The 144,179-nt window shown below is 37.8% G+C and overlaps 2 protein-coding genes across 2 annotated transcripts; one reads left to right on the top strand and one right to left on the bottom strand.

Moving 5' to 3' along the window:
- Positions 1 to 83,603: 83,603 nt before the first annotated feature.
- Positions 83,604 to 113,669, bottom strand: LOC128643341 (tRNA pseudouridine synthase Pus10-like). Its single transcript, XM_053696272.1, has 5 exons — positions 113,532 to 113,669; positions 110,569 to 110,705; positions 97,265 to 97,498; positions 88,275 to 88,361; positions 83,604 to 83,765 (listed from the first exon to the last, which is right to left on the bottom strand). The coding sequence occupies exons 2-5, from the start codon at positions 110,692 to 110,694 to the stop codon at positions 83,604 to 83,606; spliced, it is 609 nt and encodes a 202-aa protein (XP_053552247.1). The 5' UTR covers positions 110,695 to 110,705; positions 113,532 to 113,669.
- LOC128643339 (peroxisomal membrane protein PEX13-like) lies at positions 113,555 to 137,408 on the top strand. The gene is made up of 4 exons (XM_053696270.1): positions 113,555 to 113,678; positions 119,934 to 120,646; positions 135,484 to 135,609; positions 136,851 to 137,408. Exons 1-4 carry the CDS (start codon positions 113,602 to 113,604, stop codon positions 137,144 to 137,146), a joined length of 1,212 nt encoding a protein of 403 aa, XP_053552245.1. The 5' UTR covers positions 113,555 to 113,601; the 3' UTR covers positions 137,147 to 137,408.
- The last annotated feature ends 6,771 nt before the right edge of the window (positions 137,409 to 144,179 follow it).

The following is a 144,179-nucleotide window of genomic DNA, read 5'->3' as shown; positions in this document are numbered from 1 at the left end:
GAGGAAGAGACAGCTATAGGGAGGGAGGAAGAGACAGCTATGGAGAGGGATGGAGGGAGGAAGAGACAGCTATGGGGAGGGAGGGAGAAAGAGACAGCTATGGGGAGGGAGGAAGAGACAGCTATAGGGAGGGAGGGAGGAAGAGACAGTTATGGGGAGGGAGGAAGAGACAGTTATGGGGAGGGAGGAAGAGACAGCTATGGGGAGGGAGAATGAGACAGCTATGGGGAGGGAGGAAGAGACAGCTATGGGGAGGGAGGAAGAGACAGCTATGGGGAGGGAGGAAGAGACAGCTATGGGGAGGGAGGAAGAGACAGCTATGGGGAGGGAGGACGAGACAGCTGTGGGGAGGGAGGAAGAGACAGCTGTGGGGAGGGAAAGGAGGGAGGAAGAGACAACTGTGGGGAGGGAGGGAGGAAGAGACGGCTATGGGGAGGGAGGGAGTGACAGCTATGGGGAGGAAGGAAGAGACAGCTATAGGGAGGGAGGAAGAGACAGCTATAGGGAGGGAGGAAGAGACAGCTATAGGGAGGGAGAGACAGCTATGGGGAGGGAGGAAGAGACAGCTATGGGGAGGAAGGGAGAAAGAGACAGCTATGGGGAGGGAGGGAGAAAGAAAGAGACAGCTATGGGGAGGGAGGAAGAGACAGCTATAGGGAGGGAGGGAGGGAGGAAGAGACAGCTATAGGGAGGGAGGGAGGGAGGAAGAGAAAGCTATAGGGAGGGAGGGAGGAAGAGAAAGCTATAGGGAGGGAGGGAGGGAGGAAGAGAAAGCTATAGGGAGGGAGGGAGGGAGGAAGAGACAGCTATGGGGAGGGAGGAAGAAACAGACAGCTATGGGAAAGGAGGGAGGGAGAGACAGCTATGGGGAGGGAGAGACAGCTATGGGGAGGGAGGAGGGAGGAAGAGACAGCTGTGGGGAGGGAAGGAGGGAGGAAGAGACAGCTGTGGGGAGGGAAGGAGGGAGGAAGAGACAGCTGTGGGGAGGGAAGGAGGGAGGGAGAGACAGTTGTGGGGAGGGAGGGAAGAAGAGACAGCTATGGGGAGGGAAGGAGTGACAGCTATGGGGAGGGAGGAAGAGACAGCTATAGGGAGGGAGGAAGAGACAGCTATAGGGAGGGAGGAAGAGACAGCTATAGGGAGGGAGGAAGAGACAGCTATGGAGAGGGAGGGAGGGAGGAAGAGACAGCTATGGGGAGGAAGGGAGAAAGAGACAGCTATAGGGAGGGAGGGAGGAAGAGACAGTTATGGGGAGGGAGGGAGGAAGAGACAGCTATGGGGAGGGAGAATGATACAGCTATGGGGAGGGAGAATGAGACAGCTATGGGGAGGGAGAATGAGACAGCTATGGGGAGGGAGGAAGAGACAGCTATGTGGAGGGAGGCAGAGACAGCTATGGGGAGGGAGGAAGAGACAGCTGTGGGGAGGGAAGGAGGGAGGAAGAGACAGCTGTGGGGAGGGAAGGAGGGAGGAAGAGACAGCTGTGGGGAGGGAGGGAGGAAGAGACAGCTATGGGGAGGGAGGGAGTGAGAGCTATGGGGAGGAAGGAAGAGACAGCTATAGGGAGGAAGAGACAGCTATAGGGAGAGAGGAAGAGACAGCTATGGGGAGGGAGGGAGGAAGAGACAGCTATGGGGAGGAAGGGAGAAAGAGACAGCTATGGGGAGGAAGGGAGAAAGAGACAGCTACGGGGAGGGAGGGAGAAAGAGACAGCTATGGGGAGGGAGGAAGAGACAGCTATAGGGAGGGAGGGAGGGAGAGAAAGCTATAGGGAGGGAGGGGGGAAGAGACAGCTATGGGGAGGGAGGGAGAAAAAGACAGCTATGGGGAGGGAGGGAGAAACAGACAGCTATGGGGAGGGAGGGAGGGAGAAAAAGACAGCTATGGGAGGGAGGGAGGGAGAGACAGCTATGGGGAGGGAGGGAGAAACAGACAGCTATGGGGAGGGAGGGAGAAAAAGACAGCTATGGGAGGGAGGGAGAGACAGCTATGGGGAGGGAGGGAGAGACAGCTATGGGGAGGGAGGGAGAGACAGTTATGGGGAGGGAGGGAGAGACAGTTATGGGGAGGGAGGGAGAGACAGCTATGGGGATGGAGGGAGAGCTATGGCGAGGGAGAGAGGAAGAGACAGCTATGGAGAGGGAGGATGAAAGAGGCATCTATGGGGAGGGAGGGGGAGAGACAGCTATGGGGAGGGAGGAAGAAAGAGACAGCTATGGGGAGGAAGGAAGAGACAGCTATGGGGGGGGGAGAGACAGCTATGGGGGGGAAGAGACAGCTATGGGGAGGAAGGAAGAGACAGCTATGGGGGGGGAGAGACAGCTATGGGGGGGGAAGAGACAGCTATGGGGGGAAGAGACAGCTATGGGGGGGAAGACACAGCTATGGGGGAAGGAGGAAGACACAGCTATGGGGAGAGAGGAAAAGACAGCTATGGAGACAGAGGAAGAGACAGCTATAGGGAGGGAGGAAGAGACAACTATGGGGAGGGAGGAAAAGACAGCTGTGGGGAGGGAAGGAGGGAGGAAGAGACAGCTGTGGGGAGGGAGGGAGGAAGAGACAGCTATGGGGAGGGAGGGAGTGAGAGCTATGGGGAGGAAGGAAGAGACAGCTATAGGGAGGAAGAGACAGCTATAGGGAGGGAGGAAGAGACAGCTATGGGGAGGGAGGGAGGAAGAGACAGCTATGGGGAGGAAGGGAGAAAGAGACAGCTACGGGGAGGGAGGGAGAAAGAGACAGCTATGGGGAGGGAGGAAGAGACAGCTATAGGGAGGGAGGGAGGGAGAGAAAGCTATAGGGAGGGAGGGAGGAAGAGACAGCTATGGGGAGGGAGGGAGAAAAAGACAGCTATGGGGAGGGAGGGAGAAACAGACAGCTATGGGGAGGGAGGGAGGGAGGGAGGGAGGGAGGGAGAAAAAGACAGCTATGGGAGGGAGGGAGAGACAGCTATGGGGAGGGAGGGAGAAACAGACAGCTATGGGGAGGGAGGGAGAAAAAGACAGCTATGGGAGGGAGGGAGAGACAGCTATGGGGAGGGAGGGAGAGACAGCTATGGGGAGGGAGGGAGAGACAGTTATGGGGAGGGAGGGAGAGACAGCTATGGGGATGGAGGGAGAGACAGCTATGGGGAGGGAGGGAGAGAGGAAGAGACAGCTATGGAGAGGGATGATGAAAGAGGCATCTATGGGGAGGGAGGGGGAGAGACATCTATGGGGAGGGAGGAAGAAAGAGACAGCTATGGGGAGGAAGGAAGAGACAGCTATGGGGGGGGAGAGACAGCTATGGGGGGGAAGAGACAGCTATGGGGGGAAGAGACAGCTATGGGGGGAAGAGACAGCTATGGGGGGAAGAGACAGCTATGGGGGGGGAAGAGACAGCTATGGGGGGGGAGAGACAGCTATGGGGGGGAAGAGACAGCTATGGGGGGGGAAGAGACAGCTATGGGGGGGGAAGAGACAGCTATGGGGGGGAAGAGACAGCTATGGGGGGGAAGAGACAGCTATGGGGGGGGAAGACACAGCTATGGGGGGGAAGACACAGCTATGGGGGAAGGAGGAAGACACAGCTATGGGGAGAGAGGAAAAGACAGCTATGGAGACAGAAGAAGAGACAGCTATAGGAAGGGAGGAAGAGACAACTATGGGGAGGGAGGAAAAGACAGCTATGAAGAGGGAGGAAGAGACAGCTATGAAGAGGGAGGAAGAGACAGCTATGGGGAGGGAGGAAGAAAGAGACAGTTTTGGGGAGGGAGGAAGAAAGAGACAGCTATGGGGAGGAAGGGAGGAAGAAAGACAGCTATGGGGAGGGAGGAAGAAAGAGACAGCTATGTGGAGGGAGGGGGAGAGACAGCTATGGAGAGGGAGTAAAGTATCGGTAATTGGTATCGGCAAATACTTGAAAAAAAGTATCGTATTCGTACTCTTAAACCAATGCGGCAGCTGCAAAAATGTAAAGCTCCTACTTACCTGAGGCTTAACATAGTTGCCAAAAATGATGATCTGTAATTGAGTACTGTCACAAGGTGTATGAATAACTGTGCTCCAAGATGGTATTGCCCATCGCGCCATTACACTCAATGTAGCTTGCTCCCGCTGTCAGACAGAGCAGGAGCGAGCTACAATGAGTGTAATGGCACAATCAGGCCGGGCTGTGACTAGACAGCTGCCCAGATGCGCTCAGAGGGAAAACCAGACCCACTCAGTAGAGCACAGCTGGCGGGTCTGAAAAACCCTCTTTTTTAATAAAAATTCCAGCGGCAATATTATGTTACATAAAGCTAGCATTAATATAATGTTATATAATTCTGCACTATGTGCAGAATTATATAACATTGTTTTCTAGGTTTACTGCCCCTTTAAAGGGACATGAAACCCAAAATATTTATCCCATGATTCAGATAGAGAATATCATTTTAAACAACATTTCAATTTATGTCTATTATCTAATTTGCTTCATTCTTTAGATATTCTTCATTGAAGAAATAGCAATGCACATGGGTGAGCCAATCACGAGGCATCTATGTGCAACCAACAATCAGCAGCTACTGAGCCTATTTAAATATGCTTTTCAGCATAATATATCAAGAGAATGAAGCAACTAAGATAATAAATCATTTGGGTTTCATGTCCCTTTAAGGTGAAAAACAATAGCATGTTGAAAAGTAACCTTTCTTTCATAATTGTACCAAGAAGTTTAATTGTGTATGTAAACATATTTATTTAGTTTCACTTTAAGGTCTACATCATGTGCAACATACACAAAAACATAAAATAAATTTTTTTTTTTTTTTAAAATGAATTTGACAAATGACATATGCTCAAGTAAAGTGATTAAAGTTCCGCCTGAAAATTACTCACCCCATTTCCTGTTTTGCCTCAAGCCAAGCTGAATGCTTCACATGTGAAGTTACACCCAGAAAAAATAGAAAACAAAGTTACAAGTGGTTCTTATATGTTGCTTTCATTATTCTAGATATGTGTAATGATCTGGCCAAATTACTAGAAGTCCCAGAAAACCACAAAACCGTACAGTGATCTTTAGCATTTTGAAAACAAGATGCATACTTAGTATATATGAATTTCTACACATTAAAAGTAATAACATAATCAGTATTGTTGGGTATACCTACTTAAAGGGAACGTCTATCTGAAAATGTTTATTTAAACTTTAAATTTAGAGATAGATAATCCCTTTATTACCCACTCCCCAGTTTTGCATAACCAACACTGATATTAATACACTTATTACATCTGTGATTCCCTTGTATGTAAGCCTCTGCAGAGTGCCCCCTTATCTCAGTGCTTTGGACAGACATGCATTTTAGCCAATCAGTGCTGATTCCTAAATAACTCCATGGGAGCAAGCACAATGTTATCTAATATGACAAACAAGAAATAGCACTGTCTAACTGTGAAAAAGGTGGTTTTCAACAGTTTTGATATCAGTTTGAGCCTACCTAGCTTTAGCTTTCAAAAAAGAATACCAAGGGGAAAAAAGCAAAATTTGATGATAAAAGTAAATTGGAAAGTTTTTTAAATTTGCATGCCCTATCAGAATCATGAAAACAAAATTTATGCTTACCTGATAAATTTCTTTCTTTTGCGATGTACCGAGTCCACGGTTTCATCCTTACTTGTGGGATATTATCCTTCCCAACAGGAAGTGGCAAAGAGAGCACCCACAGCAGAGCTGTCTATATAGCTCCCCCCTTAACTCCACCCCCCAGTCATTCGACCGAAGGCTTAGGAAGAAAAAGCAGAAACTATAAGGTGCAGAGGTAACTGAAGTTTTCAATAAAAAAATATCTGTCTTGAATAGACAGGGCGGGCCGTGGACTCGGTACATCGCAAAAGAAAGAAATTTATCAGGTAAGCATAAATTTTGTTTTCTTTTGCAAGATGTACCGAGTCTACGGTTTCATCCTTACTTGTGGGAAACCAATACCAAAGCTTTAGGACACGGATGAAGGGAGGGACAAGACAGGAACCTAAACGGAAGGCACCACTGCTTGCAGAACCTCTCTCTCAAAAATAGCCTCAGAAGAAGCAAAAGTATAAAATTTGGAAAATTTGGAAAAGGTATGAAGCGAAGACCAAGTCGCAGCCTTACAAATCTGTTCAACAGAAGCATCATTTTTAAAAGCCCATGTGGAAGCCACCGCTCTAGTAGAGTGAGCTGTAATTCTTTCAGGAGGCTGCTGTCCAGCAGTCTCATAAGCCAAACGGATGATGCTTTGCAGCCAAAATGAAAGAGAGGTAGCCGTAGCCTTTTGACCTCAACGCTTTCCAGAATAGACAACAAACAAAGAAGATGTTTGACGAAAATCTTTGGTTGCCTGCAAATAAAACTTCAAAGCACGAACCACGTCCAAGTTGTGCAACAGACGTTCCTTCTTAGAAGAAGGATTAGGACACAGAGAAGGAGCAACAATTTCCTGATTGATATTCCTGTTAGTAACAACCTTAGGGAGGAACCCAGGTTTGGTACGCAAAACCACCTTATCACCATGGAAAACAAGATAAGGTGAGTCACATTGTAATGCAGATAGTTCAGAGACTCTTCGAGCTGAAGAGATAGCAACTAGAAACAGAACTTGGAATGCATGGGTTCAAACGGAACCCCCTGAAAAACTTTAAGAACTAAGTTTAGACTCCATGGCGGAGCAACAGGTTTAAACACAGGCTTGATTCTAACTAAAGCCTGACAGAAAGCCCGAAGTCTGGGACATCTGCCAGACGCTTGTGCAACAGAATAGACAAAGCAGATATCTGTCCTTTTAAGGAACTAGCTGACAATCCTTTCTCCAATCCCTCTTGGAGAAAGGACAAAATCCTAGGAATCCTGATCTTACTCCATGAGTAACCTTTGGATTCGCACCAAAAAAGATATTTACGCCATATCTTATGATAGATTTTCCTGGTGACAGGCTTTCGAGCCTGAATCAAGGTATCTATGACCGACTCAGAGAAACCCCGCTTTGATAAAATCAAGCGTTCAATCTCCAAGCAGTCAGTTGCAGAGAAATTAGATTTGGATGCTTGAACGGACCTTGAATCAAAAGGTCCTGTCTCAGTGGCAGAGTCCATGGTGGCAGAGATGACATGTCCACCAGGTCTGCATACCAAGTCCTGCGTGGCCACGCAGGTGCTATCAAAATCACTGAAGCTCTCTCCTGTTTGATTCTGGCAATCAGACGCGGAAGGAGAGGGAATGGTGGAAACACATAAACCAGGATGAACGACCAGGGTTCTGCTAGAGCATCTATCAGTACTGCCTGAGGATCCCTTGACCTGGACCCGTAACGAGGAAGTTTGGCGTTCTGACGAGACGCCATCAGATCCAATTCTGGTGTGCCCCATAGCTGTTCTTTAGGAGACCCTCTAATTTTTTATCCATAGGATCTTTGAAAGCACAACTGTCCTCAATAGGTATAGTTGTACACTTAGCTAGAGTAGAAATAGCTCCCTCCACCTTAGGGACCGTCTGCCACGAGTCCCGCATGGTGTCGGATATGAGGAACATCTTCTTAAAAATAGGAGGGGGAGCGAACGGAATACCTGGTCTATCCCACTCCTTAGTAACAATGTCCGAAATCCTCTTAGGGACCGGAAAAACATCAGTGTAGACAGGAACCTCTAAATATTTGTCCATTTTACACAATTTCTCTGGAACTACAATAGGGTCACAATCATCCAGAGTCGCTAAAACCTCCCTGAGCAATAAGCGGAGGTGTTCTAGCTTAAATTTAAAGGCCGTCATATCTGAATCTGTCTGAGGGAACATCTTTCCTGAATCAGAAATCTCTCCCTCAGACAGCAAATCCCTCACCCCTACCTCTGAACATTGTGAGGGTACATCGGATACGGCTACTAAAGAGTCAGAAGGCTCAGCATTTGTTCTTAATCCAGAGCTACTGCGCTTCCCTTGCAACCCAGGCAGTTTAGATAAAACCTCTGTGAGGGTAGAATTCATAACTGTGGCCATATCTTGCAAGGTGAAAGAATTAGACGCACTAGAGGTACTTGGCGTCACTTGTGCGGGCGTTACTGGTTGTGACACTTGGGGAGAACTAGATGGCATAACCTGATTTCCTTCTGTCTGAGAATCATCCAGTGCCAAACTCTTATAAGTCAAAATATGCTGTTTGCAATTTTTGTTTTAAAAGCTTTATTAAAGTGTAATCAAATGATACAAACTTTTCAATTTTACATACAATGTGTGAAATAGAGTACATTTCCTATTGGTATTCATACATGTGCTCCGAGCCCCATAGGGTCGTCAGTGGTATTACAATGTGCACACGTCCCACACCACAAACAGAGTCTCAAGAGTCCAGAACAAGTTCTTGGTGTGCTTTTAGTGACTCAAGTTTTGTTAAGCTAGGATTGTATTGTAACCAATATTCCACAACCTACATTAAACCATACATTGAGCATCAGTGCTTTGAGAATGAGAAAAACAGATTAAAACATAGTAACTACATTCCAAGAATCACAGAGCGTCTGTATCCCTACTTCCCCATGCAGTATAGTTCCCTTGATTATTCCACAGTGGGGCAGGTCGGGGTATCTATATTGTCGGTCTAAGTGACCCGTGCTATTTGTTGTCTGCGTGTTGCCCATTGTTCTAGTATTATCTCATGTGTATCCACCGTTCCCTGTCTTATGTGGTGGAATCTTTCTAAGTGTATCAGGGTGTCAACCTGGTGTAGCCATTCTTCAAAGGTGGGGACTACTCTAGTTTTCCAGTGTTTTGGGATTAAGATCTTAGCCCCGTTCAGCATGATCATCAGCAATGCCCTTTTTGCCTTACAGGCGAGTTTGGGTAATGATAAATATAACAAGGTTTTGGGACTGTTTTGGACTGGTGTCCCCAAGACAAGTTCCATGTGATTGAGTACCCCAACCCAGTAATTATCTAGTCTAGTGCAGTCCCACCATATGTGTATTGGAGTGCCATCTTCCCCGCAGTCCCTCCAACACTTGCTTGATGTCTGTTTGTATATACGCTGCTGCCTACTGGGTGTGAGATACCATCTCACCAGGAATTTATAGCTAGATTCTTGCACTCTCATAGAGATTGAGGTTGTTTTGGTTATCTGGAAAGCTGTCTGCCAGTCATCATTTGTTATGTCAGTGTGCTATTCCCTTTCCCATGCCTTAACATATGTGGGGAGTATTTGTGTGTCTTCTGTGAGGAGGAGTTTATATGTTAAGGAAATTGCATGAGCTGTTGGTGTGCCTTTCAAGCACAAGGTCTCAAATGTGGTGGGCTCCCTGATGAGGCAGTGCCTATGTCGGTGCGTCGCGAGGTAGTGATTTAGTTGTGTGTGCGAGTACCAGTTCATTGCCAGATTGGGCAATTCCCCCATCAGGTCTTTATATGTTTTGAGTTTATTTCTACTGATCAGTGCCCCTATGGTGCAATCTTTGAAGGGTGTGTCAAAGTTTGTCCCTTTTTCCGATCGAGTCCACGGCATCATGGCATTCTGGTATACAGGAGTCAGTGGCGAATATCTAGTGGATATGTGTGTTGTAGTTTGTATTATCTTGTCCCACACCATATAAAAGTATATGAACAAAGGGTATGTTGTCGTAGCTACATGTCTATCTTTTTCTAAGGTCCAGGCCCCTAGGCATGCGTTCTTAGTACCTAGTATGTCGCAGTCCAGTCGGACCCATCTTTTGTTGGCATCATTAGAACACCAATCAAGCAGCCTATGTAGTGTGATCGCTTGCTTATAGGTTTGTATGTTTGGGACCCCAAGGCCGCCCCTATCCCTTGGTAAATATAAAGTTTTCCTGGCTACTCTGGGTCTAATACCTGCCCAAATGTATTGCTCAATTATATTTTGCAGTTTTAGTAAATAATTCCCTGGGAGTGGAATTGGTGTGGTCTGGAGCAGGTATAGCAGTCTGGGGATCACGTTCATTTTCACGACGTTAATCTGACCAATCCAAGAAATTGACTTGTTTTTCCAACTGGACAAGTCAGCTACTAGTGTGTTTTCTAATGTTTTGTAATTTTCTTGGAAGATAATCTGAGGGTCCGGGGATATATGTATTCCCAGGTATCTCATCTTATCCTTTTGTATTCTCAGGGGGCAATTGCTTAGCATCCTGCCCAGATCTTCTGCGCCATATGAGATATTTAGTATCTCCGATTTCGCTATATTTAGATGAAAATTAGAAAATTGCCCATATTCTTTAAAGGTGTCTAGGACTCTAGGGAGGGATCTTTCTACGTTAGTCAGTGACAGCAGGACATCGTCCGCGTATAGTGCCAATTTGTGTGTGCAAGATTTGGTTAGTATTTGTGAAATCCGCTCATCTTCTCTGATCTTCTGCGCCAGTGCCTCTATCAACATTGCGAAGAGGAGTGGCGAGAGGGGGCACTCCTGCCTGGTACCGTTGCTGTTTGCAATTTATAGACATATCAGTACATGTGGGACACAATGGTCCACAATGGCTTCTAAACATATTGAGCAAGGGGTTTCCTCAATGTCAGACATGTTGAACTGGCTAGTAATGAGACAAGCAAGCTTGGAAAACACTTTATTCAGTGAAAAAACAATTTTAAAAAACGGTACTGTGCCTTTAAGAGAAAAAAAGGCATACACAATCTGCAAAACTGCTTAAAAATACCTCAAACTTTTCGAAATTTTTCCAGCAGATTCAATAAGCTTTAGTAAGATTGCACCACAAGCAAATGAAACATTTAACCCCTAAATATGGAAACTGGATTGACAAAGTGCCAAAAAACGGAAAAAACCCTGTCAGCACCTTGCCACAGCTCTGCTGTGGCGCCTACCTGCCCTTGGGGATTGTTAATGTGGGGATAAAGCTTCGTTTTGGCCCAAAAAGTTCACCAGGACCCTCTAGTGTTGTAGCTTGCTGCTTGTCAAGAGAAAACAACTGCGCAACTGAGGCGCAAAATTAGGCCCCGCCCATCTCACTCGATGTTACTAAGGCCTCCAAAAAAACACACCAAGCGTTTTTACCAGCCATGTGGGTTCTAAAACCCTAAAAAGCCAAGTGTACCCTCAATACAGTTGTCCCTCAAAAGTTTATTAACAGCACTCCCAGCACACACAACCGTTTGTTAATATCATTCAAACTGAGTGTCAAACAAAAGTTTAGCCTTTTATGCAAGCTTAGTAATGCCACTATAAGTCTAGGACTACTGCTTACCTTTACCCTCATGGGGATACTGTCAGCCTTTCTGAAATATCACAGTCTCTCCAGAAAAAATGACTGAACATACCTCATTGCTGTATAGCATGAAACCGTTCCTCACACTGAAGTTTCCTGTACTCCTCAGCCTCTGTGTGAACAGCATTGGATCTTAGTTACAAATGCTAAGATCATCATCCTCTAGGCAGAAATCTTCATCCATCTCCTGCCTGAGAGTAAATAGTACACACCGGTACCATTTAAAAATAAACTCTTGCTTGAAGAAAATAAAAACTAACAGTTTATCACCTCTTTCACTTTACCCTTCCTGCTTAGAGCCGGCAAAGAGAATGACTGGGGGGTCTTAGACTAATCTTTTCTTTGACTGCATCATTCTATCTAGCATTTAATATCCCTTTAAACAAGAATTTAGTTGGGTTCGTTGTGAGACCAAAACAGTGCCAATGATGGCCACTCCCCACAAATATAGTGCATCTCTTTCGGTGTGTGTGTATTTTCGATCAAAATTGAATCTTGACATATTGTGCCATAGAAGCACCTTCTTGCCTAGTGTTATATGTTACAAAAAACCTACAAAACAAACACAGTTGGTGTGACACAGTCCACTGGAAAGATCAGGTGTGAACAGAAAAAGATTATACCAGGCATAACTATACCACAATATTTAGAGGCGACCCGTGCCTTTTGCAGGCTTGGGTATCCATTGCTAACATTTAAACAAACTTTTTGATACATAAATTAAATGAACTAAATGATGAATATGAAGCAACCAGTAACTCGGTACAAGTCATCTTCTATTTCCAAAGCTAAATTTGGAAACTATACATAATATTTAACATTTAGTTCCGCTATCAATCTTATTCAAAGACAAATACAGTATCCATATGACTATCAACCAGCATAGCAAGTGCAATCAATATGTTGAAGATAAACTGACAGTCTTAATGAGTACATAAGATTAGGGTTTAAAAACATTAGCAGATCTCTCCTGCATATATCTCAGGTTGGCGGGAAATGAATATTGATCTTTACAGTATTGTGTATTGTACTGTTTTGTTTGGCTACCAATTGCCATTTTGACTTTGAAAAATATGGGCCTCCATTACATATGCAGCGTCGCCCGCAAAATCCTCCGCCGCCAGATTTTACGCGATTTTGGTATTACATATACGGCGTACCATACAAGTTACGCGCGTATATTTCACCCTTCGGGTGTATTTTTTATACCCATAGACTAACATAGAACAGACGCACAATTTGGTATCCAATATACAGCGTAAGGACTTACGCGCGCAGAATTCAGAAAATCTACTCCATTCTCATCTCGCCACATATTGCAGGCGCAGCAACCCTTGCACTGACTAGAAAAGCAACGTAACTCCCTGAAGGCCTAACAAACGCATGCGTAATCACAAACGGCACAACCTCTCAACCGGAAGCCTTAAAACACCTGCCAATGCACACCCTCATTAGCCACCATGTTTCCCCTGCTTTACATAGAGAGACAGCATTGTGGGGCACAAGGGGTGCTGAAAGCTCTACAAGCCCCTGTTGTTCACGATATACCCGCTGATGCTCTAGTTGCTGCTGAGGTCCCTGGTCATGGTGCTGTAGCCGTCCCTGCTCCTGCTGTCCCTGCTCCTCACGCTGCTGTCCCTGTTCTTGGTGCTGTCCCTGCTGCTGTTGTTGCTGCAGCTGGTCATAGAATTACATACTGCGTATTTCCACTGCATGTAAGTGAAACTACTACATCCCACCCCCCTTCCCTTAACCACCCTAATTACTGAAAATATTTCATTTGTTTAATTCATGTTTAGGTCACTATTATTTATTGACTATCATTAAGAAGAATGAAAATGGATGTTTATACCTTATGTTCACACCTTCTGTAAATACATTATTATTTATATATATACCCATGTGTCAATTTATATTGGATGTGAGAAACCTTTATTTACATCTTAGAAGTGAATATTACTATATGTACCCTTCATACACAAGTATGTGATGTGGTTTATAGAATATGAATATGTCATAAACATGATAATTTTACCTTTTTTGGGCCATTTCCACACAGGTCTTATTATATGTTTTAACAATATTACTGTACTAAAACACACCTAACATGGATGTGGATGACAATTATATGGTAAATAACAGAGGACAAGATTTATGGTGAACTATAAGAATATTTATTTCTTTTTAGGCTTCTTGGATGAGGGAGCTGAGGTGACTGTAGTGGATTTCCTTGTTCTCCTGGTTTGAGAAGATTCTGATGTTTCTGCTGGTGTGCTGGCCACAGATGATAGGCTGGAGGCAGTGTCCTGCTGGTGTGTAAAGTGCTCAACCAACACACCCAAGAGTTGATTTTGTTCTCGCCATCTATTGTCCATCTGCATCTGCATATCAGACAGAATTCGCATCATCTGTGACTGGTTTTGAACACTTCCACTTAATGATGCTGCCATGTCCCTCTGCAGCTCTATACTACGTTTGTGTAATCTCTCTTGGCTCCTGAAGAACCTCTCTTGGCCTCTTTGTCTGCTCTCGGAGCTTGTTATGAGCCTCCTCTGGAGTGCAATGTATTCCTCACCCAGGGGAGAATACAATGCATCCACAGGCTCTTGAGCAGCAGGGCTTCTAGTTGCTTGAGGTGCAGGTTCAGCTGCATCTGCTGGTTCTGGTTGGACAGGTTCAGCTGCATCTGCTGGTTCTGGTGGGACAGGTTCAGCTGCATCTGCTGGTTCTGGTGGGACAGGTTCAGCTGCATCTGCTGGTTCTGGTGGGACAGGTTCAGCTGCATCTGCTGGTTCTGGTGGGACAGGTTCAGCTGCATCTGCTGGTTCTGGTGGGACAGGTTCAGCTGCATCTGCTGGTTCTGGTGGGACAGGTTCAGCTGCATCTGCATCTGCTGGTGCTCGAGTACTTTCAGCTATATTTTCATCTGCAGATGGTGGAGCTCTCCCAAGTGATGAGGATGGTGGAGCTCTCCCAAGTGATGAGGATGGTGGAGCTCTCAGGGTGGATTGATAGTCCCACTGATGACCAGTGTGTGACCACTCAGCCTGTCCAGTTGGCACTTCTTATGACATAGTCTGTGGGTAAAAGCCATGACTGCCCTAAGATTGTGTTGGGGGGGGGGTAAATACATGGACCCTTTGTGGCTGTCTTGGCTCCCCCTCAAAGCCAAAAGAAGAATATTCCTCTGGCCAGGAATCTTGCCAGGGGTCATATGGCAATGGTGGTGGCATCACTCCCGGGTCCTCAACTGAAGCCATCCAACCCTGCTCATGCCTGGGAGCATACTGTTCATGTGGTTGCCTGAAGACTGGTGGTGGTGGCTGCATGCCTGTGACTGGTGGTGGTGGCTGCATGCCTGTGACTGGTGGTGGTGGTGGCGGCATGCCTGTTTGTATCCTCGTTACAGGAGGTTCTGTGGAGGAGTCAAATGATGAGAGGGATTAGTACAGTCATATATATGTCCATGTGGGCATACAATGTACATTGATACATGCTAGGGCCTATACTGATTCTCATGTCAATTTCTATAATATGCATGTGCACATTGTGATTTGTGATATGAGGGATTTTAATATGTGCAGTATACAGGTATGTGTTTCATACAATAGTTATGTGTACATGTCAATAATTGAAATAATGTGTTCTTTAAGTGACACTATGGTCACACAATTTACTTTAGCCTGATGTAGGCACAGAACCTGTTTTCTTGAGCTAAAAGTATTGTGATGGCTATAGTGTCCATTTACTGAAAACTCTACATGTGGCTTGTGGCCTGTGTTACTCTGAGACATGTTAGTATTGCACTATTCCACCTCATATCATGAATTGCATTGTGTTAAGTAGCATTAATGTCAAATAATATTGTAGATGTTTTTGTTAGTAGGCCAAATACCATGCTCCTCATTGTGTACATGAATGTGTGATATTAAAGGATGTTATATCTCAAATACATATAATACTGGTGTGTGGGATGTTACTCACCAGCATGATGTGCTGTGATTGCAGCCCCTGAGTCACGAGCCCCTGGAAGTCCATGGACTGCTGTGATACTCAGGGACCTGCGTATCATCTCCTGCCAGGTGTTATATTCTATGTCCAGGGATGAACCACCGCCTGTTCCCCTCTGGTGCATAGCTTCCTGCCCCATCTTTTCTTTCACCCGCCTCTTGCAGTCATTCCACCACTTTTTAAGGCCCTCAACAGTTCTTCTCTGCGGGGCCACACTGTTGACGGCATCCTCTACCGCCAAACATGCTGTTTTTCGACTATTGGCACTGCCTTTGCCCTTCTCCTGCCCAAAGAGGGCACTGTAATTGTCCATGATGGCCTGGACTAGGGCAACATTTTCATCAAAGGAGAAGTTGGGACATCTCAGCCTCTCATCCTCCATGGACACCTGGCTTGCTCCCTGTGATGTCCCTGGTGTGGGTTCCTCCCTATCCTCTCCCTCCTCCCCCCTTCTGTCCCCATGTGCACCCTCTGTCCCTCTTCTAAGTGTGCCTGGTCTCTGGGCATCTCCCCTCCCATCATCCCCTCTAACTCTCCCTCTCCAAACTCCACTTACTCCCTGACAGGGACCCCACTGCTCCTCCTGTCCTCTACAATACTCCTCGCCCCTCCTCCCCTCCGTCCTACCTCTTCCCTGCCATCCTCACACTACACACACGCACACTCACTCCCAGTTCAATCACACACAATCACAACCAAACACTCAGCCTATCACACTGTTAAATTTAAATAAACTGTGTGAGGTAGAAAAAAAAAGTGTGGTATATTTGTATATGTATGTATGCAAAATGTGTGCAATATGTAAAAATATGTGTAAGTGTACAAGCTTAATCAAACAAAAATGCGACCTAACTCCTCTGTTTGCGCCTCTCTCTCTACTCTGACTAATCCTCCACTCCACTGTAGTGTGCTGTAGCTCAACGAACCATCCAAACACACTGAAGAAAATGGCGGCTGCGCATGGGTTTATATATGAATTTTGAATAGCGTAATTACGTGTCGCATTTTTATATGAAGTCGCGGTTCATTTTTACGAGTGATAGCCTAATTTGCATAAAACTACTCTTTATTGAGACTTTCCGTGGACAAAATACTGGAGTAAGTTACTTGCGACTACTAAAATGTGTATTTGCGCACATTTCGGAAGATCGCCAGTTTGTCCTACTTACGCCAGATAAGCATCTAACGGCGCAGTATATGTAATACCCCGATGTGCAAGGTGAAATTACGGGCGGCGCTGGTTCCCACGCTTGCACCGAATCCTGCGCCGCATATTTGATTGCGCCCATGGTTTCTCTGTACAACTGATTGTGTGAATGGACATGTGCTCTTAGTCATTACCTATCTCGTAAGTCATGGTCATAACACATTCATAAAAACTTTGTAGAAGTATAGATTTTATTGAAACATCATTGAATTATATTGTGTGTGTCACTTACTTTAGTTTCCAATTTACTTTTTTTTTTGGGGGGGGGGTGTAAGCATTTGTACTTATATTACAGAGAAACAGATTCCCATGTTCTTGCACCCTTTTAGCTATCAACAAAGCCTCAAAAATGTACTTGTAATTTAGCAACTTCAAAGGAAACTTAGGTACATATAATAAAGTATGATGCTGCCAGACCTGAAGGAACCTAATTCAAGCCCACAAGTGGAAAACTGAATACTTGAAACAAGGAAAATTTATTTCAAGAAACTGAAAGAAACATGAGGGTGAAAGCTATCTTCTTTGGAAGTAAAACTGGAAAAGGAGAATCCTGAATTTTCTTAGATCTGAAAATAAATCCCATATCTATAACAAACTGAAGAAATTCCCCAATCTACAGAAAAGATCCAATTAATATTCTTCCCTTCACATTATTCAGCAAAATTGCTCAAACCAAATGGTAAACATTATCTCTATCAGGCTATCAGACAGCAGGGTGGAAAACACTTTGTCACAAATACTTTAAAATCAGAGGCCAACTGAACAGGGCAAATTGTTTAAACTGCTAAATTAGCGAAGCAGTCTCTATAACTTCATGGTCCTTACCATCTACTCCAAATTCACCAGTCCTTTTGTTGTTATATGCACTTCGTTTGTGAACTGATAAAGCTGGGGAGGTTGATGATACCAGCAAACCTAGAGATCATGGAGAGACTGATAATTGAATTTAGTAGCTAGAAAAGTTAGCACTCTTGGCTTGATGAGAGATGTGGAAAGTATACCAGGACAGGTTCTTTCAAACCCCTGTATTTTGAAAATTGTCAACTGCATGTCAAACAGAAAAACCTATTAGCAAGATCTATCCCAATGACTGTTTAGTCCAGAACAGCAGCGTTTATTGGAGGTTGTTTTTGCACTTTGATATTTTGTCAAGTCATAACTTTAAATAAACATAAACCTTGTAGATTTGTTTTGACCATGTTAAGATCATGGCTTCAGTAGTAACTAATAATTGTATAATCATCTAAAGTATGTTTGACTTTTAATTGGATAGAAGAAAGACAAAAATCTAAAGTGAAATATGTTTCACAATTTGTAATTAAATCTATGCCAGTTCAAGCAGGAGAGAAGACACTACCTGGTACAACTGCTGCTGAAGGAAAAGAGGGATGAGTAGAAGGGTCTGATCATGGAACGGTAGGACATATTAACACAGACTGATACCAGAAAAAAAAGACTTTTTTAAATGTCACTGTCATTGGTCACAAATTTATAAACATTAATAAATATTCAGCATGACTATTTTGTCCATGTATAATATAAAAACATTGTTGATAAAGTTGAGTAACACTGAAATCAGTCATTGCACAAAAGTCTAGAGCACATAGCCTATGACTGCCCCCTCCCAAAAAAAAAAAAGTAGGACATCATTAAAAAAAAAATGCATTACATTTTTCAACATTTTTAATGACATGTAGGTAGGTTTTTAAAACAGCTCTCAAACTACTGTTCTAGAGCATCCCCTACATTCTAAAGTTAAGTTAAAAGGACTTGAAATCCACAAATTTTCTTTCATGATTCAAATAAAGTGTACATTGAAAAAAAACAAAAACATCCATTTTTTGTTGAAGAGGATACCTAGGTAGTAGCATGCACATGTCTAAAGCACTATATGGCAGCAGTTTTGCAGCAATGCTACAATGTTATATATTTTGCTAACACTGCAGTATTCTAGTGCTCAAAAGCATTCTTTGAAAACTGCTCCCATACAGTTCTCCAGAAACATTCACACTACCTACATTGGTATTCGCTTCAACAAAGAATACAATAAGAACAAAGTAAATTTGATAATAGAAGTAAATAGAATAAACTATGTATGTTCTATCTGAATCATGAATGAAACATTTGGGATTTTATGTCCCTTTAAATTTGCAGTATAGTCAATCAGAATAAGTTATTAGCACATAAACCATGGGCCTGATGTTGAAAACCTCTCCGCTCAGGTGAGATGATCTAAAATGATCCTCCAGCACTGTGAGAGCCCTAGTGAAATTTTCAAAAGGCAGATTTTGCTATACTTCTCCAAGGGGCCTTCCCTGCATTTTTGTATGTGAAGGAGAGACTAGCTCAATGAAATATAGCACTGCATGACATGAGAGTTCAGCTGCATTTACACTTTGTGCTTTCTATTTTATTTAATTTTACACTTCAGATTACATTTTTATTAAATTTAAACTTTCTATTTTATATTTTATTTTTTATACAGCAGTGTATTTAGGATTGTGATTTTACAAATTCTGATTATGCCTTTACAGTATCTGTGTAAATTAAACAAAGTCTCATGCTTTGTAAATGTATGAATATTGTTTACAAATTATATTGCACTTTGTATTTCTTCTATTTAAATTATAACTGAAAAACTGTCAGCTTCCCTTTCCCAGAGAGCTTAATTACTTTCTATAGACCAGATAATCAAACATTCTCTAGTTTGAAAAGAAATTATAGTGTAGACTTCACTGAATTTTCTAAGAGGTCCCAGAGAAATGAGAGAAGCCTTCCATAGATAGTTATGAAGTTCTCTGGGACACTAAAATTCACAAGGGAGAGAGAAGATAAGTGGAGAACCTCTGGGGCTGATATAAAGGCTCAGTTTGCATCAATTACAAATTAAATTGAAATGTTTTCAATACAATTTAACTTGCTTTTGTTTATATTTTAGAATATATTACTTATCTGTTCGTTAAAATAAGTGTATTGTGAATTTTGAATAAACTTCACGTGCATACAGCTGGCGAGAAAAATCAGTGAGGCCAGCTTGTTTAAAATGGTTACAAAATTTCACAAAACTTGTGAGAGAGCTTCAGACATTCCCTGGTAAATCTCCTGTTCAGCCCAGGGAACTGCCCTGTCCCTCTTACTTTCTGAAAATGTCAGTTTTAGTTTAAAATGGAGCAAATACAAAGTGCAATGTAATCTGTAAAAGATACACAGAGATATAAAAAGAATGATCCAAACATTATCAGAATTTGTAAAATCACTGCTAGATCTAAATGTATTAAAAAATAAAGGAGAAAGTGCACTGCTTAAGTGTAATAATACCGAAAAACAAAACATCTAAAATGTAAAGTAATAAAAAATACAAAGCACAAAGTGTAAGTGCAACAAAACAACCATATAATGCAGTGCTATATTGCACTGGGATTGTCTCTCCTTCACATGCATAAATGAGAGAGGTCTTGCCATGCTGGAGAGTTCCGCCCTTTTTCTTTTAAACGTTCAGTGAGTTCAGCCCCTGTGAACTTAAATGTCTCTCCAAGCTGAAGAATCCTTTGAATATAAGGGCCAATATCTACCATTCAGGTTTGAATTCTTGATGTTTGAATTCTTGAGTAATTCAGTTATAATGATATATAAAGATCACAGACCTTCAACTAATATTTTTCTCTTTATGAACTACAGTTATATTAGATAGCCAGGGTAACTGTATTGCTCAGCAGTTAAAATAAAAACATACCAAGGACAAAATAACAAGCAGGTGTTTATCTATACTATAATCGCGTTTGTAACGCGTCCCTCAAAGTTGTAGGTTGCATGCGCAGCCAAATCCATGCAGTGTGAGACAGCTTCAGGAAGCCCCAGCACTCTCATCTGTTATGTTACAGCCGAGAGCTGGAGCTCCTGAAGCTTCAGGCATCTGCCGCATATGGACCCGGAGCACGATCGGTGCACACTGTGTGTGTCACCGTCTGTAACAATCTTCTGCTGGTGCTGGTGGGAGGCATTGGCTCATCAGCGGAGGGAAGGGGAGGGAGTGGGAGGGCCCTACGCTACAGAAATCAAAAGGAACAGGGAGGGATGGGCCAGCTACACTACAGAAAAGGGGTTTGGGGTGCGGGGGGGGGGAATAAATGGTGATCGCGGGAGGGGGGGACCACTACACTACAGAATAAAAAATTTTAAAAAAGGGGGTTATAGGTACTGACAGATGGCAGCAATAGTTAGAGGGGGGTTAGAGAGCTGTTTGAGGGGGGGATCAGGGACAGAGGGATAGGGACAGGGATAGATGGATAGGGACAGGGATAGATGGATAGGGACAGGGATAGATGGATAGGGACAGAGAGATAGGTACAGAAGGATAGGGACAGAGGGAGAGGGACAGAAGGAGAGGGACAGAAGGAGAGGGACAGATAACAAGGACAGAGGGACAGTGGAATAGGGACAGAGGGATAGGGAAGGGATAGGGACAGAGGAATAGGGACAGGGATAGAGGGATAGGGACAGAGGGATAGGGACAGAGGGATAGGGACAGAGGGATAGGGACAGAGAAATAGGTACAGAGGAATAGGGATAGGGACAGAGATAGAGGGACAGAGGGATAGGGACAGATAAATAGGTACAGAGGAATAGTGATAGGGACAGATGGATAGAAGGATAGGTATATTTCTTTAATTAAACATTTTGGACGTGTACACGTGCTTTACCACTAGTATTTCATAAATGTAACAATGGCATTCCCTGGTTTCACCTGTTTCCTTTTTTTTATTAGTTAATTAAAGAGACAGCACATGAATAGTTATGAAATGTTTTAATTAAATATAAAAAACATAAAACAATATTCAAATACAATAGAGCGGAAATGTGCTTCTATTTAGCAGTCCTCATTAGCAGTCCTGTTAGAAATGGAAGTGCAGAACACGGTTATATTCCACACAGCCATTGGCTGCACACTCTAGTGACCAATTTAGAACTGTCCCTAAATGGCCAAAGCAGAAGAAGAAAATCAATTTTTAGAGCTAAATTATATAAAAAGGAGCAAAATAAATAATGAAAGTATATAACTTGTTTTACCACACATAACTAAACTTTTTTTTATATTTCTTTATTGAAAGATAAACTTAAAGAGACAATCAAGTCAAAATTATTTAAACTTTCATTATTTAGATAGGGCATGCAATTTTAAACAACTTTCCAATTTACCTTTATCATCAAATGTTCTTTGTTCTCTTGGTATTCTTTGTTGAAAGCTAAACCTAGGTTGGCTCATATACTAATTTCCTAAGTCCATGAAGGCCACCTCTTAACTCAGTGCAGTTTGACATTAAAGAGCTAGGATATCAATGAACAACCCCAAAAGAACCTTATTAACATACAAGATAAACATCATGTAAGATATTTAACTCAAGTACCAACTTACAAGAATAAGTAATACTCAACACTCGGCATGAAATAATGATCCTTCTGCTGCATTGATGAGGCTACTTTTGAACCTCCCTGTCATTACAAGGATAAAGAGGAAATCAATGGGTAAAAATACAAATAAAATCTTTGATCAGCTCCTGATCTTGATAAAGGCATGAAAAGGCTGAAACGCGTAGACTTGTGATTTTCGGTTCCAGTGTTTATCTATACAGAGCACTCCGTTATTCACTTAACTTGGATATTCTGGGCTTTTAATTATACCATTAACTGAGAAAAGAGACCCCCATTGGCCAGAGTGGCATCACATGACCGGAAACGCAGAAGTGCAGTGAGTAAGCAGCATACAAGCGAACACTGCAGCGGCTTGGTCCATAGGAAGAATCAACTAATGACATCCAGAAACCCAGTGTGTAGCTGTGAGTAAAGGCGTGAAGCAAATGGATGTACAGGATGATCTCTCAGCCCCCGAAGAGGAGTAACATTTTATATACAGTAGAACATTTGCCAACATACTTTCCTTTTTCTCTCATCTTGAAAATGTACGCAAATGTAACTTTTGCTGTGTTTTTGCGGTGTACCACTCTCATATATGATCTGGTGTTGTTTGTAGATTTTTTTGTGTGTATATTATTAACATTCTATCTGTGTTTTTTTCCCTTAGTAAAGTAAACTGATTCACTTGTATCCACAATTGAGTCCTATTTACTGTTTGATGTGTAGCTTTTCTAGTGCACTTATACACTTCTTTCTTTTCACATGGATAAAGAGGAATGATACTAGATCACTTTTTTGTATCTAAACCTTACACTTTCTTATGAGAGGGGAATAAACACTATGGGGTAGATTTACCAAAGGTCTAGCGGACATGATTCGCTGTAGCCGCTTGACCTCGCATATGCTGTCGGCATTTAACATTGCACAAGCATTTCTAGTGAAATTCTTGTGCAATGCCGCCCCCTGCTTGCTACCAGGGGCCGTCAATCATCCCAATCCCATCTTACAAGCGCTGCTTCTTAACTTCCATTTCAGGTCCGCTGTTTAATAAATCGACCCCTATATAAAAAGTCTGAGGTTAACCATAAGTTTATTCATAAAAAAATATGGATACAGTTAGAAAACCCTTTATCCAAACTGCTTGGGACCAGAAAATGTTTGGATTTTGGAATATTTGCCTCTGAAAAATGGGACAGTTTGGAGATGAGATGGAACCAAGTGTCAACAACAATATCTTATGTCATTTAGGCAATACTTGCATTTCATAATACAGCTTATACATGTAACCTATAGGTAGTTGTATATTTCGATTGTTAATACTTTTGTATACATGGTACCATCAAAAAGATAGCACCTTACTGTAATCAGAGAGGTAATATTTGTTATTTTAAATACTATTTTTGCATTTTAGAAATCAAAAACCAAACCAAAGACATTTGGTCTTTGGCGCAATCAGATAGCCAAAATTAAAAATGAAGACAAACCCGAAAATATATTTTTAGGTAAAAAATCTAAGAAAGAAAATATAGATACATTAAAATGTGAGAAGCCTTATCTTTTAAAAACTTGAATCGAGTATCCCATATTTTTTTTAATCTTCACAGTTTATTAATAAATTATTTGCACTCTGATAATTGGTCACATTTCTGTTATACCTCTACTTGTAACTTGCATAATGGAAACTTTTGTACATGAAGGATCAATACATATCGCCACTCTTTGGTTTCTTGTCCGCTGAAAAACGGTCCATTGCTCTATATAACTTTTATAAAAAGCAACTGGATATAGTTATGATCCAGGAAACCCATTTTAAGAAAACCTATGAACCAAAGCTTCCCTCTAAGCACTATGACCAGTACTACTTAAGCTCGGGACCAACTAGACATAATGGCGTCTGCATGTTATTCAAACACAATACACCATTTCAGCTGTTACAAAAATTATGTGACACAGAGGGTAGGATCCTGATACTAGTAGGCCTTTACTATGGGAAACCCATCACATTAGCAAACATCTATGCCCCAGTAAAGCTCACTGCCCTTTTCTTCCATAAAGTCACTAACAAGCTCCTTGATGTAGCTAAGGGCCTGATCATAATAGGTGGAGATTTAAATTTTTCACTAGACCCGGCCTTTGATACATTAACGGGCAAATCTTACCTCAAAAATACACAGATTAGGAATAATAATACATTACTAAAGTCACTCACTCTATTTGATACATGGAGGATTGTCCACACATCCACTAAAGACTATACTTTTTTTTTCCACTCACAGCATTCTTATTCGAGGCTTCACTATGTTCTCTGTGACCAGACATTCCTTACAAATTTAATAGACTCAAAGATCTAGCACACATCCTGGTTGGACCATAGTTTGGTAAAGTCCACCTTTAAATGGTCATTGAAACACAGACTGGACTGGAGACTCAACAAACACATCCTCATGGACAATAACATCCTAGACCAGCTACTTAAATATACTGAGGAATATTTCATATTCAACACACCCTCTGATATTACTATTTTAAATAATTGGGATGCTTATAAGTGTTATATTAGGGGAATTATTATTCAATTTACAGCGAAACTCAACAAGCAAAGATTTATCTTGTTCAATTCCCTGACAAATACTCGTTTTGCCATAGAACACTTGCATAAACAAGATCCGCAATCCCCACAAAAATTAGCTGAGTTAACGGAAGCCAGAGACAACCTTAATAAGTTCCTGGTTGAAAATGCTCACATGCGTGCCCTAACATCTAAAGCAACATTCTTTGCTGAAACTAATAAAGCAGTACGCATGCTAGCTAGATCCCTAAAGAAACAAAGGCTCAACTCTTATACTCAATCCATTAAACGTCCCACCGGGGTAGTAAACACTAAAAATGAAGATATAGCTAATAGTTTTGTCTCATATTATTCTTCTTATATAACCTTAAAAGTACAAATGAAAGTGAGAGGCGTGCAAAAATGAAGTCGTATCTCGATTCCATTGATGTCTCTATGGTTCAGGGCGACGACTTAAGTGCTTTAGACTCCCCAATAACGTTACAAGAGATTGTAAGCACAATCAAATCCCTGCCTGCGGGCAAGTCCCCTGGTCCGGATGGCCTTACCGCCAAATTCTATCAACTAGTTATAGGTAAAATTAGCCCCCATTTGTATGAGCTATTTCAGTCCATAGATCAAGGCCTCTCCTTTTCCCAGTCACTCTTAGAAGCTATGATCAAAGTAATGCCCAAACCCGATAGACCAAAGGATATAGTTAGTAACTATAGGCCAATATCACTGATAAACGTTGGCATCAAGATCTATGCCAAGATATTAGCAAACCACCTCAATCTCATCCTACCCAAAATTATCCATCCAGATCAGTTTAGATTCATTAGAGGCCACAAGGCCAAAGATAACACTACCAGAGTGCTCCACGCACTACAAGCTTCACACGACAACAAAAGCCCCCTCGTCCTCCTTTCCACTGACGCAGAGAAGGCCTTTGATAGAGTTGATTGGCAGTTCATGTGGTCGGCCCTGTCAAAATTTGGTCTCTCAGACAAATTCATAACTAGAATACAGGCCTTATATAATAATCCCTGTGTTAAGGTCAAAGTTAACAACACGGTTTCCCAATCCTTCCCAATATCGAATGGTACTCGCCAGGGATGCCCGTTGTCTCTCTTACTGTTCGCCATTACAGTGGAGATACTGGCGATTCAGATTAGAAGTAACTCGGATATTACTGGCATCCCATTTAATAATATCTCACAAAAGTGTCTTCTCTTTGCAGACAATATTATCTTTACATTACAGTCACCATCAACCTCCATGCCGGCTCTAGTACAAGTATTAGAGGCATATAGACAAGTCTCCAACTACTCTATAAATATGGAGAAATCAGGACTCATCCCTATTCATGTAAATTCCAAAGATAGGGACTATCTTCTACATAATACTCCCTTCACTATTTCCAATTCCCTTAGATATTTGTGGCTGATCATTCCAAAGAACCCCCGAGACCTACATCATGAGAACTATTTGAAGCTCCAAACTGGTGTTTCTTCTCTGTTGGAATCTTGGCATAAACAGGGTCACCTATCTTGCATATGTCGCATTAACACAATAAAAATGATGATCATCCCTAAATATTTATACTTATTCCAGGCACTCCCTATTTCACTGCCGAATCATTATTTATTAACTCAACAACGAATGCTAGAATCCTTTATCTGGGCATAAAAAAAGCCAAGAGTGACTCGCAATACCCTTTATTTAAGTAAGGAGGACGGAGGACTAAATGTACCCAATTTAACACTGTACTATATAAAAGCAGCACATCTTGCACGAATAATAGCGTGGAATCACAATTCCTCATCCAAACTATGGATCCAAATTGAAGCTACCCTAAATAAGCAGCGTTCGATGAGAGATCTCTGCTGGATCCCTAAGCCCCATAGACCCCCCCTTAGCTATGCAAAAATTAGAGCGACACTTTCTATCTGGGATGCGCTCACTCAGCAACCTAACACACTTTCTTCCCCAAACTCGCCTCTGACTCCACTGTTAAACAACACTCTGTTTTTTAATCATTGTCAATTTAAATACAAAATTGAAGACAAACTACATAAAAAATCTACCTATATTCCTCCTAATAGAATCATCCCAGGTGAAAGAGAGAATAACACTGAGGGGCACATTAGGTTCCCCGTTTCACAGTTGGTTTTCCTACTTCCAAATACGCCAAGCAATATATAACTGTCCACATAAAAACGACTGCCTTTGCCCACTTAACCCCTTTGAAAAACTATGCCTTTACCTTGACATCAACAAAGCACACCTTTCCATCTCATATAAAATTTTCAGGGGGTCTCTCCCTCATAAAACACCTACATAAACCTCTAAATGGGAATCGGAACTCCAGACCCAGTTCTCAGAGGATACCTGGAAAAGACGTTTCCGCCTAACTCACTCCTCATCCGTCTCCCTGGCCCTAGCTGAATTAAACTATAAAATCCTTTCACGCTGGTATCTCACTCCTCAGAGAATACATGAAATATTTCCAGGGGGCTAACTCTAGCTGTTGGAGACGTTGTGGTGACATTGGTACACACCCCCACATATGGTGGTCATGTCCCAAGCTGTCGGCACTTTGGTCTCAGTTAGAACGCTGCATCAATCTCACACTGAGCACACAAATCTCCCTCTCAGCCCCTATGATTTTACTTAACCATGTCCCCGATGTGAGGTGCACATACCCCAAAAAACTACTACAATTAATGCTCACATGTGCTAAACACCTCATACCCAAACTCTGGAAATTACAGCAACCTCCTACATTCCAGCAATGGGAGACTGAATTAAGCCACGTTTTGTCCTTAGAAAAAAGACACTTCTGTTTTGCTGGTAAGAAAGACTTTATACTCAATGTCATTTTTATTTGGGAACAAAGAGCAGGTTAATGATGAGAAACTATCTTTTTGCAATTGCTATTGATGATCTTTTTGTAATTGGTGTTGACCGTTGTACTGACATATAGCCTTAGTAAATGACCAATAACGAAGCCTAAGCCTCAAGATAGAGAAAGTGCGCTAACAAGCTAAAAGTATACACACCACATTAAAAGATATTTAAATTTATTAAATGAAATAGACAAATTACATAAAAACATATATAGAAATTAGCGGTAGGGACGTCTCCCTTGTATAAAAAATAGTAGTCCGTGCAAATATTTGCAAATAGCAGCTAACAATTAGTAGGATGTAAATAAATGTTAAGAAACAATCATAATCTTAAATGTATGGCATAACACTGATAATATTCATAAAAGCAAGGTTTATAAATAAAAACAAGCACCAAGTTCAGAAATATAATCACAGTGCAGATGGCCGTGTGCAAATGAGCATCAATATTGTAGCATTACGGCTTGAATTCGTAACAAATTGGTGCCACAAACAGATACAATGTACTGTACCGTGAGTCAAGAGGGTACTCGGAGGGTGTTACCGAGGAAAGGAAATCTTACGGTCAAAGCTTGGACCTCGGCTGTAGTGACTGCCGTTCCTGGCAAGTAGAAGTGTACAGACCTCTGCACATGTGAGTCGGCGTCTGACGTCACAAACTTCCGCTCTTCTCAGGTAATGGATTGTCGTTCCAGCAGCGTGAGAAAGAAAACAGCTGATTGCTGTGTGCTGATGAAAACTTGCTGCAAGAGCAGATTTAACTGCTGTAGATGTATCCGTTGTTCCAATAAACTGGTAGGGCACAAGTTATCCCTTACCTTGGGATATACAAAGATACTGGTAACCCGGGTTAAAGTTGCAGTACAGGCTGTACTGAGATATCCCTTAGTGTTTCAAAGATACAATGTCACAGTGTCACATATGCAAGCGACGCGTTTCGCCCTCCCTTGGGCTTTATCAAGATGCATGTGACAGGTAACTGAGAGCCTTTTATAGTGATCCATTCATTTGTAATTGGTTAATGCATTCAGTTGTAAAGGTAACACCCTCCAGGTGGTTAAGGTGGTATCTTCATTACTTCTCCCTTTGAGATCTATTTCCTTTAGTTGCTAGGTAACACCCTCTATGCAATTAAGGTGGTATATCCTTGGTAAATCATTATAGATTTTATGTGCTTGTTGATAACAAATTATATATTAAAGACATTAAATATAAAAAAGCTGTCTGTACATTACATAAACAATAACGGCAGTATTGTAACAAAAACCCATACTGGTTTTGTGAGTTGCTCGTTCTGAATATAATTATAAGCTAAGAGAAAATTTCCTTATATATTATTAGGCACTCCCTTGAGTGAACATATATGCTATAAAAATATATTTACATTATGTCAAGAAGATAAATATAAAATATCTTATAAATAAGTGAATGAATATATAGATGAGAGTAAATTAACAATATAAAAAATGTGAACCTATCAAAATAATTGAAAGTATGTAAAGTGCATGTGCATGTGAATACAAAGTGCTACTGAACAGATTTATTCAAATAAAAATGGGGAAAGGTCCAATTCTGAGTTGAGGCCCTTTGGAAATAAAGTGTGTTTTTTTATCCCCCAGAAATTGAGTGCTTTAGTGTCCCTGTGATGTTTTTCTTTAAAATGTTTATAAAGTGAAGTGTCATCCCTACCTTTTTCTATACACAACAAGTGTTCCCTAATTCTATCCTTTAGGGATCTAGTGGTTTCACCAAAATAAAAAAGATTACATGTACATTTTAATGCATAAATAAATGTACATGTAATCTTTTTTATTTTGGTGAAACCACTAGATCCCTAAAGGATAGAATTAGGGAACACTTGTTGTGTATAGAAAAAGGTAGGGATGACACTTCACTTTATAAACATTTTAAAGAAAAACATCACAGGGACACTAAAGCACTCAATTTCTGGGGGATAAAAAAAGTCAAAGGACATTGGAGAGGAGGTAACACAGAAAAATCACTCTTAATACAAGAAGCTGAATTGATTTACAAATACGACACTTTATTTCCAAAGGGCCTCAACTCAGAATTGGACCTTTCCCCATTTTTATTTGAATAAATCTGTTCAGTAGCACTTTGTATTCACATGCACATGCACTTTACATACTTTCAATTATTTTGATAGGTTCACATTTTTTATATTGTTAATTTACTCTCATCTATATATTCATTCACTTATTTATAAGATATTTTATATTTATCTTCTTGACATAATGTAAATATATTTTTATAGCATATATGTTCACTCAAGGGAGTGCCTAATAATATATAAGGAAATTTTCTCTTAGCTTATAATTATATTCAGAACGAGCAACTCACAAAACCAGTATGGGTTTTTGTTACAATACAGCCGTTATTGTTTATGTAATGTACAGACAGCTTTTTTATATTTAATGTCTTTAATATATAATTTGTTATCAACAAGCACATAAAATCTATAATGATTTACCAAGGATATACCACCTTAATTGCATAGAGGGTGTTACCTAGCAACTAAAGGAAATAGATCTCAAAGGGAGAAGTAATGAAGATACCACCTTAACCACCTGGAGGGTGTTACCTTTACAACTGAATGCATTAACCAATTACAAATGAATGGATCACTATAAAAGGCTCTCAGTTACCTGTCACATGCATCTTGATAAAGCCCAAGGGAGGGCGAAACGCGTCGCTTGCATATGTGACACTGTGACATTGTATCTTTGAAACACTAAGGGATATCTCAGTACAGCCTGTACTGCAACTTTAACCCGGGTTACCAGTATCTTTGTATATCCCAAGGTAAGGGATAACTTGTGCCCTACCAGTTTATTGGAACAACGGATACATCTACAGCAGTTAAATCTGCTCTTGCAGCAAGTTTTCATCAGCACACAGCAATCAGCTGTTTTCTTTCTCACGCTGCTGGAACGACAATCCATTACCTGAGAAGAGCGGAAGTTTGTGACGTCAGACGCCGACTCACATGTGCAGAGGTCTGTACACTTCTACTTGCCAGGAACGGCAGTCACTACAGCCGAGGTCCAAGCTTTGACCGTAAGATTTCCTTTCCTCGGTAACACCCTCCGAGTACCCTCTTGACTCACGGTACAGTACATTGTATCTGTTTGTGGCACCAATTTGTTACGAATTCAAGCCGTAATGCTACAATATTGATGCTCATTTGCACACGGCCATCTGCACTGTGATTATATTTCTGAACTTGGTGCTTGTTTTTATTTATAAACCTTGCTTTTATGAATATTATCAGTGTTATGCCATACATTTAAGATTATGATTGTTTCTTAACATTTATTTACATCCTACTAATTGTTAGCTGCTATTTGCAAATATTTGCACGGACTACTATTTTTTATACAAGGGAGACGTCCCTACCGCTAATTTCTATATATGTTTTTATGTAATTTGTCTATTTCATTTAATAAATTTAAATATCTTTTAATGTGGTGTGTATACTTTTAGCTTGTTAGCGCACTTTCTCTATCTTGAGGCTTAGGCTTCGTTATTGGTCATTTATTTGTGTCTGATACAAGCAGAGATTGTATCTTTAGAGTAAGTGTTTAGCAATACCATCCTTAGCGCGCACCAATCCACCTTTTTAAATATAGCCTTAGTATAATGATTGCCCACGGAAGTAATTGAGTCATGTGCAAAGAGGTTTTTCACCTTACCTACACCCCACTCTATCTCCCTTTATTTTCCTTTTTTTACCCATACATTGTGGTATTATAGGTCAATTTTCACCTTACTTATTTGATTTTAATTTTCCCCCTTTATACTTCTATTTTGGTATTCAATGTAAACATACAGTGTACTGAAATCTCTGAGAACTTTTGTTTTCTTTTGTACTGTGAGTCAATTGTGTGTTTACTCACGCTGTTATTGTAAATGAAAAATTGTTAATAAAAATTTTTACATCTAAAATTTGAGAAGGGTAGCATGATTAACAGTGACCGGGTAAAGCTGAGGGGCTAAAACATTTCTTTAAAACATTGAAACAAACTAGAACATACAAGCCCATATCAATAATTGGGTAAGGGATAATAATGTCAAGGTAAATAAATCTTCAGGTCCAAATGGAATATACCCAAGGGTTCTAAGGCAACTTAGTACTGTAATAGCCAAACCTCTGCTCAAATTGAAAAAATGAAAATCTCTCACGTAGCTTGAGATGCAACCACTCTACTGCGCTTACCTGCTGCAGAAAAAATTGCTTCCAGTAGAGAGCCCATCCAAACCAGTGCAAGCAACAGCACAGTATCTGAAGTTGAGTATATTGACGATTCAACAGGAGGCGGCTAAGGGACAGGTCTCCACGACATATAGGGCAGGTTTGTTACTAATTCCTATAGGGTGTAATTGTGTCACTACCCAATACTTAAATCTCTCCTCTGTTCAGGTAGCAGCTCTCTGAGGGGGAATTGGGCCACAAAACGGCCTAAGGATCCCACTCAACGAAGAACCAGGAGCACCTCAGTTCTTCACATTCCACTTTTGGAGGCAAATATAAGATTGGCATAACAGAGTGGTGGGAGGGATTAAGTGCTCTTGGAGTTTTGGAAACCTTTACCTCTTCCTAGTGTCAAAGAGTTGAATCCCAGTAGTAATGGCATGTGGACTCTCACCACCTTATGAAAGAAAAAAGGTGCTTAAGAGCAGAGGTGATATGATTGCTTATTCAAGGCCCATATACAGAGTTTGCCGAAGTGCTTTTTATTCCAAAGCAGTTGTTTGTCATAAGAGGTCACATAAGAGGAAAGAAAATTTAATGTCAGGCAACGTAAAAATGTTTTCACAGTAAGAGCAATCAAATTGTGCAACACATTGCCTAAGGAGGTAGTGACTGCCAATGCCTTGGATCAATTAAAACATGGCATAGATACGTTTCTGGCTAAAAACAGAATTCAGGGATATGATTGCTTTTATTAAATTAGGTTATTGGTTAATGTAAGTTCATTTGTCAGCTTCTTTATAGTAAATCAAGTAGGATCGGTCTAGGTCGAACTCAATCGACTTCTGTCTTCTTTCAAACTCATCTCCTATGTTACTATAAAATTACCATGTATTATCTGACATAATTAACTGCATATTGACTGGAAATACCCAAACAGTTTATTATACATTATAAAAACTGAAAACTCTCCCTGGAATTGAGCCCTCAATTCCTTTTATTTTGTTACTTAGATCTGTATACTCCTGTTTTGTTTTTATTTCTTGTACACCCTTATAGTACAATATATTTTCACTATGACACTAAAGTGGTAACGTCATCTGCATAACCATATTGGATTAGTGTTTAAACATTTTATGTAAAGCAGAAATGTTGACAATTTGCATTGAGCACAAGTTTAGCAGCAACAAAACTATGTCACTTGCATGACTGAATACTTTCACTTTTTTTTTTTTTTCGCTCATAAGGGGGAGTCCACTGTAAGGGACCAAAAAGGGGAATCCCTTGAAAGTCTCATGACACACACAGTACGTAGAATGACTCATATAAGATCTGGCATTTGAGCCCAGGAAGTAAGAGAGATAACAAAAACAGATCTGAACGGGAAGCAAAAGGAGAAGAAACAATAAAGATCTTCTTAAATTACTCATATAAACAAATAATTTCAAGCTAGATAATTATATATATATATATATATATATATATATATAAAAAAATTAACAACCTTAAAGAGAAGTTTTTTTATATATCTCAAAATAACAAGGAGTATTGAATTAAGCAAGGTAACTATTTTTGAACTAACTATACATTTATAAGTTGACAAGCTTTCGGAAGAATGGACATTCTTCTGAAAGCTTGTCAACTTATGAATGTATAGTTAGTCCAATAAAAAAGTATCATTGTTTAATGCAATACTCTTGTTATTTTCATATCTAAATCTCTGGACTAACATGGCTACTTCAATCAACGTATGTATGTATATATATATATATATATATATATATATATATATATATATATATATATATGTGTGTGTGTGTGTGTGTTTAGCCATTGTGAAACACCTCTATTGTGTTGTGTTTAAAGGCATACAGAACCCAATTTTTTTTTCTTTAATGATTCAGATACAGCATGTGATTTTAAGCAACTTTCTAAATTACTCCTGTTATAAATGTTTCTTCGTTCACTAGTTATCTTTATTTGAAAAAGCAGGAATGTAAGCTTACGAGTCAGCCCATCTTTGGTTCAGCACCTGGGTACAGCTTGCTGACTAGTGGCTTAATGTACCCACCAATCAGCAAGCGCTATCCAGAGTGCTGAACCACAAATGGGCCGGCTCATAAGCTTACATTCCTGAGTTTTCAAATAAAGATACTAAGAGAATGAAGAAAAAATGATAAGAGTAAATTAAAAAGTTGCTTAAAATTGCATGCTCTATCGGAATCAATATGGAAAAGTAGGTTTAGTAACCATAACAAATTCAATTCTTTTTAATAAATTATTAAAAATATATACATTTGCCGTCCATTTGGCAGTGTATAGACAACATTTATCTCCCTCTCACATTATACAATGTTGTGTAAACCAGAGCAGGTTTTTTATTATTCTTTAATTGTACATGGGTAGTAATCTATACAACTAACCATTGGTTGCCTTTAGTTTGATAAATGGAACAAGCAATTGAAACTGCTGATTTTGCCTATGGAAACCTATACTTATCTAGTCAATACTGCAGTATTTGCTATAGAAAAGCTATGTAATCAAGATGTAGTTACAGTGGGGGGGGGGGGGGTAGAAGAAAAAAAGTGTCCCTGAAGTTACTAAATATAAAAAATCTTACAAGCTGCTTTTCTGAATACAAAATCTCCTAAAAAAATTACTGTTCTTTGGGTACAGAGCATTTTTTCCCCTTACAATATTCCTTATAAATCATGGGTATCAAGCTCATTGTATCCGGGGGCCACTGGCCAAGTGTTTTTCTCCCATGGAGGCCACTTGAACAGAGTGAATCCTCTGGAACCGGATATACTAGAAACTGGTAGTGACATTTACCCAAGTAGTAGTGCATGGTGGGGGCTGTAGTCAACAATAGACATACACAGTGTATATTTATCTTGTGAGTGAAGTGATCATTCTGGAACTGAATAAAAAGTGACATTTATCCAAGCAGTGAATAATGGGAGCCTACATGGACAATACATGCTTGTCTTTATATTTATCTTGTGAGTTTTAGAACAAAATTGTGGTAGGTAAAAGGAACCCCACAAGAAAAAAGAATACACATGTAGCACTCTAGAACTATTAGTAAATATAAAGTATATGATTGTTATAAGATAAGTATCATGTCTTGCTGACACTAAAGGGCCACTAAACCCAAAATCTTTCTTTCATGATTCAGATAGAGAATAGAAATGTAAACAACATTACAATTTACTTCCATTATTTATTTTGCTTCATTTTCTAGATATCCTTAGTTGAAGAAAAAGCAATGCACATGGTGAGCCAATCACACGAGGCTTCTATGTGCAGCAACCAATCAGCAGCTAGTGAGCATATCTAGATATGCTTTTCATCAAAGAATATCAAGATAATAAAACTAATTAGATAATATAAGTAAATTAGAAAGATGTTTAAAATTGCATTCTCTTTCTAAATCATAAAAGAAAAAATGTGGGTGGCACGTCCCTTTAAATCACAGGATTGGGGGAAGAGGAAAATGGGGAGCTAGTTAAAATATAACTTTTATTGTGAAATTAATACTAAAAGTATGGGAAGCAACCACATTAAAAACACACAGATATATATGTTGACTGATATACTAAAGATACAAGCATCTGTATCTATATAAATACTCTGGTTTATTTAGTATGTTATGGGTAGAATTGAAACCACATTTGGATTCTACACAGGGATTCAGAATAATAGCTTTCTTGTTAATAATAATTACATTTTATGTTGCCATCAGTATTGGAGCATACATATAGGTTTGTTATTGTCTCCAGAATAGCACCATACATTTTTGTTATTCCAATGGGTGTTTAGTGATGTCCACCCTATTTTATTATTATTATTATTATTATCGGTTATTTGTAGTGCGCCAACAGATTCCGCAGCGCTATTTTTATTATATTTCTGGGTTCTATCCACTGGATTATAACACTAAAATTGTGTCATGTATCTTGAAACCAAATTTCACAGAGTGTGTACATATAAATGCATATTATGTCTAAGTTTCACAAAGTATATACAGTCTTCAAAAGATATATGTGTTTCCCTTTTAGTAGTGCTTAATAAGGAACATACTGGAGTATATACTGAAATATCTTTGACATATAGATTGATTTTGTAATTTGTACTATTAACTCTGTGTATTTGGTGATACTGTGCCGAGTCTTTATAATTTTGATGAAGATTATAAATATTGTTTCAATAATTATTTGTGCACAGTTTGTTACGTGTTAAACTTATCCAAAAGCTTATATTGAAGCTGCAATTCAGGCAGGTAATTTAATCACTATAATGTGCCTTTGTTGTGTTTTATATAACACTTATGCTCATTATACCGTTAGGATTAACTGACAGCATTATATCATTGGATTTTTAAACTATATGCTTGTTTATTAATTATTAGCAATAATTTTGCCTTTATTATCTTGCATATATGTTTGTTTGAAGTTATCAAAATTTGTTGTTTTTAAATAAACCATGTTTAAACTTAAGCATAGTTCTAGCACCTTTGTTTTTCCCTTTTGAATACTACACTGAGTTAAGCTCCATATCCTTGGATTGATCTTGTGGTTCAACTGGCAGAGTAACACCTGGAGAGAGGGTGAGCTGATACACCCTGAGATATCAGAATGTCACTACCAGCACAGTGGTGTGCTATTGCCAAATGTGAGTACCCATTTTTGGATTTTGGTCACAACATTTCATGCTCACTTTTGGTTGATCTGCACATGAGGCGCCCCTCTGTTTTGTATTTCACTTAATAGTTTGGTTCGGATTCTTTCATGAAGAGGAAGAGCAGCCACCTATACCTGGATATTCATAGAGGCCCTTTCATCAAAGGGGTGGTAACAGACACAGAAGAAACCGAGGGAGACGTGTGAACTTCAATGAGAGTGAAGGGGAGTCTTATGACGAAGGGTCAGGATCTGGTGGTGATGATCAGGGTTTAATTAATCAGGCACCACAGAGTTATGATCAGAGAGGACACTTTGAACAAGCAGTAAGACCCAAGGAAAACTTCAATAGATTACCTCCCATTTTGAAGAACGCTTCACAGGATAACTATAGACCCTCTAACTATAGAGAGGAACCAGACCAGAGGGGCTCTCACCATGATAATGGAAGATCACAGATGGAGCAGGTTTCTCGGTTACCCCCAAAAGCACCCGAAGGGGGGGGGGGGGAGGAAACCAAGGCTACCAATATCCCAGGAAAGAGAAACAAGGACCTCCATACCAGCAACATCAGTACCCCCTCAGGAGAGGCAGGGGGAGAGGAAGCTACCGGGAAGAAATGTAATCAATCTATCGGATTACGAATTAACTGAGGTGGAACTAGAAGTCCTGAGTCTGGGCCTCACCTTTGTGCCCTCAAGTGACTTTAATTTATTCAAGACTAATATTAAATCTATCGGATTACGAATTAACTGAGGTGGAACTAGAAGTCCTGAGTCTGGGCCTCACCTTTGTGCCCTCAAGTGACTTTAATTTATTCAAGACTAATATTAAATCTCATGACGCTAATATTAAAATCTCATGATGCAATACTAATCCAAGAATATTACATGTACTTCACAATAAATGGATAGTATGTTTATAAAGTAAGATGATATGGAATTTATGAGCCACTGACAAGTGACCTCCTCATATTTGCAAAACAATATATCTTTCCAATAACTGAAACATCTAAATGATACCATTGTTAATAGTGTATAACCCATAGTATTGTGGGATATGTTCAAAACACAAACTATTATCATGTCAAGTATATACTTCAGATATAATTTTCACAATTATCTGGAAAACTATTGATCTACCTGATAATATTTTGTGCAAGATCATTCAGTAAATTCGCAAATTCTGCGATTATACAATAAATATCAAGGTGTACTCTAATATTCCTATATTAAAATCTTATTGTACAATGCCAATTTAAGAACACTATCTATACTTTACAATAAATGAAGTGCTTGTTTTATAAATTAAGATGATATAGGATTCATGAGCCACTGACAAGTGACCTTTCCATACCTATGTGACAACACATTTTTCCAATAAAGAGCCACTGACAAGTGACCTCTTCTCAATCTCAAGACATTTGAAATCACTGAAATTTCTAAATGATACCTAAGATATTAAAATTCCCCTTAATGAGCCACTGACAAGTGACCATTCTAAAATTTCAAGATATTTAAAATTGATTAAATATTTCAAAGATACATTAGTGAGATCTGGGTTTATTATAGACAATCTACACTATTTGGTGATCATATAATTCATTTGTTATTTCAATAACCCAGTATCACACAATCACCTAAATATCCTGTGATTTAGTGATTCTTTTACAATCCTCAACACATTAACAAAATTGTGTTTTATCACACATACAATATATAGTCTTATACATGTAGTGTCTGAACTTTTTGGGGTTTAGATTATAGTACCTGACAATCGTTCACATATCAAACTTTTGTAAAAAGAGCATTACAATAATTTGCACTTATTTGGGTGCCAGCCTAACTCCAGGGAAAGTGACTCTTCTCCACAATCCACTTCAATTACCCAGTGGATATTATATTATATATTGTTCTTTAGGTTTAAACTCTTTTGTAATTTTAATTGTGTGTTGTTTTTTGTGTGTGTTCTACATTTTAATCAAACCAATAAAGGTTATATTTTAAATACACCACCCTAAGTACACCTCCAGACCTTGATGTTATACCCACCAATGTACAGGGAGAGTTAAGTGCTATATAAATGCATTCTTTTTTCTCAACCTCTGTGTTGATTAATCCTCTCAGTTATTCTCATGCATAAGCACTCCAGATTCTTGAAAGACAACTCTTTCGAGTATACAAGCACTCCCTAATCTTTAGTGTAGTGCTGTTGCCATTTTGTCTTTTTCAATTATTCAAGACTTTACTTGATGTTAATGGCTTAATACGAAAGTTAACAGTAAAAAAGTTTTTTGAAGTAAAAAACCAGAATACAATCGATGAGAGACATGATACCATTACAACTGAACCAGAGCAAGAGTCCAACGTAGCCTCTTTTGAGAATACTGCATTAGATTTTCATGAATATTGTGACATAAGAGTATTGGAGTCCCTGCAAGATTCAACTGGCATGGAAGGGACAAGAGTACAAAAAAAACCCAGTCTAAAACCAATGTCACGCTTCTACCCGGTACAGAGCAGGGGTCCCATACTAGAGAAATTCCAGAGAAGGGTGGAGGAAGATCTAGTAAAGTTACAATATGTTACTACAAGGGGTACTAATCAAAATATCAGCAGAGCCCAAAGATCAGCACTAAAGAACCTACAAGAGAATGAGGGAATAGTAATAAGAGCAGCGGACAAAGGCGGTGCAGTAGTGGTGATAAATAAAAGAGATTTTATAAAAGAGGCACATAGACAACTCAAGAATGAGGATGATTACATCCAGTTAAAGGGGGACCCGACATCATCTTTCCAAAGGCAGTTGGCCTCCCTTGTGGACGATGGAATGGACCTGGGAACTATAGATCAGGATACTAGAAAGTACCTGTTGGTGGAAAACCCTTCAATACCAACTTTCAATCACCTCCCAAAGGTCCATAAATCCACAAGTGAGGTACAGGGGAGGCCAATTGTCAGTGGAATAGGGTCACTCCTCGAGCACCTCTCAGAGCGGCTAGACTGCATATTACAACCCCTTGTGAGTAAACTGTGGAGTTATATCCTAGATACCAAGCATGTCTTAAACCTGCTAAATGACATGGTGTGGCAGCAAGAATACACGTGGCTTACAGTTGACGTCAGATCATTGTACTCCACAATACCACACGACAAGGGCCTGGAGGCCATTCATTACTTTCTTAATATCGAATTTGGTGAAGACAGAAGGTATGTGGAGTACGTGATCGACGTCACTAAGTTCCTCTTAACACACAATTATTTTGTGTTTGGGGGGAATTCTACCTCCAGAGGCGTGGGACGGCGATGGGCGCGAAGTTTGCCCCCTCTTACGCCAACCTGTTCATGGGTTGGTGGGAGCTCTCCCACGTCTTTGGAGGTAGAAACCCCTTCAGGAATGAGATTGTGTGGTACAGACGCTTTATAGATGACCTCCTCTTGATTTGGAGGGGGTCAGCATCAGAGATGGAACAATTTATCACCTACCTAAATACAAATGAGGTAGGAATAAGTTTTACATCGGAGTCCCATAAACATGAAATCAACTTTCTTGACCTCAAATTACTAGGAAAAGCAAACAAGCCAGTGGAGACTAGGGTTTATCACAAACCGATCTCTGGAAACTCTCTCCTCCACGCCCACAGCAACCACCCACAGAGGGTCTTTAATGGTGTAGCGAAAGGCCAATTCATACGCCTCAAGAGGAATTGTAGTTCAGAAGAGGAGTATGAAAGTCAGGCTGATGATTTAACAAAGAGACTGGAGGAGAGAGGTTACAAGAGATCAACTATCTTGGGGGCAAGGAGAAAGGTGAAATCCCTGGATAGGAGAAAATTGTTGCAGGGAAAAAAATCTCAAAAAGATGTAAGGAGTGGAGACAACAAGGTTGTCTTCATAACGGAGTATTCGCATCAGTACCCACAAATTTGTGGAATAATAAGGAAACATCTCCCACTTTTAACAGCAGATGATGGGTTAATTGACATAGTGAGTAAAGGGGTAAGATTTGCCTACAAAAGAGGCAGAACAGTTGGGAATATAGTAGCCCCTACTAGACTAGAGAGGAATACAACCAATACGTCATCATGGCTACAGTTTAATGGAATGTATTGATGCAACTATTAAGCATGCTTAGCCTGTGAAAAGGTACAACTAGGGGACAGCTTTGAATGTTTAGCAACAGGTGAGAGACATCAAATTAAAACATGTCTAAACTGCAGGTCAACCTATATAATATATGTTATTTCCTGCAATCAATGTGCTCTGCAATATGTGGGCCTAAGTACAAGGGAGGCCAGGGTGAGGATTAGAGAGCACCTGGCGGACATAAGGACAGGAATCCTTACGACACCTCTAATCAATCATTTTTCACACTTTCACAACAAAGATGTGAGTAGCTTTAAATGGAATATCATTGAGAGAGTCCTACCCACAAAAAAGGGAGAGGACAGAGATAGAAAACTAGCAGAGAGGGAGGCCTACTGGATATTCAAATTAAAGACTAGAATTCCAGTAGGCCTCAATTCAGAATATGGTTTAATCAACTTCTGGTAGGAACATTCTTAGCTCCAAGTCTGTATCTTTCTCACAATGAATATAGCCCTTTTTCTATTGGGCCTAAATAGGGTCGTAAAACAGCATATTCCACAAAGCCCTAAGAAAGTATAAAATAACAAGGATGGCAGGGAGAGTAACAGTTATAGTAATTGATTTTGATTTTGTCAAGGTTGGTGCTTTGTAGTGCTTTTATGATCAACATATGTGTGGGGTCACTACTCTGCATACAAGGGTCTATTGAAATCAGTGTAATTCCAGTAACCAACACAAAAGAGACTCAAGTAGTGTCAATATTAATTAGCATAGAGTAAACCATTATTATATGGAACAAGTATACATATATAGATTAATTCCTGGAACCCATACTTGAATTTCTTTATGCATGTTTTTATAATCTGAGACACTCGAAATGATGAATGACAGGTTTTGGTTTTACCTTAAACATGTGATACATAATTACAGTAAATGGAGTATTAGAGATAGGGACCTCCTGAAACTGTTTGTTAAATTCAAATAGTGTGATGGGATAGTTAACGACCACATTAGCATAATATGTGATGACATGATTAATGAAGGAACAAAGTTAGCTGTAACGCCTCTAACTCACATTCTAGTGAATCATACCCGAGTAACAACACTAAGGGAGTCACGCTGTCATTGGTTTTGGCACAATCCCAAATGTTGGGGGGGGGCTCTCTAGATTGTGAGAATAGAGGAAACAGAGACTAACAGTGAAAGTAGGGGCAAACGAGTGAGTGAGAGCAACAGTAGTCAAGAAGCATTTGCCAACATAAGATTACAATATCGTAAAATATGCCACACATCAACAACAGGAAAAAGTATCTAGTGAGGCTGAGTCTTTTAATTTTGATTGCCAATACGCTGCAATGTTTACATTCCAATATTACAAGGAACGCAATTTAAACGAGGTTTCGATACTGGTGGTCACTGATTGGCCCATTAACAGGGGGGTGTGTTACATCCAATGAATGGTGAACCGGAGACTACCAGTAATCCAATTGGCTGATAATACTATAGGTGTGTACCTGTGAGCCAATGGGAAGTTAGGATAGGTATTTTAAGGTCTATCGATGTGAAATGTTTTACATGCGGCTAAGATTACAGCGTGGGTGCCGAAACATGTTAGCCTAATTCTCTTTTTTATACCTACACAGTCAGTTTTACCCCGGGGACATTGGTCCCTGAACAAGTGTGTTTTCCAATAAAGTTGTTGTTTTTAATACCCTTTTTTTAGACTCGGTGCTCCACTTTTTCATTGAGCCCTTTGAATAGTGCAGATTCTTTTGGACTATCATTTCATAACTGTTTGGTAACAGATTTATTGTTTGTATTAAGATCATTTCTGTTATATCTTTTCCATTTCATAATGTGGACGTCCCCTTCTATGGTTTGTTTTAGCACTGCTTTAAATGAATGTTTTAAGCATAATCTGACAAGATTATCTGTAACCAAAAATGTCTAAAACGTCCTCAACATCTCTTAAGCTACATTTGTTGCTCACGTTTTTATATATACATAAACAGTGTGGATTCCATAGTTTACTAGTTAGGGAAGAAACGTTATTAGTCCAGAGAAAATGTTAGTAGTTCACTCAATGTTGAAGGAGGTAAAAAAAAAAGCAAACATTTTTTCTTGCCCACTGCTATTTCTTACTCATCCAGGACTGGTGGGTGGGTGTGTGTGTGTATTATATTTATATTAAATTAAAAAAGGGAATGTCAAACTTGCAGCATTATATTTCTTTGAAAAGGCCTGGCATACACACAACCTGCTTTGAGCTTTCTTAAACCAGCCACCCTTCCACTGTATTTTTCCCTTTGCCATTGATCAACCAGCTCTCTTGGAACTGTATGTTTTTTTGTTTATTTTATTTTTTTTCATATTGTCTGTATCTACTTTTTTATGTTATCTTTTTTTTGTCTGACATAATATATCACCACATTTCCTACAATGTTATGTTGAAACAAAAGCTAAAGCACTCACAAAGTGGAAGCATTGTTGGTAAACTAGCAACGTAGCCTCTCTTTAAAAATAAAACTGAAGGAAAATATCTACTGGAATTTTTTTTTCATAGCTAAGAATGTAATTGCGGTCAGAAGAAAAAAAAAAAGGCCGCCGGTTAGGCCAACTTTACAATTCTACTCGCATGCCAGGAATGTAAATGTCATTTGGTGACTGGAATGATCTATACATATGCACTGTGTGTATATGTGTGTGTGTATATATACATTGGCTGATAGGAATTTCTTCCTAATGCTCATTGCCTAATAAGTAAAATAAGCATTTGTACAGATCAGCGAATGAGCCTTAGGAGGAAGTCCTTAGCCAATGAGAATTAGGAGAATGTACCCAACTGATACTTGTGTTTATTTCAATAACATTTTAAAACAATTTTACGTTAACTTTTTCAGGGGGAAAAATCAACATGCTAAATGCTACTCTTTCATATGGAAAATATAAAGTTTTTGAATGCAATGCACCTTTTAATGAGCTAATTAAATAAAGAAACATCAGGCTTCCTCCGATTGGAGGAAGCCAGATTCATCATCAATCTGCTAAAGAAGGTAGGAGATGTGGGCGGTGGAACAGCGGTATATTTACCATAAGTCAGTGGTAAAAATAAAGAGACTTTGTAAAGTTTAATGAATTAAAGTTCCCCTGTTTTTAAGATCATTTTTAGATACTGGGCAATAATTCATTAAACTTTATAATCACTTTAAGGGCTATGAAACCCAAAAGCATGCCAAAACCCTAAATGAGAATCATTGCCATAAACAAGATGAATGTTTTTGCCAGCATAATATAATCACAAAACGTATTTTTAAAAGGGATATACAGTTTTTTTCCACCAACAGGTAATATTTTATAGTCAACTAAAAAAATATAGGACAAGATTTATAATAAGGCGAATGCCCAGATCATTCTCGGGCTCGCTCATTTGAACCTGCAACTGATATTTATGAAGCAGCAATTTAAACCGATGCTTCATAAACTTTCTCGCCAATTTGCAGTTGGTGGATGAAAATCTCCCCGGATTCTTCGACCAGGGTAATTGACAAGCCATACTCTCATGCAATTGGTTGCATGAGACTTGCACAAGCGTTCGCCAGTGTAATGTTAAAAACGGGGAACAAATGTGTCCCACAATCTACGAATAAATCTGAACAGGTTCTCAACAAGTTAATCCTGACCGTTCGCAGATTGATAAATCTTGCCCATATTACAGCCATCAACCATAGTACACGTATGCCTATATGACTGAAAATCGTACAGAATCATGCATGCGTGAGCTCACTTTTTTATTATTACAACTATATCAATGATTTATGTACTAAATATTAACTGCTAATGAAATAAAACATACCTCATAACTTGCATCATTTCTTTAATGTGTTTTATAACCATGCTTTTGTACTGTGTGATGAGGTGAATGGAAAATATTACCTTACAAAGACTCTCCTGGGTACCTTCATCTACTACTAATTTTATTACAAGATCATTACATTCTAAAAATGTATATCATACACTTTAATTTTTTTTTTTTAAATATGTTAAAATATCTTTGCTAAAGTTAAAATAAAGTTATTGTGAATTGAACGCTAACAGGAAGGGCATGTCTTCGATCAATTGGGCATTAAAGGGACACTGAACCCAAAGTTTTTCTTTCATGATTCACATAGAGCACAATTTTAAGCAACTTTCTAATTTACTCCTATTAGAAATTTTTCTTTATTCTCTTGGTATCTTTAATAGAAAAAGCAGGAATGTAAGCTTATGAGACGGCCCATTTTTGGTTCAGGACCCTGGATAGTGCTTGCTGATTGGTGGTTACATTTAGCCACCAATCAGCAAGTTGTACCCAGGTGCTGAACCAAAGATGGGCTGGCTCGTAATCTTACATTCCTGCTATTTCAAGTAAAGATACCAAGAGAATGAAGAAAAATTGATAACAGGAGTAAGCAACTTGACATTAACAGGGATTCGTTTGGAGCCCAACAGTCTTTTTTTTCCACATTGTGCTTACCTCATATGATTGAGGTCCTCTATCATAAGTAGATCCCCCATAGGGGCTTTATATCTTTCACCTCTTCACTTTTGTGCCTAGATCTCCTCCACGATCTCTACCACTAATGTTTGGTGAAATGAATCTTACTGCCACATATCAGGACTCAATGATGCTCATATGTGTTCATCTATATTGGACTCTAAACTATTGAATACTATTATTATTGTATTTGTTTACATGCGCCACATTATTTATATACGCCCCCCCCCTTTTTTTTTATTTTACTTATCACGCGTTCTGGGTGGTCTCAACTCTAAGCACTTAGTTTATAGCCAGTCTTTATTTTTCTTTATTTATATATATATATATATATATATATATATATATATATATATATATATATATATATATATATATATATATATATATATATATATACACACACACACACATATACACACACACTGTATATATATATATATATATATATATATATATCATATATTTATATATATATACCAAAATGGCCTCAGAAGAAGTTATCAGATAAATGTGAAGAAAGGTATGTTTTGCTAACATAATGGCCATGGCTAGCTGTGTCTAATCTGGTAACAAGACCAGATTGGGTCCTACAGGTTAGGCACATGGTGGTTGGAGTTTGGTTATCAAAAAACAATTGCAAAAAATACAGTTTAATGTAGTTTTAAAATATTTAGACTTGGCTGATACGTTATTCAGCAAAAGATGCAATTTCCCATCTACTTCTATTATCTAATTGTATTGGTATTCCTTGTTGAAAAAAATACCTTGGTAGGGTCAGGAGCAGTAACACACTACTGGGAGCTAGCTAATTGGTGGCTGCAAATATATACCTCTTGTCATTGGCTCACCAGATGTGTTCCGCTAGTTCCCAGTAGTGCATTGCTGATCCTTCAACAATCATTTTATTGTTTTATCTCAATAATGAAAGAAAAGATTTTGAATTCCATGTCCCTTTAAGGCTCTCTGGCTGATAAGCAGATCTCATACTGCTTTATTGGTTGATAGCGCCATGTCTCACAAACATAAACAGAACATTTTTATCAGTACAGGAACAATAAAATGCATTATTTTAGATGCAACAACAAAATGAAATCATTTATGGTTCCTGTATTCTAGGAAGATTATACCATTATCTTGATGCCACTGAATGAACTTCTTATTAATAAATGACTGAAGGATTTAGAGACAATAAACACATAATTAAATCCCTGTAAATTGTTTAACTAAGCACAGTAAAACATATATGCAACTCCCATTAAGTATGTAGTTTGCCAGCTTTTCCTACTGCCCTACAGAGGCTGGAGAGTACATTCTGCATATGGTGCTGCATATCTGCTACATACCAAACAAACAGTGCCACAGCACAAGACACCAGGCTTTCATTTTACATTTGAATTTATTAAGCATCTCTTTCTTTATGGAGATAGTTTGCAGCACTTAACCACCTCTTGCATTTGTGTAAAAATTATGCTTGTCCCATGCTCCATAAAGAGGGCAAACAGCAAAACCCAGCTTTCCTAAATGCTGCAAAACCCCCAAACCAGCTATTTGTTTTGCAGTATTTGCAGGTTACAGAATGTAAATAGTTATTTATTTTATGAATATATCAAAATATAACTATTGTCCAGTGTTCTTCCCACTGTTTAATGGGTGTACAGTCGGCTGATTTTACTGACCATCAGGTTTAAATTTAAGCCAATATTAAGCTAAAATGAGCTGATATTAAAATGTTTCAATGATTATAGCACAAATTATCATTAAATATATTTATGTTCAATTATGCAATTAATTTGTGCTTTGGATAGCAGAAAATGGTATACTAGTAATAAAGTATTACACTGCGCCCACCCGACTACTTCATAATGCCACCAGGCTGGCAACATTTTCTTTGGGGAACACTGATGTCCATTTTAATTAGTACTTCTAAGTACTTATAATGTATTGCTTAAAAGGACACTGAACCCAAAAATTTTCTTTCGTGATTCAGATAGAGCATGCAATTTTAAGCAACTTTCTAATTTACTCCTATTATCAATTTTTATCCGTTCTCTTGCTATCTTTATTTGAAAAAGAAGGCATCTAAGCTAAGGAGCCAGCCAATTTTTGGTTCAGACACTGAACAGCATTTGTTTAATGGTGCTGTCCAATCAGCAAGGACAACCCAGGTTGTTCACTAAAAAATGGGCCGGCATCTAAACTTACATTCTTGCTTTTCAAATAAATATACCAAGAGATAGAAGAAAATTTGATAATAGGAATAAATTAGAAAGTCGCTTAAAATTGCATGCTCTATCTGAATCACGAAAGAAAAAAAAATTGGGTTCAGTGTCCCTTTAAGCAGGTATGTTTGTAAAAACACTCTCAAGACTCATTAATAGGACATAGTATAGTGTGTAATATATTTTTCATTATTGTTTTTGTCCCTTTTTCCTGCAACTTAAAGGGTTTTATTGCAGTAATAAAAAAGCACTAAGCAGTGGCTTATATTTAATAGAAATCATTGCAATAAATATTATTCATCTTTTTTTTTATATAAAACCCTTTAAATCCATTTTTTATTTAATTTCTGCAGTGTCCTTTACTTCCTGTCCTAGACCCTCAAGGAGGAGGAGGAGGCCTCAACAGGAAACTGCTGCCATCTGGTGCTCTTGCAAATAGGGTCCAGAATTTAACCTCAGAGTGCAGTATTTTAGAAGGCTGTCTAGTAAAATCTTCACAAAAATACTTGACCACTTAAAAATGTCCATTTTTTTTAAGTCTCTGAGTATTAGCAAAATGTTAACACATTCCAAATATGGAACAGAACAAAGTGAGGGGCAGTCAAGGGGGTCATATCACTTCTGTTTATGTGTGTTACTGGCAGCTAAAGAGGTAAAGTAATGTATTTGTATGGGGGTTGTGAAAATGATGTATAGTGGGATCAAGAGTGTGGCTAAGATAGAGCTTTTGGGGAGTATTGTGTGACCCTACTTATTAACATGCCCAGTCACAGACAGATTGACCAGTATTTCTATGGAGGACATCTGGCAACCCTTCTTGCAAATGTATAACACTATTAAAAGTAAATTTAAACTGCTGCCATATAGTGCGCCAGACATGTATACGCTTGTAAAACTACCAACCTTCTCTTTAACAAAAGATACCAAGAGAAATAAGTAAATGGGATAACAGAAGTAGATCTGAATCTTTTTTTTACTATTATTTCATCTGTATGAATCATTAAAAAAACAAAACTAGGGTTCCATTTACTTTTAACTGTGGGGTTAACAGTTCCACTAAATTTCTATAAAGCAATGGGTGCCACCATTTTGAAACCTTGGTTTCCTCTTATCTAATCTATTTTGCCGAGGACTAAATTGTCTATATACTGAACTGTGCAAACAATGGCTAAGACAAAACTGCCAGATAGTTACTTTAATATGGTCACGTTCCACAGTTATTGTTTGCACAGTTTATTAACTGTTTTATATTTGTCCCTTATTGTCCTCATTAATATATATTAGATACGGGGAAACCAAGGTTTCAACACAGTGACACCCATTACTACAACTTTACACATATATCTTTGATATTGAAACTAACAATTTTTAAAAATATGTAATCCACAAGCTAATCATTAAATATGTTGTCATATTTGGAATTTATTTACTGCTTAAAGGGACACTGAACCCAAAAATTTTGTTTTGTAATTCATAAAGAGCATGCAATTTTAAGCAACTTTCTAATTTACTCCTATTACCAATTTTTCTTTGTTCTCTTGCTATCTATATTTGAAAAAGAATGCATCTCTGCTTTTTTTGGGTTCAGTACTCTGGACAGCAATTTTTTTATTGGTGGATGAATTTATCCACCAATCAGCAAGGACAACCCAGGTTGTTCACCAAAAATGGGCCGGCATCTAAACTTACATTCTTCCATTTTAAATAAAGATACCAAAAGAATGAAGAAAATTTGATAATAGGAGCAAATTAGAAAGTTGCTTAAAATGTCATGCTCAATCTGAATCATGAAAGAAAAATTTTGGGTACAGTGTCCCTTTAATGTCACTTTAGCACAGCATGTAAAATATTTCCTATTGTGAGTAAAAAGTCTGGTAACTGATGATACAATATAAAAAACATAATTTATGCTTACCTGATATATTTATTTCTCTTGTAGTGTATCCAGTCCACGGATCATCCATTACTTATGGGATATTCTCCTTCCCAACAGGAAGTTGCAAGAGGATCACCCACAGCAGAGCTGCTATATAGCTCCTCCCCTCACTGCCATATCCAGTTATTCGACCGAAACAAGACGAGAAAGGAGAAACCATAGGATGCAGTGGTGACTGTAGTTTAATTAAAATTTAGACCTGCCTTAAAAGGACAGGGCGGGCCGTGGACTGGATACACTACAAGAGAAATAAATTTATCAGGTAAGCATAAATTATGTTTTCTCTTGTTAAGTGTATCCAGTCCACGGATCATCCATTACTTATGGGATACCAATACCAAAGCTAAAGTACACGGATGATGGGAGGGACAAGGCAGGATTAAACGAAAGGAACCACTGCCTGAAGAACCTTTCTCCCAAAAACAGCCTCCGAAGAAGCAAAAGTATCAAATTTGTAAAATTTTGAAAAGGTGTGAAGCGAAGACCAAGTCGCAGCCTTGCAAATCTGTTCAACAGAGGCCTCATTTTTAAAGGCCCAGGTGGAAGCCACAGCTCTAGTAGAATGAGCTGTAATCCTTTCAGGGGGCTGCTGTCCAGCAGTCTCATAGGCTAATCGAATTATGCTCCGAAGCCAAAAGGAAAGAGAGGTTGACGAAGCTTTTTGACCTCTCCTCTGTCCAGAGTAAACGACAAACAGGGAAGATGTTTGGCGAAAATCTTTAGTAGCTTGTAAGTAAAACTTCAAGGCACGGATTACGTCCAGATTATAAACACCAAGGAAGAATGGTATAAAGGATACCAGACTTCCCAAAGTATGCACTTACAGCACTCTAGGCCTAAACTAAGGGATGGGATTCCCCAACAGGATATTTAAAATATAACTTTTATTAGTATTAATATTAAAAAACCAAAAAGTTTGGTTGATACACACACAATTAAAAAGTTTACCAGTATCCTAATCAGTGTATTAAATATACCTTAGATCACAGAAAGTAATGATTCGGCCTCAATGAATTTACTAATATTGGTGATCTAGATAGTCAAATCAATAAACTGGGTAGTGGTTACAGCAGTGGTTATAACTAGAATTAAAGAGCTTGTGTAAAAGTTCCAATCTAGGTAGTGTGATTTCTACTCAATGTGATTCAGATAACACTATTGAGTATGTAGTATTGTAAATAATATCAAGCTTATGCATATTTCACATCGATGATAATGATCAAAGAATAGGGGTAATAATAAATTACAAACTCACAAAATAAAGAACTTTATCAATTTTAGCCTGAACTACAGTTGTAGCCAGTGTATTTATGTGAATGACTCACAATGTGTGCGTGATTGGTGCTACTTTAATTTTCAGTATCTTGTTAGGCGCACATGCATGAAAATTGAGATACAATCAATATTTTATTAGACGCACAAAAAAAGGGTTGGAAATAAAGTTTATAGTAGGATGGATATAATTTTGTATTTCCTAGACTTCAAATATAGCCTATTCCATAGATAAATGGTTTAACCCTTATTAATAGTGTATTTCCATCTGATACAGTCCAGGTTCAATACTCAAAATTGCTGGGTTAAGCACATATAGCAAATGCTGCCAGAGTGATATGGCTAATATTTGTCAGTCTACCTGATCTTAGGCACACAACCTTTGGACAATTTGGTAGCTAGTTACTCAGGACCCACCCTGGTTGTATGGATAGCACCTAAAATAAATTCAATTTTCTTTAAGTTCTGGGTGTATGCATTCATTCATATCCTGAGTGAGTAATAAAGGTTGAGTCTGCTACACTCGGCACAACCCTGCTTTTATACAGAATTTGTAAGTATCATTCAATGTATAGTTTAGTTTCCAATATTATATTAAGTAGTTAAATAAATAAAGTCTGGCGCAACCCAGACTAAGTAAATGGTAATTGTTCTGCGGTTTATAGAAAATAAGCAACAGGGTTGTAAGTAAATATGGAAGTTCTAAATATAGTGCCTTATAGTACAGCGAATACTATGATTGTAAATTGTTACAGCTCCTGTTCATTTGTTTGTAAGATCTTGTGATGCACGTTCTTGCATATGCTAGGTTTATAAATTAAATTAAATCTGGCACAACCCAGAATTGATGAATGCTTGCTATCCTTTAGTTTGTATCAGTGTGAACGGCATAGCGTTTAATCATTCAGAGAGCCCCTTGAAACACGTTTCTAAATTTCCATTGGTTTGTTAATAATATCACCAGCGTAACAAACATTCATTCTTCACATTCAATTATTGGTTAGATAAATAAAGTCTGGCACAACCCAGATTATTAAGTAATAATTATCATATGGTATAAAGTAAATGCGCAACTATGTTGCCAATTATTCAGCAAATTTCAAAAATATGCCGTGTGGTACAACGAATGTTATGGTTATAGAGTAGTCTCACTCGCACACATTGGTCTGTGAAGTCATGTGATACACTCTCATTCATACAATAGGTTTGTGGTTCAAGTTAAGGCTGACGTAACTCTGATTCTATAACCGCTCACTATTTTACGGTTTACTATAACTGTCACCGGCGTAACAACATACTATTTGAGTAGCTATCAGTAAATAAAGTCTGGCACAACCCAGGCTGTATACGTCTAAATTAGTTTTTTACTTTATATAGATAGTCCCTATTCAGACCACACTACATGGATAGGGCAAATGCCGATAATTAGCTCTGCTTCAGCTGTAACTATCTGCCCCACATGATTAAGAGATACTAGGTTTGTTTAAAAAACATAAGAAAATAGAGCGTGAACACGTTCAACACTCTCCCCTGACGCGTTTCGCCCGATTGGGCTTTATCAAAGGCAGCGAGCCGCCGTGTTTGTGGGGATTTATACCCTATGGGACCGGAAGTCCCACCCCCGCTACACTCTGATTGGTGTTGTGATTCATTCAAGATTATTTGATAGACGGCTAGTTGCATGAATATCGGAATCATAATCATCGATCTGTATGTTCTGTATACATTATCGTAAAGCAACTAAGTGGCCATCAGATTGTATCCTCATATCTAAAATGATTCATATATATCTGTATTATTGTATAACACAGATTGTTATAGATTGTGATAGCGTATTACTAGTATAGATGAATAGAAATTTCCTAAAGACCATATTGTCCTGTCTATATTCTGACAGTTGTCAGTATCAAGACAAATTGACATATTATTCATATACTCTAACCATGTCTATAAATGCGCTGTATGTCATTATTTCTGCTTTTATACCGGACACTCTTCCCTAAAGAGTTATTTAAAATGGCATTGTGTATCAATATTTCTGGGTTCATTATGAAACTGTTAAATTCCAGTTTCAAGATTCAAGTATTTCAAAGGAAAATTAATTAATATAAGTGTAATGCGTGCCACACCAGTTGAATTATTTTATCAGTGCTGACTATACATAAAATGCTAAGTGTTCATAAGAAGTGTAAGTTATATAACTGTGATATGCACTGTGAAAGAGAGGGGGGGGGAGTGTTTAATAGTCATGATGAAGACCTATTGTAACCTTTGTGATTCAAAATGTGCAAATTTATATTGTGATGGCATCAAAGTGTATTTGTGCATAAGAAGGGGAAGGGGGGGGGGAAAGAAAGGGGGAGAAAAAATGTAAAGGTGGTGATTATAATAATAATAAAAATAAAAAATAATAAAATAGTGTTTTATGAATAAAAATAGTGTGATGAGAGAAGGAAGATCTCCCAAAAGAATTCAAAACATTAAATGTGTGACTATGTGAGTGTGCTGTGAAGGTGAATATCATTATATTCCTTATAATAATTAGTAAATATTGCTAGTTAATTGACTTTTTCATCATATTTCTTGTGATATATATTGTCATTATTATCAACATGACTCTATTGTTTTACTTGAAGTGAAATGACATTATAAGTCATATTAGCCCTATTAGGCATTAGATATGTGATTATTTAATTTTCTCTTGTTAAGTGTATCCAGTCCACGGATCATCCATTACTTATGGGACACTAACTCCTCCCCAACAGGAAGTGCAAGAGGATTCACCCAGCAGAGCTGCCATACAGCTCCCCCCCTAACTGCCATTACCAGTCATTCTCTTGCACCCAACGAATAGATAGGATGTGTGAGAGGACTGTGGTGATTATACTTAGTTTCATACCTTCAATCAAAAGTTTGTTATTTTATAATAGCACCGGAGTGTGTTATTCCTTCTCTGGTAGAATTTGAAGAAGAATCTACCTGAGTTTTTCTATGATTTTAGCCGGAGTAGTTAAGATCATATTGCTGTTTCTCGGCCATCTGAGGAGAGGTAAACTTCAGATCAGGGGACAGCGGGCAGATTAATCTGCAAAGAGGTATGTAGCAGCTTATTATTTTCTGACAATGGAATTGATGAGAAAATTCTGCCATACCGATATAATGTAAACTCAGCCTTAAATGCAGTAGCAGCAACTGGTATCAGGCTGTCATGTATGTATATTTTACACTTCAGTATTCTGGGGAATGGCACTTCACTGGAATTATACTGTATGCATAAAACTTTAGCCTAATTTGCAGGGACTAGCAACAGGCTTTTTAATAACACTCAATTTATTAATGTTAAACGTTTTTTGCTGGCATGTAAAATTGTTTAATTTTCTGAGGTACTCGGTGAAAAAATGTTTTGGGCACTATTTTTTTCCACTTGGCAGTCGTTTTATTTAATTTATGACAGTTTACTGATCTCTCTCACTGTTATGTGTGAGGGGGAGACATCAAAAAATTCAGTCAGAAGTTTATTGTCTTCCCTGCATGATCCGGTTCATCTCTACAGAACTCAGGGGTCTTCAAAACTTGTTTTGAGGGAGGTAATCACTCACAGCAGAGCTGTGAGATTGTAGTTGACTGTGATAAAAAAACGTTTATTTCTGTATTTTTTTTTTTTTTTTCTGCTATCAGGGTTAGTTATCCTTTGCTAATGGAGAGCAATCCTTTGCTAAAATTGTGTTTTTTTACAAAGATTTGATGCTATAACTTTTCAGTTTATTAATTTTCAACTGTCATAACTTTTTCTGTGCTTCTTATAGGCACAGTACGTTTTCATATTATAGTAAATTACTTGAAAAGTATTTCCAAGTTGCTAGTTTATTTGCTAGTGTGTTAAACATGTCTGATTCAGAGGAAGATATTTGTGCTATATGTGCTAAAGCCAAAGTGGAGCCCAATAGAAATTTATGTACTAACTGTATTGATGCTACTTTAAATAAAAGTCAATCTGTACAAATTGAACATATTTCACCAAACAACGAGGGGAGAGTTATGCCGACTAACTCGCCTCACGTGTCAGTACCTGCATCTCCCGCTCGGGAGGTGCGTGATATTGTAGCGCCGAGTACATCTGGGCGGCCATTACAAATCACATTAAAGGATATGGCTACTGTTATGACTGAAGTTTTGGCTAAATTACCAGAACTAAGAGGTAAGCGTGATCACTCTGGGGTGAGAACAGAGTGCGCTGATAATATTAGGGCCATGTCAGACACTGCGTCACAATTTGCAGAACATGAGGACGGAGAGCTTCATTCTGCGGGTGACGGTTCTGATCCAAACAAACTGGATTCAGATATTTCAAATTTTAAATTTAAGCTGGAAAACCTCCGTGTATTACTAGGGGAGGTGTTAGCGGCTCTGAATGATTGTAACACAGTTGCAATACCAGAGAAAATGTGTAGGTTGGATAAATATTTTGCGGTACCGGCGAGTACTGACGTTTTTCCTATACCTAAGAGACTTACTGAAATTGTTACTAAGGAGTGGGATAGACCCGGTGTGCCGTTCTCACCCCCTCCGATATTTAGAAAGATGTTTCCAATAGACGCCACCACACGGGACTTATGGCAAACGGTCCCTAAGGTGGAGGGAGCAGTTTCTACTTTAGCTAAGCGTACCACTATCCCGGTGGAGGATAGCTGTGCCTTTTCAGATCCAATGGATAAAAAGTTAGAGGGTTACCTTAAGAAAATGTTTGTTCAACAAGGTTTTATATTGCAACCTCTTGCATGCATTGCGCCTGTCACGGCTGCAGCAGCATTTTGGTTTGAGTCTCTGGAAGAGACACTTGAATCAGCTCCATTAGATGAGATTACACACAAGCTTAAAGCCCTTAAGTTAGCTAACTCATTTATTTCAGATGCCGTAGTACATTTAACTAAACTTACGGCTAAGAATTCCGGATTCGCCATTCAGGCACGCAGAGCACTGTGGCTAAAATCCTGGTCAGCTGACGTTACTTCTAAATCTAAATTGCTTAATATACCTTTCAAAGGGCAGACCTTATTCGGGCCCGGGTTGAAAGAAATTATCACTGACATTACAGGAGGTAAAGGCCATGCCCTGCCTCAAGACAGAGCCAAACCTAAGGCTAGACAGTCTAATTTTCGTTCCTTTCGTAATTTCAAAGCAGGAGCAGCATCAACTTCCTCTGCACCAAAACAGGAAGGAGCTGTTGCTCGCTACAGACAAGGCTGGAGACCTAACCAGTCCTGGAACAAGGGCAAGCAGGCCAGGAAACCTGCTGCTGCCCCTAAGACAGCATGAATCGAGGGCCCCCGATCCGGGAACGGATCTAGTGGGGGGCAGACTTTCTCTCTTCGCCCAGGCTTGGGCAAGAGATGTCCAGGATCCCTGGGCGTTAGAGATCATATCTCAGGGATACCTTCTAGACTTCAAATTCTCTCCCCCAAGAGGGAGATTTCATCTGTCAAGGTTGTCAACAAACCAAATAAAGAAAGAGGCGTTTCTACGCTGCGTACAAGATCTTTTATTAATGGGAGTGATCCATCCGGTTCCGCGGTCGGAACAAGGACAAGGGTTTTACTCAAATCTGTTTGTGGTTCCCAAAAAAGAGGGAACTTTCAGGCCAATCTTGGATTTAAAGATCCTAAACAAATTCCTAAGAGTTCCATCGTTCAAAATGGAAACTATTCGGACAATTTTACCCATGATCCAAAAGGGTCAGTACATGACCACAGTGGATTTAAAGGATGCTTACCTTCACATACCGATTCACAAAGATCATTACCGGTATCTAAGGTTTGCCTTTCTAGACAGGCATTACCAGTTTGTAGCTCTTCCATTCGGATTGGCTACGGCTCCGAGAATCTTCACAAAGGTTCTGGGTGCTCTTCTGGCGGTACTAAGACCGCGAGGAATTGCGGTAGCTCCGTACCTAGACGACATTCTGATACAAGCTTCAAGCTTTCAAACTGCCAAGTCTCATACAGAGTTAGTACTGGCATTTCTAAGGTCGCATGGATGGAAGGTGAACGAAAAGAAGAGTTCTCTCTTTCCACTCACAAGAGTTCCCTTCTTGGGGACTCTTATAGATTCTGTAGAAATGAAGATTTACCTGACAGAAGACAGGTTAACAAAGCTTCAAAATGCATGCCGTGTCCTTCATTCCATTCAACACCCGTCAGTAGCTCAATGCATGGAGGTGATCGGCTTAATGGTAGCAGCAATGGACATAGTACCCTTTGCACGCCTACATCTCAGACCGCTGCAATTGTGCATGCTAAGTCAGTGGAATGGGGATTACTCAGACTTGTCCCCTACTCTGAATCTGGATCAAGAGACCAGAAATTCTCTTCTATGGTGGCTTTCTCGGCCACATCTGTCCAGGGGGATGCCATTCAGCAGGCCGGACTGGACAATTGTAACAACAGACGCCAGCCTACTAGGTTGGGGCGCTGTCTGGAATTCTCTGAAGGCTCAGGGACAATGGAATCAGGAGGAGAGTCTCCTACCAATAAACATTCTGGAATTGAGAGCAGTTCTCAATGCCCTTCTGGCTTGGCCCCAGTTAACAACTCGGGGGTTCATCAGGTTTCAGTCGGACAACATCACGACTGTAGCTTACATCAACCATCAGGGAGGGACAAGAAGCTCCCTAGCATGATGGAAGTATCAAAGATAATTCGCTGGGCAGAGTCTCACTCTTGCCACCTGTCAGCAATCCACATCCCGGGAGTGGAGAACTGGGAGGCGGATTTCTTAAGTCGTCAGACTTTTCATCCGGGGGAGTGGGAACTTCATCCGGAGGTCTTTGCCCAAATACTTCGACGTTGGGGCAAACCAGAGATAGATCTCATGGCGTCTCGACAGAACGCCAAGCTTCCTCGTTACGGGTCCAGATCCAGGGATCCGGGAGCGGTTCTGATAGATGCTTTGACAGCACCTTGGACCTTCGGGATGGCTTATGTGTTTCCACCCTTCCCGATGCTTCCTCGATTGATTGCCAGAATCAAACAGGAGAGAGCATCAGTGATTCTAATAGCGCCTGCATGGCCACGCAGAACTTGGTATGCAGATCTAGTGGACATGTCATCCTGTCCCCCTTGGTCGCTACCTCTGAAACAGGACCTTCTGATCCAGGGTCCCTTCAAACATCAAAATCTAATTTCTCTGAAGCTGACTGCTTGGAAATTGAACGCTTGATTTTATCAAAACGTGGTTTTTCTGAGTCAGTTATTGATACCTTAATACAGGCTAGGAAGCCTGTTACCAGAAAGATTTACCATAAGATATGGCGCAAATACTTATATTGGTGCGAATCCAAGAGTTACTCATGGAGTAAGGTTAGGATTCCGAGGATATTGTCTTTTCTACAAGAAGGTTTAGAAAAGGGTTTATCCGCTAGTTCCTTAAAGGGACAGATTTCAGCTCTGTCCATTCTTTTACACAAACGTCTGTCAGAAGTTCCGGACGTTCAAGCTTTTTGTCAGGCTTTAGCTAGGATCAAGCCTGTGTTTAAAACTGTTGCTCCACCATGGAGTTTGAACTTAGTTCTTAATGTTTTACAGGGGGTTCCGTTTGAACCCCTTCATTCCATTGATATCAAGTTGTTATCTTGGAAAGTTCTGTTTTTAATGGCGATTTCCTCGGCTCGAAGAGTCTCTGAGTTATCTGCCTTACATTGTGATTCTCCTTATCTGATTTTTCATTCAGACAAGGTAGTTCTGCGTACTAAACCTGGGTTCCTACCTAAGGTGGTCACTAACAGGAATATCAATCAAGAGATTGTGGTTCCATCTTTGTGTCCTAATCCTTCTTCGAAAAAGGAACGTCTGCTACACAATCTAGATGTAGTCCGTGCCCTGAAATTTTATCTACAGGCAACTAAGGATTTTCGACAAACGTCTTCCCTGTTTGTCGTTTATTCTGGTCAGAGGAGAGGTCAAAAAGCTTCGGCTACCTCTCTCTCCTTTTGGCTTCGTAGCATAATACGGTTAGCCTATGAGACTGCTGGACAGCAGCCTCCTGAAAGAATTACAGCACATTCTACTAGAGCTGTGGCTTCCACTTGGGCCTTTAAGAATGAGGCTTCTGTTGAACAGATTTGCAAGGCTGCAACTTGGTCTTCTCTTCATACTTTTTCCAAATTTTACAAATTTGACACTTTTGCTTCTTCGGAGGCTGTTTTTGGGAGAAAGGTTCTTCAGGCAGTGGTTCCTTCCGTATAAAGAGCCTGCCTGTCCCTCCCATCATCCGTGTACTTTAGCTTTGGTATTGGTATCCCATAAGTAATGGATGATCCGTGGACTGGATACACTTAACAAGAGAAAACATAATTTATGCTTACCTGATAAATTTATTTCTCTTGTAGTGTATCCAGTCCACGGCCCGCCCTGTCACTTTAAGGCAGGTAATTTTTCCATTAAACTACAGTCACCACTGCACCCTATGGTTTTCCTTTCTCTGCATGTTTTCGGTCGAATGACTGGTAATGGCAGTTAGGGGGGGAGCTGTATGGCAGCTCTGCTGGGTGAATCCTCTTGCACTTCCTGTTGGGGAGGAGTTAGTGTCCCATAAGTAATGGATGATCCGTGGACTGGATACACTACAAGAGAAATAAATTTATCAGGTAAACATAAATTATGTTTTTGTTGTGTTAGTTCATGTTGAAATATTCTGAACTTGAATATTTGATCATTAATAATTTTTATTCTATAGGTTTCTTAATATTACCCAGTATGGTATATTATATATGGATTTATTTAGTTATTTATAGTGATGAGTATCACCACCATTATGTAGTTTCTTATTTTTCAAAATAAAGATTTTTGAAAGAATTTTTTGTATGTATGTTTGGTTTGAATCAATAGATGCATTGTATGTTTTAATCTTGTTCTGTCAACTCCTATATTAGATGGAATTGATAATTACAAGTGAACATAAAGGTTATTTTGTCTTGTTCACATCTTTTGTCAGATAAAGTTATTATTATCTTAATGATTACAAATAGACATAAAGATTATTTTGTTCGTTGAGACCCCATGGTTGCACCGAGTTTAACAGATAAATCCATCGGCTTTCAGACTTTAATAATGCCGTTTCCAGGTCTCCTCCTCTAAACCCTAGACTCACTTTCTCAATGCCCCAACATTGTAAATCTCTTTGGTTAGAGTTATGATGTCTTAGGAAATGTGCAGCTACACTAGTTAAAGTCTTTAAATCTTCCTTATCTTTAGCTACATTCTTGATATTCCTTAAGTGCTCCAGAAGCCTCACTCTCAGTTTCCTAGTCGTCATTCCGACGTAATACAAATTACACGTACATTGGAGTACATATATCACACTTTCAGTGTTACAACTAATGTATCGTTTAATTTTGTGACTTTTTCCAAATCTGTCTTCAATTTCAGTAGCTGCACATTTCCTAAGACATCATAACTCTAACCAAAGAGATTTACAATGTTGGGGCATTGAGAAAGTGAGTCTAGGGTTTAGAGGAGGAGACCTGGAAACGGCATTATTAAAGTCTGAAAGCCGATGGATTTATCTGTTAAACTCGGTGCAACCATGGGGTCTCAACGAACAAAATAATCTTTATGTCTATTTGTAATCATTAAGATAATAATAACTTTATCTGACAAAAGATGTGAACAAGACAAAATAGCCTTTATGTTCACTTGTAATTATCAATTCCATCTAATATAGGAGTTGACAGAACAAGATTAAAACATACAATGCATCTATTGATTCAAACCAAACATACATACAAAAAATTCTTTCAAAAATCTTTATTTTGAAAAATAAGAAACTACATAATGGTGGTGATACTCATCACTATAAATAACTAAATAAATCCATATATAATATACCATACTGGGTAATATTAAGAAACCTATAGAATAAAAATTATTAATGATCAAATATTCAAGTTCAGAATATTTCAACATGAACTAACACAACAAAAATTAAATAATCACATATCTAATGCCTAATAGGGCTAATATGACTTATAATGTCATTTCACTTCAAGTAAAACAATAGAGTCATGTTGATAATAATGACAATATATATCACAAGAAATATGATGAAAAAGTCAATTAACTAGCAATATTTACTAATTATTATAAGGAATATAATGATATTCACCTTCACAGCACACTCACATAGTCACACATTTAATGTTTTGAATTCTTTTGGGAGATCTTCCTTCTCTCATCACACTATTTTTATTCATAAAACACTATTTTATTATTTTTTATTTTTATTATTATTATAATCACCACCTTTACATTTTTTCTCCCCCTTTTGTTTTCCCTCCCCCCCTCCCCCTTCTTATGCACAAATACACTTTGATGCCATCACAATATAAAAATTTGCACATTTTGAATCACAAAGGTTACAATAGGTCTTCATCATGACTATTAAACACTTCCCCCCCCCCCCCCTCTCTTTCACAGTGCATATCACAGTTATATAACTTACACTTCTTATGAACACTTAGCATTTTATGTATAGTCAGCACTGATAAAATAATTCAACTGGTGTGGCACGCATTACACTTATATTAATTAATTTTCCTTTGAAATACTTGAATCTTGAAACTGGAATTTAACAGTTTCATAATGAACCCAGAAATATTGATACACAATGCCATTTTAAATAACTCTTTAGGGAAGAGTGTCCGGTATAAAAGCAGAAATAATGACATACAGCGCATTTATAGACATGGTTAGAGTATATGAATAATATGTCAATTTGTCTTGATACTGACAACTGTCAGAATATAGACAGGACAATATGGTCTTTAGGAAATTTCTATTCATCTATACTAGTAATACGCTATCACAATCTATAACAATCTGTGTTATACAATAATACAGATATATATGAATCATTTTAGATATGAGGATACAATCTGATGGCCACTTAGTTGCTTTACGATAATGTATACAGAACATACAGATCGATGATTATGATTCCGATATTCATGCAACTAGCCGTCTATCAAATAATCTTGAATGAATCACAACACCAATCAGAGTGTAGCGGGGGTGGGACTTCCGGTCCCATAGGATATAAATCCCCACAAACACGGCGGCTCGCTGCCTTTGATAAAGCCCAATCGGGCGAAACGCGTCAGGGGAGAGTGTTGAACGTGTTCACGCTCTATTTTCTTATGTTTTTTAAACAAACCTAGTATCTCTTAATCATGTGGGGCAGATAGTTACAGCTGAAGCAGAGCTAATTATCGGCATTTGCCCTATCCATGTAGTGTGGTCTGAATAGGGACTATCTATATAAAGTAAAAAACTAATTTAGACGTATACAGCCTGGGTTGTGCCAGACTTTATTTACTGATAGCTACTCAAATAGTATGTTGTTACGCCGGTGACAGTTATAGTAAACCGTAAAATAGTGAGCGGTTATAGAATCAGAGTTACGTCAGCCTTAACTTGAACCACAAACCTATTGTATGAATGAGAGTGTATCACATGACTTCACAGACCAATGTGTGCGAGTGAGACTACTCTATAACCATAACATTCGTTGTACCACACGGCATATTATTGAAATTTGCTGAATAATTGGCAACATAGTTGCGCATTTACTTTATACCATATGATAATTATTACTTAATAATCTGGGTTGTGCCAGACTTTATTTATCTAACCAATAATTGAATGTGAAGAATGAATGTTTGTTACGCTGGTGATATTATTAACAAACCAATGGAAATTTAGAAACGTGTTTCAAGGGGCTCTCTGAATGATTAAACGCTATGCCGTTCACACTGATACAAACTAAAGGATAGCAAGCATTCATCAATTCTGGGTTGTGCCAGATTTAATTTAATTTATAAACCTAGCATATGCAAGAACGTGCATCACAAGATCTTACAAACAAATGAACAAGAGCTGTAACAATTTACAATCATAGTATTCGCTGTACTATAAGGCACTATATTTAGAACTTCCATATTTACTTACAACCCTGTTGCTTATTTTCTATAAACCGCAGAACAATTACCATTTACTTAGTCTGGGTTGCGCCAGACTTTATTTATTTAACTACTTAATATAATATTGGAAACTAAACTATACATTGAATGATACTTACAAATTCTGTATAAAAGCAGGGTTGTGCCGAGTGTAGCAGACTCAACCTTTATTACTCACTCAGGATATGAATGAATGCATACACCCAGAACTTAAAGAAAATTGAATTTATTTTAGGTGCTATCCATACAACCAGGGTGGGTCCTGAGTAACTAGCTACCAAATTGTCCAAAGGTTGTGTGCCTAAGATCAGGTAGACTGACAAATATTAGCCATATCACTCTGGCAGCATTTGCTCTATGTGCTTAACCCAGCAATTTTGAGTATTGAACCTGGACTGTATCAGATGGAAATACACTATTAATAAGGGTTAAACCATTTATCTATGGAATAGGCTATATTTGAAGTCTAGGAAATACAAAATTATATCCATCCTACTATAAACTTTATTTCCAACCCTTTTTTTGTGCGTCTAATAAAATATTGATTGTATCTCAATTTTCATGCATGTGCGCTTAACAAGATACTGAAAATTAAAGTAGCACCAATCACGCACACATTGTGAGTCATTCACATAAATACACTGGCTACAACTGTAGTTCAGGCTAAAATTGATAAAGTTCTTTATTTTGTGAGTTTGTAATTTATTATTACCCCTATTCTTTGATCATTATCATCGATGTGAAATATGCATAAGCTTGATATTACTTACAATACTACATACTCAATAGTGTTATCTGAATCACATTGAGTAGAAATCACACTACCTAGATTGGAACTTTTACACAAGCTCTTTAATTCTAGTTATAACCACTGCTGTAACCACTACCCAGTTTATTGATTTGACTATCTAGATCACCAATATTAGTAAATTCATTGAGGCCGAATCATTACTTTCTGTGATCTAAGGTATATTTAATACACTGATTAGGATACTGGTAATTGTGTGTGTATCAACCAAACTTTTTGGTTTTTTAATATTAATACTAATAAAAGTTATATTTTAAATATCCTGTTGGGGAATCCCATCCCTTAGTTTAGGCCCAGAGTGCTGTAAGTGCATACTTTGGGAAGTCTGGTATCCTTTATACCATTCTTCCTTGGTGTTTATATGTATAATTGTCCACAAGCACCATTTCCTCTAGTATATAGTTGATAAGAATATACTCATACCTCTTGACTTAAATTACCATTAGAGGAAAAGTCCTTAGTAGTGCCACTGTTCATCCTTGTTGGTTTCCGTCCAGATTATGTAAGAGACGTTCCTTCTTTGAAGAAGGATTAGGACACAATGATGGAACAACAATCTCTTGATTGATATTCTTGTTAGAAACCACCTTAGGTAAAAACCCAGGTTTGGTACGCAGAACTACCTTATCTGCATGAAAAATCAGATAAGGAGAATCACATTGTAAGGCAGATAGCTCAGAGACTCTCCGAGCCGAGGAAATAGCAATCAAAAACATAACTTTCCAAGATAAAAGTTTAATATCAATGGAATGAAGGGGTTCAAACAGAACTCCTTGAAGAACTTTAAGAACCAAGTTTAAGCTCCACGGGGGAGCAACAGTTTTAAACACAGGCTTAATTCTAACCAAAGCCTGACAAAATGCCTGGACGTCTGGAACCTCTGCCAGACGCTTGTGCAAAAGAATAGACAGAGCAGAAATCTATCCTTTTAAAGAACTAGCTGATAATCCTTTGTCCAAACCCCCTAGGAATCCTAACCGTTCTTCATTAGTAATTCTTGGATTCACACCAAGAAAGATATTTACGCCATATCTTATGGTAGATTTTCCTGGTGACAGGCTTTCGTGCCTGTATTAAGGTATCAATGACTGACTCGGAGAAGCCACGCCTTGATAGAATCAAGCGTTCAATCTCCATGCAGTCAGTCTCAGAGAAATTAGATTTGGATGATTGAAAGGATCTTGTATTAGAAGGTCCTGCCTCAGAGGCAGAGTCCACGGTGGAAAGGATGACATGTCCACTAGGTCTGCATACCAGGTCCTGCGTGGCCACGCAGGCGCTATCAGAATCTCCGATGCTCCCTCCTGCTTGATTTTGGCAATCAGTCGAGGGAGCAGAGGAAATGGTGGAAACACATAAGCCAGGTTGAAGAACCAAGGAGCTGCTAGAGCATCTATCAGCGTCGCTCCCGGGTCCCTGGACCTGGATCCGTAACAAGGAAGCTTGGCGTTCTGGCGAGATGCCATGAGATCCAGTTCTGGTTTGCCCCAACAATGGATCAGTTGAGCAAACACCTCCGGATGGAGTTCCCACTCCCCCGGATGAAAAGTCTGACGACTTAGAAAATCCGCCTCCCAGTTCTCTACGCCTGGGATGTGGATCGCTGACAGATGGCAAGAGTGAGACTCTGCCCAGCGAATTATCTTTGAGACTTCTAACATCGCTAGGGAAACTCCTGGTTCCCCCTTGATGGTTGATGTAAGCTACAGTCGTGATGTTGTCCGACTGAAATCTGATGAACCTCAGGGTTGCTAACTGAGGCCAAGCTAGAAGAGCATTGAATATTGCTCTTAACTCCAGAATATTTATTGGGAGGAGTTTCTCCTCCTGAGTCCACGATCCCTGAGCCTTCAGGGAGTTCCAGACTGCGCCCCAACCTAGAAGGCTGGCATCTGTTGTTACAATCGTCCAATCTGGCCTGCGAAAGGTCATACCCTTGGACAGATGGACCCGAGATAGCCACCAGAGAAGAGAATCTCTGGTCTCTTGATCCAGATTTAGTAGAGGGGACAAATCTGAGTAATCCCCATTCCACTGACTTAGCATGCATAATTGCAGCGGTCTGAGATGCAGGCGCGCAAATGGCACTATGTCCATTGCCACTACCATTAAGCAGATTACTTCCATGCACTGAGCCACTGACGGACGTGGAATGGAATGAAGGACACGGCAAGCATTTAGAAGTTTTGATAACCTGGACTCCGTCAGGTAAATTTTCATCTCTACAGAATCTATAAGAGTCCCTAGGACTCTTGTGAGTGGGGATAGAGAACTCTTTTCCACGTTCACTTTCCACCCATGCGACCTCAGAAATGCCAGAACTATCTCTGTATGAGACTTGGCAATTTGAAAGCTTGACGCCTGTATCAGGATGTCGTCTAGATATGGAGCCACCGCTATGCTTCGCGGTCTTAGAACCGCTAGAAGTGAGCCCAGAACCTTTGTAAAGATTCTCGGGGCTGTGGCCAACCCGAAGGGAAGAGCTACAAATTGGTAATGCCTGTCTAGAAAGGCAAACCTTAGGAACCAATGATGATCTTTGTGAATCGGTATGTGAAGGTAGGCATCCTTTAGGTCCACTGTGGTCATGTACTGACCCTCTTGGATCATGGGTAGGATGGTCCGAATAGTTTCCATTTTGAATTATGGAACTCTGAGGAATTTGTTTAAGATCTTTAGATCCAAGATTGGTCTGAAGGTTCCCTCTTTCTTGGGAACCACAAACAGATTTGAATAAAACCCCTGTCCCTGTTCCGTCCGCGGAACTGGATAGATCACTCCCATTACTAGGAGGTCTTGCACACAGCTTAGGAATGCCTCTTTCTTTATCTGGTTTGCTGATAACCTTGAAAGATGAAATCTCCCTTGTGGAGGAGAAGCTTTGAAGTCCAGAAGATATCCCTGAGATATGATCTCCAAAGCCCAGGGGATCCTGAACATCTCTTGCCCACGCCTGGGCGAAGAGAGAAAGTCTGCCCCCCACTAGATCCGTTTCCGGATAGGGGGCCGTTCCTTCATGCTGTCTTGGGGGCAGCAGCAGGTTTTCTGGCCTGCTTGCCCTTGTTCCAGGACTGGTTAGGTTTCCAGGCCTGTCTGGAATGAGCAACAGTTCCTTCTTGTTTTGAAGCGGAGGAAGTTGATGCTGCTCCTGCCTTGAAATTTCGAAAGGCACGAAAATTAGACTGTTTGGCCTTTGATTTGGCTCTGTCCTGAGGAAGGGTATGACCCTTGCCTCCAGTAATGTCAGCAATAATTTCCTTCAAGCCAGGCCCGAATAAAGTCTGCCCCTTGAAAGGAATGTTGAGTAACTTAGACTTTGAAGTCACGTCAGCTGACCAGGATTTAAGCCATAGCGCCCTACGCGCCTAGATGGCGAATCCAGAATTCTTAGCCGTTAGTTTAGTCAAATGAACAATGGCAACAGAAACAAATGAGTTAGCTAGCTTAAGCGTTCTAAGCTTGTCAATAATTTCCTCCAATGGAGCTGTATGGATGGCCTCTTCCAGGGCCTCAAACCAGAATGCCGCCGCAGCAGTGACAGGCGCAATGCATGCAAGGGGCTGCAAAATAAAACCTTGTTGAGTAAACATTTTCTTAAGGTAACCCTCTAATTTTTTATCCATTGGATCTGAAAAAGCACAACTGTCCTCAACCGGGATAGTGGTACGCTTTGCTAAAGTAGAAACTGCTCCCTCCACCTTAGGGACCGTCTGCCATAAGTCCAGTGTAGTGGCGTCTATTGGAAACATTTTTCTAAATATAGGAGGTGGGGAAAAGGGCACACCGGGTCTATCCCACTCCTTGCTAATAATTTCTGTAAGCCTTTTAGGTATAGGAAAAACGTCAGTACACACCGGCACCGCACAGTATCTATCCAGCCTACACAATTTCTCTGGAATTGCAACTGTGTTACAGTCATTCAGAGCAGCTAATACCTCCCCAAGCAATACACGGAGGTTCTCAAGCTTAAATTTAAAATTAGAAATCTCTGAATCAGGTTTCCCCGAGTCAGAGATGTCACCCACAGAATGAAGCTCTCCGTCCTCATGTTCTGCATACTGTGACGCAGTATCAGACATGGCTCTTACAGCATTTGCGCGCTCTGTATCTCTCCTAACCCCAGAGCTATCGCGCTTGCCTCTTAATTCAGGCAATCTAGATAATACCTCTGACAGGGTATTATTCATGATTGCAGCCATGTCCTGCAAGGTAATCGCTATGGGCGTCCCTGATGTAATTGGCGCCATATTAGTGTGCGTCCCCTGAGCGGGAGGTGAAGGGTCTGACACGTGGGGAGAGTTAGTCGGCATAACTTCCCCCTCGACAGAACCCTCTGGTGATAATTCTTTTATAGATAAAGACTGATCTTTACTGTTTAAGGTGAAATCAATACATTTAGTACACATTCTCCTATGGGGCTCCACCATGGCTTTCAAACATAATGAACAAGTAGGTTCCTCTGTATCAGACATGTTTAAACAGACTAGCAATGAGACTAGCAAGCTTGGAAAACACTTAAAACAAGTTTACAAGCAATATAAAAAACGTTACTGTGCCTTTAAGAAACACAAATTTTGTCCAAATTTGAAATAACAGTGAAAAAAGGCAGTTACACTAACGAAATTTTTACAGTGTATGTAACAAGTTAGCAGAGCATTGCACCCACTTGCAAATGGATGATTAACAAGAATGAGGTATAACCCCAGGCGCCTACCCTAAGGAGGCTAGGTGAATAAAAATATAAAATAGAATCTAAACTTCAGTGTTGTCTAAAAATTGTGTTTTAATACATATGTTTAAAATCTTTGGAATGAATGTTTTACAAATTAAAACAAGTTTACATACAAAACTTCATGGATCCATGATGAATAACAGATAGAATAAAAAATGAAATAAAAACAATGAGATAATACTTGAGCAATAATATACAATAGCAGCGATGAAGAAATAAAAGCAGTTGCAGACAATTCTTAGTAAAACTTCTCAAAATTGTTCAAAATTGAATTCGAGGTGAGTAAATTATTGGGGAAAAAGTGAAAAATTTGTAAAAAATCTGTGGAAAAAACTCCTCAAAATATAATCCAAAAAAATATATATAATCCAAAAAAATATGTATAATAAAGGTGAAAGTCTGAAAAGGTGATAGTCTAAAAAGTAGTCCTATTTAGTCCGGTGGCTGAAAATCCCAAATCACAGTGAAAATGGTGTATCCAAACTGTTACAAAATCAATGCAAATGATACAAACTTAGGTGTAGAAAATGTCACAATAGAAAATGATGTTTAAAAATAAAATGTGAGTGCTCCAATATTCCTCAAAATGCTTGTCTTCAGACACAAATCTTCAAATTAAAATAGGATGAGTGCATAAAAAGCGAAAAAATGAAAAACAAAAATAATAACCTGTGGAGAGAGAAGAAAAAGAATATAGTGTAGATTGTCCTAAAAGTTTAGCAAACAATAAAATAAGGCTTACCAGTGCTGGTCAACGCGTTTCGGCCCGTGCTAGGCCTTTCTCAAGACTGGTTTTAGTTTACAAGTGGTAGCCTTATATAGGGTGTTTAACCGGATGTAGTTTGATGTTTACTTCCGGTTTGCCGAAATTGATTACTTTTTGGCTAGATGTTCTTAGACTTTATCCAATTGTGTGTAATTCTATTGTCTTAATTCAACACAATAAAATAATAAAATGCTTCCTCAACTTAATCTATGTTGTTAAAAGGGATTTTTATTTCTCCCTTCCTAATACCTCCGTGAGTTACGTGACGTCACTTCCGGTCTAGGTAATTTTACGATCGGTTTGTATAGATCGTGTGATCGAATTGGGTAATATATGTTATAATGGAAGTGGGGTGTTTATATTTTTCTTCGTTCCTTACCATTTTGGGTTTCTTTAGGCTGCTAAAATTAGGTCCGTGATCGGACCGACCTGATTGGTCATGACGTCACGGCCTCGGGTTGGCGCCTTTGATTGGCTCTAAGAAGTGGGTTTGCCTAATCCTGCCTTGCTATTGGTGTATTTGTGGGCTATGTTAATGGCCCTGATTAGAGGCGTGTGAATGCTTTATCGTTCTGGTTGGATATAAGGATTATATTAATCCTAATGAGATGGTATTATCTAATATTAATCTTCTAGGAATTTCTCTTGGGGAATTCTTTATTTGGACGATCTTCAAATAGAGGTCTCAATGTTAGGATGTCAGATGTAAATATCGTATCTGTTTGTTCACAATAAATTTGTTTGTTCACAACAAATTTTGTGAAATTATGAGGATGTCGATAATAATAAATTTTTAACATATTTTTAATATATTTTTAAAAAATGTGGAGGGAACATTTCTTGTTCTAATAGGTGGTATGTCACTTTATTGAAAATCTTCGTCAAGTGCTTTTGAAAATATCCCCCACTATTAGGTACAAAGAAAGAGAATATAGGGTCTAACTCCCCTCCCCCTGTCACTCAATTGGTTACGTTTAAAACCAAATACTACCTCCCATGTTATATATACAGAAATAGTTCCTTTTTTTCCCAAAAAAGTTCCCTTTTCCATTGACGAAGATTTTCAATAAAGTGACATACCACCTATTAGAAAAAGAAATGTTCCCGCCACATTTTTTAAAAATATATTAAAAATATGTTAAAAATTTATTATTATCGACATCCTCATAATTTCACAAAATTTGTTGTGAACAAACAAATTTATTGTGAACAAACAGATACGATATTTACATCTGACATCCTAACATTGAGACCTCTATTTGAAGATCGTCCAAATAAAGAATTCCCCAAGAGAAATTCCTAGAAGATTAATATTAGATAATACCATCTCATTAGGATTAATATAATCCTTATATCCAACCAGAACGATAAAGCATTCACACGCCTCTAATCAGGGCCATTAACATAGCCCACAAATACACCAATAGCAAGGCAAGATTAGGCAAACCCACTTCTTAGAGCCAATCAAAGGCGCCAACCCGAGGCCGTGACGTCATGACCAATCAGGTCGGTCTGATCACGGACCTAATTTTAGCAGCCTAAAGAAACCCAAAATGGTAAGGAATGAAGAAAAATATAAACACCCCACTTCCATTATAACATATATTACCCAATTCGATCACACGATCTATACAAACCGATCGTAAAATTACCTAGACCGGAAGTGACGTCACGTAACTCACGGAGGTATTAGGAAGGGAGAAATAAAAATCCCTTTTAACAACATAGATTAAGTTGAGGAAGCATTTTATTATTTTATTGTGTTGAATTAAGACAATAGAATTACACACAATTGGATAAAGTCTAAGAACATCTAGCCAAAAAGTAATCAATTTCGGCAAACCAGAAGTAAACATCAAACTACATCCGGTTAAACACCCTATATAAGGCTACCACTTGTAAACTAAAACCAGTCTTGAGAAAGGCCTAGCACGGGCCGAAACGCGTTGACCAGCACTGGTAAGCCTTATTTTATTGTTTGCTAAACTTTTAGGACAATCTACACTATATTCTTTTTCTTCTCTCTCCACAGGTTATTATTTTTGTTTTTCATTTTTTTCGCTTTTTATGCACTCATCCTATTTTAATTTGAAGATTTGTGTTTGAAGACAAGCATTTTGAGGAATATTGGTGCACTCACATTTTATTTTTAAACATCATTTTCTATTGTGACATTTTCTACACCTAAGTTTGTATCATTTGCATTGATTTTGTAACAGTTTGGATACACCATTTTCACTGTGATTTGGGATTTTCAGCCACCGGACTAAATAGGACTACTTTTTAGACTATCACCTTTTCAGACTTTCACCTTTATTATACATATTTTTTTTGATTATATATATTTTTTTGGATTATTTTTTGAGTTTTTTCCACAGATTTTTTACAAATTTTTCACTTTTTCCCCAATAATTTACTCACCTCGAATTCAATTTTGAACAATTTTGAGAAGTTTTACTAAGAATTGTCTGCAACTGCTTTTATTTCTTCATCGCTGCTATTGTATATTATTGCTCAAGTATTATCTCATTGTTTTTATTTCATTTTTTATTCTATCTGTTATTCATCATGGATCCATGAAGTTTTGTATGTAAACTTGTTTTAATTTGTAAAACATTCATTCCAAAGATTTTAAACATATGTATTAAAACACAATTTTTAGACAACACTGAAGTTTAGATTCTATTTTATATTTTTATTCACCTAGCCTCCTTAGGGTAGGCACCTGGGGTTATACCTCATTCTTTTTCTCTGTCATTGGGTAAAAGCTAGGAATACCCCTCCCCGGGCTTATAGGTTAATATTAGGCGCTGAGGTCAATTTTTTCTAATTTGAAATGGATGATTAACCCCTTAATACCAAAAACGGAATAACAAATGACAAAAACGTTTTTTAAACAGTCACAACAACTGCCACAGCTCTACTGTGGCTTTTTACCTCCCTCAATACGACTTTTGAAGCCTTTTGAGCCCTTCAGAGAAGTCCTGGAACATGCAGGAAGAAGCTGGATGTCTGTGTCTGTAATTTTTGCTGCGCAAAAAAACCCGCTAAAATAGGCCCCTCCCACTCATATTACAACAGTAGAAAGCCCCCAGAAACTGTTTCTAGGCAAAATTCAAGCCAGCCATGTGGAAAAAACTAGGCCCCAATAAGTTTTATCACCAAACATATATAAAAAACGATTAAACATGCCAGCAAACGTTTTAAAATACACTTTTATAAGAGTATGTATCTCTATTAATAAGCCTGATACCAGTCGCTATCACTGCATTTAAGGCTTTACTTACATTACTTCGGTATCAGCAGTATTTTCGAGCAAATTCCATCCCTAGAAAAATATTTTAACTGCACATACCTTATTGCAGGAAAACCTGCACGCTATTCCCCCTCTGAAGTTACCTCACTCCTCAGAATATGTGAGAATAGCAAAGGATCTTAGTTACTTCTGCTAAGATCATAGAAAACGCAGGCAGATTCTTCTTCCAAATACTGCCTGAGATAAACAGTACGCTCCGGTACCATTTAAAAATAAACTTTTGATTGAAGAAATAAACTAAGTATAAAACACCACAGTCCTCTTACGACCTCCATCTTAGTTGAGAGTTGCAAGAAAATGACTGGATATGGCAGTGAGGGGAGGAGCTATATAGCAGCTCTGCTGTGGGTGATCCTCTTGCAACTTCCTGTTGGGAAGGAGAATATCCCATAAGTAATGGATGATCCGTGGACTGGATACACTTAACAAGAGAAATGATCATTGTGGCACTACTAAGCAAATGCTGAGTATGACGCAGGCAGTAGAATTCAGCACAGGATTTATTAGTGTATAAGTATGTTGCACTTTTACACTAATACATACAGCACCAAAAATACCCAAATGCTGCTGCCTGCGGCCATATTTACAATTTGTTTACTAAATCTATAAATGCTAACTATGATATATTTAAATATTAGCTTGAGGATAATATGCAGATGTATTTTTACAATCAAATTATGTCCATGCCTAGTGATTAACCCCTATAAAAGGTGTTAAATATATAGTTGTGCCCTTGTATCACTACAGATGAGGATACAGCTAAAGAGCCAATCAGGAGCAGGCATACATGTGTATCCCCAATTATTAGTCATGTCATCATCTGTATTAAAAAATGGGTGTTCAAGAAGTTCAACTTTGATGGTTTTAACCCTTTGAAAGAAGTCAAACACATTTTAAAAATAAACAAAAAAGAGCTTAAAGGGACATGCAACCCAAAGTTTTCTTTCGTGATTCAGATAGAGAATACAATTTTAAACAACTTTCCAATTTACTTCTATTATCTAATTTGTTTAGTTCTCTTGGTATCCTTTGTTGAAACGCAAACCTAGGTAGACCAGGGAGCTGGAAGCTAGCTGCTAATTGGTGGCTGCACATATATCCCTTTTTCATTGGCTTACCAATATTTTCAGCTGGCACCCAGTAATGCAGGATACCAAGATAATTAAGCAAAAAAAATAATTAGAGGTAAAATGGAGAGTTGTTTAAACATGTATGCTCTTTCTGAATCATGAAAGAAAAATATTTCACACATTACTAAAATATCAAAACATTACCATGTTTTTAAAAACAGAAATTACTTTAAACGTTATCAGACAGCGCCACTTAGTGGCAATTACAAATAATTCTCACTAATTTCAAACTCTACAGAACAGCTAAATAATTCTGATTTTCAAAAAATGCCTCTAAATATTTTTTATTTTGCATAAAAAAATTAAACAATGTCATTAACTAATATCTCACAAGCCGCAGTAGTGGTTAAACTTTGGAGAGAATATGCCATCTAAACACATATTGGTAGGAGCCGCAATAGTGGTTAGATTCTAAGTGGAGAAATCATGCTATATAAGTATATATATTTAAAGTGAAGGTAAACTCACCCTAATTTCGATCTACTATAACATTCTTTTTTTAAAATAAGTAGGAGTTTCATTCATCAATTGTTATATATGTGTGTATATATTAAGTTCTCGCCGTTATAAACTATGCCTAAACTATCCACTAATTCAGCCCGTCTATTTTTTTTTATTTTCTGTGTATGTCACGTTTTTTTCCCCAACCAATTGAAACTCTGGCCGTTAGGCGGCCGTCACTCGATATCATCCGCCCCTTGTTTTATATGCGCATGCGTAATTTATTTAGATTCAGAATTAATGCCAAGAGCGCACCCGTTTGATTTCGCGCATGCGCAGTAGAAAATATTGCCCGGCGATTATGCGCATTGAAAAGCAGTATCGCGATTTGCGCATGCGCATTGCAATCTGAGATTGTGAACGCGCCTTTGTGACATATAGAGAGCGGGTGGGACCGCTGAAGACGTCACACAACGAAGAAGGAGGAAGTAGGGATGGGGAGGAGTCGGGTTCCAAACGGTAGGGAATTAGTAATGTATTTTTTATTAAAACTATGGCAGCAATATTTAAACAAAGTTAGCGACTACATGCATGAGAAAATGATAAATGGGAGGTTGTTTTCAAGAAAGAAAAACTTTACCTTCACTTTAAGATATTACAAGCCAAGATTAAGTCTTTTGGGATTTGTTATAATATGTTTAACGGTGATGCGCAGTGCAGATTATATTAAATGTATGATATTTTATTCCAATTTCTAAATGGACGTTTTATAAACAAAACACAGCCTATCAGTTTAATTTATTATTATTATTATCAGGTATTTGTAGAGCGCCAACAGATTCCGCAGCGCTAAATTATAGCAATGATTGGCTGACAAAATGCAATGAATAGGAGCAACCAGCACCTAAGTAATAATGACACCTGATTAAGGAAAGTGTCCCTGAAACGCGTTGTGAAAAACATTACCAGTCTGGCCAGGGAAGTGTTTGTTGCTCCCTTTTAGTGTGTTTTATTGTGTTTTCATGTTTATATTATACAGCTCAAAGTCTTCTATCATATGTATAGGGGCCATGAGACAGATTAGCTCTTTGGGTACATTGTTTGACTCTGCTTACTATCTACAGAATTAAGAGATACTATGTGTGTGTATATGTATGCTGTGTATATTTATATATATATATATATATATATACATATACACACACACACACACACTGTATAAATATATATATGCGCATTTTTTTCTATTTATTGAACGCTTGATTTAGCATATTTGATTTTATTTATAAAACAAAGTGAGATATTAGTTCATCACATTGCTTATTTTTTTATGCAAAATAAAAAATATTAATATACATTTGTTGCAAATCAGAATTCTTTAGCTGTTCTGTAGCGTTATTTGTCTCTTGCTTTTGTTTTTAAAAACAACTAATCAATTGACATTTATACTTGTCCCACCCATAAGTACAAATGCATTTAAAAATAATATCCTCTAAAAAGATTTTATTTTTACACTAGAATCTCGATAAACAAACTTCGATCATTGATAAGAAACAGAATTTTTTAAGTCTGTTAAAGGGGTAGTAAAGTCAAAATTAATCTTCCACAATTCAGATAGAGCATGTTATATTACAACAACTTTCTTATTTACATCTATTATCTAATTTGCTTCGTTTCTCTTGATATCCTTTGTTGAAAATCATACCTTGGTAGCCTCAGAAGCAGCAAAGCACTTCTGGGAGCTAGTTGCTGATTGGTGGCTGCAGATGCCATTTGTCATTAAATTACCCAATGTGTTCAGCTTGCACCAATTAGTGCACTGCTGCTACTTCAACATAGGATACCAATAGAATGAAGCAAATTTAATAATAGAAATAAAATTGTATGTTATGAATCACAGAAAAAAATGGGTTTCATGGCCCTTTAAAAATAGTTTACTTGTTTAAAGGGACATTATTAATTTAAAATCGTCTCCACTTTAATGTGTTCCCAATTATCTATTTTGTCTGCTGGAATGTAAATAAATTGTCTACAAAAAGCTTCTATAATTAGATTTTCCTGTGCTAAAAATTATTTTGTGCTCTTATGGTTGCAGGACATGGCTCACCAATTAGGCTATAGCAGTGTTCTTTATTAGCTAGTGAGGTTGTGCACAGATATACACTGATTTCAGTATAAAGATAAACAGTTTCAACTTAAAGGTACAATGGACAAACAGCCGTTAAACATTTAACTCAAAGCTGCTGCAAGAACACCCTTTCAAAAAGACTGGTCTCTCTCCTACCCCAGTGGGAAGTTGTTTTCTGATGCTGGCTCTTGTTTAAAAAGCTTTTCTATAACCAATACCTCAGTATTCAAATTATAGGTGGCAGTTTCACCAGCTATTTCACCTGACAAAAAACAATTTTCAACAAACAAAAAACTGCAATACACAAATAATTTATTTAAGAAAACAAAAATGGAATATCCCTTTAACAAAGCACGTTTCTATAATATGTGCTTATGCAGTACGTACAATTTTATAAACAACTTAAAGTGAATGTCAATTTTGATGCTAAAGTGCCCGGTTTTTAAAAATTTGATTAAATACAGGGGCACTTTAATTCATCAAAATGTACATTTCACTCCTGTTGAGAAAAAAAAATTACCTTTTAATCTTCACAGCAGCTCCAGCTTCCTCCACCCATCGCAAAGCCTCTTCCTGGGTCTAAAATGAGGAATCCGGCTTCCTCCAATCACGGTGTTGAATCAGACACTGATTCCCCCGGGGGGGAAGCCATGATTGGAGGATGACCTATCCATCATTTCTGACATCAGAAATGGCTTGCAACGACCGGAGGAAGCTGGAGCTGCTGTGAAGATTAAACAGTAAGGGTTTTTTTCACAACAGGAGTGAAATGTAAATTTTGATGAATTAAAGTGCCCCTGTTTTTAATCGAATTTTTAAAAACCGGGCACTTTAGCATCAAAATTTACATTCACTTTAAAGACAAAGCTACAACTTTGAAACCATAAAACAGACTCCTTTTCCTAGGATAGCAAATGTTTATGTTGTAAAGAAACTGTAACTAAAACTGTAAAGAAACTGTTCAAGCAAATTGAAAATGGCAACTATTTTTAATTAAAAAAAATGGTTCACATGAGGAATCTGGAGTATTTGGCACCATAAACCCTGTGATCAAAGTGAAGATCCATTTTGATGCTAAAGTGCCCAGTTTTTAAAAATTCGATTAAAAACAGGGGCACTTTAATTCATCAAAATTTACATTTCACTCCTGTTGAGAGAAAAAAAACCTTTTAATCTTCACAGCACCTCCAGCTTCCTCCGGTCGTTGCAAGCCATTTCTGATGTCAGAAATGATGGATAGGTCATCCTCCAATTACAGCTTCCCCCCCGGGGGAATCAGTGTCTGATTCAACGCTGTGATTGGAGGAAGCCGGATTCCTCATTTTAGACCCAGGAAAAGGCTTTGCGAAAGGTGGAGGAAGCTGGAGCTGCTGTGAAAATTAAAAGGTAAGTTTTTTTTCTCAACAGGAGTGAAATGTAAATTTTGATGAATTAAAGTGCCCCTGTTTTTAATCAAATTGACATTCACTTTGAAGGAAACAAACCACACTGTATACACCAATTTTCATATAACTGCATGTAACAGACAATACTATAAAGAAGAATAAGCACAGATACCAATATAACAATCCAGTATAAAACCTTTTAAAAACATACTTAGCGCCCAGTTTTAGCACTGTTGATGAGGTTAGGCTGGGACACAAAATGAAAGGGGCTTGGAAATCAGGAACAGCAGACACCACCTCCTCCCCTGCATATGAAAAGACCCTTTACACAAACAGCAGCAAGCTTGAATCTGTAGACATCAGTATACACTTTGGGGCTTGGTTAGGAGTCAGAAAATCAGCACAATGTTATTCAAAAATAAGCAAAACTATACATTGTTACAAAAACACTCCCAGATGGGCTATATAAATGGATCATCTACAAAACATCTATGGAAAGAAAAATCTAGTGTACAATTCTGGGCATCTGTAAACTAAAATTAAAAAGCAAACATATTGCTCAGGGACAAACTAGTTTTCTATGAGTTTTAATGTTTGATATAGCAAGTCTGTTTGGGGTTGTGATCAGGTAAAATTATGAACAGACCTAGGTAAGAGCGCCATCTACTGCTGAAAGTGGCTAAAAATTATCATAACATTTCCAATAAAAGATTTTCGCTTGATTACAAGTGTTGCAATACGGCTCTTTACGCTGAAAAAAGCGTAATGGCCAGTAACGCATATTACGAGTCGTGTCGGTATAGCTGTAACGCAAGCATTTTAGCCTGTAACGCAACGTACATTCCGCACTAAAAAAATTACGTTTTTGTGTGGGATTTTCATAGCGCCGGTATTACAGGTTGTGCGTTCAGGCTAAAATGCTTGCGTTACAGCCTATACTGATACGATCCATACCGCCATCTGAGACCAGTAGTTATGGATTTTGTGTAACAAAATTTCACAAAACTCACAACTAAAGTGTTACAAAGTACACTAACAACCATAAACTGCCTATTAACCCCTAAACCGCCACCCTCCCGCATCGCAAACACTATATAAAACCTATTAACCCCTAATCTGCCGCCCACCCACATCGTAACTATTAAATAAAGTTATTAACCACTAATCTGCCGCCTACCCACATCGCCAACACTATTTAAATATATTAACCCTTAAACCGCCGCTCCCCGACACTAATAAAAGTTATTAACCCCTAATCTGCCGCTCCCTGACATCGCCCACACCTAAATAAACCTATTAACCCCTAAACCACCGGCCCCCCACATCGCCAACACTATAATAAAGTATTAACCCCTAAACCTACAGCCTCCCATATCGTAACTAATAAAAAAAAACTATTAACCCCTAGACAGACGTCCCCCCACATCACAAAACACTAAATTAAACTATTAACCCCTAAACCAAACACCCCCCTAACTTTAAATTTAAATAACAATATAATTATCTTTAAATAAATAAAAATTTACCTGTGAAATAAAAATAAACCTAACATTAAACTATAAGTTAACCTAATATTACTATTCTAATAAAATAAAAAAATACTACCAATTAAAAACCTAAATTACAAACCCTCAAACCTCCGCTCCCCGACACTAATAAAAGTTGTTAACCCCTAATCTGCTGCTCCCTGACATCGCCCACACCTAAATAAACCTATTAACCCCTAAACCTCCAGCCCCCCACATCGCCAACACTATAATAAAGTATTAACCCCTGAACCTACAGCCTCACACATTGCAACTAATAAAAAAAAACTATTAACCCCTAGACAGTGGCCCCCCCCACATCACAAAACACTAAATTACACTATTAACCCCTAAACCTAACACCCCCTAACTTTAAATAACAATATAATTATCTTTAAATAAATAAAAACTTACCTGTGAAATAAAAATAAACTACAAATTAACCTAACATTAATATTCTAATAAAATAAAAAAATACTACCAATTAAAAACCTAAATTACAAATTTAAAAAAACCTAACATTACAAAAAAAATTACAAAAAATAATAAACACTAAATTACGAAAAATAAAAAACACTAAGCTTACAAAAAATAATAAACAAAATTATCAAAAATAAAAACAATTGCACCTAATCTAATAACCCTATAAAAATAAAAAAGCCCCCCAAATAAAAACACTGCCTAACCTACAATAAACTATCAATAGCAGTTAAAAAGGCCTTTTGTAGGGCATTGATCTAAGTTAAACAGCTCTTTTACCTGTAAAAAAAATACAAAGTCCCCCCAACAGTAAAACCCACCCTCCAACCAACCTCCCTAAAATAAAAAAACCTAACTCTAAAGTAACCGTTTCAAAATGGTGTACCTTGCATTTCTATTGGCTTGATTGATTTGAACAGCCAATAGGATTTCAGTAGCTATCATCCTATTGGCTGATTTGAATTTGAAGCATCAAATCAGCCAATAGGAATGCAAGGTACGCCATTTTGAAACGGCTACCTTTCATTCAACTTCAGTGTACGGCGGTGACCGTATGAAGAGGACGCCCCGCGCAGGATAGGATCCACTTCCAGGATTTCCGGACTTCAGGAACCGTGAGTAGATACTCTGAGGCTAGTGTTAGGGGGGTTTTTAAATTAGGGATGGACACTTGTAAAATAGCTGTATGCCCTTTTAAGGGCAATGCCCATACAAATGCCCCTTTAGGGGCAATGGGTAGTTTAGGATTTTTTAGAGTTAGGTTTTTTTATTTTGGGGGGTTGGTTGGGTGGTGGGGTTTACTGTTGGGTGGACTTTGTATTTTTGTACAGGGAAAAGAACCATTTAACTTAGGGCAATGCCCTACAAAAAGGCCTTTTAAGGGCTATTGTTAGTGCATTGTAGGTTAGGGGGTGTTTTTATTTTGCGGGGGTTATTTTTATAGGGCTATTAGATTAGGTGTAATTGTTTTTATTTTTGATAATTTTGTTTATTAGTTTTTGTAAGCTTAGTGTTTTTTTATTTTTCATAATTTAGTGTTTAACATTTTTTGTAATTTTAGATTTTTTTATTTTTTTCGTAGTGTTAGGTTTTTTTAAAATTTGTAATTTAGGTTTTTAATTGGTAGTATTTTTTTATTTTATTAGAATAGTAGTTAGTTTAATTTATAGTTTAATGTTAGGTTTATTTTTATTTCACAGGTAAGTTTTTATTTATTTTAAGATAGTTATATTGTAATTTTAATTTAAAGTGGGGTTTAGAGGTTAATAGTTTAATTTAGTGTTTTGCAATGTGGTGGGTTGGCGGTTTAGGGGTTAATCGGTTTATTTAGTGGCGACGATGTGGGGGGCCGGAGGTTTAGGGGTTAATAGGTTTATTTGACTTGCAATAGTTTAATTTTGGGAAACATGGTAGTACTGGTACGAATTACGATATCAAATTCCCATTTCATTGTGAGGCTAAGTTTATTGTATATCTAATTTAATGTCCATGTGGGTTATCATATATAGCTAAAATTGAAAGCATCTTTAAAGAAAGAACGGCAGTACACAGATCCAATGTTAGACAGGCCCTTGAAACAGGTAAAACTGATCGACCAGAAGCCCAACATTTTCTTTAGATTGACCATGCCTTATCCTCTTTGTGATGTTTACAAAATGCAATAGTGCTAGAAAGTACTAGAAAGCTAAAGGTTAAACTCTGAGTAAGGTGCTACTAGGTTAGAAAAAGTTATAAAAAAAATTATAGTCTGACTCGTATTACCAATATAGCATATATAACATTTAATAAAACCTAAAATAGGTTATCCAATATGGCGGATAATAATAAAACAAAACAAAAATGCTTATATTGAGGACGTCTCCTCTAATAGTAATTATCCGAATACAAGACAATATTTAAAAAATGTCCTATAGTTTATAGAGCATAAACATCTACTATACTCAATACCACCTTCTATAAAAACATTAAAATAAACAGTCCATTGAAAAAAAATAAAAACAGCCTGTGAATGCATGTCTTGAATTTGTATTCAATGCAATGCCGTGGATTTTTTTTTTTCTTTCTTTATCTGTCTGATGACGGGGTCACTCCTCGAAAATGTTTACAACACTTTAAATATATTCTTTAATTTATGGCGAGTGCTCTCTTTGGATCCTATATATATATATATATATATATATATATATATATATATATATATATATATATATATATGGGAGCAAACAAGTAGAATGTTACAGTTCAGGAGCCCTGACCAGAGAACGAGCGGTACTCACAAAATGCGCTAGTCAGGGGAAAGGAAATAGATGGCAGCTGTTAGGGACTAAGACCTCAAAGGGGTTAAACCCGATGATGTAAAAGTTAGAATGAATGTACAAGGGAATAACAGCGCTCACAAGTCCTTATATAAACAGAGTGATGTGACATTGATATGTATGTTAATACAATATCAACAGTGTCTGAATGTTAAAGACCAAAGTTTCTTAAATATATATAAGAAGTCAAAGAAGATCCATATAGTGATCTTTAAATGCAGTGAATTCCCTTACCAGAATTTACCTCAATCATATGAGGTAAGTTGCCGCACTGGAAGGGATGCTCAGTTCCTTGTAATTGGTTGGTCCGGAATGCCCATGTATGCTTCTAGACTTTCATCCACCTCTTGGAGTATGTAGAGATTTTTTTCTTCCAATGATTATCTCCCAGGATACGTGTGTGGATGTGCCCGTCACCTCTTGGAGTATGAAGTCTTGGTATGCACTTTCTCATCGGCAGATATACCTTGGAAACCTTTCCTGAGACCCTCCTTAAAAGCAAACCATTAACTTCCCATCCAGAAGCGCTGATCTCCGGACGCAGACTGTCTGTTGCTGCCGATCACCCCCAGCACTGCTCCTTCTCTGCGCTGTGAGCGCTGTTATTCCCTTGTACATTCATATATATATATATATATATATATATATATAAAATATTTTGTCATTGCACACCCTGAGAAAGGCTCCTTGGAGGGCCTTAACGTTATGTATTTCGAAATCCATAATACATTTACTTTTTGGGCATATTATGGACTACAGAGTATTTATTTGAGATATATATATATATACATACACACACATATATATATATATATAAAAAATATTTTGTCATTGCACATGTCTATTTAAACATTTTTGGGGGCTATTTTTGTGCAGCTGTATTACAATATTGCCATGTTGATACTGACCCCTGGAGGTCCTGTTATATATTATATAAGGCGTGACAATCCCACAATGGCTCTGAATTTTTAGTTCTTGCTTCTATTTAGTTCTGCTTTTATAAAAACCCTTTTTGGTCTCCTAAAATTAGGGTGGTTGGGGGGAACTTCCGGGCAGCGGCCATGATCAGTCGCATAGCTGCATGCTCCCACAGCTTTTCTTTACTTATCTTGAAAAATCTCCTTTTAGCTGCTTAATTTATATGACTTTTTATAGAAGTTGTTCTATATTCTGAAAGCCGCACCTTTTGTACACATAATTATTGGAATAGCTGCTAGCATCGGCGCCCGGAGCCATTTCAAGACCTTGGCCTCTACTATACCCCCCGGCAGGGCGTCTTGGCCCTGTCGTTAGGCAGCACTGAGTGTGCTTTAAACATATATCTCGCTACTTATTGCCGCTATATTTCTTGAAGGATTGGGGGATTTCCCTACCATCTTCTACATTATGGAGCCCTCCACAAGAGATTTAGTTGTTGCCATGGCGCACTTACTAGATCAACATTTTCAACGTCTTGCGGACAGCGTATCTACAGCTCTGAGTACCATAACTGTATGCAAGCCACAAAGAGAGGAGCTACCAGGTCAGATAAACAAACAGATCCAGGTGACCGCAAAAGATTACAGTAAGCTAGACCACTCAAAAGAGCTATGCATGAACGATCACCCATCTCGAGGAGGAGAGGAGCGAACGCACTCGAAGCTGCAGGCAAGTCATACTGGAGATCACGCTCCTGTTTCAGAGACTTACCCTGTTTTAGATCTCTTTGAGATTGCAACAGTGCTAACGAAGGCTCTTGAAGTAAGACGCAGTACTCTCCCCACTTCATGGAGTGATACCCTTTTTGTTTTAAAGAATCCAGCCTCCGTGACTGGTCTAAGGGCAGTTAATTTTGTTGACTTGGGGACATCAGAATTCGCCGGAGACACTGGCAAGTTGCTACCTTCTAGTCCCTATTACCAGACTTTACCACCTCACCTGGAGCCTATCATTTGAAAACAGGAGTTGGGTAAATAGGACTTTTGACCAAGTGTTCTTACCATCCTCCGCTTTAACTTTTATGGAGATGGTGAGCTTCGTTGGAGAGAGAGGAGGGAGGGAAATAAAAAATACAAAGGAACTGTGACTGTTCATCTCCCTTGCAGCCAACAGGGGATTTCCCTCCCGATATCTGCGTTCACCAGCCCTGTGTTGCCATTATTGTTTATTTGCTTATGTTTTCTTTTTTCATCTTGGCAGGCCGATCGCAAGACTTATATATATGTGTGTGTATTTTTAATAGCATTGCCAATGTTATTTAAGTTCAGACTTGTTAAATATTATGTTTGTCAGTGTTATACAGATATAGTTAATATTTACGTCGCTATTCCACAATTACAGTAATCACACTTCTCCTTTTTCCCTGCTGCGCTGCCGTATGACTGTACAGTTTATAGTTAAGAATGCTCTTAGTGGCTCCCTATTATATGATTCTTGCCCTATAGGGTTGCTGTTTGGTGTGCTGTCTTGTCGGCGGCCGAGACGGGACAGAGCACTATGTATATCCTAAAATAATATCAAGGTGGGAGCTCACTTTACTTTTGTTATTTCCTCCTCTGCGGAGCTACTCTCATATTAATACATATAGTAATGTATGTGCGCTATGCTGAGTCAGCATGTTTATAGTCAGCGAGCTGCAACCTAACCTTTGCAGATTATACCCTAATTTATCTATTCTCCCATCAGTTTTCTTAGTTGCACTGTCCCATAATCTTTTTAGAGGATGTGGGGAAATCCTTACACTTCCAGATGACTTAACCAGATAGATTTTACAGTTATAAGTTTATATGTTAAAGAGGTGTCATAGGACTGGTTTACACACATCAAATAGCGTTCTAAAATTCATAAAGCTGCCTTTTGTTTATGTATGCTATTACCCAGTTTGCTCCCTTTAAACTGTGATTTTTCACTGCTCTATTTCCAAATTGGAGGGGATTACTGTGACTGCCGAGCAGATAGATTGTATAGCCTAAGGGTTATCCCCTGTAATCCATCTAACTGTTATGGGTTTATGTGTTAAAGGGATGCTATAAGACTCACTTGCCCATATCAAATGTTGTTCTAGAATCCATGCAGCTGCCTTTTATCTTTATATGATAATACCCGGTTTGCTCCCTCTATACTCTGAATAAGCAATACTCCACTGCTCTATATCTAAAACAGATGGGATTACTTCAATATCTGCACTGATAGACTAGACAACTCATAAGATTATTCCCTGCAATCCTTCCCTTGTCTTAAGCCCTTAATCTCTAACAGCGGCTTCATATACCATTAATCCTTTCCCTTTAACTTATTTTTACATTAAAGCGATGTAATTAGTAATATTAGAATATCAACATACCTACTAAAGCATTAATCTAGTCTTATAAAATTAAAACCGAGGTTCCTGTTTGGAGACCCAAAAGTGGTTTCCTCCATTAACAATAGTCTCCTACGTTTTTTTCTTATACACACATCTGGGGTCCAAGAGTGGCCTCTGGTATCAACTGGGAGACACCTCTAAATTCTAGGCATTCTACCTGCATATTATATTTTTCAAATGTATTTTTGAAACATACTATGTATCTATGGTTTATACTGTGTGAAGTTTACATGACACTATTATTCTGTTTGGGTTTCTTATTGTCCCATGTATGCCTTGCTTTAAACCTCAATAAAAAAAAAACAAAAAAATAAAAAAAATTAGGGTGGTTGGCTCCTCGATATTCTTCCTGTTAAAGTCACTAATGGTTCTCTACTTTACACAAATGTACTGTATTTGTTATTGGTTTGTGTTAAACATTTTAAAATCAATAAATAATCTTTTGCATGGTGTTTTTGAGTGTTAAATTTATTTAAATTAACTCATGGAAGTATATAATGAGTTTAAGAAGGAAATTACATCTTACTCACACAATATTATTCTCTTGGTATATATTTAAGAACATTCACAAGCTGACATAGCTGTGCTCTCATTGTGTAGCTGTATCTTGCTATCTAGTAATACGGGTAGAAAACCCTTTATCCAAACTGCTTGGGGACGCAAAAGGCTTGGATTTCGATATAGTTCGGATTTTGTAATATTTGTATATTTGCATCTGTAAATGGGGACCAAGTGTAAACAGGAATATCTTATGTCATTTAGTCAATATTTACATATAATAATACAGCTTATTCAGAAACAAAGGTAGTTTTATATAATGTGTATTACTTTTGCATGCATACATAGTCCCATCATAAAGATACTGCAGTACTGTAATCAGAAAGGCAACAGTTGTTTTAAATAAATATATAGACCATTAGCATTTTAGAACACAAAAAACACAAACCAAAGATTCAGGCAGAGAAGTTTGTAACTTAATTATGGGGGAAAATGTTAGTTTTTAGAAAAAAATAAAAATAAAAAAAAAGAATTTAATACAAATAAAAATGTTTGGGTTTTGGAATAATTCTGGCTTTTGGAATTCCAGATTTTGGGATTTGTTCCTCTAATATGAATGCACATATAAGAGTTCCTGTTTCATGTACAAATAAAGACAATAACTACAATAAAAATATAAAAAATCACTGATCACAATGCTGCTTGGTTATTAGAAAGTTATTAGAAGAAGAAACACTGTCTAACTTCAGAAAGTTTTCTAGATGTTCTTAAGAAGGAGCCACCAGAGAGAACTCACTAACGGAGGTAGGTCCCAGTTAGGATGAACATTTCTTTTTCATTTCTGAAGTTAATCCTCAGTACTGATCAAATATTTCATTGCTATCTTCAGTGCTGTCTTCAAAATATCCAGTACAAAATGCACAGATAATCGTTGTTATGATTGTTTTTTTGTCTTCCAGTAATTGTTTTAGATTGATTGGATAAATCTCAGTGCCAAGCTAACAGCTTTCAGCTCAAGAATATTTACTGTAAGATCCCTAAAGGCCTAAAATTATTGGTCTGATTATCAAAACCTCTCCAGCTGGCAACCTGATGAAGAGGAGTGTCTCCTTGAAACGCGTAGTGGATTGTCTAGGATTTAACAGCCGGTTTATCCTGCTCACCTGGTTGCAGTTTATATGCTATTGTGACTTCCAGAATCTAACTGAGATATATCCAGTGCAAGTATCACCTTTTTATTTAGCACTTTCTATTTATTTGTAATGTATTTTTTATGCTATTGAACTTTTTTTTTATTTAGTGGCGCTGTCTCAAATATCCCTTTTTATAAGAGAGATGGCTAAATAATATTCTTTTGTATCTATACAAAATATTGACAATTGACTTCAATTTCCTTTGAATGCTGCGGATTATTTGACATTATCCATGTTGGCTATATGTTTATAAATTATACCGCCATCTGTTGGTTAAAACTAGAGCGAAGAATATAAGCAATAAAGTATGCTGTATTGGTATTGTGCCCAATGATCTAAAGCCCTCTGGTGTAGCAAGATTATCTAAGGAGTCTCGTCAGCAGTGTGAGGTCCCTCAAATAATTTCATAAAGGCATTTACATAGCTAGGAAAGATTCTAGATGTGGAGGAGAGACACATAAATTGCAATATAATGCTAAAAAACCCCACCAAAGATTGTGTGATTTCTCTCCATGCCGGAAAGTTTATTTATCATCTTCAGGTCCTTATTTTATGGGTTAAAGGTTCTACGCACCTTTAAATATGTTGTATATAAATTATATAAATATTATGTATCTTAAAAATGCATTTAGATAACGTTGCAGAACGCTGCAAGCCCTCTTCACATAGAAGACTTCCCATATATAAAAAACATTTTTTTGTTTTTTTATGAATAACGTTTATAAAACAAAACTGTAATACATTTTAAAAAGTTGAGATAACGTGGTTTAATATTCTGGAAAATAAAATGTTTTTACAATCATAAAACCTGACATGATAAAGGTGTTGTTTTTCTAATGCAAATTTACTGCTGGTCATTAATATTAATATTACAATTTCAAATGTTGACAAAAAGAACTAAAAGTAAATTTATATAAAAAGTAGTCTGCATTGTCAAACTTCAAAAAAACATTAAAAATGGGGGGTTATTTCTTGATCAAATCAGCAGTTTCCTATTACTGAGCCTCAGGGGTAAGCTTGGGCATATGAACATTAGAAAGCCCTCTGTGCTACTGTATGTCAAGACTTTCACTGAAGAAACAGAAAGGGGTTTCCTGTTGTCATGGATACGGCTGAGCCATCAACATTGAGAGGACAGCTCAGCTGATGATTGGCAGTTGACCCGCTTACTTATACACACCTTAGTCTACATAGACTGGGTACATCAAACTACACATGTGCTGCAGCCCATTTAAATGGTGTGTTTGATACACAACATATCATAAATTGACTACTTCTGTGGACAGTGGAAAGCTTTAATATTTTAAAAGTATATAACATCACAATGGTGTGAAATAAGTCATTGTAGTCTGTTGATAATATTTTAGCTTTATTTTATTTTTTATTTCTTAAGTTACTAGAATGTCCCTTTAAAAAAAGAATCATCTAACTGGCAAATTACTAAAGCCTTCTAAAAACTGTCCATGTCTTTTGCAAAACTTAAAGTTTAGTCAAAATTAAACTTTCCAATTTACTTTTACCATCAAATTTGCTTTGTTCTCTTGATATTCTTTGTTGAAAGCAAACATAGGCAGGCTCATTTGCTATTTCTAAACCCTATAAGGCCGCCTCTAATCTCAGTGCATTTTGACCGTTTTTACCAGATAGACAGAGCTAGTTCATGTGTTCCATATAGGTAACATTGTGCTCGCTCCTGTGGAGTCAGCACTGATTGGGTAAAATGCAAGTCTGTCAAAAGAACTGAAATAAGAGGGCAGTCTGCAGGGGCTTATATACATAGTAATTACAGAAGTAAAATTTATAAAAGTATATTAATATAACCGTGTTTATTATGCAAAACTGGGGAAGGGGTAATAAAGGGATTATTAATCTTTTTAAACAATACAAATTCTGGAGTAGACTGTCCCTTTAAAGTACTGTTATACAAATTAGGAGCAAGATCATAATAAAAACACTTACCTCTCTGACAGATAGCTGTGCTGGCAGAGACATTGAGAAAACAAAGTCTTTGAACTCAAACCCCGCAGAGTTTATCTTCTGGAATATCTGCAATAATAGAACACATTTCATACCTATAAGATGTTTTTTAGAGTGTGTCTGAGCGATGGCAGGATCTCCTTTTGAACCAGCACAACAAACAGAATAAATAAACACATATTTCAAAGAACAGTTTGTAAGACTGAATTATGCTGCTTTCTGTTTTTATTTGCCTTAGATTTACTTTACAGAAATGTTGTATATCCTGCAGCACTCAACAAAATTAATGTGTCAAGACTTGTTTTGATTGTTGCATGTGAATCTTCTCACTAGAAGCAACTTTAGTCACATGAGTTTTCTGTTACAACACATAAATATAGGGAAAGAGTTTAAAAAACTAATAACCATAAAGTAATTTGTATGCTGATCATAAGCTAAACCATAAAAAAAACAATTAAATACAAACAACAAAGAGCGTTTATTTGGAGGGGGGGGTTCTGTTAAACAGATTGTAAAGCAAAGACAATATATTAAAATTGTCAAATTCACAACACTATTGGTCACATTTTCTTACATAGTACATACAATTAGTACTGCGCACTAATCAGAGGATATTCTTTAAAGATAGATAATACCCTTCTCTCGAGTTCTACCGCAACACTGAATATCTGCTCAAGGGACGTGACTGCAGCCAGGGGAGCGCAACTAACCTGAAGGACTACAATTCAGTACATCTGAAATGATTATATGTTCAGGCTGTACACTTGACCTGTTTTCTTTGCTAACCTAATAATAATTATACAATGATTAAAGAGTATGTTTGGTGACATAATATGACCTATAACATATTATTAGCCTCACTCTGCTCTCCCCTATTTTGCTCGCAAGAGTTACGTTGTTTTAGTAGCTCACTAAAGCAATATGAAACTCAAATGGTTTTTTTTACGATTCAGATAGACAAATAATTTACTTCTAATATTACATTTTTTTTGTTCTCTTGAATATGTTTATTTCTTTGCTTTGGCCATTTAAGTACAAATATAAAGTAGATGCTCCACATTTAGCCACCAATCAGCAAGCGCTACAAAAGGTGCTGAACCAGAAATGGGCTGGCTCATAAGCCAAACGATTTGCATAGGAATGAGTGCTAGTTTTAAACCCCCACTTAGGTCCTTCCCTAAATTCTAGCTTTGATTATATTATACTGGGGGTAGCACCGGACAGTGTAGTAAGCACTGCTCTATCAATTCCTATTACTACTTTGACTAGTGCCAGTAACATAATCTCTATATTAATTCTAGTCTTGGAGCAGCATTCAAGCTTCTCCATTTTCCTTATTACTTGAGCACAGTTGTATCCACAATGACTTCTTTTGATCTAAGTGCAGAAATGCAAAAATGGTGAGATGATATTAAAAATCTAACTTCTGATCTAAGAAATAAAAATACTACTGAAGGTGATACTTTAGGGGAATGGATACAACCGTTAGAAGACCTTAAGAAAATCCGGAAAAAACTCATTAAGGGACAGTGGAACATAGGCATGTATGATTTCTATCACAAAAATATTGTGATACCAAGAGGCTTACGCCTGAAAATGTTCCCGTCATTCTATGACTTAAAACCGGAGCTTAAGACTAAATGGGAGGGAGCACTTACTGAATGCTCCTTAAAACTAATTGGATATCTTGTAGAACATAAAACTGATAAACTTAAAGAAGCGACTCAGGAAATCACCAAAATCAGTGAGGATTTAAAACATTTTGAATTCAGGGAGGATTTCCAAAAATCGTACAATAAAACTAAACGTAGGTAGAAACATTTGCAAAATTTATCTCAGATAAAAAAGAGAGAAAAATTGACAGGGATCTAACAGATTATGCTCAGGGGAAGGTATATTCTTGGAGCAATAGTACTAATAAATACCCAGATTCTGACTGTACAGACAAAGAATATGATTCCACCGATGGTGAACTCTCTGAAGGCGAACAAATTCCCAAGCCCATACTAAACAAAAAGACCAAACCACACATTAATTTAGGCTGTACCACTTTAGGCGTAGGACTAGGAGGGGAAGAGGGAATACAACCTTGCATAAGGCGAAAGGTACGATTCAGCCAGAAAACACAATCCCACAAAAAGAAATAAATGATGTTAACAAAGAAACCATGAACCTTAACATTATTAATCTATCAGAAAAAACACTAACATCAGCACATATTTCTCCATTAAAAAAAGGTCTGTCCTTTGTACCGACCAACCAAATAGATAAATTTGAGGCAATCAAAGATATACACCTATTTGTCAGAAAAATATTATTGAGAAAGTATTTCTCTAATACAAAGGACCCCAATACTCTCCAACTCATTTAACAGCTTTGAACGACCTAATCACCCTTTTAGGTGACAATGATGATAGAGTAAATGAACCAACTAATAACAGCTGGCGCAAAATACTGAAACCAAAATCCCAATTTATCCCCCCAAGCAGTTACATTCCAGAACCTAGTCTGTAATGATATACTGACTATGAATGCATCTAGACAAGGTACAGAGTCTAGTTTGTCTAAGTCAGAAACAGAGGCTATTAGGGAATTATCTAGCGGGATGGACGTACAAATAAAAAATAGTGACAAAGGGGGAAATGTAGTGATATGGCCCACAACTATGTATATAGATGAGGCCGCAAGACAGTTGAATAACTCTATATGTTATAAAAGACTATTGGGGAATCCTACAGAAAACTTTCTTGAGAACTACAACAGTCGGATTAATACTGCTCTTTCTAAGAATGTTATTGACAAAAAAGAACTTACATTTCTTTCTGTAAACAATCCAAAAGTAGCCACTTTATATCTTTTACCAAAGATCCACAAAAATATTTCTTGCCCCACGGGGAGACCTATCGTCTCAGGGATTGGGTCTTTAATGGAAAGGGCTAGCAAATATGTTGATGCCAGACTAAGAAATATAGTGGAAGATCTCCCCTCCTATACGAGAGACACAATGCATATACTAAACAATATCTAGAATATCCAGATGAACCAGAATTCTATACTTGTTACTTGTGACGTTGAGTCATTGTGTATACAAGTATACAGACTGAATGGGGGATTAAAGCAATTGCACATTTCTTTGAAAAAGAAGCAGAATTATGTACGGAAATAAAATAATTCATTATAAAACTCTTGAAGTTTATTCTTACCCATAATTACTTTGTCTTCAATGACAAATTGTTCTTGCAAATCTGTGGCACTGCCATGGGCACTTCATGTGCACCGACTTATGCGAATATATACCTAGGCTGGTGGGAAGAAATGGTAGTGTTCCATGATTCTCTTAGGAACTACACTCAATATGTCACCCACTGGTCTAGGTATATAGACGATAATCTATTCGTATGGGAGGGTACAGTGGAACTATTGGGAGATTTTGTCAAACCATTATATACAAATCCTTTCAGGCTTTTCCTGACTTACAACATAAGTACAGAAAAGGTAGAATTCCTAGATTTAACTATTTATAAACAAGATGACCAACTGACTACTGAGGCATATAGGAAACCAACAGCCACAAATAACATACTACATGCTAGTAGTCATCATCACCCCTCGACTGTTAGAGGTCTTCCATATGTGGAATACCTAAGAATCAGAAGAAACTGTACTAATTTAGAATCATTCAGGAAATCAGCCCTAGAGTTAAGGGACAGACTATTAAAACGTGGCTATTCAAAGAAACTCCTGGCCAGAGCCTACCAAAAGGCGATGGTGAAGAACAGGTCTGAACTCCTTAAACCAAAAGAGCAAGCTATATCAGAATCCAATTCTCTGATATTTATATCCACATATAATTGCCAAAGTAAGAAATTTACGTCTATTGTCAATAAACATTGGCACATTCTCAAAAGTGATGAAAAATTACAAACACTGACAGACCATCATTAACATTCAGAAGAGCTAACTGATAACCTGACTACAAGCCACTTTGATAGGAATAGGAAGAAAACAAAAAAAATATTTACAAAGGCTCTATCCCGTGTGGACATTGTAAAACATGCCAATTTATGATTAAAAAGGAAGCTATCACTGACAGGTTCGAGAAAAACTGGAAAATCAAAACCCACATTAATTGTCAGAGCAACAATGGTATATACTGTTTATCCTGTTCCTGTAATATTCTTTATGTAGGTATGACTACACGTAAACTGGGTATCAGGATAACAGAACATTTGAGTAATATTCGTAATGTTCAAAATGACTTAGACAAAGGGAAACAGATAGTAGCTAGGCATTTCCACAAATTCCATACAGGTACAACAACATCTTTTAAATGTTGGGGTGTAGAACGAGTAAAGCCAGGGATCAGAGGTTGTAATTGTGAAAAAACTTTACTACAAAAAGAGACTAATTGGATCTTTAAACTTAAAGGGACAGTCAAGTCCAAAAAAAAACTCTCATGTTTCAAATAGGGCATGTAATTTTAAACAACTTTCCAATTTACTTTTATCACCAATTTTGCCTTGTTCTCTTGGTATTCTTAGTTGAAAGCTAAATCTAGGAGGTTCATATGCTAATTTCTTAAACCTTGAAGGCCGCCTCTAATCTAAATGCATTTTGATAGTTTTTCACCACTAGAGGGCATTAATTCACGTGTTTCATATAGATAACATTGAGCTCATGCACATAAATTTACCATGGAGACAGCTCTGATTGGCTAAAATGCAAGTCTGTCAAAATAACTGAAATAAGGGGGCAGTCTGCTGAGGCTTAGATACAAGGTAATTACAGAGGTAAAACGTGTATAATTATAACTGTGTTGGTTATGCAAAACTGGGGAATTGGTAATTAAGGGATTATCTGGTGTTGACTGTCCCTTTAACACCGTTATGCCCAACGGAATGAATGAAGCAAACAACTATTGATTCTATCTGTAAAGGAGTGTATATATCACTTGCAAAGGAACACTTTAACGTTGATATAACTTTGATGTATCTTTGAGTGGTGTAATAATATAATTTCTGTATATATGCATTAATGAGTAGTACAAATATCCAAGAACAATTGCGATTCAAACTCACATATTGGACTAGAACCTCTCTTTCTCTATATACATTGAGAATATAACACTGAGGGTACATTTATTCTAATAGCACAAGTCAGTTTAACTTGCATTGGTTAATAATAATAATAATAATAATAATTTTTTGAGAATAAATGAAATAACTTGGTTTCACCATACCAACATTTTACAACAGTGACTTAAAAAATCACCTAAAACCAAGATATAATTTATTAGTGCTAATAATGGGTAAGGTTGCAGAATATGTAGATACAGCTCTAACTCTCATTTTGAGTTTAATATTTCCTCTCTAATTGTATAAGAACTATGATGGGTTTATGGATGAGCAACCTAATTCTGCATATATGCCCTCAAACCAGGATTTTCAAAACATGGCTATTTATGGCTACTCTAAGGGACTAAATATACAAATTATAAGTCTCACCACTAACAAATGCTGCCCGTACACAAGATATGGCCACATTAATATCATATTACTATACCATACTTTCTGTGGAAATAGTACCACATCTATGCACTAAAGTGTGTCTGTTAGTGTAGGGTCAGACAGAATGGGGTTTATTCATTACGGACTACATTATGGTTTAAAGATGTTAATCCGTTAAGATAATACTGTACGAATCATTGGTGTGATATATAGGATTATTTAACCTATTACCATGCACACTGGTTGCTAGTCACAAGAAGGTGAACATATTTGCCACTTTGAATCTGTAAAAAATGTTTTTTACTTTTTTATTTGATCAACGTGAGTATTAACAAATGGAATCATCTTGTATTAGCCCATATACCTATTACTATGTCGTACTGAATCACGACTATTTCTATATGACAGGATATTACACCTGCATTATCCACCAGACATAACTGTTGCATATGTAACCACATGTAAGCACATCATAGTATCTAAAGACGTCGGATATAACACAAGACGTACTCAGTACTATAAGGTTTAGGCATATTAAGAGCTAAGGCTGGATCGCTATGAATACAGTGTAAATCACGGTCAAAAGTAACAGGATACGTAACCAGCCAATACCCAATCAGTGGATGGCCTAACCACACGCCCACTTAGTGACATTTACATAACGACGATTGGCCATCTTAAGGGCGTATAGCAACTGCTAAGAAGTAATAGGATAGTTACTTTGTGGGGCATGTGTACATAAAGGGGCAGCACCCAGGCCTCGGTTTGTCGCTTTCACATTGAGAAAGGCTGCGAAGACAGCCGAAACGCGTTTGTTTAAACAGTGAATTTTGCACTTTTAATTATTCACATTGTTAGTGACCCCTGGCACCTGACGCCGAGGATTGCTGATATCGGCCAGGAAACAGGGGGGTGTTCTAACATAATAGTTTAAGATTATTTCACATGGTTCGTTTAATTGGTACTTTAAGGAGTTAGTATTCTCCTTTTTAACTAAATGACTTAATAAAGTATTTACTTTTAATGATTAAACAATTTGCATAGGAATGAGTGCTAGTTTTAAACCCCCACTTAGGCCCTTCCCTAAATTCTAGCTCTGTGTCATACAAGCCACTCCTGACTCCATGAGGTTTAGTGTTTGGATAATGGTGCATGGGCACTCACAGCATGTGTGTGAATGCTGCTGAAAGACAGTAATACATTTTACTAGAAGCATTTCTGCTAATGGAAGTATATTGTAAAAATGTGTCTACCTAAAACTAAAATTCTATCTATGTTTTGACATTTCTATTATCTAAAGATAGAAACAACACCTGAAGTCTGCAAATGTCAACATTTCATTTTGTCTAACAGGATATTGACATTCCTACAGAACTACTTGTGACTCCACTTTGCACATAGACAGTGATCTGGTGGGAGAGACTGAACCTTTACTTTACAAGGTTTTTTGTGCATAAAATGCAGTAACATATAGCAAACACTGTTTAAAAAGCTTGAAGGAACATGAAAAGGACACTGAGATAAAACTTCTGTGTATGTGCTTCAGACACATTGCAATTTACTTTTATTATTAAATAGGTATATTTTTGAGGTAGTGTCTTGAGCATTATATGCAGGCCTTGAAAATGTCACTTTTCCACTAGTTAATGAGTAATAAATGTGGCTTTTTCCTATCTGTGCTAAATCCTGCAGCTTCCACCGTAAAAACATCTCTAAAATTAGACATTTCCTTACACAAGACATAACTAATCTACTCTCTCATCCTTTCCCGTCTCGACTACCGCAACTCCGTCCTTTCTTGTCTCCCCAGCTGCCGCCTAGCTCCTTTACAATCCATTATGAATGCCTCTGCCAGGTTCATCTTCCTTCACATCGCTCTTCATCTGCTGCACCTCTCTGCCAATCCCTTCACTGGCTTCCTCTCGCCTCTAGGATTAAACACAAAATTCTGACTCTGACATACAAAGCCCTCAACTGCACTGCTCCCCTCTATATCCCAGACCTTGTCTCCAGATACTCTCCCTCCCGTCCCCTTCGCTCTGCTCATGACCACCTACTCTCCTCCTCTAACTCCCGCTTACAGGACTTCTTAAGACTGGCTCCCATCTTGTGGAACTCTCTGACTTGCTCCACAAGACTCTACCCTAGCTTTAAAAGCTTAAAACGCTCCCTAAAGACTCTATTGTGCAGTGATGCATATAACGTACACTAATCTTCCCTAATATCAGTTCCTATCCTCTATTACTATCCGCCATGAACCCCCTTAGCATGTAAGTCGAAGAGCCCAACTGTTTGTAGATCACCTTCATAATAGCTGACTGCAACAGTGCGACTCTCGACAGGGCCCTTTACCCATTTGATCCCTTTAAATGTTACCTTGTATACCGCCTATGTTTATAGCGCTGCGGAATCTGTTGGCGCTCTACAAATAAATTATAATAATAATAATATCTGTAACATTGAGTAGACTAGTAATTTTTCTCTCTGGGCTAGTAACTTTTAACACCTGACTAGTAAACTATAGCTATATTTTCTAGACATGTACATTTGTCTATTCTTTTATAAAAGAATACCAAATACGGCCCATGGGTAGTGGAAGTCAGGAATTTTTAGTGCCAGATTTATTAATATAAAAGTGCAATACGCAAAGATCTGTGTAAATACAGCACTTTCACACAAATAAATCAGGCACCAAATAGACCAGAATGCCACTACCCCCGGTACATATTCAGGATTAAAAACTATGTTCATGAAAGTATTATTTTGACTTTCATGTCCTTTTGAACACATTCTATCATGTACACTATATGAAAAGGCACTATGTACACATTGTCTACATGGGGGGAAAAAAAAGTATAAAGTTGATTTTGAAACCAATAGGAACAGTTTGTGTTTTGCACATCTTATTCTGTGGGACAGATTGTCCACTGGCTCATAATATTAAACTTCCACAGTGACACACCTCACAAGCAAAAAAAAAAAAAAAAAGTTCCTTTTAGACATAACAAAGAAAAAAGACTTTAATGTTCCTTTAAAGGACCAGTCAACACAGTGGATTTGCATAATCAACAAATGCAAGATAACAAGACAATGCAATAGCACTTAGTCTGAACTTCGAATAAGTAGTAGATTTTTTTTTCTGACAATTTTAAAAGTTGTCTTTTTCCACTCCCCCTGTACCATGTGACAGACATCAGCCAATCACAAATGCATACACATACCATGTGACAGCCATCAGCCATTCAAAAATGCATACACACTTATTCTTGCACATGCTCAGTAGGAGCTGGTGACTCAAAACTTTTAAATATAAAAAGACTGTGCACATTTTGTTAAAGGAAGTAAATTGGAAAGTTATTTAAAATGGCATGCTCTATCTGAATAATGAAAGTTTAATTTTGATTGAGTGTCCCTTTAAGTTGCTTGAAATAAAGCAGCGCAATACAAATGCAGTTCATATATTACCTTTTTTACAAACTGAGAGTCACAGAGGTGTTGGAGAATCCCTAAGCACAGGTTACAGGTTCTTGTAAACTGAGAGTCATTCCTCATCTCTGCCTGTGGGTTTTTCACTGCTTCGCTTTCACCTTCGTGTTCACAATCATTTGTTACCTCAAGCCTGAGTTTCTTGCTTGGTGGGAAACCACTGTTATTGTCATTGGAAGCATTCAGACACTTCTGCAGCTCACAAACCAGGTCCTAAAGAAGGGGAATATTACTTAGTTACTACAGTTTGAACTCTTAATGTAAAAAACACACGTCAAAACTGATTTGCTTCTTTTATATGTACACATTTTATTATCCTTAACTTTAAGACATTGGCGTCTGGAGAGGAGGGCAAGGGGTGGGGATTTTGCTCCAGGTAAAAAGTCAGGCACACTGGCCTAGGGTTAAAGGGGCATGAAAAAAAAAATATTTCATGATTCAGATAGAGCATACAATTTTTTACAGCTTTCCAATTTATTTTTATTATTAAAGTTGCCTCATTTTCTTGGTATTCTTTGTCAAATGAGAAGCAATTCACCACTGTAAGATAGATGAATGCATCAGGTGATCCAATGACGTAAGGCATATATATGCAGCCACCAATTGGCAGCTTGCTCCCAGTAGTGCATTGCTGCTACTGAGACTAGTATAGTTATTCTCTTCAACAAATTATATCAAGAGAAGTAAGCAAATTAGCTAATGGGAGTAAATTGGAAATTGACATGGGATGTGCACCATTTCCGTGTTTTGTATGCATCTAGGGAAATTACAAAAGGCTTGTGTCACCTTTGTTTGTACCTCAGTTTGTTTGGTTAAAGGCATGCATTGTATGCTTTCTTCTTTTTTGTGCTGGCTCCTAGATTTTCAAATCATATTTGTCAAGCCCTGCCTTATATTTAAGCATAAGCACTCACTTGAGTCACTCTTTTGACACCAATAAGCAACCATGTTTAAAATTATGTGCAGCTCATGCGTACAATATGCAACTCTGTCTGCGTCCCATGTTGCCACTGATATTATTATGTTTAAGGGACAGTCTAGTCAAAATTAAAGGGACACTGAACCCAAATTTTGTCTTTTGTGATTCAGATAGAGCATGGGATTTCGAAGCAACTTTCTAATTTACTCCTATTATCAACTTTTCTTCGTTCTCTTGCTATCTTTATTCTTTGTTGAAAGCTAATCCTAGGTAGGCTCATATATTAATTTATCAGCCTTTGAAGCCCGCCTCTTTTCTCAGTGCAATTTTACAGTTTTTCACATCTAGACAGTACTTTTTTTTTTTTTTTTTTTTTTTTTAATTTTCTTTTTATTAAAGCTTTTTCTTTTCTCTTGATAACATAACAACAGGAAAAAAGAAACCATACAATTTACAAAGACAAAAAAAGAAAAAAACAGTTGTACATCAATCAAGAGTACGTTTCAAAATTAAAATTCAAGAGTATTTACATTAATTCTCCTTCTTTCGCTTCCAACCTAACTTAGAACCGATATACATTTCTTTGGTACACTTAAACAAAAACTTCCTTTGTTTCATATAAGAAAACTCTCAGGGTTTGTATATGGAGGGCTGGCGCAGGGGGTGGCGTGGGAAGGGAGAAAAAAAAAAAAAAAGAAAAAAAAAGAAAAGAAAATTGTTGTTATTAGTATTATAATTATTATTATAGATATAGTTATAGCGGGGGAGATCTAATCCATCTAGTTAGTTCGCCCAGCTAGTGGGGAAGTTACCATTAAGGATGTTTAATTGAAAGAAAATAGATTGCTTAAATGGGAAAACCATTTGTTTTTGGACTCCCATTGACATTATTTGGATAACCCTAGTCCACTTGGCAAAAAAAGATTCTATCTGTTTTTCGTTCCAGATCTGGATGTTATATTGGTCTATTATTATTTGTGTTTCTATACGCTTGGAAAACTCAGTCATGCTGGGAGCTACCGTAGCTTTCCATTTTTCCAATATTAATATCCGCCCGATCATAATAACAGTATTGATTAAGTAAGTATTCCTATACTTTTCTCCTGGACTTACTAAGACAACAATCTGTTGGGGTTTTAATAATATCGGTGTATCCATAAATTTATTAAGCCAAAAATTGATTTTGGACCAAAACTGCCTTATCTTTGGACACCACCAGAAGCAGTGGAGTAAATCTGCCCTATCTGAGCTACATCTGGGACATAAATTACTGGTTGTATACCATCCTGCAAGTTTTTTTGGGGTGATGTAGATCATATTAATCAATTTAAAATGTGATTCTTTGCAGGCATTAGAAGTTTTCGGTTTTTTTGCCAGTAAAAAGCTTGCTTGGATATTTTCCATAGACACCCCAGGGAGCAGACTATTCCATTTATTGGATATTGCGTTCATAGCTTGGTAACCCATGTGACAAATAAGGGTATCGTAGAAATTAGTAATTGCGAAATTACCTTTTGCGTAAGCTTTAATATTATCTGCTAGATTACCTAGTTCCCAATCTGGGTTATATTTAATTTTAATCGCCTGAAGGAAATGTCTAAGTTGGAGGTATGCGAAGAATTCAGATTGGGTGATTCCAAACTCTCTAGTAATCTGGCAGAAAGGTTTAATATGGCCAGTTGAGATATCGATTAATTGGACAAGATATATTAATCCTTGATTCTTCCATTTTGAAAAAGTGGATTGACCCAGTCCTGCAATGAATTCTGGATTCCCTGTGATCATTAAATAGTTGGATACGTATGGTATTACATTAATCTGTAAACATGTTCTATGCCAGGCGCGAATAATATTGCCAAAAGTTATCATATTACAAATATTAGCTGGTAATTTAGTTGGGCAACAGTGTAAGATCGCATTTAAGGTGAATGGCGAAACCAGATCCGATTCTATTTCTAGTGAAGTCAAATATTCTTTTTTGGTGATCCAATCTACTGCGTACTTAAACAAAGATACCCAATTGTAGTATTGAATATTTGGAAATGCCATTCCAGCCATACTTTTGCGCATGGCCAGTTTCTGCATGGATAGTCGTGGTCGTTTGCCTTGCCATATAAAGACAGAGCAAACCCGGTTAAACGCATTTAGATCTTTCCGAGATAATAAGAGGGGGAGATTTTGTAACAGGTATAGTAGTTTAGGGAATAAAACAGTTTTAATTAGAGCCACTCGTGCAGAGAGAGATAAGGGTAATTTCATACACTGTTCTAGTTTTTTTTTCCCATATTCAAAGAAATCAGGGAAATTTAGTGCATACCAGTATGCAGGGTCTGCACTAAGAACAATACCTAAATATTTTATATTTTTAACTTCTTTGAAGGGATGGCTTCTTATACTATATGGGGTCTTCGCGATCCATAATAACTCTGATTTAGAGGTGTTTATCTTGTACCCTGAAATGGAGCTGTAAATATCTATAATGCTTATTAGTTGAGGTATACTCTGTGTTGTATTATTGAGAAAGATAAGCAAATCATCTGCATACAGAAGGAGAGTCATACTATTCTTCCCCAGACATATCCCTTTAAGTTCCTGTCTTAGCAGGATCGCTAGGGGTTCCAGAGAGAGGTTAAAAAGAAGAGGCGATAGCGGACACCCTTGTCTCGTGCCTCTGTTTAGCTTGAATCTATCCGACACTTCATCATTAATAATTAGAGACGAAAAAGGATTCCTATAGATATTAAGAATGAATTGTTGGAATTGTCCTGTAAGACCAAATTTTGTCAGAGAAGTAAATAAGTGGTCCCAGGTGATCGAGTCGAATGCCTTCTCGGCATCGACTGTAAGGATTGCTGCATCGTTTCTTGAATGGGTTCTTTTTGAGTGGGTTTTATTTCGGTACCAGTCCAGCAAGATTGTAACTTTCCGCAAGCTTTTCATTGAGCTACGGCCTGTCATAAATCCCACTTGGTCAGTATGAATTAGGGAATCAAGATATTTCTGTAATCTCTTCGCTAGGATAGATGTTATTAATTTATAATCTACATTAAGTAGAGAGATGGGGCGATAAGAAGAGGGATTTTCAGCATCTTTATCTTTTTTCAGAATCAGAGCTATATTTGAAGCTGCAAAGTTACTGGAGCAATCTTTTCCATTCTGGTAATACTCATTAAACAACTTAAACAAGATTGGACTTACTTGCTCTTGGAGCATTTTGTAAAATTCAGAGGGGAGGAAATCAGGCCCTGGCGCCTTGCTTAGCTTAGAGCTTTTAATACTTGCATTAATTTCATCCATAGAAATGGGTTGATTAATATTGTTTATTTGCTCCAGAGTTAGTTTTGGAGTTTTGATGTTCTGCCAGAATATTTCTTTATTTTCGAAGTGGACCTCCCTTTCTGCATATAGGTCTTGATAAAACTGGTGGAAAACTTTTTTAATGTCTGAGTTGTTAGTGAATCTTTGCTTGTTAAATTGGACTGCCATTATCCTATTATTTGAATTTTTCTTAGTGAGACGTGCAAGATATTTCGCTGAGTGTCCTGAAAAACCCCCATATAATGCTTTCTGCCTCAGTTCTATATTTGCTGTTTGTTGCTTTAAGAATAAATCTCTCTCTGCTTTGGCCTTAATGTACTTATCCCAATTTTGATCACTGACTGTTGAAATATATGTCCTGAAGCTATTCTTAAGAGCATTAGCTAATTGATACTCCCTCTGCTTATTCTTACGTTTCCATTTGCACATGTACGCCTTTATTTCCCCTCTAAAAAAACATTTGGCGGTCTCCCAAAAGATTTCTGTTTTATTTATATGTGTTTTATTAAAACTGTAAAACTCCGTCCATTTGGACTGTAACCAGTTCTTAAATTTAATATTATGGACCCAATATTTCGGAAAAAAAAATTTGGAAAAATTATTTGGTTCCTTCTTAAGATTAGATTTAATAATCAATGTTAGGATGGCATGGTCCGAAATGACTATGTCTGCAATGTCTGCTACTATATTTAGTCCACATATTTTGTCTGAAACCAAGAACAGATCGATTCTCGAAAATGTTTTGTGACTTTTCGACTCACAGGTATACATTCTCAAATCCGGGTTTTGTAGACGCCAGATATCTTTGAGATCCAGAGAGTTACAAAAATTTCGCAGCAATCTATTTTCACAAGTTTTTTTACCTTGCTGTCCTTTATCAAATCTATCAAGCTTAGAGTCCGGAACCATATTGAAATCCCCCGCCATAATTATATTTTCGTTGGAAAATTTAAAAAGTTTTCCACGTAGGTTATCCCAGAATTCCCAATCAGTAGAATTGGGACCATATACATTACATAAAATAAGAGCTGAATTATTAATTTCTATTTTAATTATTTGAAATCTGCCGTCACTATCTTTCTCATCATGGACAACCTTATAACTCAAATTTTTATTGATTAATATTGCAACCCCTCTCTTTCTTTGGGCGCATGGAGTAGCAATAACTTCGCCTACCCATTGAATTTTTAATTTAACTAGTTCTGGGGCTTTAAGATGGGTCTCTTGTAAGCAAAGAATATCGGGTTTTAGTTTCCCAGCCTGTCTAATAATGGATTTTCTTTTGCTGGGGGAGGTTATCCCTCCCACATTCCATGACAGGATTTTTATATCAGAGCCAGGCATATGTTATACAAAAATGCCACATAGCATCCCCCCAAGACCATAAAAGGGGAGAAAAAAAAAAAAAAAAAAGACAAACCCCGAACAGCTAATATGCCCCCCCCCCGCGCCAGACAACTCCCAGAAAGAAAATAGGGAAAAAAAAGGAAAAAAAATTAAAAGAGGACCAAACACAGTCAAAGCAAAACATTTTAAATACAATGTCTCTTAAGCATAATTATACTAAGACCATACATTAGGTAATCTTATTTTCTGTTAAAAAACATTGAGCTTCCTTAGGGTCTTTTAGTGTCTTGACTTCGCCATTTAACATCACTGCAAAACAGGCCCTAACCGGTGCGGCTCATCTGAATAGAGATAGCCTTCTGGTACCTAAAGACAAGACTGGTGAATCAAAAATTAGATTGGTGACTGAGTATAATTGCCACTGGACATCATTAAAACAGATCTTGGCACACAATTGGCACACTCTGATTAGTGATGAAGCTGTTTCACGTGATGTTGGGGATTTTCCAAACATCACAGCCAAAAGGGCACCGAATCTAAAAGACAAATTGGTGAGGAGCCAATATTTGTCGACTCCTAAACAACAGAACTGGCTGTCCAAACATAGATCCTATGGCAACCACCCCTGTGGTAAATGTGTTGCATGCAAGTATATGGTTAAAACCAAACAATTTGCAACACACACAGGAAAAACATATACTCTTAAACACTTTGTGAACTGCAACACGGAAGGGGTTATCTACCTTCTTTCATGTAGCTGTCCGCGTTATTACGTGGGAAAAACGAGAAGGGCCATAAAAGACCGGATAACAGAGCACCGGGACGATGTGAAATATAAGAACCAGAAAAGTAATGTTGCTAAACATTACGAACACATGCATGACAGTAATCCTGACTCTCTCTCCTTTATCGGTATAGATAGGGGTATAACCAATAATAGAGGGGGGGATAATGACAAAATTCTCCTCCAAAAGGAATGCAGGTGGATCTCAGTTTTGGGTACACAGCTTCCTGCAGGCCTTAATGATAAATTGGATATGGCCTGCTTTTTATAATTGGATACATTCTCTTGCGTCTGGTATCATAGCTAGCTAAATTCGGTTAATTATAAATCAATAGATGTTTGCAACATTAATATATTTATATTTTTCTTTTTTACATTTCTTAAAATATGCAATGTAAAGTAGGATATGTTCCTTTAATACTTTTTTGAATATCGACACTTTGTGTCTTTTTTCCAACTGTTGTTACTTTGTATATACCTGCAATATTTTCACCCGTCAGTAGAGGCGCATAACGATACTGCGTATAAATAGGGTGACAGGTGCACCCTGGATATCACGCCCTGACGAAGCCCGTTAAGCAATTTGGACGCACGGGTGAAACGCGCGTCGGCATAGGTCCAGCCGACCGGATCACGTGATGTGCGTATGAGGATCTCAAAGCAAAGAACCTGCAAACAAGTCCTGCGGTTTTCTACCAGGCACATTTAAAGCAAAGTCCGGACCTATACTCGGCATCTTTTGGCTTCCATGGTCATTGACTCACAGCTATTCGGCACGGCCGATTTGTCACTGAAGCTATCAGGTCGTATGGTTCCATATTGTTACTAGATTCCTTGCCGCTAACCGCACTAATCAGCCCTGGCTTATGTGCATGAATTTCGCACTTGGCAAACGCCACTCTGTCGAGAGGGGGCGCAGCTTTTTCTAGGAACTTACTAGGATCACAGTTTATCGAATAACAAATGGACAGATACATGCTTAATACTAACACACTCATCTGCTTCCCTGTATAGCATGCTATAACGCTGTCTGCTTAAATGTGCTTATTAATACCTTGTCTGCAAAACATGTTATCCATACATGAAGATTGAAATGTCTTGTTTACCTACTTTTGTACATATCCTGAGGGCGTGTCTCCACTTGATCACTTAGATCCCATTACTCTACCTGCCCGACTGCTATACCTCCTAAGTGAGGTGTCGGATGCAGCAGGGTGTAGTTGATCTCTGGTATACACTTCCCCTCTGAATATAATTTCTTCAATGTACAGATTGCAAGGTTCGTTTGACTAGTATATCCCGCATGTAATAAAGCTGTCATCACTTTCTTAGATCCCTTTTTACGCTTTCACCTGCCCAGCAACTACCTCTTCACAGAGGTGCTGTGAGCAGCCGGGTGTAGGAAGTGTGACAGGCTTTACTTAAAGTCAGCTTTTGTATTGTGCTGTATTTTTATATTTGGCAACTTGCTCCGCACATCCCCTGACCGGTCAGGTTCTGTCTATTGGACTCGAAAGGTCCTATAGTATTTGTTTCCTTTTGATGAATATTACTGTTGCAAACCGATTTTTTACTTCACACACAGTGTATTTTTCCTATCCTTGCGGTGCAAGGGTGGAGGCAGGACTCCCGAATGCCATCTCCTCTACTACTTATGTATACAAATTGTGCTAGTAAATATTGACTATTTTCAAAAGAGTGCTGTTTCCCTGTCTTTTTTTCAACCTGGTTACTTTCCAGGTTGAGTTCTCTTGTTATATTACACATTATAATACTATATAAGGGCCTGCACCATAAGTATCTATGAATTAAACAAGGACCGATTTGAGGTAACCTTGTACACTAGCCTATATATATAGCATTTGCTTCTCTCCCGTATCTATTTCTTGATAATAATTATATTTTCGTTGGAAAATGTAAAAAGTTTTCCACGTAGGTTATCCCAGAATTCCCAATCAGTAGAATTGGGACCATATACATTACATAAAATAAGAGCTGAATTATTAATTTCTATTTTAATTATTTGAAATCTGCCGTCACTATCTTTCTCATCATGGACAACCTTATAACTCAAATTTTTATTGATTAATATTGCAACCCCTCTCTTTCTTTGGGCGCATGGAGTAGCAATAACTTCGCCTACCCATTGAATTTTTAATTTAACTAGTTCTGGGGCTTTAAGATGGGTCTCTTGTAAGCAAAGAATATCGGGTTTTAGTTTCCCAGCCTGTCTAATAATGGATTTTCTTTTGCTGGGGGAGGTTATCCCTCCCACATTCCATGACAGGATTTTTATATCAGAGCCAGGCATATGTTATACAAAAATACCACATAGCATCCCCCCAAGACCATAAAAGGGGAGAAAAAAAAAAGACAAACCCCGAACAGCTAATATGCCCCCCCCCGCGCCAGACAACTCCCAGAAAGAAAATAGGGAAAAAAAAGGAAAAAAAATTAAAAGAGGACCAAACACAGTCAAAGCAAAACATTTTAAATACAATGTCTCTTAAGCATAATTATACTAAGACCATACATTAGGTAATCTTATTTTCTGTTAAAAAACATTGAGCTTCCTTAGGGTCTTTTAGTGTCTTGACTTCGCCATTTAACATTACTGCAATTTTTGCTGGGTACAGCAACCTGGCATTATAATTAGCCTGTATGAGTTTTGAGCAAAATGGGGACATTTCCCTACGTTTACCTAAGGTTTCTATAGAAAAATCTGAAAATAAAAGAATCTTGTGTTGGTCTATTGTCAGTGGGTATTTCTTTCTATAACATCTGAAAAGGTTAACCTTATCTTGAAAATACGCTACTTTAACTATCACAGCTCTTGGTCTCGAGTTTCCATCTTTACTTAAGCGTGTAGGCCCTACTCTGTGCGCACGCTCAATTCTAATTGGGCTATTGTTTGGGCAATTTAATATCTCAGGAAGCATGGTAGAGGCAAAAGCAATTAGATCTTGATACTTATCAGATTCTGGTAACCCAATTATCCTAAAATTATTACGGCGAGCGCGATCCTCTATCTCCTCGACTTTAGTCTGTAACTCGTCTAACTTGTTTTGGTGTGATATAGTAAGATGGTCTTGATTATTAGCCCTGTCTTCCAAATCTGAGATCCTGTTTTCTGCTTCTTCAAGCCTAGTGTGAAACTGCCTTACCTCATTTGTTAGTGTGGTTATCTCTATCTTTAATGAATCAAACTGTGGATTAATAATTCCAGCTATTTGGCTGAGTAGATTGGGTGAGTCAGGGTTTAAAACTGTGTTATGTGAAGCATCCTGTGAGATGCTAGTGTCATTTTGTCTAGTGTTTTTTTTTTTTTTTTTTCTTTGTGTTTAGGTGGCATTATCGGGGAGTTTGCCTTGGAGTGTGATACAAATCTTTCCATGTGATATAGTGGTGTGGGGGAAGACTTAGAAGGAAAAAAAGGAAGAAAAGAAAAACAAAAAAAAAAAAAAAAAAAGAAAAAAAGTGAAAAAAGTAAAAAGAGAAAACAAACGTGCTCAGGTGATTCAGCCCTTGTTCCTTTCCAATTTGTTGCTATCTAAATTCTGCTTAAGTTCTATTACCACAGTGTAACAACAAGAAAATATAAAAGGAAAAAGAAGAGATTTTTTTTTTTTTTTTTTTTTGCAGTTCCTCACGTGTTGTTACTGAGAATACTAGCTTGACACTGCAGTATGGGGTAGACAGATACACACTTTGAGGGGAACCGACATCAGTAACTTATATGTTAACAAAGTAACAAAGTAATTCTCCTATTATTGCAAACATAGGCATATCTTAGGATCCCTTACAATCTTTAGGGGATACTTTCTTTAGCGCTTAACCAGCTACAATAATTACAATTACAGTTTTCTATAGCCTTCCTGCACCAGATAATTGCTAGCACTCTGATATTTATAATCTATGCAATGCTTATAACTGACAACAGCAAGCCATATACTGAAAGGCAGCACATTTAATTAAACAGGTAGAATTAGTTTCTCCTAGTCAGGAGTCTTTTCCTTTTGTTGCAAGGTTTCTAGCAAGTAAAACGTTCCTAGTATTTAAGATGTTAGTCTTGTTCCTTGGCACGCCAAGCGAGATACATAGTAGTAATACTTCTCCTTTGAGCTTGGATATTCTCAAATGGCAACACAGCTTGAAGGGAACAGCTTAAACCTCTACTTGCAAATTTTAAGTATGTCCAAGCGCCTGTACTTTTAACACAGCTGGAAACGTGTTTGGCGGGGTAAAGAAAAGAGCTAAGGCCCCAGTTACAGGCACCACATAAATGTCAGGCTATTAAGTATAAGCAGGTTCAGAGTCATACAAGCATTTCAGGTGTCTTTTTAGGCAATGTTTAGCCAAAACAGTAAATACTTGCGGTTAGGACCTCCGCTATCGTATACTCCTGGGCCTGATTGCTGCTCTCCTAAGACGTACACCTTTTGCTACACCGGACACCTCCAGGGAGTAATCGGGACTTCAAGGCAGCAGTTTCAGCATTGACACCTTCCTTTTACTTCCATCACCAGCGAATTATGCACTCCTTGCGCGCGCTGGTGACTAGCAGGGTGGTTCCTGTAAACTCTGCTCCTGGATCCGCCGGCAACCAGGACCGGGACCAGGCAAGAAGGAGGCTCTAGCCGACAGAGCAAATTCGGCCTTACGGTGACTTCCACGGCGCTAGCTCCACGTCCGGGCTCAGGGATTCCACTCCGCTAGGATAGTAGTCTCCACGAGCAACGGCAAGGCAAGCACCGGTCGGTAGCGTTGTATCACTGCGCCACACACACCTGCGCACAGAGCGGCGCCTTCACACGCCAGCTCCTCCCAACAGGAAGTCCCTCTCCTCACATCTAGACAGTACTAGTTCATGTGTGTCATAGATAACACTGTGTTCACTCCAGTGGAGTTATTTATGAGTCAGCACTGATTGGTTAAAATGCAAGTCTGTCAAAATAAGATAAGGGTGGCAAGTCTGCAGAGGCTTAGATACAAGGTAATCAACAGAGGTAAAAGGTGTATTAATATAACCGTGTTTGTTATGCAAAACTGGGGAATTGTTAAAGGGACATTATACACTCATTTTTTCTTTGCATAAATGTTTTGTAGATGATCTATTTATATAGCCCATAAAGTTTTTTTTTTGTTTTTTTTAAATGTATAATTTTGCTTATTTTTAAATAACATTGCTCTGATTTCCAGACTCCTAACCAAGCCCCAAAGTTTTATGTGAATACTGTCAGCTACCTTCTCCAGCTTGCTCCTGTTTGTGTAAAGGGTCTTTTCATATGCAAAAGAAGGGGGAGGGGGGAGTGTCTTATTTCCCACTTGCAGTGGGCTTTCCAGCTACCTTTTCAACAGAGCTAAACTGAGAGCTTCTAAGTAAGTTTTTAAACAGTTTTATACTGGATTTTTATATCAGTATCTGTGCATCTTATTATTTATAGTAGTGTCTATTACATGCAGTTATATGAAAATGAGTGTATACTGTCCCTTTAATAAAGGAATTATCTATCTTTTTTAAAAAATAAAAAATTTCAAGTAGACTGTTCCTTTAGAGTACTTTATTCTTTTGCCCCTCCCCCTGTAAAAATACCTGCAGACGCCAATGCTTGGAGATGATGTTTTCTTCTCATAGATTCCTTAAAGGGACAGTAAACTTACAAAATAGTGTTATATAATTCTGCACATAGTGCAGAATTATATAACATTATCTTAGCGGCAGCCTTATAAATCAAAAGCATTGCAAGATTTTTTATTCTTTGTGCAGAATTATTTAACACTATTTTGTAAGTTTACTGTCCCTTTAAAATTGGAATCCATAGCTTCTAAATTAGAGCCACATGACAGCACTCTGGTTAAAGTGAATGTAAAGTTTGACCAATGTGTGCCGGTTTTTAAAAATCCTGTCGCAAGCCTCTTCATACGTCGGCAATGACGAATCCAGCTTCCTCCAATCACAGCTCCCCCCCCCCCAGAGCAAACATTGCCTGAGGCCAAGCTGTGATTGGAGGGAGCCGGATTCTTCATTTTTGACATATGAAGAGACTTGCGACTGGCGGGGGAAGCGCTGGAGCGGCTTTCAAGAATAGAAGGTATTTTAACAAAACGAGTGAAATGTAAAGTTTGATAAATGAAAGTGCCCCTGTTTTTAATAGAATTTTGAAAAACTGGGCACACATTCGTCAAACTTTACATTCACTTTGAAGGCTATGGGAGAAGTAGGACAGCATTTACTACAGAGGGGTGGACTGCACAACACGTAAACAGGCCCCAGATCCAGTTTTGCAATAAAAGATTGTTTAAAAAAATAATGGCTAGGTGGGTCGGCAAATCTGTTTAAAATTTAGGAGCCAATAAGAATATTTAGGCACTAGACACACTTTAAGGAGCCAGATAGTGGCATTTGTTTCTAGATATATGGAGAGTAATGTTAGGAGCCAGGGGTAAAAATCTAGTAGCCAGTGGCTGCCTGGTTCCTTGGTTTGTCTAGACTTGGGTATATTATTTAAAGGTTATTTTTGTTTGTTTTGGGGTGGGTTTCTATATTTTACTGCCCCGTTAATAATAAAAAATAAGGTTTATCTCTGAAAAACATAGTCAAAATAAAATATAGCTAACTATCAAAAATAGATCAGAGACAAATTATTTTTAATTTGAGATAAGAAGGAGAAGGGACCACTGGTGCAAATTAAATAATACATTTAACAGAGAACTGGAAGAGACAACATGTAGAGAAGAATGACATGAAGAACAGAAAATAAGATTAGAATTAATTAAATAGGTTTGTATGTATGTCTATTTAAAGTATAGTCAATTTTAAAGTATAGTAACTATAACATTACTATAGAACAACTATAGATAAGGAACTCCTGTGCATGACAGGTATCATACTATAAAAAGCGAATCAAAGCACACCTGGTACGGAAGCCGATATGGACCTGGAAATGCAACACAGCAGAAGCGAAGGACACAACGTGGGCATGTGCCTGAAGACAGGAAGCTCTGTGCAACTGATCTATACTTTTCTTCTATGAGAAGCATGGTAGTCGATCCTTAAGGAAGAGAAACATATAAAAGATATCCATATGCGTTCATAAGAAGGTAATAAAACTTTAGAAGTGTCATTAGCCATTTCTAAGAGTCTACAAAATAATGACTGGTCAAGGCAAACTAAGTGGGGGGAAAAAACATTAAAATAATTCATATGATTGAGCATTAATTAAACTTGTTAAAACATGTTTATATGTAAAGTTGTTAAATTAAAGTGAAGGTAAAGTTTGCCCGATTGCATTATCTAATTATACTAGTCACCCTAAATAAATAGTACTTTCATTCATCAGTTTTTTTAATTTGAAGTATAAAATGAGTTTTAGAGCTTTAAACTTACTTGCTGTTGAGCCGTAAATTCAACCCGACATAATTTTTATTTATTTTTTATTTGCAGGTCACGTTTTTTTCTGCCTATTGAAATCCTGGCAGTTAGGCGGCAGTCAAATTACTTCATTCACCTAAGGGATGATCTGAGCAGGAGTTTATAATTTTTTGGGATAGCAGATTACCGCATGCGCATTGCTTAGTATTCAATGCTGTGCGCATGCGCAGTTCATTTGGATCCTCCTGAACTCGCTTTTTAAACACGTAGGCCGTGTTCGGGCAGTGCTCAGGAGCTAGTGGAGGCACTTCACTTCCAGCGATGACGTGGCGCTAGGTGACGTCACAAGCAAAAGAGCTTAGAAAAAACGTTTGCATGCACAAAGGGATCTGCTGCACAATAATGGACTTTGCGCATGCAAACGTTTTTTCTAAGCTCCCTTGTAGCATTGTTACACAACACAGTTGTTACCCCGAGAATGGTTCCCCTGTGTTTCTGGTTTCCCTGCCTTTCGGCAAAAATTGGAACTCTGCCCCCCCCACCCCCCTCTATTCAGCTGCTCTCAGCTCAGCCCCTGTAGCTTATCCTGCCCCATTCAGCTAATAATAAATAAAGATATAAGGGCTGCAGCTCCCATCATTTACATACCTGTAAAATGTTTGTGCTGCATAAGTTATTTATGAATGGGGCAGGTTAAGCTACAGGGGCTGAGCTGAGCTGAGAGCAACTGAATGGAGGTGGGTCAGAGTTCTGATGTTTGACGAAAGGCAAGGGAAACCAGAATCACCGGGGAAACCATTCTCGGCATAACAATGTTTCAGTAACCTAAAGGCACATAGATCACTATTGCTTTCATACGTACAGAAACCAACATGTGGAAACAATCGTTATTTATTTGATGCCATTTAAAACGTAGGGCGACGGCTGTTCAGGATTACTTGGAATTCATAAAAGCTTGAGACAGGACAAGCAGCTGATTCTGGAAATGTGTCCAAGTTACCTAGAGTTAAGTAACCTCTCTCCACTTTGCCCTGTACTAAATGCTGCTGTAAGGCTTATCCACCTCACCTGTCCCTCCTCTGCTGCTTATAAAAACATGGCAGCCTCCACAAGCAACACGTGTGTGGAGGCTTCCATGTTGCCAAGCGTCTGAGCTTGCTCTGAAATGTCCCAGCTTTTCCAGCACGCTGGAAGTGCTGGGACTTACGTCAGCAGAGCGCTCAAAAGACGCCTAGCGTCTAACTTGCAAGTGTGAAGAAAACACTCCAAGCGAGTCCCAGTTTGCTTGGAGCGCTGCCCGAACGCAGTCGTATAGAGCGGGTGGGACCGCTCTATACGTCACTCTCTCACTAAGATCAGGAAATGGATGTGGGGAGAAGTTATTAACAGAACGTTATGTAAATATAGAACAAGATTATTTTACAATTATATAGTGAATTTTAAAAATAAAGTTAGCAATTGTATTATTTAAACTAGGAAGAATTTGTTACTGTTTACAGATAGGTAAAACTTTACCTTCACTTTAAAGCTCTTTAAACTGATACTGAAACTAAAATGTTTCTGTTAAATCTATCCCTAGGGATTAATAGTTCACTGGCTGCTCTAATTGAGAACTTGTATATGTTTTCACAAACAAACAAAATATATATATTTGTATTCAATGCAGGATCAGTTGAATACCATATTATACATGTTAAATAATCAATTGCAATGCCTATTTAAACATTTTTAGTTATTAGTAATACAAATAAACTATTAACTATGTAAACGACCCATCTTTCACATACAAGACTGCAAAGAATTTCAAACAAAAATCAGTATGTGGCTGTGCCCTGCGCTGTTCAGAAGGTTCCTAAAATAAATATATGCAGAGAAGCGTTACACCCACTCCCAAACCAGGCACAAGTAGCCTAGTTCTGACCCATATTGTATGATTGATTGTCTTAGAATTAAATGTTGAAGAATTTTACAATTATTATGGTCTGTAATAATTCTCAAGGAACACGTTTCAATGTCGTATTCAGTACATGAGGGGTTAATGCGCCCATGTTCTAATTTCAGCTGTAAATATTTTAAATGAATCCATCTGTCCGTTACCATTAATGTAAATGAATGACAGTAATAAAGTTAAATGGGTTAGGCATACAAAGTAATGTTTTTAAAGAACGGAAACATGTGATGGTGTAAATATGTATGGCAATCTGATATAAGAAGAATAATGTGCCGAGGCGGTGTAGAATACACCTACGTCCTACGATTTCATACTAAGGACAATTCGTGCATGAGATATATATATATAAGATTATGTCTCGTTTTAACTGCATTTATCTTACTGAAATTTGTACGTGGGTCGCACAAACAGCGTCAATGACAGCCGGGGGAAAAAATAAAGAGACGGACCCAGAGACACAAAACCATATGAGGGACTTAATTACTTAGTGCACCAAGCAACTTTCAGGCCAAAGTAATAGCGCGCCGAGTTATCGGAATAGTAATTTGTCCCTACCTCCTCCGAGTTACTCGATGCGCCATAGCTCGGCTAGTACTGCCTGTACATGGTGTTGCTGTAGAGCAGGATGGCGGCGCAGCCTCCTCCTCCTAAACCTTGGGAAACTCGGCGGGTACTCGGTGGCCTGCCGACCACGTCTTTTCAGTGAGTGTATGAGTGGGAGTTGGAGGCTGAAGGCTTTTAGGAATTGCCAGCTGCAGCGTTATAAGATTTAAGGCTAAGTCCAGCTGACAGCAACGCTAAGTATTTGTGTTTCTGCTGGAGCAAAGGGTCTATTTAAAGGGACAGTCAACACCAGAATTTTTGTTCTTTTAAAAGATAAGTAATCCCTTTATTACCCATTCCCCAGTTTTGCACAACCAACACAGTTATATTAATATACTTTTTACCTATGTGATTAAATTGTATCTAAGAACCTTCTGACAGTCCCCTGATCACATTACATTTTATTTATTATCTATTGACTTGCATTTTAGCCAATTAGTGCAGTGTCTGCCACAATCCACGGGCGTGATCACAATGATATCTATGTGGTTTACATGAACTAGCCCTACCCTGTTGTGAAAAGCAAATAAAAAAGCATGTGATTAGAGGCGGCCTTCAAGGGCTTAGAAATTATCATATTAGCTTTCCTAGATTTAGCTTTCAACTAAAAATACCAAGAGAACAAAGCAAAATTGGTGATAAAAGTAAATTGGAAAGTTGTTTAAAATTACATGCCCTATTTGAAACATTAAAGTTTTTTTTGGACTTGACTGTCCCTTTAATTATGTGTATTACTGACATATAGTGGCCGCGAGAGGGTTAAATATTTGTGTTGTCTCCTCAATAATCAGGCTGGCTATCAAGTTACATGTAAATTAGTCAATGTCCTTGTAAACAACAGATGTTTTGCTCAATCTGCTGTCATTACCATTGTCACCAGTGGCATAGAGTCTAATGTTTTTATAATGTTCTTCAAAATGTATTTCTTTGCTTGAAATTTGGGGAGATAGGTGATGGCATTATGCAAATAGGCCCATGTGCATATTGTCCCTGCTTTTCAACAAAGGATACAAAGATAATTAATAAAAATTGCTAATGGAAGTAAATTAGAACGTTTTTTAAAATGTCTTGCTCTATCTGAATAACAAAATAAATAATCTGGGTTTCATATTCCTTTAATAAAAATAGATACATGCTCTTGAAACAATTTATTGCAATATTTCCTGGTGTTGTTGCTGTAGTGTCAAGTAAATATTAATTTATATGCTCCCCTTTTTTATTGGAGCAAGATTCCTTTTATGATATTGCTATACAGGGTGGAGATAGATAGATAGATAGATAGATAGATATGTCCATCGAAAAGCACACAGGATTCTCATAAAAAAAATCTCCAACACTCTTTATTCTTCCATCTTTAAAAAAAAAAAATGTCAATGTTTCGGCTGTAGTTTCAGTCTTTTTCAAGACAAACTGGTTATAAAGTGCATACTATCAATAAAGTGCACTTTATAACTTGTTTGTCTTGAAAAAGGCTGAAACTATAGCCAAAACATCGACATATTATTTTCAAAGATGCAAGAATAAAGATTGTTGGAGATTTTGTATGAAAATCCTGTGAGTGCTTTTCTATGGACAGATCTATATTCATTAAAACTTAGTGAAATAGCACCCGGGTATGTATCAGGATTGCAAGTGAGAGTGCAAGGACTGGAACTGTAAATATATCTATATCTTAAAGGGATATGAAAGTTAAAATTAAACTTGCATAACTCAGAGCATGTAATTTTAAAGGGACACTGAACTCAAATCTTTTCGTTCATGATTCAGATAGAGCATGCAATTTTAAAGGGACAGTAAACGCCAGAATTTTTGTTGTTTAAAAAGGTAGATAATCCCTTTATTACCCATTCCCCAATTTTGCATAACCAACACAGTTATAATAATATACTTTTTACCTCTGTGATTACCTTGTATCTATGCCTCTGCAAACTGCCCCCTTATTTCAGTTCTTTTGACAGACTTGTATTTTAGCCAATCAGTGCTTGCTCTTAGGAGCTTCACGTGCCAGAGCTCAATGATATCTATATGAAACACATGAACTAATGCCCTCTAGTGGTGAAAAACTGTCAAAATGCTTTCCGATTAGAGGCAGTCTTCAAGGTCTAAGAAATTAGCACATGAACCTCCTAGATTTAGCTTTCAACTAAGAATACCAAGAGAACAAAGCAAAATTGGTAATAAAAGTAAATTGGAAAGTTGTTTAAAATTACATGCCCTATTTAAATCATGAAAGATTTTTTTTTACTTTACTGTCCCTTTAAGCAACTTTCTAATTTACTCCTATTATCAATTATTCATCATTCTCTTGCTATCTTTATTTGAAAATCATGAATGTTAATCTTAGCAGCCAGCCCATTTTCGGCTCAGCACCATGGATAGTGCTTGCTTATTGGAGGCTGACATTTACCCACCAATAAGCAAGCATAACCCAGGGGCTGGCTCCTATGCATCACATTCCTGCTTTTTTTTGGTGATTGGTGCTTGTACACACCTGTCTCTTGTGATTGGCTAACTAGATGTGTTTAGATAACTGCCAGTAGTGCAATTCTATTCCTTCAGCAAAGTATAACAATAGAATGAAACACATTTGATAATAGAAGTAAATTGGAAAGTTGTTTCAAATTGTATATTCTATCCTAATCATTAAAGGGACACTAAACCCCAATTTTTTATTTAATGATTCAAATAGAGCATGCAATTTTAAGCAACTTTCTAATTTACTCCTACTATAAATTTTTCTTTGTTCTCTTTCTATCTTTATTTAAAAAGCAGGAATTTAAAGCTTAGGAGCCAGCCCATTTTAGGTTCAGCACCTTGGATATCGCTTGCTTATTGGTGGCTACATTTAGAAAACCAATAAGCAAGCATTACCCAGGTTCTGTACCAAAAATGGGCCAACTCTAAAAGGGACACTAAACCCCAAAAAAATATTTCATGATTCGGGTAGAGAATACAATTTTAACTAACTTTCCAAATTACTTCTATTATCTAATTTGCTTCATTCTTTAGATATCCTTTGTTGAAGGAATAGCAATGCACATGGGTGAGCCAATCACACGAGGCATCTATATGCATCTACCAATCAGCAGCTACTGAGCATATCTAGATATGCTCTTCAGCAAAGCATATCAAGAGAATGAAGCAATTAGATAATAGAAGTAAATTAAAAAGTTGTTTAACCCCTTGAGTGCTAACGACGGCTCTGAGCCGTCACAGAGTTTCCCACTCTGGTGCTAACGACGGCTCAGAGCCGTCGCTAGCACTCTCCCACATTGAGGGAGATCTGGGGGCTCCCACCCGCTCCTACCCCGGCGATCAGACCTGCTTAGTGACAGGCATCGCCGGGGCTTCCCGTTTTGCGCGGTGACGTCACTGTATCTCAGGCATCTAAGCAGCTACAGACCCTCAAGACCCACCATTGGAAAGGTAATCGCCTAACCTTTCCAACGATGTAAGTCTTGGGGATCTGAAAAAAAAATATTAAAGTTAAAAAAATTTTTTAAAATAAAATAAAAAACCTTCAATCACCTTAGCACCCAGGTGGGAAAGTGCTTAGCACTCAAAGGGTTAAAATTGCTTGCTCTTAACAAATCATGAAAGAAAGAAATTGGGTTTCATGTCCTTTTAAAGGGACACTGAACCCAAATTTTTTCTTTCGTAATTCAGATAGAGCATGAAATTTTAAGCAGCTTTCTAATTTACTCCTATTATCAAATTTTCTTTATTCTCTTGGTATCTTTATTTGAAATGCAAGAATGTAAGTTTAGATGACAGCCCATTTTTGGTGAACAACCTGGGTTGTCCTTGTTGATTGGTGGATACATTCATCCACCAATAAAAAAGAGCTGTCCAGAGTCTGAACAAAAAAAAAAGCTTAGATGCCTTCTTTTGCAAATAAAGATAGCAAGAGAATGAAGAAAATTGATAATAGGAGTAAATTAGAAAGTTCCTTAAAATTGCATGCTCTATCTGAATCATGAAAGAAAAAAATTGGGTTCAGTGTCCCTTTAAGCTTTACATTCCTGCTTTTTAAATAAACATAGAAAAAGAACGAAGAAAAATTGATAATAGGAGTAAATTAGAAAGTTGCTTACAATTGCATGCTCTATCTGAATCATTTAAAGAAAAAAATGGGTTTGGTGTCCCCTTTAAAGAACATTTTTGGGTTTCCTGTACCTTTTTTAAATAGAATATTAAAGATGAAGCAGTTTGATATATTGCACATAACATTTTCCCTTAATTTTAAGCTGTGAATTCTTGTCTACTCTCTCAATAAATATTAATACAGTCATATGAACTATGCATTAATATGTCCATCTGTAAGTTTTATTACAAGTTTAAATTGTCATTAAAATATTTAGATATAAAATATTGTAATACGTTGAATTTGTAGTCTTTCATGATAAAAAGTGGGCTTTCCATTGGCCCGTGAAGTAGAGACAGAAGACTTCTGGGGCTGCATTGTGGCCCTCCAGTTCATTTTTTCTGGCTCTTTATTTCCCAAACGTTAATGCTTGAATAAGGGATTGTTTTGCAAAAAAATGTATCCTGGTGAAGATTTAGGAATCGGGGACAATTGAGTAGTACCTGTATATGTGTGCCAGGCCTTGCACAATGGCAAAGTGATAAACTGTTGCACACATGCTAACAGACACTGGTACATGTGCAAGCCAAAATCATGGCATTTCTGGCTAACACTTGAATGTTGTTAAATATAAAGAGACTATATGTTTTTATTTTTGTTTAGATTACTAGTGTTTTTTACATTTTTACTCAAGCACCTTGTGTAAATTAAATAATAAAAACATAATTTCTAATGTGAAAAGCCTGGACAGATTATCTACCCTCTCTCTGGTCACTACCTTTTATCCAAACTTTGGGTCTTTATGGTACATTTAGCTGTTTAACACAACAAACTTCTAGAGTTGTTCTTTGAAAGAAGATACCCTCCCTTTATTACGCAACCTACTTTCCCAGTTCTGTTGAACTTTGATGTTGCTGACCTGGTGCGTAGATAAAAATAACTACATGTAATCACATTAGTTGTGTGCTTTATTAGACTCATGCACGTAAGCAGACCAAGGTAGCCGAGGGATTTAGTGTCAATAAATGCCTTACAAAAAAGATAGTATTTGTTTTTGTTTTTTTATATTGTTTTCTCATACTGCTATGATTGAAACATTGCAAATTATAGACCATTTTTATAACTAAAAATATTTTTAATTGTTATTGCAAATAGCATTTCAAACTTTGGCTTTTAGAGAATTCCCTGATATTTCAGGTGGCACTATCTTTATTAAAAGCCACGCTGAAATATGTCGAGATAGTTCTCTATAAGAAAATGCAACAAGTGCAAAAAGAAAGCACTCTGATGTGAAGTTTTCTAAAGATAAAATAACAATATGAACAATGTAAAATGAAAGCAGAAAACCATTAGAACATTTTATTATCGCACAATTGTTTGCATATAACTGTTAACTCTTGAAAAACGATTAGACATAGTTAAAGTAAGCTCCAGTGCAGCAGTGCACTGTTAGGATGTAGCTGATCACCTCTGATGAACCAATGACAAGACACATGTCTAGCCACCAACCACTAGCTAGCTAGCTCCTAGTAGTACCTAGGTATGTTTTTCGACAAAGAATATCAAGAGAACAAAGTACATTCAATAATAGAAATTAATTGCTAAGTCTCTTAAAGTTGCATGTTCTATCTGAACCATATAAGTTTAATATCCATTATAAAGTACAGTTGAATCAAATCAGGCAGCTCCTAGCATGGACACCATCCCAACAACTAAGTTTGTTTCTAGAAGTCATTTATATTTTACATTAAAGGGACATTAAACACTAAATACATGCTAGATAGAATGACACATTCAAAGAAAAGATTAGTCTTAGAACAACATGTAAATGAAGATGTATTTTTTTAAAGTTTCATTAGTTGTATAAATAGTGACAAAATAAGTGTAAAGTTTTAATGTCTATAAAACAACTGGGAGCTGCCATATTGTAATGTAGGTTACCTTCTCTGCTGTGGCCAATTAGGGACAGTTATAAATAGGTCACTAAAGTGTGCAGCCAATGGCTGCGTGGAATATAGCAGTGTTCTGCACTTCCATTTCTAAAAGGAACTGAAATGCTCAATTTCTGAATGGAATTACAGAAAAAGGGGACAAAATAAATTATGAAAGTATATTAAAGAGTTTTTTTCTATATATATGATTTATTATTTTATGTTAGATATATTTTTTTAAATGCATGATAGGATTCTACATTTTAAAGTAAAACTGTTGTTAGAGGGTAATTTTTACATTCTTATGTTATTATTTATGCCTATTTTTTTTCTTTGCAGGTCTGCTGAGCTTAGAGCCAACACTCTGACTAGATTAGGACAACCTACTCTTAGTAGAGTTGCTCCTCCTGTCCTACCCAGACAATCGCAACAGACTTTTAGCAATGGGATTAGCCCCTACAGACCTTCATACAGCTCATTTTCACCTGGCTTTGGCTCCTATGGCAGTTCCTTATATGGAAATTACAGTCCACATAGCTATGGTTATGGAGGTGGTTATGGAGGTTCTTATGGAGGGTATAACCGCTTCCAGATGGATGATGTTCCTCCTAGCAGGTTTGTCCGTCAAGCTGAGGAAAGCAGCCGGGGTGCTTTCCAGTCAATTGAAAGCATTGTTCATGCCTTTGCTTCAGTCAGTATGATGATGGACGCTACCTTTTCAGCCGTGTATAACAGCTTTAGGGCTGTTCTTGATGTGGCCAACCACTTTTCCAGACTGAAGGTTCATTTCACAAATGTATTTTCAGCTTTTGCACTTGTCAGAACAATTAGATTTCTTTACAGGCGTTTGCTACAACTCCTGGGTCTTCGCAAGAACTCTGAAAATGAGGACCTGTGGAATGAGAGTGCAGGAACTGTGGCTCGCACTGGCACCAAGCGTGACTCCACCACCTCTGCAAAGTCGTGGCCTATCTTCTTGTTCTTTGCTGTAATTCTTGGTGGCCCTTACCTCATTTGGAAACTTCTATCTTCGGCCAGTGCAGAAGTTAATGGTTAGTGAAATCAAGTAAGGTCGTAGAGTTTGGGAGAAATTTATGCCCATGTGCCGGGAAAAAAATCAATCGTCCACCAATAGAGATGTTTAATTTGTCCCTTTTAATTAGTGAGCAATTTGTCCTTTAGCATGATTGCTCACAAACATGCACCTGCTAGTTTTCACACCACTTTAAACAGCTAAAATAGTTTAGTATGTTTAATATATATGTATGTGTGTGATTTATTTGTTCATCTGTTTGCTAATACTGAACATACTCAAAGGGACAGTCTAGTCAAAATTCAACTTTCATGATTCAGATAGGGCATGGAATTGTAAACCACTTTCCAGTTTATTTTTATCATCAAATTTGCTTTGTGGTCTCGGTATTCTTTGTTGAAAGCTAAACCTAGGTAGGCTCATATGCTAATTTCTAAACCCTTGAAGGCCGCCTCTTATCTCAGTGCATTTTGACAGTTTTTCACAGCTAGACCGCGCTAGTTCATGTGTGTAATATAGATAATGTGCTCACTCACATGGAGTTATTGATGAGTCCGCACTGATTGGCTAAAATGCAAGTCTGTCAAAAGAACAACAGTGTTGGTTATGCAAAACTGGGTAATTGATAATAAAGGGATTATCTATTTTTTTAAACAAAAATTATGGAGTAGACTGTCCCTTTTAATATATTTTAAAATGAAGTAATTTCAAACCTTTATGTATCAGCAATCACTCATCATTTTTACCAAACATGAAGGCATCTACTAAACAATAAAATATATCCTCATGGCAAATTTCATAAAGACTAGTGCAGCAGTTTTTAACGCAGGTTACAAAAAATACCCTTTTGCAAGAATTAAAGGGACATCGAACACTAAATATATTTTATAAGCATAGTACTGAGGTTATTCCCCTCCCCCTCTAGTTATGGGTGCCACCATGTTGAAATCTAGCTGCATTCCCGTTCTAATGTATCTGCACATGTGCAGCAACTCTCCGCCAGATACCTGCAGTAAAATCTAGGTTACAAAATGGCAGCACCTAGAATTAGAGGTAGGCACATTAAATGTATGAAGTGTTTAATGTCCCTTTAATAACGCCAAAAGTCCTCAACCAGTTCACTTAAAATTCTGAGTATTTGTATTCCCACAAAAGATCAATTTTCAAATGGATTCACCAGAGCCAAAGTTACAAGCACCAGAAAAACTGAGTTTCAAATTGAAGAGTCTGGTGAATATACATTATCATAGATTTTGTCTGTCCACTATATCCTCAACAAACTTCTGAAGCTACTTGTCCCAATGGCTTAAAAAGATCTACATATCCTTGATGTTGGACTATACACATTCCATACCCCTGCTATTCATGGTCAATACTCGTTTTATTTTATTATTCTTTACTACTTTCTGTGAATAGTATCAATGTTTTATGCTCCAAGGAATAAACACACTGGTTTATAACCTTCTGTAAAATATATGTTCTTTCTTGTAAAGCTCATAGTATAAAGCAGTAATTCGAACCTTGGAATTCCAGATGTTCAACTGGACTTCAGAGTGCCTAAGCATCATGGGAAATGTAGTTCTGAAACATCTGGAGTGCCAAGGTTCACCATCTCTGGTATAAAGCATAAATCTGCAATAGTCTGTTTTACCAAAGACTCATTTTTCATTTGTTTTGGCCAGATAAATATAAATTGTGGGACATGGAACAACTTCCCAATTTACTTCTATTGTTAATTCTCTTCGTATCTTTTGTTGAAAGAGCAGCAGTGCACCACTGTGAGCTAGCTGAACAGACTAGGTGAGCCAATAATGAGGCATATATGTGCAGCCACCAGTAAGCAGCTAGCTCCCAGTCGTGGATTGCTGCTCCTGAACCTACCTAGGTATGCATTTCAACAAAGGATACCAAGAAAAAGAAGCAAGTTAGATACAAGAAGTAAACTGAAAAGTTGTTTAAAATTGCGAGCTCTTTCTGACCCATGAAAGTTTTAATTTTGACTTTGCCGTCCCTTTAAAGGGATATTCCAGCCAAAATTCAAATCCACACGGGTGCCTTTCAGTTTTGAATAGAAGCATTTTTGTAATATTCATGTATTAGCAAAAATGCTAATAAATTCTATGTAGCTGTTTCAAATGTGTATTTAAGTATGCACTGGGCACCAACATTTTAAACACAGCACTTGTTCAGAGATCCCAAGGTGCTTGTACCATCGGGTAATGACTCTGAACACTGAGAATATCTAGCTATGCTTCACATGCACGTGCAGAAAATAATGCTAACACTAAAGCAGTGATAACTTTTACTAGAAGCATTTTTGCCAATACATTTATATTGTAAATATGTTTCTATTCAAAATATGTAATTCATCTATGTGCATATACATTTTGACCAGAATTTCCCTTTTTATAGCAGGTTCTGAACAGGTATCATATACTGCAGCATCAACATCACTGAAAGTGTCATAAAAAAAACAACTCAAAACCCCACTTTTTTCATGATTCAGATAAAGGCATACAATATTAAGCAACTTTCCCATTTACTTGTATTATTATATTTTCATTATTCTCTTGGTATCCTTTGTTGAAGGAGCAGCAATGTGCTACTGGAAGGTAATTAAGAAAGCCAACGACGGGGCATATATGTGCAGCCACCAATCAGCACCTAGTTCTCAATAGTGCACTGCTGCACCTGAGTCTACCTAGATATGCTTTTCAACATAGGATACCTATTTGATAGGTGCATAACCCAGCTGAATTCACTGACCCACTGGCTAAATATTAAGCTAAAATTAGCTAATTTTTTATTTTTTTCAAATGTCATTGCACACAGTATTTTTAAATACATTTGTTAAATTATGCAATTTGTTCTTTGATAACAGAAAATGCTCCAACTCAGCTACTTCATATTACCACCCAGTTGGCATCATCTTTCTGTGGAGAACACTGGATAATATAAGTAAAACTGCATGCTCTATCTGAATCATGAAGGTTTAAACTTGGTCTGTCCCTTTTTAATTTTGATTATTGAATTTCTTAACATAAAGGGACAGCAACATTAAACTTTCAGGATTCAGATAGAGCCTGCACTTTGACTCAACTGTTCAATTTACTTCTATTTTCAAACTTGCTTTGTTCTTTTGGTATCTTTTATTGAAAAGTAAATCTTGCTAAGCCGGTAGGTGCTCAGGTGTGCATGTCCTCAGTAGTCTATGGCAACAGTGTTTGCAACTATGTCTAACATTGCTATTAGTAATGGTACAACACTGCTGCCAGAGACACTTGCATGCTTTTGTAACTCGCCTAGGATTACTCTTTAAGAAAGGATAGCAATAGAACTAAGCAAAATTGATAATAGAAGTAAATTAAAAAGTTGTTTAAAACTGCATGATCTATCTAATCCATTGTATTTTAAATTTGATTTTACTGTAATGCTGCATAGAGCTTATTTCAAATTAAAGGGACACTAAGGGCTCGATTTATCAAGCCTCTATGGCAGCAAGTTCTCTCAAGAACTTGCTCGCCGTGATTTATCAAGCGGCGGTCACCAGACCGCTGCTTCCCTAACATCTACGCCACCTCTATTGTGGCGAAATTCAATCTCCTCGGTCGAGTCCGACCGAGGAGATTGACAGCTCCTGCCCGCGCGTGATTGGCTGTACGCGGGCAGGGGGCGGGATCGCACGTGAGCGCAAAATTTCGCCCCGCCACAGGCGAGCTGAGGCGTACAGGGGCGCGTATATGCACCCCTGTATGCCTCAGCGTTAATAAATCTAGCCCTAAACACAAATATTTTCTTTTCATGATTCAGATAGAGCAGACAATTTTGAGCAACCTTCTAACTTACTCCTATTATCAATTTTTCTTTGTTCTCTTGCTATCTATACTTAAAAAGCAGTAATGTAAAGCTTAGGAGCCCCCATTTTAGGTTCAGCACCTTGGATAGTGCTTGATTATTGGTGACTACATTTTAGCCACCAATAAGCAGGCGTAACACAGGTTATTAACCATAAATGGGCCGGCTCCTAAGATTAACATTTCTGCTTTTTTTTTTTTTTTTTTTTTTTTTTTTAGTTTTCAAAAAGTTTATTGAGAGTAAAACAAGTACATACATTCAAAATACAAGAAATAAAAATGAGTTACATTGTTGACTTGCTTCACAGCTGAAGTAATAAAGGGGTATAAGGGAAGGGGGGAGGAGAAATGGGAGAATAAACAATTAAGGTTACAATGGTTACAAGGATAAGCATATTATCTGGATCAAAAAGCAGTTCTATGTTACATCAACATAATTTTACAAGAACCGATTAATTTTGGGCCTCCTGAGTGGTTGGAGTTTTAGTCTGTATGTAAGTTTCCCATATAAAGGTCATTTGGGCATATGTGTCCATAGTTTTGTTTTTCATGTAATGGTATTCTTCTAAGGAAAGGGTGCGGTGACACTCTAATTGCCATTGTGCTAGGGAAGGGACTTTATCTGATTTCCAGTTTCTAGCTAGTATGATTTTAAAGCTATTGCTTAAAATATGGAATAGTTTTTTGGAGGGGGTGGGGAGTTTGTTTGGGATCTTATTAAAAAGCCACATACATGGATCGGGGGGGGTGGGTACACCTAAGATTGAGCTAGATTCCTTCGCTATCAGTGCCCTCGTGGGGGATAATTTGTCACATTGCCACCATATGTGGGACATGTGGAAATCAGCTGAACCACATCTCCAGCACTGTGCTGATTTGAGTTTGTAAATCTTTTTGCATCTCTCTGGGGTCAGATACCATCGCTGCAGGATTTTGATATTGAGTTCGATGAATTTACAGGAAATTGAAGTCTTTTTAATATTGTTAAAAATTTGCAGGGCTTCTGTATATGTGATCTCTGTTCCTAATTCGGAATTCCATCTATCTATATAATATGGGAGCGAACCATGTGGTTGTTGTGACAAGATTGTATGTGTGATGGACAGTGCGTTCCTGGTCGGAGTATTTTTATGGCAGAGGGATTCTAGGGGTGTTAGTGATCTGGTCATGTTAGTAGCTTGTGGGTGAGTTGTAATGTATGAGTGACATTGTCTGTAGAAGAGCCAATCTTTGAAGACTAGAAACCCTGTGGAGATTAGTTCCTGTCGTGTGGGAGAGTGCTGTTCATTTCCCATATGGTATATCTGTAAGGACCGGAGGGGGGTATTGGTAAGTCTGTTTGATAGCGGGAGGCCCGGGCGGAACTCAGTATTGTGAGTCAAGGGTGTTAGTGGGGAGAACTTGGTTGAAATATTGGGGTATTCAATTAGCATTTTGTCCCACGCTTTATACGTTTCTAGAGTAATTTGCGAGGGAGATTTTAAGAATCTTCCTCGGTCTTTTGGTGTCCAGCATAATTGGCCTAAGTGTTGGGTTTGTGAGAGGTCGTGTTCTAATTGGACCCATAGTTTGTTGTCTAAATTACTGTGCCAATCTATAATGCGCTGCAAGAATGTAGCTTGTCTGTACTTGTGGAAGTCCGGAACCCCGAGGCCTCCCATAGTTATGGGTAGGAGCATAATTTTTTTGCTGATTCTTGCTCTGTTATTGAACCAAATAAAGTCCAATACATTTGACTGTAATGTGTTCACGAAACTCGGTGGAAGTGGGATGGGCAAGGTCTGAAAGAGGTAGAGAATTCTAGGGAGGATGATCATCTTAACAACATTAATTCTCCCCAGCCAAGAGATATGTGTTTTTTTCCAGGAGGAAAGATCCGTTATTATTTTGGAGAGGAGGGGTTTGTGATTTATGGCAAATAATTGGTCCGGGGTTGGAGTTAGATGAATACCCAAATATCGGAGTGATGTGGACTGCCATCTGAATGGACATATTGGTTTGATTAGGTCTAAATCTTCCTGGGGGAGATTTATGTTCATGATTTCTGACTTGTTCTTATTAATCAAAAAGTTAGATACGATTCCGAATTCGTCTAGTAATTGGAGAATATGAGGTATAGTGGTAAGTGGGTTTGTGATGCAGAACAGGACATCATCTGCATAAAGCATTATTTTATGGTGTGAATTTTGAGTTTGTATGCCTGTGATTAGGGGTTGATTACGGACTTTGTGGGCTAGTGCTTCAATCGCACAGGCAAACAGGAGTGGGGAGAGGGGGCAGCCCTGTCTGGTTCCATTGGTGATGTGAAAGGGGGCTGAGAGGGACCCGTTTACCCGTACCCTGGCTGTGGGGGTGGTGTACATGGCGAAAACCCTGCTTGTAAATTCCTGCCCCAGGCCCATTTTTAATAGTACCGCTCTCAGAAACTGCCAACCGACGCGGTCAAAGGCTTTTTCCGCGTCGGTCGACAGGACCAAGAGCGGAATATTCCTAAGTTTGGCGTGTTCTATCAATTGGGTTATCCTGATCGTATTATCCTTAGCTTCTCTTGCTGGGACAAATCCGACTTGATCTTTACCAATGAATTGTGGAAGGACGGTGTTTAGTCGGGTGGCTAAAATCTTGGCATAAATTTTTAAATCTGTATTTAGTAGGGAAATTGGTCTGTAATTTTCTACACGCTCGGGGTCTTTCCCAGGTTTCGGTATTATGGAAATAATAGCCTCCAGGTTCTGTGTGGGGAAGGGGTTGTCTGATGTAATTGAGTTAAAGAGGGTCAGTAGGTGTGGTGATAGGATGTCTGTGTATTTCTTGTAATAATAGTTTGTGTAACCGTCTGGGCCTGGGGCTTTATCAGTGGGAAGGTCTGTTATAGTCTTTCGGATCTCCAGTAAGGTAAAGGGCTGTTGGAGAAGAGTTAGTTGCTCTTTCGCTACCTCGGGGAAGTTTATATCTGATAAAAAGAGTTCAATACGTGATGCAATGTCAGTCGGGGTGTGAGTGTGTTTGTTTGGGGTTGTTGCAGTTAGGTTGTATAGGTGGTCGTAGTAAGATCGGAATGATTCTGCTATGTTGGAAGTATCATGATGTGTTTTATCAGTGGTTTTGATCTTGAGAATATATGCGCGATTGGATGTGCGTTTCAGTTTGCGGGCAAAAAGTCTGCTACATTTATTATCCACTTCATAGAATGATTGTTTTAGTTTAAAGGCTAGTCTTTTGCACTCCTTGTCTAGTAGATTTGTTGTGATTTGTTTACTTTCCTGTAAGGCTTTAGCTATTTGTGTGTCGGTAGGCTTTTTTTTGAGCTGTATCTCCAGCTCATTCATCTTGTACAGGGAGTCCTGTAACAGGAGTCTCTGTTGTTTTCTATAGTGAGATTGCATACTCATTAATTCCCCTCGTATAGTCCCTTTGTGTGCTTCCCAGATGTTATGAAATTCTGGCACTGAACCAAGATTAATATCAAAGAATTCTTGTATAGCTTTCTGTAACTTATCAGTGTATTGTGGGAGGTCTAAAAGTTCTTCGTTGAGTTTCCAAGTATAGGTGGAGGGAGAAGCTGAGGGCCAGTGAATGATGCATGATACTATGGAATGGTCCGACCAGGATGACGATAGGATCGAGGATTGTGTGGCATATGATAGGGAGGTGACGTCGGTTAGGATGTAATCTATGCGGGTGTAACGTGAGTGTGGGTGTGAGAAAAAGGTAAAGTCTTCTACTTCTGGGTGGTGTATCCTCCACACATCGTGGACGGCTAGATCTCTCAGTTTTTGTCTTACAGAGGCTATGGTTCTATGTGATGTAGATGAGGTGTGGTTGGAGTTATCCTTAAAGGGATCTAGAGTGATGTTAAGATCGCCCCCTAAGATTAGCATACCTTTGGTGACTTCTAAAATTTTATTTGTCAGGGAAGATATAAATTTATCTTGGGCGGTATTGGGGGTGTAAGCGCTTACTAAGGTTGCTGTTGTGTTATAAAGTTTGCCCACTAGAATTAAGTATCTGCCTTCTGCATCTTTATGGGAGTCCAGCAGCTGGAAAGGTATCCCCTTCTTAATTAAAATTCCCACACCGTTAGTTTTAGAGGTATTAGAAGAATAATATGAGGGGCCAAACTTATATAGAAAGGTTTTGGGTTTGTGGCCCTTTAAGAAATGGGACTCTTGTATAAATATTATATCGCCTCCTTTACTTTTGAGGTCTCGAATAACTATATTCCTTTTGTGAGGGTTGTTTAGGCCCTTTGCATTAATGGACAGGAAAGTTAACGGTCTACTGACTTTTGTATTGTGAGTCATTATGTGTTACTATGTAGCATATATGAAAACATAACTTGGGCCTTGTTTTGGGTCTATCTGGTTCATGTGTGTGTTCTGGTGGGGAAAAAAGTGAGGTTGAGTATTGTCTGGGTCTGTATAAATTCCTTGTGTGAGTATACCGAAATAAGCAGTTAAGTACTTGTAGTAACCTTTGGGGATAGGGTGGATGGTCAAGGGGGAGGGATGGTAAAGAATCATAATGGTGACTGAAATTGCTTTCATTTCAGTCAGAGGTTTTACAACAGAGAGGACTTAGTTGTTTTAATAAAACAAAATAACAGTGCAAACATATAAATTAAGAGTTGCATACTTAAACCTTCAAAGAGAAAAATTAAATGGTAAATTAACCTTTACAGGTCAGAATACGGGTGGTTAATTCTTCACCACAGTCAAAACTAAGAATTGTAGATTAAGCTATGTAAGAACATTGTAAATGTAAATATGTATAAAAGTAACCAGGAATGCATAATTAACTTTAGCAAAGCAAAACAGATTAAACATGACAACAATAGTTCGTCTAGAGCGTAGATGTAATCTCACCCACTGTAGAAATCAAGATAAGGTGACAGTTCAATCAGTCTCCAGTAGTAGCTGGAGAGGTGTAGGAATGTTCTTTCCGTTTCTTTTTAAGAGATTGGACTTTACTCCAGGATGTCTTCTGCAGAGTGGAAAGATGTGAGCGCAGAGTGGGGGGTTGGAATTCGTCGGAGGAAGATGGAGGTCCCGGGGGTTTCAGAGGGATTCCCAATCCTTTAGAAAGTTTATCCAGGTCCTGAATACCTTTGTAGATGAGTATCGTCCCTTCATGGGGGACTATTAGGCTGAATGGGAACCCCCAACGATATTTGATATTTCTATCCTGTAGAACAGAGGTGATGAAGCGAGCTTCTTTTCGTTTTTGGATAGTACTACATTTCTGCTTTTTAATTAAAGCTAGCAAGAGAACAAAGAAAAATTGATAATAGAAGTAAATTAGAAAGTTGCTTAAAATTACCTGCTCTATCTGAACCATGGCAGACAAAAATTGGTTTTAGTATCCCTTTAAATAATGAATTAAAAAAAAAAATATATATATATATATATATATATATATATATATATATATATATATATATATATATATATATAGTATATATATATATATATATAGTATATATATATATATATATATATATATAGTATATATATTATAGAAGCAAAGGAAGAGTGCACTCGCCAGGACTTTTCAAAGGTTTATTTCCTAAGTTGTGAACGTTTTCGGGGGTTTAGCCCCTTCCTCACACATACAATAAACAACTTGTTTATTGTATGTCTGAGGAAGGGGCTAAACCCCCGAAAACGTTCACAACTTAGGAAATAAACCTTTGAAAAGTCCTGGCGAGTGCACTCTTCCTTTGCTTCTACAATTTTGTCTGTTGCACCCCAGGCATTTGTGACCTGGTATCTGGAGTGCTTGTCTTCATTGCCTGGGTGCTCTCTATGGTAGTTAGGTAGAAACTTCAAATAAAGAAGAGCCACTCACAAGACTTAATGTACATTATTTTTATTAGTAATTCATCAACAAAGGTTCAGTCAACGTTTCGGGCCTCACAGGGACCTTTGTCAAGACTGTTTCTAATAGAAAGGTGCACAAGTTAAAATCATAGTTAATATCCCTAAGTGTAAGACAACACAACATAGGATTACAACCATGTAGAATAAAAGCAAAGTGACTATACATATATAGATTAGTACCCGCATATATATCTAAGTTTTTTCTATATAGAAATTAATACTCAAACTCAGTTAGGTAAACTGTACACAATTGGTAGATATGCAGGTAGCTCATACTTCAAATAGTTGAAAAAAGTTGTTTCTCAACCAAACACAGCTCATATTATTACAATCCATACAGTCTAGTGCAATTAGTATAATACATGACTATATAAAAGTTATATGGCAATAACAACCTAAAATTAGTTATCCTTACAGCTTGTATACAAAATGAAAACTGTACATGCAGGTATTTCAGTAGTACATGCACAATCAAAGTGGTTAACACGCATTGGTACCATAATGAACACACTAATACATACATCAACACTAATGATTAAAGTGTACATCAGTGTAGTATAATGGAAATAAAAAATACTATAATCATTATAGTGTAACCTATCTACACAATATGTTGTCCATAGTGTAAACATAGGCAATGTTCAGTACTAAAGTAAATGTGCAGAGTACACAAGAAAATATAGTTTACATAAACCAAATCTCCTTTTAACCGTAATTGTAAAGTGGTGTATGTGTAAGAGCGAGTAATATTCGTCCCTTACGCCCAGTTTTTAAGAAACGTCCTGGTGCTAAGACTAGTTGACAAAACAATAGGGGCAAGGTCTTGCATGGCTCACCGTATTCACTGCACGTGGAAAATGTTCAGCGGTAAACAGTAGTATGTCTCTTCCGCTTTTTTATACTGATGGGTATGAGAGACGCTGATGGCAATGATGTCATCAGCGGTGTGACTAGCACGTGGCCAGAGAGGTCCGTGCTGGTTGCTATGGCAACAGTAAATGCAATATTACGTTCATAAATGCACTATAGTGCCCAACTTGTATTGCTTAAAAAACGGTAGTGAAAGCTGCAAGGAAAATTATTTATGTATGTGTTAATGTAGATCCTACAAGTGGGGATAGTGAAATATGTATGATATTAAAGAATGATGTGTATCCCGTTATAGACAGTTGCAAAACTACAATGGGTATTGTTCATGTGTGTACTATTGTAAGTACAAAAACTGGGAAATTGTAATGTAAGAATATTATTTATGTGTGTTGGTGTAGATCCTACAAATGGGGGTAGTGTAGTATATGAAAACTGGAGAATTACGTGTATTACGTTATAAACAGTGGCAAACCTGCAAGTGGTGGTGTTCATGTGTGTATAAGTTTAAGTATACAAACTGGGAAAATATAATATCAAATATGAAGAGTGTCTGATGTATGTAAATAGGGTCATTATGTATAGAGATAACCGTAAACCAGATCATGTATGGATATGTTAGGTCAGAGTCTAGACTGAATGTAATAAAAGGGCTATGTGACGATATGTGGGGAGTCACCGCAAGTACACATTAAGCTATACAATGAAAACGAGATATGAAGGAATCCATAGCAATGAGAGTAAAACCAAATTGCCAAGAAAAATAGTCAAAAAGGGTACTTTAAGGCTGAGGAGTTTAGGAAGGTAGGCTTAAATTCTATACACAATTAGCCAAAAGTACTTAGGGTGCGGGGAGAAATAAGACTGTTACTACTACTATAAGTGACTATAAATATAAGTATATACTGGTATAGGTCCTTCCCAGGGTGCATGAGCACCACCAATGTACAAAACCTAGTAGTATAGGGCATAGTCAATGCTGGTGTTTAGTCCTTTGGGAACCAGTGTTTCCTAGCGGTTAATCCACCTTGCCTCCCTTTTGAGTAGTTCAAGGTTTCTATCACCCCCTCTTTTTAGTGGCGGTATCCAGTCAATGAGGATGGTTCTTAGCATGGCTACAGTGTGGCCATGTTGCATAAAGTGACGTGCCACAGGTTGGTCACTTTTCTTATCTTTGATGGCTTTCCTGATTGCGCTGCGGTGATTTGCAAGGCGATCACGGAAAGACGTGCTTGTCTTTCCTACATAAAAAAGGCCACATGGACAAATAATCAGATAGACAACATACTCTGTGGTGCATGTCAGTCTATGTTATATGTATATTGTCTTCCCATTGTGTGGGTGATGGAATTTTGAACCTTTAGGAAAAGAGTTGCATGTAATGTAGTTTCCACAACTGTAGCATTTTTTTTTTTAGGTGTTGGCAGCCATTGGTTTTGTCTTATGCCAGGCTCAAAGGTAGTTTTAACTAATATATCTCTGAGGTTACTGGTTCTGTTGTATACCATTCTTGGAGGTGGTTTGTTGTAGAAGGGTAGAGTTGGGTCTTGGTTTAGGATAAACCAATTGTTCTCTATAACTTTGTGTGAATCTGCTGGTGGGGTTAAACGTTATCATCATGTTCATACGTTCGTCTTACCCACTTGTGTTATTTTTAATACTGAAGAAATGTTTTTTTATCACTGATTATAAATTGTGTGTAATATGCCCATGCATATTCTTAAGGGCATTCATTAAACTTAGGGTGAAAATAAGAGTAAGAGACATTCTGCTATAAAAAAACAACCTTATATGTGCATTTATAGGTCTAAAACTGGTCTAAATAATTGTGCCTCTGGCTTAAAATAACCAGAATACCAGCATTAGCCTGCTGTGGAATTGAAAATATAGAGAATCTGCCATTTTTTTTTTTTTTTTTAGTTCCTAAGCAATTGTTTATAAGAACAGATTTTCGCTTTTTATTTCACACTTGAACTAGAAGCCAACAGGTAACTGAAAAGCTGATCCTTTATTTTGTACACAGAAAACATGCAGCAGTGGTGTCAGAATTCTAAGACCGGCGATCCTCCGCCCATATCTCATGCTGTAATTAGAATATTGATGACAAAACCGGCTTCCTTCAATCGTTGCGTGGCCTCATGAGCTGGACGCCTTGGGGTGCTCGCAACGATTGGAGGAAGCTGATTCGTCATTGCTGTGCTAAGTACAAAGGAGCTGCGGGCGGAGGATCGCTGGTCTGTTTTCCTAAATAAAAAGGTAAGTATTAAAAAAAAAAAAAAAAATACGCTTTAATGTAAATTCTAATGAATGAAAGTGCCCCTGTTTTTAATAGTATTTTTAAAAAATGGGCACTCATTCATTTAAATTTACATTCACTTTAAAGTATTATGTAACAGATTATTATTGTTAGGCTTGTACGTATGCAAACCTGTATATTACATGTATAAGCATATGGATACAGTGAGCCAACTTAGTTTGTTCAATAAATTGCATATATTCCCAATCCCTTTACATCCCCGTCTATGAAGGCATACTGGGAAGGCGAGTATTTTATTAAAGGGACTCATGAATCGGACACAATTTTAAACAACTTTCAAATGTACTTCTATTATATAATTTGCTTAGTTTTCTTGGTATCCTTTGTTGAAAAGGATTCCTATGTAAGTAAGCTCAGAAGCATCAATGAACTACTATGAGCTAGATGCTGATTGGTAGCTGCACATATAAAGCCCCTTCTCATTGGCTCACCTGAGATGTTCAGCTAGCTCACAGTAGTTCATTGCTGATTCTTCAACAAATTATATTAACCTCTTAGTGACCAGACCACTTTTCTATTTGTTGACCATTTGGGGCCAGGGCTATTTTTACATTTCTGCGGTGTTTGTGTTTAGCTGTAATTTTCCTCTTACTCATTTACTGTACTTGTATTGTTATTTTCATCATATCTTATAATTTACTATAACAAAAATATATATAAAATATGATGGAAAAATGGAAAAAAACACACTTTTTATAACTTTGACCCCCAAAATCTGTTACACATCTACAACCACCAAAAAACACCCATGCTAAATAGTTTCTAAATTTTGTCCTGAGTTTAGAAATACCCAATGTTTACATGTTCTTTGCTTTTTTTGCAAGATATAGAGCAATAAATACAAGTAGCACTTTGCTATTTCCAAACATTTTTTTTTCAAAATTAGCGCTAGTTACATTGGAACCCTGATATCTGTCAGGAATCCCTGAATAACCCTTTACATGTATATAGATATTTTTTTTTTTTTTTTTTAGTAGACAACTCAAAGTATTGATCTAGGCCCATTTTGGTATATTTAATGCCACCATTTCACTGCCAAATGCGATCAAATTAAAAAAATTGTTACCTTTTTCACAAACCTTTTTTTACAAACTTTAGGTTTCTCACTGAAATTATTTGCAAGCAGCTTGTGCAATTATGGCACAAATGGTTGTAAATGCTTCTCTTGGATCTCTTTTGTTCAGAAATAGCAGACATATATGGCTTTGGCATTACTTTTTGGTAATTAGAAGGCTTCTAAATGCTGCTGCGCACCACATATGTATTATGCCCAGCAGTGAAGGGGTTAATTAGGTAGCTTGAAGGGAGCTTGTAGGGTTACTTTTAGTGTAGTAGACAACCCAAAGTATTGATCTAGGCCTATTTTGGTATATTTCATGCCACCATTTCACCGCCAAATGCGATCAAATAAAAAAAAATCGTTCACTTTTTCACTAACTTTAGGTTTTTCACTGAAATTATTTACAAACATCGCTGGCCAATGCAGAGAGGGCCACAGAGTGTCTCTCTCTGCATCAGATGCTTAAAAAAGGTATCAGTGATGCCTCAATATTGAGGCATCACTGCAATACCCTGGAAGCGGCTGGGATCGATCACGATCGCTTCCTGAGCTTTAGACCCCAGAGGACATGTCAGGCACGTCCTTGGTCACTAACTGTGTATTTTGTTTTTGTAGGACGTGCCTGACACGTCCTTGGTCGTTAAGGGGTTAAAAGAGTGGAGCAAATTTGATAGAAGTAAATTGAAAAGTTATTTAAAAATCTATGCTCTGCCTGAATCGTGAAAAAAAACTTTTGCTTTTGTGTCACTTTGATCGATAATCCAACCTCATGCTTACTCATTGTCTGCCAAGCTATTTTATGGTCTCTGAAATGTGCAAGTGATTTAGTTTTTTGCCATGTTGCAAATCGTCACACAGTATTGCACCTTTTGTATTTAGAAAACATAAACTGGGCAAATGGAGAAGATGACCATGTTGTGGGCAGAGCTGAATATGACTTTACTGCTTCTTCTGACGAAGAAATCTCCTTTCATGCTGGAGATCTGCTTAATCTGGCTCCTAAAGGTAGGATTTATCTAATGCTGAGAAGTAAACCAACATACAAACAGTACCTTGTTGAGACATACATTATATTTATTATTATTATTATTAGGATTTTGAGTAATACACTATGATATGAAATAAATATTAAATGTGGACACCTGGAAATATAAAGATTCTGATTTCTGGTTTAAACACTACAGACTCATCAAGTATGTTTATATATCTATCCCATCAAACTAAATCAAACCAGGAAGAACTCCCCAAAAATAATCAAATAAAATAATACACCTGAAAATACATACAAAACTGCTTTACACAGTTAGGCTAACTTACAAAGTATATAGCTTACAAAGTCAATTATGTCTTATACAGGATGCACTTAAGGCGCAAACTATAAATAATAGTACAAAATAACAGACTATGCTAAGTTTACAATTTAAGTAGTTTGTGTTGTTTTATTGGACTTGTACAATTTTATATAAAATTGAATACACACTTTTAATAGCTACTGTAAAGCAGTGGCCACTGCTATGATTTTTTTTTATATTTAGTGTATATGTTTGTGTGTGTGTGTATGTACAAGATAAAATGTATACATTTAAAAATGTAATTGCTGGAAGATTGTTAATACAAAAATACCATTGAAAGTCTGTAGAAGACTCCTTGTCAAGCCCTGGCACATTTTTGTTTGTTATGTAATTTTGTAGGTTTGTGGGTAATACAGTGAGTCGGAATCTTTCTTGCCTATACATTACCTTTGCATGAAGCATGCTCCGGCACAGTTTAGTTCATCGCCTGAGGACTGGCTATTACACCAAAAGGGACAGTAAACACTTTAAGATAGTAATACAAAATGTTTGTTTAGTAAAAAATGTTTTTTTTTACCTTTTTGTTTTATAAAATAAGTGCTAAAAATGTTTAAGGGAACCAAAAGTAAATTATTTGTTCCCAAACCATCAAATCATTTGTCTATTTTTATTTTTTAATGGATTATTTTTTGTGTAACACCCCTTAAATGTTGTTTATTTAGCTATTTAGCCCAATAAATCATGAAGAATCAATATAAGTGAGCAAACATTTATTCCTTGTGTGTTAATATGATCCAGGACTTACAGGAAATGCACCCTCAAACCAAATTCCTTTTCTTATTTTTTGTTATACTGATGCTTGATTATTTTAATTATGTTACTTCAAATCTCTTTTAGTCACTTGGAGGCATTGTGGCTGTAGAATATATCATGAATATATTTGTTTAATTTCAGAACAACAACCCAGTGTCCGGGGATGGTTGCTTGGAAGCCTGGATGGACAAACAACAGGATTAGTGCCATCTAACTATATAAAAATCCTTGGAAAACGCAAGGGTAGGAAAATAGCAGATTTGGAGAAAAAGCCAGAACCACAGAATCTTCCTGGTACTTCCTCTGCACAAGGAGCTACAGTTCTTGCCACCTTAGAGGAGCAAGAAGCTGCAATGGATTCTGTTTTTGTAGAATCTAATAAATCCGCATGCAATGTTAAGTCAGGTTCTATCCAGGGAGAACCATTTGATCTCTAATGTATCCCATTTCTTAAAGGTGGAAGACAAATGTGTCTCAGGGCCCTCAGCAGCAAAGTGATTTGGGTGATAAATATGCATAAATGTCTACAACAGCACATTGACTCTCAAAGGTCTAAGCCATCTTAGCAACATATATTGCTGATTTGAATTAACACATTTTAATAATTCAAGTAAGATTCACTTTATCTATTTACCTGTTTTGTGCTTCAAACTAGTTCCTAATAAATATAAAAAAAAATCATTGGTAAAAATTAAACAACTAGATCTGAACTTTCTTTAGAAGGGCTTTATTCTCAAATAGAGGCACTTAAAGGGACATTTTGCTCGAAAAAAAATTGTACCCTTTAATTTGTTCCCAATGATCCACGTTACCTGCTGGAGTGTATTAAATAGTTTACAAGTATTTCCTTTACCCTTATATTGGAATTTGAAATAGTTGATTTAGCCTAAGATATACCACCTACTCTGAAAGTTTCTGGCCTTAGGTCTAAGCTATAGATAAGCTGTGTAAACACAGCCAGCAGAAGAAATGACACTCCCAGGGGGGTATAGAAGAGATAAGGTAATAAAATGTTAATTTTCCATTGCTCTCTCCAAGTATTGGTCTTTGGTTTACAGAAATATATAAGATAAAGAAGTATGTATATGTACACAATGTGATAAAGTAATGAGATCTGATTATATACCATTTTATTAGGCTATAGCTTCAAAACACAAAATCAGCTATTTCATATACTCAAATCAACCTTAAAAGCAAATTCTTATACATAATATACTCTGCAGTTGGTTTAAAAAGTAATTGGAAACACATTAAGGGAAAAACGATTTTACAGTATACTGTCCCTTTAAAATATGTACCTATAGTCTTACCAGCTGCTGCTACCTCACATCTAGTAGAACATCAGCTGCCTGCTAATGTCTAATGACTTGGCAGCTCACATATTTCAGTAGATGCTGATAACCATAAACTGTACAGTGTATGCCCTTTTAATCTCCTTTTTAATGGTAGACTTTTCCTTTTTATAATGCATGATGAGATATCTGCATGAACTTGTAGAGGATTAATACAGTGATTCATTTTTACATAGTTCTGGTATAGATTACTACAGGTTATTTGGTATTTTTGTGTTGGTCTTGAAAGTGCATTGAAGACGTTTCTAGAAAAATGCGTAAATACACATTTTGTTTTCTTTGCTGCTGTAATACCAACAGGGAATTGTTGTTCTTCAGGTTTCAAGAAACAGACAACAAATTAAACTGCTATAAACACTTCTAATTGAAGTGTAGAAGAATTGAAAAAATTAACATATAAAATTATTTTTTATCCCAGTGCTACATATTCCACCTATCCGTTCTCATTCCAGCTATGGCATTTCAGAAATCGGGGTCAATTGAAAAATGTTCAGATGGTTCCTACTTCATTATTAGTGTCCATTTAAAAAAAAAAAAAAAAATAGTTTAAGAAACCTTAAAGGGACAGTCTACTCAAAGTTTTGTATTGTTTAAAAGGATAGTCCCTTTATTACCCATTCCCCAGTTTTATACAACCAACATGGTTATATTAATATACTTTTTACCTCTGTGATTAACTTTCATCTGGCCTCTACAGACAGCCCCCTTATCTCAGGGCTATTTACAAACTTACATTTTAGCCAGTTAGTGCAGGGTCCTGCACAACTCCACAGATGTGAGCACAATGTTATGTATATAGCACACATGAATAAACAGTGTCTTGCCGTGAAAAGCTAATAAAAATGCATGAGATAATAGGTGGTCTGTAGGGGCTTAGAAACAGGCAGAAATGTAGAGGTTTAAACGTTTTCTATTAATATAACAATGTTGGTTGTGCAAAGCAGAGGAATAATTCATAAAAGGCATTATCTATCTATTGAAACAATACAAATTTTGGAGTAGACTGTCCCTTGTTTGTGTAAAAATTGTGTTTGTCCTATAATACCTAGAAAGGCCAAAAAAGTAAATCCTGTAACCTAGAAATCAGCTGGTTAAGACAATTTGTACCTTTTTTAGAAGAAAATTCTGGTTACAGAATTTCTATTTGGCCTCTCTAGGAAGTGTGGGACAAACATGTTTTACACAAAGGGTGTTCAAAGTTACTAGAAAGTCAAAATGCAATCAAATGAATCACACTAGGCAATGAATACCCTGTATGAAGACCACACAAAATACTGTAGCTTGTTATCAATTGGATTCTCCCTCAGTTCTTTAGGATTTATCATTAAAGGGACATGAGACCCAAAATGTTTGTTTCATGATTCAGACCTTACAATTTTAAACGACTTTACTTAGGTAAAACATACCTAGGTATGCTCAGCAGCATCAACAAACAACTGGGAGCTAGCTGGTTATTGGTGGTTGCACATATATACCTCTTGCATTGGTTCACATGATGTGTTCAGCTAGCACTGAGTAGTGCATTGCTGCTCTTTAAAAAAAAAAGGATGCCAGGAAAATAAAACAAAACAAAATGATAATAGAAGTTAATTGAAAAAGTTGTTTAACGCTTTCCGGTCCTATAAATTTTCACTTAGTGCGCCAGCAGGTCTTATTTAAAAAATGTTGGGTTTTTTAAAAAAAAAAAACATACTTTTAAGTTTTATATAACACAGATTTATTTTCTTATAACTACAAAGCAACTAATAATTATTATTCTAAAACGTTATTTTAGTCTCCCTAGTTTTTCATTGTATGAACCTTTTTAAAACATAGACCTGGGTGTAAACCAGCTTTTCTTGTGCAAGTTTCACAGAAGTAGGCAGTTTCTCGTCTTTCACCTTTCATTTTTCTGTTGCTACATACTGCATAATCTTTGGTAGAATTTTTTTCATTTTTCATCACGAAGTGGGGTTACCATTTAGCCTGTCTTCAGTGTCTTGTGTTGATGGCCTTCCCTGCATTTATGCATTGACATTTCGAACTTGTCCAACGAGCTGCTCAATCAATGCCTTTCGAAATGTTATGTAACTACTAGGGATGCACCGAAATGAAAATTCTGGACCAATACCGAAAATTCAGGATGCCCCTGGCCGAAAACCGAAATTGTTTTTTTCTTTTTTAACTGCAGTGTGTGTGTAGCTGAGAGAGCTTGTAGGCGGGAAAGCTCCAACAAATGGATGTGGTCACTTGTACCGAAGGGGTGATCTGCAGTGAAACTGGAGCTCTATAAGGGAGAGCGTGGTTCTAGCCAGACAACAATACGAGGTGGACATGTGTGTTGTTTTTGGGTGTAGTTATCCATGTGATGGGCATGGCTGCACCTGATTGTTTTTCATCGTATCTCAGCCTAATTCCTGGTTTGGGTCTCACACTGACCCGTCAGATTATATGTCCGGAGCCCCAAATGAAGTCTGCCTGTCACCTATCACCAGGACCACCGGACTTAGCTACAACCCTACGTGCAAGGTGGTTATAGAAAGTTATTGTGCTTTTTTGTATACACTGTCTGGTGGGTGCTAATTTGTACCAACTGTGTGGAAGCTTGGGGCTTATACATATATAGTGTGCACGCATATTTGACTCAGGCGAATAGAATGTTTACGCACATGAGGCTGATGTATGAGCACTGTATATAAGGCTTATACATATTCACTGTGTGTGCTTTAGGGCTGTGTCTGATAATATCAAGTGTTTATAAACATGTTACTTTTCCTCCTTTGATTACTGTATTCACTATTCAGAACTTTGGTTTCCTTCTAAAAAAAAAAAAAAATGGGCTCTGCTGGTTTCAAATATCATCATGTCATGATACTTATGTGTGTGCTCTGTGTACAATGCCAGTTCTGTGCTGCTCACCTTATGCTAAGGATAGACATGTAACTCAACAGAACAGGGCTGTACATTTTTAGCCATTTTGGTCCTCTTTGGGCCAAAATTGGAATTGCACATTTTCTGCGGCCCAAATTTTTGTGCATCGCTAGTATTATTCTTTATTTAGTTCTGTGTAACAGAATCAGATTTAACCGTTTTTGTTTTGTTACCAATTATCAAAATAAAGTATAGTCCTAGAAAACTATTATTATGTGCAAAACAGTAAGTCAAGTAATGAACTCAAACAGCAGCTCTAGGCTGGCATCAAATTTGAAATATGCTACACAATAATTTTACTGAAAATAAAAGGCAAAAAACCCGAAATAACAAAAAATGCCATTTTCGGCAGAAACTTTCTGCGGCCGAAATTTCAGTGCATCCCTAGTAACTACTTTCAAGTACCTACGCTTTCGGTGAAGATTATATAGCATAAAGCTGTTTACTATTGCAACTTCACACAGCCATAAGAACATTTTCCTCCACTATTTCACCAACTTTCGCAGAAAGGCATAACTGCCGCAGTAGTGGTCTGCTCTGTCCACAGCACCCATGTATTTGGTGTATTCCGAAATAACAAAATGGCTTTGAAATTGTTACTAAATTGCCTTTGGTAACTCTTTGTTGAATTCATTATCTTTCTGATATGCAATGACCTTGTGCACTTTTATTTGTTTGCTCTTCATTTCCTGTGGCAAACCTTGGTGGTCGGTCATAACAGTGCCAGTGGTGTGAATCCTAAGGCGCAATAGTTCTTCACAAAGTTGAGGTCCTGTGTAAAATCAGTCTGTAAACACATAACCTGTTCCTTGAGACACTTAAAGTAACATTTCGCACAAATGATGGACAATTCTACAAGTAAATGGAAGGTCAGGTCAAACTGAACTCTCTGTAGTTTTGCCGAAATAAGGAACAAATGCTACTATGTAACCTTATGTATCGCATAAGCAATAGATTTGAAGTCCCCATTTGGTGGGCTTCTGTGGATTGTAACATTTCCACTGTACTCTGCCCTTGAATCCAACGGTGCTTTCATCTACTGCTATATTCACCCCAGGTATAAATAGTTCACTGTTTATGTAGTCTGCTACATCTTTTACGTTTACTCCCCCTAGTTCTAACCATCATTGGCTGCTGCGGTGATGAAGAGCACAAATGGAACATCCAGAAAATGTGTAAGAATTTAGTTCTAGAAAACACATCGGTAAAGAAGTGCATGCGATCAAGCTACTTTTGGGAGAAAAACTCTTTCAACTCTGATTTTGAATTTCGAGCCATATTCATTATAACGCCCAGAAAGGCTTTTATTTCAATCAAAGTCACCTCCTTCCAAGTATTGCAGATGGAATATTGAGGCAGAGGAGTGCATTTTTGTATTTTCACTATCGCATATCTGTTTGTTTCTGTGACAATTTGATTCAGTAGCTGGTCAGTAAAAACTGACTAAAAAAAAAAAATCAATTTCCTTTTCACACTGACCATTTGGGATTTGAATTCCTGGTCTGGGAACTGTAAAAGGCTGTCTCAGAAAATTTGGATCTTTACTAAGGTTCCTTTTTCCAATTATTTATATTTTTATTTATATATACATTTTCAGCAGGTGGGTCTTCATCCTTAACATTTTCATTTTCACCCACAACTATTTCATTTGCATCACTGAAATTTTCATTTTAAGTGTCACTACTTGAATCTGAATTACTTGAGTTACTGGGGTTAAAATCATCATCCTCACTAAAATCTATTTCAGAATCACGGTCTTCTAAAATTCTCATTATTTTCTCCTCAGAATACTTTCTGCCCGCCATTCTTTTAAATTCACAGCTAAATAGCAAGTTCAGCAAATAACCACTAGATGTCGCTATTTAGCTGTGACATTCATGTGAAAAAGTCTTGTTGGAATGTAGCTGACATTGAACTGCAAGAACTAAAACACTTTGTCGTATATATTCCGACATAGGACCGGAAAGGGTTAAAATTGTATGCTCTATCTGAATCATAGAAGAAAACAAATTTGGGGTTCATGTCTCCTTTTGAAAATCTTCTCCTGCTTCTCAATTATCTGCAATTTATGAGGGCTGGCTTAGCAGCTCGTCTGCTGTGGAAAATTAACCACTTTTTTAACCCATCTGCAAGGGTTAAACTCGGAGGTGAGCATTTCTGCAAAACTAATTAGGGTATATTATTATTGCACTGTACCTTTTATTATTGCATTGTACTCTTAAAGGGACATTATACACTATTTTTTTCTTAGCATAAATGTTTTGTAGATGATCTCTTTATAAAGCCCATAAAGTTTTTTTTTATTGTTTTTTTTTAAAAAGTATAGTTTTGCTTATTTTTAAATAACATTGCTCTGATTTTCAGACTCCTAACCAAGCCCCAAAGTTTTATGAGAATACCGTCAGCTACCTACTCCAGCTTGCTCCTGTTTGTGTAAAGGGTCTATTCATATGCAAAAGAAGGGGGAGAGGGAGAGTGTCTTATTTCCCACTTGCAGTGGGCTTTCCAGCTACCTTTTCAACAGAGCCAAACTGACAGCTTCTAAGTAAGTTTTTAAACTGTTTTATACTGGATTTTTATATCAGTATCGGTGCATCTTATTCTTTATAGTAGTGTCTATTACATGCAGTTATATGAAAATGAGTGTATACTGTCCCTTTAAGCGCACAAAGTAATAATACTGTATACTTGTATATGTTGTTTGAAGTAGCATAAAAAAAACTGGCTTGGTTATAGGCTGGCATTAGACGTGCATTCAAATCCATCTTTAGAAACCGAATGGGGAAGAATACTCATGGCATTTGGCTTTTTTCAGAGCCTGACTTATTCTTACAAAAGTTCAACACACTAAGATCTAGATTTGCACAGATCTTAGCATGTTACGATTTTACAAGAATAAATCCAGCTCCTAAAAGAGCTGAATGCCACGAGCGGCCGCCTTCTTCTGCATTCAGTTCCTAATCAAGGATCAGCATGTACATGTCTAGCTGGTATAAGTACTATGTTGCTAGGGCTCGAGAAACAATTCTCCCTCTCTTCCTCTTCATTAGGAAGCAGCTGTGATTCAAAACAATTCACACTAACTACCTTATATCTCTGGATTATATACTGTTCTACTTAGTTGAACTTGTGAAACAGAAACCTTTTAACATTGCATGCATCTGGATATGAATATTATGTATAGTTAAATACTGAAACTGGTGTTTGC

The sequence above is a fragment of the Bombina bombina genome, unplaced genomic scaffold (assembly GCF_027579735.1).
Source record: "Bombina bombina isolate aBomBom1 unplaced genomic scaffold, aBomBom1.pri scaffold_421, whole genome shotgun sequence".
Taxonomy (NCBI): domain Eukaryota; kingdom Metazoa; phylum Chordata; class Amphibia; order Anura; family Bombinatoridae; genus Bombina; species Bombina bombina.
Note: the sequence above shows the minus strand (reverse complement) of the source record. Positions and strands in the feature narration are given on the sequence as shown.

Coding starts and splice junctions, on each gene's coding strand:
- LOC128643341 (XM_053696272.1), bottom strand. CDS start 110,694: ATGCTTCTCATAGAAGAAAAGTATAGATCAGTTGCACAGAGCTTCCTG. Junction 88,362..97,264: donor ACTCTCAGTTTGTAAAAAAG/GTAATATATGAA, acceptor CTATTATTGCAG/ATATTCCAGAAGATAAACTC. Junction 83,766..88,274: donor CACAGCTATCTGTCAGAGAG/GTAAGTGTTTTT, acceptor ATATTATTTTAG/GATATACATAGTGCTCTGTC.
- LOC128643339 (XM_053696270.1), top strand. CDS start 113,602: ATGGCGGCGCAGCCTCCTCCTCCTAAACCTTGGGAAACTCGGCGGGTA. Junction 113,679..119,933: donor CTGCCGACCACGTCTTTTCA/GTGAGTGTATGA, acceptor TTTTCTTTGCAG/GTCTGCTGAGCTTAGAGCCA. Junction 120,647..135,483: donor GGCCAGTGCAGAAGTTAATG/GTTAGTGAAATC, acceptor TTTTGTATTTAG/AAAACATAAACTGGGCAAAT.